This window comes from Tachysurus vachellii, chromosome 11 (genome assembly GCF_030014155.1).
Source record: "Tachysurus vachellii isolate PV-2020 chromosome 11, HZAU_Pvac_v1, whole genome shotgun sequence".
Lineage (NCBI taxonomy): Eukaryota > Metazoa > Chordata > Actinopteri > Siluriformes > Bagridae > Tachysurus > Tachysurus vachellii.
In genome coordinates, this window is record NC_083470.1 from 8,686,156 (window position 1) to 8,830,334 (window position 144,179).

Below are 144,179 nucleotides of genomic sequence, written 5' to 3' on the forward strand. Positions count from 1 at the left end.
AACTAAAAAAAGGGTCAAACATCTAGCTCACTTTTAAAAACCCTCTTTCCACACCACAATGAGGGATTTGTGATATGTCTCATTCAGTTGTGCTGCCTGCACCCCCTATGGTTAATTTCAGACAGACTGATGCAATTTGAGAAAGATCTCCCGTAATTCAAGTCCACATCAGAAAAGGAAGAAGAAGTATTTTTCTTGGACTGCTCAGCCTTTTCTGGCATCTTTGTATTTGCCACACCTAAGGAAGTATATCAACTGAGTCATGCTCATCTGAGAATTAAGGCATAGGTCAACCTCTGTCAGATCATAAAGATAAATGGGTAAAGGACAAATCAGAATACAGAAAGACAAAATACAATTTACAATTCCACTTTCAAAGTTAAAGAGCCTATTACCAGTCCAGTATAGCAGTAACGTTAAAAGGTTGTGCGAATAACCGAGCTTCAGTACAGTATGTGACTCATTGCATGTTTGTAGCCATGACACTTAGAGCCATAGACACACACATATTACGTGACTTCATGCACACACAAACACACAGTGGGTATACTATGGTAGAACCAACAGGAAGTTGTGTGTATGTGTGGGAGTGACGCTTTGAAAGGACTTGTTACACACCCACACCTTCCGACATTCTTCACCTGCCCATGTGCACTGTACCTCTTTTCATAGCTTACCTGAGATTTACTGCGGTTTCTCCCACATACGGTTTCTAAGAAGGTGCAAGTTAAATAGCCACCATAGTAATGTAGTTTTGCACATTTAATTAATTCCATCCATGGACAAAACCCCAAGATCCAAAACATGTAAGCTTAACAATAACAGTTGTGAGTTTTGCATGCTGAAATGTTAGCTCAACTTCTCTGGGATTACATAGATGGATAAATACATAAATACATACCTACGTACATACATACAGACATACATACATACATACATACATAAGTATGAGCCTGCTTAAGCCATAAAATCTATAGAACAAGACAATTATTATTATTATTATTATTATTATTATTATTATTATACTGTTATTAACAATATTATTATAGTTCCACCTGACTCTAAGTCTCTGCTCTACCTTAGAAATAGACCTATAACTTTCAGCAAATATGATAAGTGCTATTCAGGCATAGGTGTCCAAATGTCTGAATCTCTATTTATGAGGTGTTTAGGAAGCTGGGCTCATACTAAAGAATCCTAGTGTATTTAAAATGTCAGGAAATGCACATATACCTGTAAGAGTTTTTATTTTTCCTCTTTCTCAAATGTGATCATTTCATAAAACCCACCCTGCTGGGACATCTAATGTGTCTGTGCATAGCAGATAGTATTAGTAATTATAGTATTCAAATGTAAGCAGTTCATGTGAAATGTAGATGGACTTGATGTGTCAGCAACAGACAGGAAGAGCCAAGCAAATACATTTGTGTTTGTATAACTTTGCCTCTGCAATCATTAAAGCTACACAGGATTTTGAGGTTACTAAAGGTAATTAGATTTGTCTGTGATAGTCATTTTTATGAAACTTTGTAATGATTGCTCCAAAATAGCATATTTTTGTACTGCAAATGACAGCACTTTTTTTTAAAGCATTAAGAACTTTTAGAAAGACATTTTTTGGACATTTTTGACACACACGCACACACAAACATACTGTATGTACACATGAATGCACATAACTGTTACCCTATTAGACCATATTATCATATTTCTCTGACTGTGACTCTTAAGTGTGTTTGAGTGTCTGTATAAAACTGAAAATGTTTTGTAGCCTCATTAATGTCCACTCCTCTGCATTTTTAAGCAATGGTAAAATGCATGCTAACTCTGAAATATTTAAGCAAACATAACTACAAACATAAGGACAAGGGTACAAACTGTCAATATGAAACAGGATCGACTATCTAATGAACACTCAAACTGGTTAGATCTGGTTGAGGTCATTATAATGATTGTGGTGGTCTCTTGTGTCAGCAAACCTCCGTAGCATTTTTTTGTTTACAATCCTAAGCCAGTACAAACACAGTCACACATATGCATGTGCTTGTACAAAATACGTCAGTGGTAAAAGGAAGGAAGTGTTATGTCGGCTGAAGGGGAAGCACCTTTCTCAGCAAGTAACCAATTGCATTTCAGTGACGAAAGCCAAATAGGCTAGTTGTGAGAGTGTGACGGAGGACATAACCTGTCGCTATGGAAGCACGTCTCAAATATATTGAGATGTGGTTAGAGGGCACCCTCAAAACAACATGAACTTACCTCATGCTTGTTCCATCTGTTTATGTCCTTAAAAAATGTGTCAAATTGTGGTTGGACCATAATGGGTCATTAGAAGTGTACATGCAGTGTGATTGTTGTCCAATTGTTGAACAGTTCTGTTGTTTGTTTTTTACATTGTTTCTTGAGTAATATCGGTTAAAATCTGGTGCTTTTAGGTTTCACTCTCTATATTTGGCCTTTAACTTGATTTGAGATGACAGAAGTGTAGGCAATAATCCAAACAGGGCACCTAACATCTTCAGCCTCCATGGTTTGATCTTGAGCTTAAGATACTGTTTTTGTTGAGTTTTGCATGTTCTCCTTGTGTCCATGAGGGGTTTCTTCTGGTTTTATGGTTTTCTTATAACTCCAAGAAACATGCCAGTGGGTGAATTGTCCCTAGGTGTGAATGTGTTGTGGTATAATAATGGACCACCAATAATGGACTAAAGACCTCCTAGGATGAATACCCAGCTTGCAGTTACAGTTGCAATGTACTTGTTGTTGAGATACCCTCTGGATCAAGTGATTCAGTTCATCAAATGCTCCAAATATCCAACCTATAGAAAGACACAATGTATATAATAGTAGCCTATATGCCCCATCACAATATTCAAGTTAGGAGACACTGACTTATAAAAGTTTAATGAACACTTCCAAAGTCCTCTGGGAGTTTCCATTGTGCTGTACTGTAAAAATATGTCCTGTTGCTGAACAAGTAGAGCCGTGTGACTGCAAATGCCTCTTGTCTCAGAGGAAAACAGTGTGTATGTGTTTGTGTATGTATACAAGCTGAGACAGCAATGCTTTCAATATTGCAACTGGTTTCGTTTTCCAGGAGTTTCCACAATCATTCATTCCCGGGAAGTCTTCCAGATGAAATGAGGGTGAGAGGGAGGAAGGGGGCAGGAGGGTGAAGTGTGGAAAAGAAGAGCAATAATGAAAGCAGAATGGGTAACAAGACCCCGCCGAGAGATGGGGGGTGTGGCTTTGGAAAGAGAGAGAGAGCGAAAGAGAGAAAGAGAGAGAGATTGTAAAAAAAAACACATTCAGACTATGGTGTCCTCTTAAAAGTTTGGAAATTCCAGATTAATGAATAACTTAAGGCACTGGTGGAGAGGACTGACTTGGAAATACGTAATATGATCTGCGACTGTGTGACAAACCAAAGTGACACACACTCACACACAAGTACACACACATATCTATTAGCCCTATCTGACCAAAGTAAAAGCTAACACACTTTGCCCTGCAACAGCGTTTATCAATTTTACCTTTAGGTTTTCATGGACAAGTTTTTTTTGTCTTAATTCTGCCACCTTTAGCAAATGAAAATTGCATATTTTGCTCAAGACAATTTTATCTTAGGCAGCAACAAAATAAACGAACAAACAAATAAATAAATAAAGAGTAGTATAGAAATCCTCAGGTTTCCGTATCAGTAGTTTTCAGTTAGTAGTTTGACCCAGAGGTATAAGAGAAAACAGTTTTGCTCAATCAACAGTAATATTAAACTATTTGAGAGGATGATTAGTGATTTTATCTTGATAACTTATGCTAATATATTCTGAACTATATTTGACTGAAAGAAATTTGTGAAACACATAAATAATTGCTTTATATTTCACCAGTACACAGAGTATTATCTATTGATCTGAAATCAATCATAATATGAAAAATTCTCAAAGAATGTTCTTATAGGTACTTATATATAGGTATATATATATATATATATATATATATATATATATATATATATATATATATATATATATAGGTGCTTTGTGACCTGTTATCCTCACTGGATAAATCAAAGCACATGAGTAAACTTTTGTCAACAAAGCAAATTGACATTATTGATGTTGTTGGACTGTTCATTTGTGTGACTTAGAAGAGAGAGAGGGGGTGTGTATATAGCACAAGACAGAGCATGGCAGATGACATTAAAAGTGATGAGTAATAGTACAGGAAATACAAATTGCCATCTGTCATACTAACTACTTGTTTTCATCTCACAGTTTTTTATGTATTTTTTAAGTTTATATAAGTGCAAAGCAAAGCGTTAATGTTAATGTCAAATGATGTCCAGTGGACAAAATCACTTTTTCCTGAAGGATAGAGAGAGGAAACTAAGACACATTGAAATTGTATTGAATAGTACCAGAATACACCAGAAATTAAAACTTGTGGATTTTTCCATTAGGTTGTGCACATGCCCCATTCACACAACTCTAAAATGAAGCTCCAATCAGATAAATGCATACACTCCTTATTTAAGAGTTCCGGTGCCGGGTCCCAACCCTTCAGTATTTTTCTTCATCTGTTCAGACCTGTACTGCTCACGTCATTACCGCGTGGTACAGGGAGTGCCCTGACTCACACACACACACACACACACTCACACACACACACACACACAAAAACTGACATTCCTAAACAGCATGTGTGTCTTACTGAGCTTATTACTCATACACACGGTTAATACTCTGTCCTGTATCTTGATCTAAAATACATACAAACATATACTGTATATGTTCACACACATACACATTAGTATTGCAAAGGATCTTTAATTGACACAATTATTAATGTACCTAATTAATGTTCTGTATACTCCTAAACACATAACATCAGTTTAGTTCTTTTGAAATAAAAGTTTTACAAAAGACGGATTAACTCATTGACACCAGCCAAATGTTTTGCCAAATAAAAAAAGTTTTTTGTTTTTTTTTTAACTTGGTTGAGACCGAATGTCCTTCAAAGACAGGATTAGCTGCCAGGTTTGAACTTGTGGGGATATTCTGACCCTTACTTACTACTGTTTCTTACGTACTACTAACTTACTACTGTGTCTCACTACTGCCCTAAGCATGCATTCCAGTGTACAGCTCAAATCTATGCTGTCCAATCTAAGGCAGTATAGATTTGAGCTGTACACTGATAGTGAAGTTCTTTTTGACTATTTAAACCACCACATTCCGCTTCCTGTTGAGTCAACCTATTTTTAAAATTACCTTAATCTGGGATAATAATTAATCTGAATGCCTGATGCAACTTCTTACATTTGATTCCATAAAAAAAAATACAACAACTTAATATGATGAAGTATGAGTACATAATATACTAATAGTATATAGTTCATAATGTGCTATTAGTACTATAGCACCATGCTTGTAATTTTCTCTCATCTTACAAAGAATATAGCAGCAGATTCACAAAAAGGGAATAACTGTAACTGAGAAACTTAAAAGACTTCATTAGACTGGCTGCAATCCCAGCTACAATGAGTTGGAGCTTTACAAACTAGACAGGACAAACCAGTTATGACTGAGACAGGGGCAACAAGGCAGACAGAATGAACACACTGCTGAGAACAGAGTGTCTTCCTTTTGTCCTGAATGACAAGTTAAATCATTCAGAAGCTTTGGTCAGCCCTTATTATGGACCATTTCAGACAAAACCACATAACAACGATTTTGAACCCGCCTTATGCTCTTTTTGTTTGGTCATTTTTTATCAGAAAAATGAGAACATTTCCAGAAAAAAGGGCTGAGTAATGCTACAGTAAATGGAGTGGAGGAGTGCCAGAGGTGCACAGACTGCTCTCCAAGCTCGAATTCCTCCCCTCAAAACTGCCCCAAATAAAACAAACAAAATATTTCATGTGGATCAGTATCACTTATTAGCTCAACTACAAATAAGTATACAAAAATACACAAGTATTAAAATGACACCATTTAGAAATATAGTGATTTTCTGCTTGTTCCTTGGGGATACTTTCCGTATCAGTGAAGGTTTCAGGTAAAAATCCTTGAGGAACCTAAATATGTACTACATAACAAATCTAATCTCAGGGTTAATAGCAGATATAAAAACAGGTTAGTGAAAGTTCTGGGGTTCTCTATAAATTTATATGAAATAAGTGAATAAAGACATTAGGTAAATATAAAAATATAAAAAGCATTAAGCATTAAGATTTCCCTGCAATGGAACTAAGGGGCCTAAATCTTTTTCTTCTTTAAAGTACTTCTTTGGACAATGTTAGGTCAGTAAAATTATGGTTTGCCAAGGTTGATGTGGAAGAATTTGAGTGGCCTGAATCTTGCTCAGCTCCTCTGAACACCTTTAGTATGAGTTGTTATGCTGACTATACACTATGTCTTCTCACTTGACCTCAGTATTGCTCTTGTGGCTGAATGATCATGAATCTCCACACAGCTACGGCTTGTGGAAAGCCTTCCCAAAAGAGTGGCAGGGGGACTAGTTCGATGTTAATTGAGCACTTTTGGAATTGGCGTGTGGTGTGATAGTCATTCGTCTATATAGTTTTGGCTATAGAGTTTAGGTTTCTTGTGAAGATTTAGACAAGCCAATAAAACCACTGAAATCCACAGTCTCAGCATTTTTGATTAATTAATATTTTCACAACACTGCTAAATGCTCAACTCTAATTGGTCAAAATGTTTTTTGGTCAAAAAACTTGTTCCCCTAAATGTTTTATGCAGATTCAATGAAGCAATCCTTTATTAGGAATAGGCCTAACGTGATTAGGCATCACCAAATGCCTAATACTGAGCAACTCAGCTCACCAGATTAAACTTTTTTGGCTTGAACTTTATATACGTGTTGTAAAAACATGTCTTTAGAAAGAAACAATAAACTAATTTTAGCCCAATGTTAAATATTGTCATATAATATAATTAATGATCACGTGAACTTTTTCCATTTTTTTTTTTTTTTTGAAAATTAAACAGATTTCATTCCTTTCTTCTGATGTAAATGTGTTATCTAGAGTTATTTTCAGTAATGTTCAGAACTAGAAACAAACATCAATTTCTATAGTGAAAACTTTCTTATACTGAAGTTCCCCCTTGTGGCAGCAATATAATCAGCACTGATGCAGATTATAATAAAAGCGTAGGTATTTAATAAACCACAGGTTTACTTAGCATATATGAATTAGTGTGTGAACTAGACTGAATACTTGAACTGTACAGAAGTCTACTGTACAGTAGATACAGATAAACAAACCCGGGATAATAACACACTTCCACTTCCCCTTCAAATGATTATAAAATGAAAGTTCTTATAGTATGGACAATCCAGCCTTGTGAAATATACCACTGGTCTTTAGAGTCACGGCAACATATTATACATACGTTACTTTGAATATGTCCAAATTTGAAGCAGAACAAACCAGATGTGCAGATGTGCATGAACACTTATGAAGGGTGTTTTACACTTTCAGTACTAGGTTTTCTTCTGTGACATTGGAATAACCAGTTTGCTAAAAACAAAACCAAAAGGACACAGCTGTAAGACATGATTTTATTACCACAGTGTTTGTCTATCAGTCTGAAAATTAAAAAAAGATCTCCAATGTAAATCAGATCCATCCACAACAATGCAGTAGTCCTTTTTCATTACAAAAAGATGGATTATGATATAAAATAGATGTCAAAAAGGAGGTGAGAAGGAAATGGAAACAAACAAAAACAGTGAGGCCTTCCATATTACGGGTAAGATTTTTTTAAAAAAAAGATTCTGCCAATTTGCCAGTCGAAAAATACATCACACATTGGCATACACACAAAAACACACAATTGATATATCTGGCACAAAGCAACTTATGTTAACAGGTAGTGAAATTAGGATGTCCATAAAGAGGTTATTACATTTTAGACATTCTAGACAGAACAAAAAAACTGAGAATTGTGTAACCTGACTAGAATTAACTGGACCTTAAGACTCAAACCACAAAAGCCAAAGTAGAGTTGCATTGAATGAGCACTGATGTTTTTCCCCCAGCAGAAAGGTGAAATACAATCAAAAGTCTAATTATATTGATTATAAAGAGGCAGTAGAATTACAAAAGGCTAAGAAAATAGAAAAAAATATTTAAGTCTAAACCAATTAGACTCCTGTTTTAACCCATGCAAACTTCCATTCAGTCATTTAAGGTCTATTCCAAGGTTTCAACATAGAAAACATATGAAGAGGTATATGCGTAAATTTGAATTTTGGTGTCTGTTCCGTCGTTATGCTCCACTGTGAAGGAAAATACATTTAACTCAATCTTAATTAGAAAAATCTAAGATAGCAACAAAGCCATTAATCCCTACACCTGATCACATGTTCCTTTACCAGATTGAAAAAACCTAAAGCATCCTGATAAACCTAAAATCCATTATTATCTAACCACTAGTTTATTAAGAACCTACATGAGAAATTAAGGTTGTTATTATAGTCCTGGATGAAGATGCCAACAAGAAAAAACCCCACCCTTAACTCTCTGAAACCACCTTTTTTTAAACTATCTATGAGCAGAAATGATCCATCTTAGTCAAACAGCTGAGCACCAAGTCGTCAGGAATGACCAAAGCATGTTACTCGCAGAACAAGAATGTTTTGTCATATTTATTTTATTCATTCGTTCGTTCATTTTAAGTTTTTTGGAGTTTACAAATGACACAAATTCCTAAATGGCTTTCATAAAATCCAAAAGTTGTCACAAAGAACAAAACACGGAATTAGAAATCGGGATCTTAAGCAGGAGAAAAAATAAAAATCAATTATCCACGTTGGCGTTTGGTGAAGGAACCAGACGTCACAGCTGCCATTACAAACTACAAGCTGCATCCCAAAACAGCCATTTCTAAAGACACAAACATTCAAGATGGATTTACATATTGCTAGGGAAGGAGCAAGAAAATAAGGAAATGATGACCAAACCCTTAAAAAGATGCTTTTTCTGGTGAGCCTAATGCAGTGCTGCCTCCTGGTGGCTAGATGATTTTTAAGCTACCTCCAGCATGCTATGAATGCAACCACTAAACTGGAAATGGGTTCAAGCCAGGACGCATCCTCACAGGAGGACCTGGTGGTGTTGTGCGTAAACGCGGCCTGCAAAGGTTAGAGAGTCATAACCTTGAAACAACATTTAAGTAACGTTCAGAACATCCTTTCTGTCTCCCTTCCCAATACATTACATGGGTCTAAGCCAGAAAAGCTTTCAGGGAGTCAGACTACAGCATACAAACAAGGTCAAAGTCCCTGAATATGTTGATCAAATGCTTACAAGACAGATGGAAAATAAACAAGTTGTAAAAATGGAAGCAAAACCAACGGCACCAAAACACATTCCACAAGTTTCCGTAAGCGCTAAAGCAAATCCATGCACATGAGTAGAATGGACACGCTGGTGTCTTATCTTTGATCAAGATAATTCAATCATGACATTTCTTTTTCTTTTTTAAAAACAGGCTAAGTGCAAATGTGAGCCCTTGCAGTTGGGCAGGAAGAACATAATCCTTTATTTCATAAAATGGCAAGATTGCTTTCAGAGTGGACTCGGTACCACTCCCTCCACTCCCCACTTGTATACACACACAAACACACAACTTTTGTAGCTCTGCAAAGGGCATCATTAAAGCTTAGCAAGGCGAGGAAGGGGGAAGGGGGAAAAAACCAACACTGGATATTTGGGAAGGCTAAACAGATTGCCAAAGCTACTGGAGTCCACATGTGACAGTTAAGGTACACTCAAACTGCACTGATTTCTCAAAACGCTGACTTTAACTGTGACACAAACATGTATTCGCACAACCTATTACTCTGACACAAAAACAAACATTCTCACACACACACACACAGTAGACACACAGACATTCCCTTGCTTATTGCAGCAATAATAAAAGGGTTTATTTGGATAAGTAAAACCTGGATGTCATATTTGGGGGACACCTGAAATGTGAGGCCCTGAGCTATTAAACAGACAGATTGCTTGTGTGGTGTTGTGTGTTTGTGTCATGTAATAAGGTTAAAAACAACAGCAGTTTGCCTAAGAAAGTCTTTTTTCTACAGCCTTCCACAAACTGTGTAAGGAAAAGAAGTGGGGATATTTTTTTGAAACAAACAGTGACAGGGCTTGATGGCAGGTGTCTGGCCCTCTCCATCTCTCTCTCTTTCTCTCTCCTGTTTTTTATTCTCTATTTTTTTTTAAAGGATGTAGAGAGCTGGCTGGCCAGTAGAAGCTATTTGCCCACTCTCACACTAACCACAGAAAGAAGGAGAGAGAGAGAGAGAGAGAGAGAGAGAGAGAGAGAGAGAGAGAGAGAGAGAGAGAGAGAGGCAGGAAGACAGACAGAGAGAGAGAGAGAGAGACAGAGAAAGAAAGAGAGAATCAGTGAAAGTAGGAGCGGTAACAGATGTATGTTCCCAGAGCGAGCATGGTGAACACACACATGCTCGTGAGCAGGGAGCTTCTCTGTCCCTCAGGCCTCTTCTCTGGTGGTGACCGTGATGGTTTAGGTGGAGGTTCTGTCGTCATGGTGACTGGTTCGCTTGGCTTTGGAGCGTTGGCATCATCAGGCTCATTGGCAGGCAATGTCGGCGTCTCAAGCTCCGTTGGTGCCGAAGCTGCCACCGGCACCACCGTCCGTCTTCGAATCTCCGACTCTGAAGCACTGGGAAATAAGCAAGGAGATGAAGAATTAATCAAATAATTACAATTTTTCAAACAATTGTAGAAACTACAATTCCATAAACTGTCGAAAAGAAAACTTTAGTCTAAACAGGATATTCTTTTTAAATAATATTGTTCTCACTCCCCAGGAATTCCATTATCTATAAAATCTATAAAATAATGTCGTGGTTTTACAGACCCCACATTGCCATGCACTAAACCAACAAGAAAAAAATTATAATGGAAGACTGCATAAGCTAACGCATCAGTGTAGAATATATTACTGCAGGAGGCCATAACTACTGAATGCTTTTACAGCAGTAAAACCACTTAGTTAACAACAGTTATTATGTTTTGTGCTTTATTGTGATCCCCTAGCACTTTGTTTCTGAATGTCTAAAGAATGTTTTCTATGGATTGCATTCCCTCTGGAAGATTATTGAACAATGCAGAGGTGATAGTAGCGTACTAACCGGTAAATGCTACCGCACTAGCTATAACATAAGGTCTTGTTGAAGGAGAAAGGCTGCAATGATCGGTCATTGCTGTGGAGTGAATTTACAAGCTGCCTGTGGGGGCTCCTTGTGTCATTTGTTTTATTCCGGAAAACTTATGCTGAGGCTTTGGCTGTAGCAGGGTCAGGTGGGACGTATCCGACTGGGGTGAAAACACACTCACATAATGTCACAGTCAGGATACTTTATTCTACATCAACACAAAAAGGGCTGAGAGAGCACAAAATCAGTGTTTTGCAATGACCATGGCCAGTGATCTCAGACCTGAACCATAATGAACAGTTACGTCCACATGTGTGAATCTAATAATATAGTGTGAAATGTTGCTAAATGGAGGATTGTTTCAGATCAGAAGATCAGAATATTTTCTGATGAAATAGGATTGTATACAAAGGTATTCTATACAAGGTTAGCACCCACACTATTTTATAGGCATTTAATGTAGTTTTCAGGGACTCCACCACTCGGACTAGAGTCCTGTTGTTTCTCATAATATACCTGAATGGTGCAGAAATAGCATTAAATCTGAAAATTGATAGTATGTTGGGCAAAAGTATATGAAAAAACTTTGGGCACATATACAGAGTGTTGAGACCCAATTTTACCTGTTTGTGTAGATGACATTGTTGGCCTGTACAACTTCGTGCTCAGGAAAAAACTGGGGTGTGGACTGGGGACCATTGTAGGGGGGCTTTGGTGGACGTGGCCTAGGAGGGGGAGTGAACTCTGGAGGAGGATCTTCCTCATTTGACAACTCCTTCCATGACTCCTGAAAGCACAAACACAATGACTGATCACTGCATTTGTTAGCGGATTATTTCTAACATGCCAGAAATGAAACCATGTCGAAAAGGTGCAAAAGAATTCCGTGGTCCTCTAAAGCCACATATGTGCGTATATGATACTTTGGTAAACAGTGCAGGTGTGTACTCTCACCTGGATAGAGGCGTCTCCCATGATGCATTTAGCACCCTCTATAACGGCGAGGTAGGAGAATCGGAGCTGGTCTGCTGTTTGGATCAGACCCATTCTGTACCGCCTCATCTCCAGGAGAACATCCTTGATCTGGACTGAGGACGGGTCTTTTCGCAAAGACATCTACACATACAGAGCAGAAATCTGTTTTAGTTTCTTAGAGGTCATCAGAACAGAGTTTGAATCAACAACAGGATCCTTTTTGTTTGATTAGTCAGGCCTTAATTTGTAATATTTGAATGTTTCTAGATTTAGCCTAATTGTATTTTTTTCATAGGTACGTTTAAAAGGAAGTGTATTTTCCAGCCTTACAATGTGCTCAGATTTTAGCTGGAATTGGGTTTGTTTGGAAGAAGGAGGAGGCTTGCCACTGTATGCATTGTAATTGCATCATTTTATTTTATATCATAGGCATAATTCATATTGCTCCTTTGAATCCTGTTGAAGTCCACAACACAAGTCTCTCTTGAATTTTATTCCTCCAGAATGAGACAATATATGACCTAACAGTGTATATTAAAATCTACTTTACTGATAATAAGTACATTCCCTCAAATTTATTTAGGGAGTGAAATGTAGCACAGAAGACATCCAAAACCTTATACCATTATTAAATGAAATAAAATAAATGCTTCTCTCACCAACCGGAGGCAGGTATCTACAAGGCAGAAGGTTCCAGAGCGACCGATGCCGGCACTGCAGTGGACCACTACAGGCCCTTGATCTGGGTTTAGACAGCCAGACTCTCGCACCTTGAACAGGAAGTTGAGGAAAGAGGCAGGAGACTCGGGCACACCAAAGTCAGGCCAGGTGGTATAGTGAAAATGAAGAATCTCCCTGGTTTCCTGAGTCTTTAAACAAGAAAACACACAGTTTAGAGATTTATTTGCATGTTTTAGCATAAAGAGTAATTGACCTGGATAATAAACCCCCATCAATGCTCTGGTTTTAATAAACATTTCATTAAAAAAATACAGTAAAGTTTCTTACTGAAAGATTCTCCAGCTCTAGCTGCCGGACTGTGTAGTATGATTTCACGTCCTCTGAAACAAGAGTCAGCTTGAAGTTTGTGTCCTCGAAAATTGCTTCCCGCTCCTCCCTCTGTGGCCAGTACTGTGCACATTTCACCTGATCCAGCAAAATGCACAGTAAGGTGGTCAGTCCTATTATTCCCCATCTCCCCCAAACCCCCTTTCTATCCCTTAACTGCCAGTTTCCACCACTAGCCAGGTCTCCCGTATAACATGATAGCTATGAGCCTGCAAGGGTTATGAAGTCAGACACCACATCTTTTCAAACTGCTGCTCATGTAGCATCACAGGACAGTGTACCACTCTCTGAGGAAAGTGGCAGCTTCCCGCTTCCACATACACAAGCTCACACACGCCTACAGTAATGTCGACACCCAGAAAGCACGGCCAATGCTGTTCTCTTCATTCCCGGTCATGGATGGCTGTGGCATATGACGACAAAGTAATCACTTTTTATCGTTGCACCACTTAGAAGTCCACATGCTTTTTTTAACATCTTAATATAAATCTGTTAATATTTTTATTTGCTGCAAATGCCACCGTTACAATTCATCAAGTCATCGAGACTTGATTAAAATTACTTTAATGACCAATACTTTCAGCTGCAAAGCAAATCACTTGTTTTAATGTCTTATCGTTTCTAAGCAGACGACTTACACTGGGGCTGTGAAAGAGTTTAAAAACAAGAACATAATTGTTGATCTGGTGAAACTACAATTTTGTGGAAAATGTTTTATTCTAGACTCTTGGTACATCTGCAACTTCTTACTGATAGAAGTTAGGATACGAGATGTACAACACTGACTTTCAAAACTAAATGTTTCCTGTAACACATGGGAAAGTCTTCAGGACTTTCTTTGTGCCGTTTGGTTTCTCAGAAATGTTATAAGCTGCATTTTTTTCGTCTCAGTAGCTACAAGAGAGAGAAAAAAAAAGATAGCGCCTGGTCAGGGAATGACTGTTTACAGCTGTTAAAATTATGAGTGAGTAACAACAGGACCCAACTTGTCTCATGGACATTCCACAACATTTCATGTAGCTATAAACTGATAAAAAGGTATAATGGGGCACACTTACATTATTTAAAAATCTGTATTTGTTTGCAAATAGATTTACAGTAGTATAAGAGAAATGAAACTTGAGGTGTACTATTCTAGGAAAAAACTCAGAATTTTGGTAGTGCGCCGCTTCCCTGTGACAACATGCTCAATCATGTTTTGTTCTTATTTATGTTTATACAGTGTCACAGATGCTTCTAACCAAGCATTTATTACAGAGTATGAACATAATTACAAAAAGTAAGCATCTGCAGCACATGAGGAATATTTAATACTTTATAAAGATCATCTATTGCTAATAAACATGTGGTTAAAAAGGGCAACTCTCACCGATCCCTTCTCTATGACACGGTTCAGCATGACAACTCCACGACTCCTCTGCTCCCACACCATCTCCCAGAAATGCCCACATGTGTTAGGCAAAGGACCCTTTAAAAAAAAAAAAAAGAAAGAGAGAGAGAGAGAGATTAAGTATTGCATATGTTTCTGTGATATTTAAGGAACCTATGAATCTCTTGTAATCATCATGCAAAATGTCATTCAAATTTGCTGATGTGTCTTACAAAAAACTATCTTGGTATACTGTGTACAGATATAGAAAAAGAAACAAATATAGATTTTACAAAATGTTTTTTCATGTTATTTATAAAGGATGATTTGGACTTATATTTAGGTACATTTTAAGACATATCAGTTTTTATCCCAAAAAAGTGGAACAATAGGAAGAAGTATCTAATTCTAAGGACATGACTGGCCTTGCATGACTATTTTTAGTGTCATAAATATAGGAAGCCGCTCTGCCTTATTTTACGTAAGATCATATTTTCACTGCAAATGAAGTGGCATATTTTAAAGAAGTAACATATAGAAATTATAACTGAATGATTCATGAGTAATTTCAGTGTGAGAAAGTTGTATTGTTTTGTCATAAGTAAGCATTTTTTCTTTCTCTTCCATCCATCGTGTTTGTCTTTCTCTCACTCATATATCACACACACACACAGACTGTGAGATGGGTGGGAACTGGGAGGGTGGGGATTTGATTACATTTTGTTTGTGTATATTTACACATCTGTTATTATTTCCACAACCCAATGCAACCCGACTGTTCTGAAGAAAAAAAAAGAAAAAAGTTTGGAAATGTTTGCTCTAAAGTGGTTATTTAACATAAAGCTTTGTTCGATGGCATTCCTCACATCACAAGCCCACTTTTTATCCCTCTGGAGTATGGATTATCACAAATGGTGTGTTTTAGATTCTTTCTTTTTTTTCCCCAAAACCAGGGGATGTGCTTAGGCTTTCTACAGCCAGTTAGACTCACTGTACCAAGACAAATTATCAGAAAAGAAAAAAAATCTGACCATCATCCTTTCTAGTTCTAATCCATTAAGACATTCAGTCACACACTTAAACTCTACTCCAGAACCAGCTGAGTCTAAGCAGATCCATCTCGACCTGACTGGTTAATCACATGGTGAATCGGCTGACGGATATGCTTCACACTACAAAGTAGGAATTTAAGGGTTACATCTTTGTACTGAACAGAAGGGAATAGCACGTTCAGGCGCGTCACCTCTTAATTCTGACGCAGTCTCTGGTATTTCACAACATATTCCAAATGGGCCAGGAAACGTTAACAGCATGAAATACACAGCTGACATTTCCTGCGTTTTCCGTGAATCAGTCGCTACCTCGAACAGAATGTTATCTTAACATTATCAGTCCCTTAAGAACTAAATATAAGAAAAGCACTGGGATTTTTTCATAAAGAGAACTATATGATGTGGGTATCAAACTAAAAAGATTTTTAAGATTCCGTTATCATGTCCTGCTGTCATTTTCATTGTATGGAAACATTACAAACTTGTTTCTAAAATGTTACATGAAAGTCTATTTTCAGTCCCTCAGAACATCCACTGTTTCCTACTCAGTGTGTGGACTTCATGTCTTTATCTTGATTTAAACGTTTGCCACATTAAAAAAAACTTAAAACTATGCTCCAGTAGATGGAGCGCATTAATAATGAGAATAAGCTGAAGGTAAACGAGAGACGAATCTGAGCACGTTCATGCTTGCGTAACACTGAGTGGTGTTGCCTCCTGCATTTTTGCTATACAGATGTGCATGGTACAACCTTACATGGGTAAAATGCTTGTAGTCAGAATTACTTTCATTTATACTGCTTAGGTAGTCAACAGAAGATCTGTACGAATTAAACATAAATAAATGCAAAGAAATGACCAGAATATGTTATCAGTAGAGTGATGTTTACATGTCAAGCGTCTATACGGTTAGAAAATGGTTATCAGATTAAGTGACATATACAACCTGTAATACTGCCACTAAATCTAAAAAGAATTTGAAAACTTTTTTCATTACTTTATGCTGATTTATGAGACACCGCTTTATTCCAGAGAAGGTCTATGCACATGTATCATGGCACAGTGTGTTCAAGTCAGACAATGAATTACAAGATTACAACGGATTCTCGATTCAGATTGGTCAGAATGTGGATTTGTTTTTTTTTTGGTGAGGAGAGGCTTAGTTAGCATCTCCCGCATAAGAACTTCAGAACAGTTAAGAGTACAGCTACAACTTTAACGTTTCCTTAAGACATGGGAAAGTCTTCTGGACTTTCTTTGTGCTTTGGGGTTTTTCAGGTAATGTCTTAAGGGAATGTCTGTTCGCAGCTGTTATATAGTAAGAGGTAAAAGGAATAAGCTGTCTTTGTGGACATTCTGCAGCAATAAACGTAACTATACACATGGTATGACAAGCTGTTCTTAATTAACTTAAATCGGAATTAATTTAAATATGTAACTGTTGGCAAATTATGTTCAGGGGGTATTGGTGCACCACTCCACACTGTTGAAATGTGCACTGCATTTTTTTTTATTCTTAAGCAATACAATTAAACCAAATTGATATCACACGTTTGTGCTAATTTGTACAGCACAATAGAGGTTGGGCTATTGTTTTTATTTTTTTGGTCATATTACACTCTGTATCTTATGCGACATCCCTCTTGATTGTACAATGACACAACACTGACTTTCAAAAACCAAATGAGCACAAACATTTTAGCTCATGGATGAATCAGAGTGGCTTTATATTGTCACCTATTCACAGCCAAGGCAGCCACCAAAACTGGGCTTTCTCTCTAAGCAAATATTTCAGTGACAGCTACTAAAATGTGAGGAAAACACTCCATGAAAACCTTCAAAAATTACTGGCTGCAACTTCAAGTTACTTAAATACAAATCGAATTTTAGAAGTTTGGAAGCAGTTATTTTACACTATGTAGCCTATTCATAGAGGAAATCAATTAATCTGTACATTTATAACCTCTTTATATACTGAGAGCACAGCTGAGCGTCAAACTGGCTATACACGGTTTACAGTGCTTTATAGAGCTACTGAGGTGCAAAGTCACACAACGGGCTCGTTCCAATTCACAGAACATTGCAAAACCAAACCCCGGAACTGGAATAAAATGAAGCAGCCATGTGTGACGTTATGTTCCCATGGGTTTCAGTTCTCCACAGCTTCTTGGGAACATACAGAAGTCTTTATTATGCTGTTTTTAACTAACAATCAAAAAAGACAATGTGAAGTTCAGAATACATCGAGTTATTTCCATGTCATGACTGACTTCCTTTGAAACCTTCCTACACAGAGAAAAAACAGTCAAATGCAATAAGGAGACGTCTAGGGGAACTGCTGGAGGCCGCTGGCTCTCCCTTGTCTTCTAACCTGAGTGAGAATGTAGCTTCTCTGTGCCTCCTCCATGGAGATCAGGCTGGCATTGATGTAGTCACTGCTGCCGAGCTGTAGATGAATTCGACTGTGGTCGACTGGTGAAGGGAGAAACACAAACACATACAGTAAGCATTTTGTATCCTTACTACAAATCACATGACTGAGTGCCATACATTGATGTGTTCACACAGGTGCAGCTAGAGAGGAAATCCCAAAGGCCTTTGTGGTGGCACAAACACCACAGACCTCTTTCGGGTCCTATTCTCAGTTCCACCAAATTAAAGCAAGCATCCTCCAGATATTAGTTTAGAAAAACAAAAACAAAAAAAAAGTTGAATAATACATGGGTTATCTATAGCCAAAATGGCCGAAGCCTACACGTGGTGATTTTTGCATGAAAAACTTGAAGCTGTTTTTAGGCCCGACTGAAAAAACACAAGAGAAAACAAGAGGAAACCACAGCAGCACTACTCTCTAAAGACACTTAGACAGAAGAGAAGAAAAAAAAAAAAGGGGTGGAGGTAATATGGCATCAGTACTGCTACATTTTTTCACAGATGATTGTAATCAATGCTTCTGCCAATTCTGGCCGATGAAACAATTCTATTTGATTTGTCTTGTTATATAATAAAACTTCTCCTGTACTGTACTACCGCTGTCCTAAAAGAGAAATGTATTATTGCTGATCTTTTATCAGGTCTTTCTCCAGAAGTTATTTATATATTCATTATGTGGTCACATTTCAAGCAGTTTTATTCTGAGAACCATGGGCTCTGTGTTGAACTTTAGCCTTTACCTCCACAAGGCACAAACCGTCTGTACCATAGTGCTGCTAAACTCTCGAACCTGATTAGTCAGAAGGTGTTAATTTTATTAATGCAGTTGCTCTAATACATATCTGTTGCAGTCAGTTATTCACGGGGCCTCACAGGAGGATAGATCTATTGTTGATATAGTAAAGATTTCTGCCAGGACATTTATTTAACATTTTTTGTAAATAATTATGTAAGCCTTAAGTGTTGAAGCTTTAGTAACGGTCAGTAAGTGTTTTCCTACACAGGACAGACTTCGGATATAAAGTTCAAGACCGAAAGAAAATCAGCGGCTGTGAAAGAAATGACTTGTTCATAGTTTCAATAACGCAAGTGATAACAGGAACTTGTCCAGTGTGCATTCCACAACATTAAAGATAATTTTAAAAATGAAAGCTGTCTTCATTAACAAAAAAAAACAACTACAGTTTAAGCAGGAATAACACACTCTGGGATGTGGTCTTAAGCACAATAAACCACTTCAGGGTGTCAACGGTCACTCCGCTTGGAGTCATACTGCATCACACCACACAGTCTTGTCACAGAGTATTTTACTTTTACTAATTTCTTACTTACCATCTAGTGCAATCAGACAAAACCTATATCAATCTCTAAAAATGTTCACCATACATGGGCTGACATCTCTGTAGCGATTGCGGCTTCTGTTCTCTGGAAGTTTGGCAATCTTGCAGGGCAGTTCACTTGACTGTTGTCTGATTTCCTGGAGAAAGGAGAAACAAATTTCTGTTACATCTCTTCCATAATAAAGGAAAATGCCTAATACCTTTCATAAGCTTTACAAAAGCCTACTTATATTTATTTTGTATATGGTCTCTTCCTATTGTGGTAGAGAATAACGGTGTTCACCTGCATTCATACAGAAACATTGTTTTTTCACTTCTTCACCATCACGCAATAAGAGGCCTTATTAGTAGGTCAGTTAAGAAAGGAAATGACGCCATAAGCATTTTCAGTGACACACTACGTGAATCTACATGAAATGGGTCAGATGAGATGTCATGTTCTGGGCTTCACTAGAATTTAACTGGATTGGGTGCTCACAAAAAACTGCCCGCTCTGTTTACACGCTTTTAATGATAAAGAAATGGGAGATTATAAAAAAATTTAAAAAAACAATAGATACACAGTTTGATGAGAGGAAAACTTTACAAATAGAGACTGAATTTGTTCTAAAATTTGTATCAGCAACAACAACAAAGTAATAATAAGATCTCTTTAAACAGCCAGACACCACTAGTGATGATTGTAGTCAGTGGCCTGTTTTACATGGAAACAAGACAAATCCTATCATGGATAATCTACCATTCAATGACAAACAACTGATATCCTTCAACTTTCTGGCCTCTTCAGCCAGAGCATGTGAGTGAGATGGTAGTGCTGGACAAAACTATAAGAGTTCAGTACTTTTCTCAGTGCAAATAAAATACATTAATAATAATTATTATAACAATCTTTTCAAAAAAAGTCAATTTTCACATCTTTATTAAGCATCATGTTGCTAATAATCAAGTCTAATTGTGATGCTAAATAGTTTACTGGGCTCTTGGTTATCTTTAGCTGAAATAGAAATTTCTCTCATTTTATTTTTTACCGGTATTTAGTCTGTTTCTCGGATAAAGTGTTACAAGTTGTCGGTGTCAAATGATATTATCGTGAGAATCCTAGTCAGGGTCAGTCACTCAGCACACTAGCTAAGCACTAAATAACAGGAAATAACAGCAATAGTAACAGTTTTTAAATCCAAGAACCGAACAACAGCTATTGTTTGGTGGTTGCTGGAAACCGTGGTTTAGCACGAATAGCCATCACAAAGCTGAGTTTGCTAGCAGAGCATCTACTTGTTAGCAGCGTCTAGCAGTTCACACTATCAGTGTGTTACGGTACGTTACGTTAGCGCACGAGCTAGCTAAGTGTCATCACCCGTAAAACACGAAGTTTACACACCATGGCACGGTTTCACACAACAGGCAGCGTTTGTGAGCTTGTTTCCTCACCGAACACACAGTATTTAATAGTTATGAACTATGCTATTACCTGGTAAATGGCGTTCCAGTTCCCGAATTCATCAATTTCCCGAAACTCGGCTTCCATCGCCGTGTTTTTTTTTAACCGCCCGCTCCCCTACTGCCGATCTTTCGCTCCCTGTGAAATACACAGGATCTGTTAGGAAATCAGCGACCAATCACACAAACCGTAAATCCTTTAAAGTCGTTTCCGAAATTATTTTAACGTTACTGTTTTCTCTTGGCCTTTTCTTACCGGAAACACGCCGCACGCTCCTCCCGCACCGCTGCACTACAGCGCTGACTCTGCGCATCGCCCCCGTGTGCACAACGCTAACCAATCAGAGAGTGCGCGCGCCCGAAATCCCCATCCAGAAGCCAATCAGCTCAGACGCACGCGTACTACCCTACTGAAATGGTGGCGTGCTGCTTTCACGTACTATCTAGTACGGTAGTATGCGGTTTGGGACGCAGCCACATTGCTGGGCGGGGGAGATCACCGGGCCCCAACAAGGGCGAGCGCGAGCGCAAACGCTAATACACACACACACGCGGGCGCGCGCGCTCTCGTTAATGTCAAAATGCTTGAGATGGCCAATCAAATCAAAGAAGATGGGCTTTAACGTTAACAGTCGTTTTAACGTGAGAGACTGCAGGGTGATGATGAATGAATGATAGGTGAAGTTTCATAACCATATTGCTAACAAGACGAGATAAGAAACACAGGCATATAATTATGAACTTAGTTACCAGGCTTTCCTTGTAACCTCTCATTGAAATCATTAGCCTAGAGTTATTATTCTCAGAATTAAACTGTGACCATTGAATTTGATTCAAAGAATAAACCAGAATATTGTATTTTCTCTGGTCTCTTCTTCTCGCCTGTTTAATATTAGCTGCTTCATTGCACATGACTGGTTTACAGACTGGAGATTTCTCTCCTGTTGCCAAGTCCGTGGTTTTCTTGTAAAGCTGAATTTGGGTGGTATTTTTTTGTTTGTTTGAAATTCTATATTTCTAAGATTGTCTACATCCGTCGTGTTCTGAAATATATTTGGTTGGAATCTGCTTATCTTTCAGTAAGGCAGAACAAGGAAATCACACGTTTAGATTAAAGTTGTTCATTATTGATTCTATAATAACAACTCCTTCACAGTGGCTATTACATAGGGGACACTGCAAAAAAAATCTAAACGTAATATCAATATTAAAAAAAAAATCAAACTTCATTATAGGAATGAATGCATAGTGTAAAGTATGTAATTTAACATGCATAAGTATAGGTATAAAAAGGTGTGTCAATTTATTACATTTTTTTAACCAACTGAGGTTTTACAGGATAGAGGACTTTGCTTATGGAAAGTGTGCATTTAAGACTGCGTACACATTAGGTGGAGTTCTTCGAGCGGACCTGGCAACCCTGTAGACTGCCTATTCCCGGAAGAACGTCTCTCGGTAGGCCAGGCTAGGCCAGTTAATCATTACTGCCTTATTGTCAGACTTTATATAACCTGCAGTAGACCTGGTTAAGCATCACATGCAGATTAAAGAAGATATTAATGTTGTAGTTATATAGAATTGAATCTCGTCGTACAGTTTAATCGGAGCACACATTATCTGCTTTGGTAAATGTTTGCTAGTGTAGCTTTTCGTGTAGCTAGCAGTGTAGCTAGCTAACTGGCCATCTTGTCTTTTTTTGCTGACACTAATCGGGTTAGAGCTTCAATAAGTTCTGTCGCAGTTGTCAGGAACCCAGAACAGGTATGGAAAGTGTCCATGAACAACAACACCTTCTCCTGTGTTATGTGTTTGATTATTTTGTACAACCTGAAAACGGATCGCTTTGCAGTATTAGTCATAAACCGGCTACGTACACATATGTTCGGTTGATTACTCGGTTATGAAGCAAAAAAAAAAATAGATCCATTTTACACGTTTTCGTTGTTCATTTTGACATCGACAGCATGTAAATGAATACAACCTGCTTGTTTGTGGCTGGATAATTTTGCACGTCACTTATTTAAACAACTGGAAGGACAAGTTTTGCCACGTAAACATGTCATTGATGAAAAACGACACAGCAAAATAGTCTGTGTTTTTGTTTAGTGATTCTTAATTGTCCTGTTGTGGAATAGAATTGATGGCTACATAATAATACATTTGCATTACTGGAAAACATATGTTTATAATCTCAGGGTTTATTGTCTTAATGCTACACATCACTGATCATCACTGCATTGTAAACACCAGAAAACAGGGTAATGTCACATCTTTATTGTGACATTACAATAAGATCTAAGATCTAAGGCATTGGGTCTTCATTATAATTGCCGAATCTATTAACAAGCATTTATTATAGATTACGGATTAGCAGTTATGAATCAATTAAAATATACAATCATTTGGGACGATAACAAGCATAAAACTAGAATGTACATTTCCTGAAGAAAATGTGAATGGTGCTTGCACGTGGCAAGTTCTCCTCATCGTGCTGATTGTTTTGATATGTCACATGTCCATGTTGTGCTAATTTTTTATTTTCACGTGACGTCACGTGACATCAGAATACCCGTGAGCAAGTTCCCCTCATTGTTCTGGGTTGTGATATGTGATGTGATATGTCCATGTTGTGCAAATTTTCACGGAATTTCGCATTCATTTCTATGGGATTTTTTTTGCCTGCATTTTCGTCTGCTGTACGAACATCGTTTGTTGGATCGCTTATAAAAGTCATAGCATACCTCTCCTCAATGAGCCAGTCGATTTGACACCTCATTCATGGGTCTAGGACAAAAGCTTCGGGACAAGTTACGCGCCGAAGTTTTGTCCGGCACAATAACAAGGATGTTGCTTTGCAAGCATAATCAATAATCACTGATAAAGTTGTGTGAACATATGAATTGAAATTCTGTAATCTAATTAAGTAGAGTAAATGTTCATTTGACATTGTGTGACATCACCAAAAACCTGTGTGAGATGTAGAGAAAACCTTCAGTTTGGCAGAACATAATTACACGCTGATGACCTGGAGATTCTACTCCCAAGCTTTCAGTAATATCACGCTCGATGAAGTCAGAGTTCCGTGATGTCACACACCATCAGGTCAAAAAAAAAAACATTGAGAATCTGTATGACATCACTTAAGTATTTATGTGACATTAATGAAAACTTGGAGTACAATTCTAATGTATTGTATATATTCTAATATAATGTAATTGTTATGTAAACACACTGATAGTAGCTATGATTTTCTAAGAACAGTGCACCTTATACACACAATATATTTGTCATACTTGTGTGCAGCCCTGTTCTACATTATAAGTAGGTCAGCATCTTTGTCTGACTCATTTTTATGTATATTTTAAAAAATAAAATTGTACTACGTTTATTTTTGTCTTGTTCAGAACGATTGCTTCACTGATACAGATTTTCTCTATTAACAGCCCTGTGTGTAGGATCACAGGACATTGAACATAGGCTGTGGGGTAACGTGGGGTCTCTGGGGAGCTTCAGGTTTGTCTTCCCATGACAACGCGACACCATGGCAGCAACGGCTCCAGCAGCGATGCCGAGTGCCGGGTCTCGGAGGACGAGAGGAACACGGAGGATGTGGAACTCACTGAGCTTGGACCGCTGCTAATGAGTCCAAAAGCCTCTATCAAATCCAGGGTGTGTGCTTTACCTGCTAAACAAAAGTTATGGACTGAAAGACTGACAATGATCACAGTTATGTTAATGCCCCATCAACATTACAGATGGCTTTCTAAATTTAACTTCCATTTACATTTACAGGGTGCAGCAGCTTACCCGAGTGAGGAGGAGGAGGAGGAGGAGGATGACAATGATCAGGTGGTCACATTGCCTTTGCAGGCTCACCATGCCATGGAGAAAATGGAAGAGTTTGTACACAAGGTAAACAAATACAAGTCTATAATCATTACCCATAAGCCTGAATGCCATTTCTGACTTGCTTCCATTCAGGAGATGTTGCTTCATCTGAAACTTATAAAATGAAATGATTTACCTAATTCTGCTCTTTGCCTGTGGAGAGAAGGCCGTCTCACTCACTCAGGCCATCCTTAAAAATATTCTTATTTGACTTAACCCGACCGACCCTGTCAATTTAGGACCGACTCAAATTTTTATTTTTATTTTCCTTTAAGTCCGACTGACTTGTAAATTTGTGTTAAGACCGACCAATTTTTTTTTTTTACTCTTCAAAAAAAATTCTATTTAATACAAATTCTATTGTTCGAAAATCTATTGCACGAATCGATTGGACCAAACAACACAAGTTTTGAAAACGAAAATAGGAAATTGATTTTAACGGCCTTCTCTCGGAGCGCGTCCAGTTTTTTTTTTTTTTTTTTTTTTTTTTTTTTTTGGGGAACGCATCATACAGCAACTGCAGCTTCGGACACACACGCATAACATCAAATAATACTTCTGCACAATGTTTCTCTTTTTACAACAGAAATGTGAATGGTGTGTTCGACCGAAGGCACGGGTTGAAGACCCAGTCAGTGACATCACGATATGCTAATTTGTTTAAATCCATACCTATGTAATCACCATCACCAAAATTGTACTTTTTTTTTTTACATTGAAACTTGAAAAAAAACATATAGACCTACCTACCGACCTTTTTTTTTTTTTACTGTTACGGCAAACCAAAATATTTTTAAGGATGGCCTCAGAGTTTTAATAATGTAATAGTTTGTGTTAGTAGACTTTTTTGGACTATGCTACATCTTATTTTTTAGGTTAGGCAACTTTGCATAGTCCACTAATGTTATATTAGGTTTGATGTATGAAGCTGGGCATTGCTTGACCTCCATGTTGTATCTGATTATGTGTATGGGTGAAGTTTATCAGTTCCAAATATGTGTGTCTGATCCATATGAACAGCATTTAGTGCTTGTCCTATAATTGATGTTACTAGGTATGGGAAGGACGCTGGCGAGTGATTCCTTTCCACTTGCTTCCTGATTGGCTAAAGGACAACGATTACCTACTTCATGGTCACCGGCCACCCATGCCATCTTTCCGAGCCTGCTTTGGAAGCATCTTCAGGATCCACACAGAAACTGGGAACATCTGGACACATTTACTGGGTCTGTTCCTATGACTGTGTGTTTTTATATCAGTTATCATTGCACAGCCACTATAAAATATGCCTTTTATCTCCTTGAGACTCTGTTTGAACCTGTGACTTTACCATTATTATTAGTTAATCCAATGAAAGTTGGAGAACTGACAGCATGTCTTAGGACGTTAATGACACTAATGATTCATGTTGTAAAAATGTAATAACATCTGATGTCCCTCCCCCAGGTCTGATCCTGTTCATCTGTCTGGGCACACTGACAATGCTGAGGCCAAATGTGTCATTCATGGCTCCACTACAGGAGAAAGTTGTGTTCGGGATGTTTTTCCTAGGCGCTGTGCTGTGCCTCTGCTTCTCGTGGCTTTTCCACACAGTCTACTGTCACTCAGAGAAAGTGTCCAGAACATTCTCTAAGTGAGTCTCAGTCTCTATATTAGATGAAAAATATCATACATTTATTTAATAGCTGGTGTCTGTGTGATCTCAAGCTGTTAAAACTCATGAATGTATCTACTATTCCATGTATCTACTATCTATTATAATAATATAATAGCTATAAAACTGTAATAACTATAAAACAATGTTTTTCAATAAAGAGATCAAAAAGATTAAGTAATTCAGGATGGAAAACATTCTTCTATGTCACTAACGAAAACCTATACATATGTGTATATATATATGTGTGTGTGTGTGTGTGTGTATATATATATATATATATATATATATATATATATATATATATATATATATATATATATATATATATATATATATATACACATACACACACCAATACATATATAACACCAATTTGTATAATTAGAATCAGGCATCAAAGAAAAGCTTATCATGTGTTATGTTATTTTTCTTTGTGTCTGCCTTAAATATTTTGCTTCCATTCCTCAAAATATAAAGAAATTTATTTTGTTTGGTCTTGTGGGGAACCAGCCCCCATGCACGCCTCACACTTTTGAGTGAACGGGTACTGTACTCTACACTTTAAATACCAGACTGAATTTACAAGTAACTTTGATTTTTGTGTGTATGTGTGTAGGTTGGATTACTCGGGTATAGCTTTGCTGATAATGGGCTCATTCGTGCCGTGGCTCTACTACTCGTTTTACTGCTCTCCACAGCCACGCCTCATATACCTCTCTGTGGTGTGTGTTCTGGGCATCTCCGCCATCATCGTGGCACAGTGGGATCGCTTCGCCACTCCACGCCACAGACCTACACGTGCAGGTAATGCACTGACTCAGTACACATTAAATACATACATAGCAGTCTGCACACACAATGGAAACACAAAAGAAATTGCAAGAAAGGTTGAAATGTTCTTTTAGTACAGATCTCTGAGTTATATTGTACATAATCAGAGTTTTTGTTTTAAATATAAAAATTCAGTTATAAATATTGGTGACAATTTTATGAAAATGTATTGACACAGAATCATAATTAACGTCTGCAGCTCAGTGCAGAGAGTCCAGGACAGTTTTGTGGTTTTTCTGTTCAAACACATACAATTTAGATGCAGATAATTACGCTGTTTATTAGGTGTGTGTTGGAACAAGAGATGGTCAAACTGTGCTAGATCATGCAGTTCTTAATTGTTCTTTCTGGCCTGAAGATCTGAAGACTGATGGTCGTTTTCAGGCAATATGTAAATTATAACAAAACTGTACACACCCTATTGCACTAGTACGATTTTATCCAACCCCTTTAATGAGTTTGCCTTTAATGATGGTTTGGGAAGCATGTGTACTTTGTCGACTTAGTACAGACTGGCCTGGAGATTAATACTGACCACTTTTCGTACATCAGTCAAATTCATATGGATAAAACCAAAGTCCTAATCACTGAAATATCATGTTGCGCAAGGAAATTGTGTTCAGGTTTCACATTGTCTTTAAGAATTAGAGCAGTGCCTTAAAATGCTGGTAGATTTTGGGTCAGGGAAAATTGTAACTGTCTTGTGTACTTGAACCTTCTATATCATGGATGTATGTCGCACATGAATGTAATAATTATTTTTTTAATATTGAGATGATGTTATGATAATCTACATAACGTGAGACGTGTAAGCTATTAGACTGTGAAATGTGGTAGCCTAGTGGTTAAGGTGTTGGGCTACCAATCAGAAGGTTTTGAGCTCGATCCCACGTCCACCAAGCTGCCACTGTTGGGCCCCTGAGCAAGGCCCTTAACCTTCAGTTGCTCAGCTGTATGAAAATGAGATAATAAAAGTCTCTCTGGATAAAGGTGTCTGCCAAATGATGGAAATGTAATGTAAATGAAATTCTTGTCATCCCCTGCTTTACATACAATAAATCTGACAGTACATTGCTTTGCAAAAGTATTCATACTCACTGAACTTTTTCACATTTTCACACGTTACAACCACAAATAAAAATGGATTTTATTAGGATTTTATGTGATAGACCAACACAAAGTGGCACATAATTGGGAAGGAAAATGATAAATGGTGTCCAAAAATCCTTTACAAATAAATATCTGTGGTGTGGTAAATAAGTGTGGTGTGCATTTGTATTCAGCCCCACTGAGTCAATACTTTGTAGAACCACCTTTGGCTGCAATTACAGCTGCAAGTCTTTTGGGGTATGTCTCTACCAGCTTTGCACATCTAGAGAGTAAAACTTTTGCCCATTCTTCTTTGCAAAATAGCTCAAGCTCAGTCAGATTGGATGGCGAGCATCTGTGAACAGCGATTTTCTCGCCACAGATTCTCAATTGGATTTAGGTCTGGACTTTGACGACCATTCTAACACATGAATATGCTTTGATCTAAACCACTCCATTGTAGCTCTGGCTGTATGTTTAGGGTCATTGTCTTGCTGGAAGGTGAACCTCTGCCCCAGTCTCAAGTCTTTTGCAGACTCTGACTTTTTTTTTTTATCTAAGATTGCCTTGTATTTGGCTCCATCCATCTTCCCATCAACTCTGTCCCTGCTGCAGAAAAGAATCCCCACAACATGATGCTGCCACCACTATGTTTCACTGTGGGGATGGTGTGTTCAGGGTGATGTGCATTGTTAGGTTTCTGCCACACATAACATTTTGAATTTTGGCCAAAAATGTCAATTTTGGTCTCATCTGACCAGAGCACCTTCTTCCACATGATGAAACTGCAAACAGGATTTCTTATGGCTTTCTTTCCACAATGGCTTTCTTCTTGCCACTCTTCCATAAAGACCAGATTTGTGGAGTGCACGACTAACAGCTGTCCTGTGGACAGATTCTCCCACCCAAGCTGTGGATCTCTGCAGCTCCTCCAGAGTTACCATGAGCCTCTTGGCTGCTTCTCTGATTAATGCTCTCCTTGCACGGCCTGTCAGTTTAGGTGGATGGACATATCTTGGTAGGCTTGCAGTTGTGCCATACTCTTTCCATTTCTGGATGTTGGCTTGTACAGTGCTCCCTGAGATGTTCTGAAGGCAGTTGGTTTCAATGGATTTTAGTTAGGGGTATCAGAGTAAAGGGGGCTGAATACAAATGCACACCACACTCTCACTCACTCACTCACTCACTCACTCACTCACTCATTTTCTGTTGTTTATCCGAACTACCTCGGGTCAGGGGGAGCCTGTGCCTATCTCAGGCGTCATCGGGCATCAAGGCAGGATACACCCTGGACGGAGTGCACACCATAATTTTCAGATATTTATTTGTAAAAAAAAAAATTTGGACACCATTTTATAACTTTTATTCCACTTCACACTTATGTGTCACTTTCTTTCGGTCTATTTCATAAAATCCCAATAAAATAAGTTTTTCATTGTGGTTGTAACATGTCAAAATGTGGAAAGGTTCAGTGGGTATGAGTACTTTTGGAAGGCACTGTATGTGTAACCAGTAACTGTAATCGTAGGTGTAATACCCACCTCTCTGTGTGTTCATGCTGTGAGTTCTACTTTTCTTGTGAATGTGCTCAGGTGTGTTCCTTGGCCTGGGATTAAGTGGCATTATTCCAACAATGCACTTCACCATCGCTGAGGGCTTTGTAAAGGCAACAACAGTGGGGCAGATGGGCTGGTTTATCCTAATGGGCGCCATGTATATCACTGGAGCCGGTTTGTATGCAGCACGCATCCCTGAACGCTACTTTCCTGGGAAATGTGATATCTGGGTAAGGCATTCTTCTGAAGGAATATTGTTTTTTTGGGGGGGATTTTATTCATTTATTTATTTTTAAGATTTAGTAAACTGGTGTTAAACCATCATTGTATGTTTAGCAATGTACCCCTTATTTCTGAATTAGTTTTGCATTCACTTAGCATCAAGCCACGGCACCATTTTTTCTTAATTTATAAGCAAATCTAAGGGCGTGATTGAAGATCTCTTAGCTGTGGCTTGATTTGAGATATTTGAGCCTTAAATGCTTATGATTTCTCTCTCTCTCTCTTGTTCTCTCTCAGTTTCAGTCTCATCAAATATTCCATGTGTTGGTGGTGGCTGCAGCCTTTATTCACTTTTACGGCATTTCCAACCTGCAGGAGTTCCGTTACGGCCTGGGAGGAGGCTGTACGGATGACTCCCTCCTCTAAAAAGCTCCATCCGTCTCTCCGCTTGCTTTCTACTCATGACTTCAGCACCGAAGTGATGAGCATTTTGAACATTTTCGGATCAGTTCGGATAGAGCTATTGTACTCCCCTGCCTACCCTGCGCTCACTGATCAAAAACTGTTATTGTTATTGACTTTAAGGGATTATCTATATTTTAAAAGGTTTATACAATCATCAATGTGTTTTATTGTTGTAATACTTGAAGGCATATTAAGCAAATCTTACAACTCCTCTAGAAACAATACTCCAGCAGTTTTCAACCTGATCTCTATTGACTAGTTTCTGTAGTGTGTGTGATTACCACAGGCAAGGTCTGCGAACAAGTTTCCCTGTAGTGAAGAAAAACGTGTTAATACAAACTTGTCATAACTTTACAGTGACCTTGAGAGTTAGAAAGGCATTATATAAACGGAAAGCATTTAGAGCAGTCGTAAAGTACAACAATAATAAATGTTCACATTTCACAACATATATATATATATAAGAAATTCAAAAGCTGATGCATTCTTTATAATAAAGGTCTTAGGATAAGACCAACATTGGAGAAAGACTCATCAACTTGCTTATACTTTTACAGTTTCTTTTTCATAGTTTTGTGGTATCTGCCAACAGGGAACTGAAGGTACTTAGGTGTTTCTCTCTGTGTTGGTAAAATGGTACCACAAATGTCACCCTTTCCCCTGCAGAAACACTTTTTTTTTTGTTTTGTTTTTTTACATAAAGTTTATTAACTGTTTAACGGCTGCTTGAGACAATTATATGTGAGCTTAAAGCAAAAAAAAAAAAACTTTTTTATTATTATTCTTTTCTCAATACAAGGAACTGTAAATTCTTGTTCATGGTTATTACACAAACACTACATACACAGTAGATGAAGATTTAAAAAAAACGGACTATTTGTTTAGGCTTTTGTTCACGGTTTAGTCTTCAAGGCACTGTCACACTGCTGGGGTGGGGTGGGGGGTGTATATCTTGAGAGGCATTTAGTCACAGACCACTGAGAGTTGTGTGAGCAGTGCTACCTCTTCCTGTCTTGTTCAGTCTGTACACTGTTGGATAAACCTGCTTCGTGTCTGAGAGAAGTAGCTACAGCTTTTGGGTGGTGCAGGTGTCTAGAACTATAAAAGCAGGTATAAAATATTAAAGTCTTTCATCTGCTGTAAATGATTTCATGTAATAATCTGTAGTTTGTGAGAAAACAGAATTTTCCTAGATAAATTTTTAAATGTTCCCTTGGTCGGTGTCTGGTTTTGATATTCTTTACAAAAAAAGTACATGCACACACATTATCCAATTTAGTGAATTGGAGCAATCATAAAAGAGGGTGGTGTCAGATCATTTCCAACTTGTTACCTTCACCTGCTCCTGCCTTTTCAGACTCGATTAACGTTACCTGTTTTGTTAACCTAGCTACTTCTGGCTACTTTTAGTTTCCAAGACATTTCCTCTACCTAATAAGATATGAATAAAAGACAGATCAATCTTTTTTGGTCTATTTTAGTTTTCCAGGACAGTTTTCATTATGAAATTGTATCATTTGTGTATTGTTGTGTAGTATGATTTGGAAAATATTCACCTGACATTCTGGTAACCTTTAAATAATTTTAAACTCTTAAGAACCTTGCATTAAATTGCAAAGATTGGGGGAATGTTCCCTTAATGTAGAAGAACATAACTAATTAACCATTTATTTCAATAAAATTTGATATTTATTTGCATAGTGATTTTATTATATCAGAATCAGATTTATTGGCCAAGTGTGTTGACACACACAAGGAATTTGGTTCCAGCAGTTTGTGACTCTCAAAGGTACAGACATAAATAACACTATACTATACAAGAAAACAATGCAGACGATGAGATACAATATAGACAGAATGAGTATAAAATATGAATATAGATCAGTTATGTACATAAAGTGTGGGAGTGCAAATGACAATATTGTGCAATATTATGCTTTTTGTACAATATACAGCAGCAGTAGTGTGTAATATACAGATGATTTGATGACAGTCCTGATAATGCAGTACTTATGATAAGAAGCAGTGAATATAATTATAGTGAGTTGTTAATAATGGTGATTGCCTGGGGAAATAAACTGTTCCTGTGTCTGGCAGTTTTAGTAAGCAGAGTTCTGTAGCGCCTGCCAGAAGGGAGGAGCTGAAAGAGGCTGTGTCCAGGGTGCGAAGGGTCAGTAGTGATTTTCCCTGCCCGGTTTCTGGTTCTTGTGTCTTACAAGTCCTGGAGAGTGGGCAGGGGGGCACCAATTATTTTTTCTGCTGTTCTAACCGTGCGTTATAAATATTCATATAAATATATATATTCTAGATAATATTTTTTATTAATATTTAAAATAAACATCAGGGAAATACCAATCAGTAACCTGTGACCACTTGTCCAATTAGTTAATGGTGCTTTATTTGCATGTAACAAATAAAAAAGCAAAGTCATACAAAAGTGTAAAGTAAAGAGCTCAAAATTATAAAGGGAACGTTATAACTGAAATATTCGATTAACTTTTTTTTCATGTGCAAGATGTGCTCCATATTCCATACACATAAAACGTGAGAAGCCAATTATAAGTCAATTAAACGTTGTATCAAACTGCCCTGAAGATGGCGCTTTTACAACGAAAAGGCTGTATAGCGGTAAAAAAAAAAGAAAAAAGCGGCATGTTTCCCTCACAAAGATGACGGTGGAAACTTGCCCTCACAAAGATGGCGGTGAAACCTTGACCTCTCAAAGATGGCGGTAAAAAAAAAAAGTTGACCTGTCTAATATGGCGGCGCCGTTTTCACGTCGTTCTCGTTCTATTCCTTCATCTCGTTACGTAGTGACGTGCAGTGTTTTGGCTGAGAAGTTGCAGCTCGGTTCACTACCACCTGCACCAACTTTTACCCCTTTTACTTGGAATTTTCAGTTCCAAAATTGTAAAGAATTGAATGAATAATACACACTTCATTACTTTGCTTAAAGGTGTTGTTTTATCTAGCTGGTTCTTTGGACAGAGGATGAGTCGTGCTGGAATATGAAGCTCTTTGGGCGGATGGTATAGCGCTAACGCTTAGCTACATTTACACTTGATACAGAGTGTGTGTCTCTCTGCTCTTACTGGTATGTATAACTGATTTGTGTGTGCTGTTTATTCATGTGACGTGAACACAGTAGCTGTTAAAGATATACTATTTATTCGTGTTGTAGCCATGGTTACATTAGGCACTTCCGTGGTGGCTAGCAACAGGCTAGCGTGCAGCGGCATGTAGGTTATCGGTAGATAGCTTTAGCTAAGGCTAAGCTGATGTCCAGCAGATACAGGACCTGCTGTGTCCTTAACCGGACTACATCCAGTCTGCACTGGTTAACTGCTAACTCGTAACTAGTAAACGTCTGATAATTGTGTCATTTGCGCCAAGGCCTTTATATAATAACACTGATATTTATGTCATGAGGTTGATATAAAACAGTAAACCGGTAAATAAAGTATTCTGAGTAGCCAGCTAGCTATTTAAGTTAAGACACGACTTAGTGAACATTCAGTCTATAAAGACAGCTATTATTCTTTTGTGTTTGTTTGTTTTTTGTTTGCTTGCTTATTTATGTTTTAACTATTTTGTCAGTAAAAAACAAATATATAGTTTATATAGTTTTGAAAACTACATTTAGGCATTTATTTGTTCATGAGACCTTTCAGACACTGTGTATGTGATTATGCTTCTTGGTTTATACTTCTAGAGGTTCTGTATGGCAGCTGATTTCCAGGACTTCTTGGGGTTAATGTGTGTCAGAAGTTTGTGTAGGCCTCTGTATCGATTTCCTCCCATCTCGCGAAACAGAGCAGTAGGTGAATTGGCTATGATAAACTGTCCCTGGGTGTGAATGTGTGTGTGAATGTGTGTATGGTGCCCTGTGATAAACTGGTGACCTATCCAAGGTGTATCCCTGCCTCTTACCCAGCATTATCGGATTGAATTGAACACCTTTCCATTCCAATGACTTATTTAATGACACCACAATTAAACAACTTACATCTTGTATGAAAATGGGAAACTTCTTGTCTTAAAACCTGTTCACAGCTCTAATCTTAGGTCTCTGATATTGGTATTATATTGAAAGTAGACAAAGTGAAATTAGGGCATGTTACATTGAGCTGTACTCAGAATGCATGTGAGAAAGAATTGACATTTTTCACTGAACTCTTATTTTATGGACACAGATTCAAAACATACTTCACCATCCTGCACTGCCTGTGGAAGTGTCGCTCCACTCCATCGCCTGTTGTCATGGCGCCCAAGGACATCATGACCAATTCACACGCCAAGTCCATCCTGAATGCCATGAACGCCTTGAGGAAGAGCAACACTCTGTGTGACATCACCCTGAGAGTGGAGAACACAGACTTTCCTGCCCACCGCATTGTACTGGCAGCCTGTAGTGATTATTTCTGTGCCATGTTCACTAGTGAGGTAAGCACAAAGGATAGAAAAATCTGACCATACTTTGTAGTGAAGAACTGGTCTGAAATGACTAGTGTTTTCTATTTAAGGCAATACAAATCTTCCAGATTCATACCTGTTTCACCTCTTCTAACCACTAGGGGTGGTGAGAATCACCTGAATGCTATTTGTACTCATGGGCTTGCATGCTGAAACCTTGGAGCTGAATCATGGTGATAGATAGTATTTGCACACATCTATATTTACCTTTTTTTTCTTTTTACCTCTTTATGTACACACTAATGAGCTGTCTGCTTGGCAGCTTTTGAATATAGCCAGATAATGTCATCCATAGAAAATCATAGACCACACTCATCTCCTATTTATAGTATTTACTGGTGTTCCCTGTGGAAAACTACAGTAAGCTGGGGCACCCTTGAGAACCCACAGACAGGTTTTAACTGTACTTGCACAGACATTGGTCATCTTAGCTGCATTGTCTTGTTGCATGCACCACAGTGTTTGGTTTGATTTAGATCTTAATTCAGGGAAAAAATTGACCTAAATGGTACAGATGATTATCACAGGTGATTTATCCACATCTCAGGATCTTGCAATATCCCTGGATAACAATTTGATCTTCCCACCGGTCACAGCTGGCAATCTTGGGGTCACCATGGATAAGCAACTGTCCTTTTCCTCGCATGTTGCTAATGTGTTTCTTCTCTACAACATCAGAAGGATTTGGCCATTTTTGTCCACACAGGCTGCCCAGGTACTTGTTCGGTCTCTTATCATTTCAAGACTGGACAACTGCAGGTCACTGCTAGCAGGTCCACCTGTGAACGCAATTTGTCCTATGCAAAATGATGCAAAATTCAGCTGCACGACTTGTTTTCAACCTGCCTGAATTCTCACACACCTCCCCACTGCTGCGCTCCCTCCACCGGCTTCCGGTAGCTACACGCATCAGATTCAAAACACTGATGCTTTCCTAAAAAGCCAAAAATGGACCAGCTCTCTTACCTCAAAGCTCTTATCGCTCCTCACACTGCACCTCGCACCATCAGAGCTACCAGAACTGCTTGACTGGTCCCACCATCTCTCAGGGTAAGAGGTAAGTATACAGCAAGACTCTTTTCTGTTCTGGCACCAAGGTGGTGGAATAAACTTCCCCTAGATGTCCAAACAGCTGTGTCACTGGCTATCTTCAAAGTACGGGTGAAGACCTACCTCTTCCTGAAAACTAGCACTTTTTCCCTTGTTTGTAATGTGTATGTTTAAAAAAACCTGAACCTGAGTTTTAGGTTGGTGGTATCCTAAATCTGTAACCTATTGAACCAGATTTAATGTGTTCATCTATAGAGACTTAAAAGCACTTTTTTCAGTCACTCTGGAAATGGGCTTCTGTCAAATGCCATAAATGTAAATACAGAAGATACAGCTTGCTAGCTGTAAATGCACATGCCAAGAAACATCTGATCGTCAGAAATACACCAAGATAGAACCACAGTTGCATAATTAAGTACTGTGCTTATCAAAGAATAGGAAACCAGTTTGATCGAACATTTTTCTATAAATTTTGTTCCTTTTTTTAATGTCTTCTAACTTGAACATTTTCAGATTTATTTATTTTCTCACAGTAAGTCTCTTTGTTGCTGAAGTAATTTGAGTAATGTTGTGAACAACTTGTTGACAAAGATTACGGTAGGACGACATTTTCATAAACATTAAATACAGTCACAAGAAATACAGTAAAATTGGCAATACAGAATATAAATGATATATAACCCTATAAATTGTATAATTCTGTTTATTATGCTATGATATGTTACATGAAACATGCTGCTAATATGGCAAAAACGCAACTACAAACATGTGCTTTTAGTGTTTGTTCAACAAATGACATACAAAGTACATGGGGGGAAATGTGTGGACCTTTCTCAGCACAAAAGACATCAAAGATCTAGAGAAAGATGTTTGTGGTTCTGGGCAATATAAATGAACGTAGCCTGTAAAAAGATGTTAAAGCTTGGTCATGGTGCATAACGTCATACTTTGTTTAGTTGACCCACTTTTCTGTAACTTGCTGTTTATTTAAAAACAATACAGACATGGTTTATGAGTTGTACATGAGGTTTATTTGTATTAGTAGTAGTAGTACAGTAGGGCAGGGCTTTAAAATCCGCTTATATTTTCCTTAAAAGTGGACCTTCTCAAAGAAACCCTTTCATCTAAAATTTATTTCCCAAAAAAACTATCCACTATAACCTGTTTTTCAGTGTAATAGGTGACACAAATGTTTAAAAATAAAATTAAAGGTTTTATTTTCATAACATGAGCAGTGATGTACTCGGCTTTGAAATTATGTTTGGAATAGCATGACACGCTGTGTGAATGTAATGCGTGTGTGTGTGTGTGCATGTGTCTGTGCCTGAGTGTAACAGCTTGGTCTGGAGTTTGTCGTTCCACTTATTCCCCTGAGATTTGCTAATGATTATAATGTTTAATGTATTAATAAATGACATTTTTACAGTTTATTGTTAGATTTTATGTTGTGAAACGAGCCAAGATACAACTTCGCTCCTGTTCTCACTCCATATATATCCTGTTGTCACGTTATATCCATGATAAATAGTCATCTCCTCATTAGACTCTCTTTCTCTGTCTCACTTTCTTTCCCTTGTAAAACGCAGCCTATCATTTAAATATTTACGGCATTGACAGACGTCTTTATCCAGAGTGATATGACCAATTTATATACTGTAATTTATAAAAGTAACTAGGTGAGGGTTAAGGGCCTTGCTCAATTCCCCAGTAGTGTCAGCTTGGTGGTCCTGGGATTTGAACACACAACCTTCAGAGCAGCAGTCCCACATCATAACCATTGTTATATGCCATTGTACAAAAATGGTTCACATTTTCCAACATAACAGATTGGAGAGTTCATCTCGGGTATATATAAAGTACCTCGGCTATATCTAAAGTACTGAATTTGAACAATCGTCCTCTATTCTTTTTTCCGTCTAGCTGGCAGAGAAGGGGAAGTCCTTTGTGGATATTCAGGGTCTCACAGCCTCCACCATGGAGATCCTGTTGGACTTTGTTTACACAGAGACAGTGTTGGTTACTGTAGAGAATGTACAGGAGCTGCTTCCCGCTGCCTGCCTGCTCCAACTCAAAGGTAAACATTCACAAAATGGCTTCCTGAGGTCATGTGACAGAACATCACCAACCACACATAGTTTTGGTTATGCTGCTGGTGCTTATACCTGTCAGTACAAGATGTCTCAGAACTCTTAAAACCACATTAGGCAGAACCTATCATTGCTTATCCTGCCTAAAAGTGTGTAGAAATATATACAAATTTTATGTGACGGAAATGTCAACATTTGGCATGAGATATAGACGGGTTAATTTCCCCCCACATGACTCTGCAGCATCATGTAATTTGTATAATGTCACCCTGCCTGTATTTTTTATTTTTTTCTAGTATCTGGGCAGAGGTTAAAAGTTAAAAGTTGAAGTGACAGTCGTTATATACATTCAAATCTACACTGGGCTACTACCTTGTGTACCTTGCTACTACCTTCTCTGTGTTTTATTCAAGTGTGTTTCTTTTTCCCATTCTCACCATAAATCTCAAAGTATATCTCACAGCCATTCTGTATGAACTAAACGCATACTTTAATAAGACTCTTATTCACTGATGTAATTCTTTACTCAGTCATAATGTGGCATCAGCTCAGTGCATACACTCAGACAGATGCATAGCAGAAGATTTTAGCAAGACTTCTTGCACGAAAAAAGCATTCTTCCAAGAAAAGCATCTTGCATGCACAACATGCCAAACCTTGAGGCAGATGAGCTACAAAAGCATCAGTCCACATCGAAGTTTCCGTCAGGAACGACCAGAGGCTACAGTGTTCACAGGCTCATTGAAACTGGACAGTTGAAGATTGGAAAAAACAGCTCAGTGAGCTTATATATTTGATGTTTAATACTGTATATGCAGTGTCTAAATTGTGTATTAATCTAAACTAGAGAGATCTTAAGGGGAAAATGGCAGCCACATGGTGCTCAGCTGCTAGCTAGAGGTGATCTGTTTGCACAGAGCTCTTTGTTCAGAAGCACAGGGGGCTCTGCATGATGGAGATGAGCACAAGTCTGTAATTTTGAGCAAACAACAGGAAATGATCCACTGCAAGCTATCGTTACTGTTTAACCGCTCTCCATTTGCAAGTAGAAATTGTGAAATATAATTATGTTAGTTCAGTGCAGGTTAGGTGGTACATAGTCTCACTTGGAAGATCACAGGAAATGCATATGGCATTTTATTTAGTGATTATAATAAATATATTTATAATTCTTATAGTAAAATCTAATGGTTGCTACAAGCACAAAGAAGCAGCGAGTAGTTATTTGCATTTGGTAAGTTTAAGTGCATTTGGCAGCTTACTTGGGTAAATTGTGCACACAGTGAATAATGCATTTGTTTGAATTGTTATACTTTCAGCCTGGGTACATAATGTTGTGGGCTCTCATTTTCCTTGGGTTTCCTTGCCTAGAATATTTCTAATATGTCTAATATGTCTAGAATAGTGGTTTTGGGCCTATTAGTTAACCCTTGTATAATGAAAGTCTATCCAAGAATAAGGCATATTTTTCTTTCTTGTTTTATTTTTTTCTTTTGCTCCTTTTGTTTTTTCCTTTGTCTTAAAAACCTTATTATTTTTTCTTTCTCCTTCTTCAGGTGTGAAGAGGGCTTGCTGTGATTTTCTCAACAGTCAGCTAGACCCATCCAACTGTCTGGGCATCCGAGATTTTGCAGACACACATAACTGCGTTGATCTGATGCAGGCAGCAGATCTTTTTTCCCAGAAGCACTTTTCTGAGGTGGTGCAACATGAAGAGTTCATGCTCCTCAGTCAGAGTGAAGTGGAAAAGCTCGTCAAATGTGATGAAATTCAGGTAGACCATACACAGTGTGAGCATGGATATTTCACAAAGCTTTGCAGCCCATATGTACAAATGCTGTAGTAATGTTAATCATATCTGAGAAGACTTTACCATAAGATTACCAATGACAAGTTATTGCTGAGCCTTTACAAACTCATGAATACAACAGCTGCGCTGTTTAAAAACGGCATATCGTTTGTTAAACCTTTGTTGTTGCCTATGTTGTTGGGGTAAATAAAAACTCTTCCTGCTTACTGGCCCTTTGTTAAATTTCTATAAATGCATATCCAAGTACAGACTTCAGTAAAGCAGATCCAAGAACAGGCTTCGGCTTTCAGTCATGGAATCATGGTGAATACCTGTGGTTGGGGATAGTGGAATCGTTTGTACATCAGAAGTCTAGACATGACTGATGATGGCAAATTATAGAAATAGTTTGATATATGAAGTGTTTGATGCATGAAATTTATATTGTAGTCAGTGGTGTTCATCATCTATTTGACAACAGTTAAGAAATCTTATGAGCTGGCTTCTTTACTATAAAGAATATATATTACTATATAGTATAAAATACTATATATTCTTGCTTCTTTACAAACCACACTCAGATACACATGTAGCCAGTATAACAGTGTGAGGTGGTCCACAAGTTTGAATCTGTCTGTAAAAAAAAAAAGAAAAAAAGATTCTGGCATGAAATTCAAGTGTGGACCTGTTGTAAATATACTTCATACATCCTTGTGTTTCTCAACCTGTTTTTCTTCTTTGTCTAGTATTCACATTTGACTGATACTTTCTTCCTTCAAATACTGTTCTCCTCCTCTCTGATAAAAGGATATTAGATAAGATTTATAGGCTTTAACCTTACTCAAAAATGTTTGTGTGTGTGTATGTATGTGTCTTAGGTGGACTCTGAGGAGCCAGTGTTTGAAGCAGTGTTAAATTGGGTAAAGCACAACAGGAAAGAACGAGAGCCATACCTGGCGGACATGCTAGAATACGTGCGTTTGCCTCTGCTCACGCCACGCTACATCACTGACGTTATTGACTCTGAGGTCAGCTTCACTGCCATGTTTTAATCATCTTGACTAGTTCTTGCTATCTTTTATTATTTCTCACACATAGTGACTCTTTTAGCCAGAGGTACCTGGAGAGAGACCTTAAATAATATACATTCTTAAGTGAATATCAATAGTAAAAATTCTTAGAGGCACCTAGTACACAGTGGTTAGTGGTTGGAAAAGTTTGATCTCACCTCCCAGTGACCTGATGACTGTAAGTTCTGAAAAATGTCTAATTTTTAAAATAAATAATTTAATCAAGTTTAAATAGAAAATTACATTTTGTGAATAAGGCTTTAATAAGACCAATGTTGAGCTGGTATGTACAGAAATGCTAAAGAATAGCACATGCTGTCACCAATTAAAATGTTTTTTTGAGCAACACATTCACAAGAATGTTTTATTAATAACTGCATATTAGTTAGCAAAATTACTGTTATATTCCAATAGCTTTGAATTAGCAATACAGTATACCTTGAGGATTCTAGCATATCCTGCAATGAGAATGTGTGTGTGTCTCTCTCTCTCTCTCTCTCTCTCTCTCTCTAGCCTCTTATTCGTTGTAGCCTATCCTGTCGAGACCTTGTGGATGAAGCCAAGAAATTTCACCTGAGGCCTGAGTTACGCAGTGAAATGCAGGGGCCTCGAACGCAACCCAGACTAGGTCTGTATCTACACACAGTTCTGCATTAATCAGGGAGTTTCTAGTTAAAGCAGAGGCAAACTGTTTGGCCAAATACGTATGTGGACCTTCACCAAACTGCTGCAACAAAGTTAGAAGCACAAAATTATATAGAAGGTTTAGGTATGCTGAAACATTTACCTTCACTGGAGCTGTTGGCCTTGGCTCAAGCATGCTTCTGTATTCCAGTGTCCCGTGCACAAAACAAAGACGTGGTTTTCAAACTTTGGTGTAGAACATCTTCGATGAACTGCACAGAGCCGTGAGCCCATACAGTGATGGCACACGTGGGTGTGATGGTTAGGTGTCTACCTACTTTTGGCCATACAGTGTATTTTTTTCCTTTGTGCAAGATAATTTGTGCAAGATAATTCATAGAAAACCACAAATCTTTTCCTGAAACTAAGTGAAATTAATTGGTTTCAGGTGCCAAAGAAGTGCTGTTGGTGATTGGTGGGTTTGGCAGTCAGCAGTCACCCATTGATGTTGTGGAGAAATATGATCCCAAAACCCAGGAGTGGAGTTTTCTTCCTGTGAGTGATTAGTTAGAACTGTTTGTATCCGTTGCAGGACACAGTGTTTCATTAATTAATATTCATTTGTTATTTATATGTTTGTTTGTTTATTTATGTTAATAATTGTAGCCTGTCACAACCAGAGCCCATTTTGTTCCAAGGTTTTTGATGCAGTGGAGATTCAAATCATGCCAAGATATTTAAATGTGTAGCTAAAGCATTACAGGTGTCATAAAACCATAGTTTCTATACTTCCATCATTCCATACTTTGTGTCTCACATGGGAATTGCATGCCAGAGGGTGGAGCTGTCATCATTCGATCCTCTATCTTTTCATTGCTCTGTGTGCTGTATTTCCTGTGTTTCTGGAAGTTAAAGGGCTCGGGAAGGAGGAGGTTAAAAAAAAGAGAAAAAAAATTCAAAGAACCCCTTCTACATTATTTTTCAACATTGTGGAAAGTTTAGATCAAAATAAACATTAAATAATATGAAATGGGCTGCACTCAAGATTGGAAACATATTTTATAGCTTTTGTATTATTGGAAAAGTGACAGTCCAATGAATAAAGAGTACCTCTTTGACTACAGTTAATTTTTATCTTTCTAAACATTAGAACACAAACTTTCTGAAGGTTTCTATGTAGCAAATGAAAATGTGTTTTTATGTTGGATGTTTGTTTCTCTAATAACAAAATGTTCAGGAGTTATTAAGAAATCATTTTTAAGCCATGCTTATTTCTCTTGTGCTTCCAAAATATCAATCAGTATATTCTCGCATGATTGTTTGTGAATCAAAATATCTTCCCTAAATATTCCAGAACATTGCACGAAAACGGCGTTATGTTGCGACTGTTGCCCTCAATGACCGTGTGTATGTGATTGGAGGCTATGATGGTCGATCACGTCTCAGTTCAGTTGAGTGTTTGGACTACACAGCAGATGAAGATGGAGTTTGGTACACCGTTGCCACAATGAACGTTCGACGAGGCCTGGCAGGAGCAACTACATTAGGAGGTGCAGTAGCCTTTTATCTGTTTAAAAAATAAGCTAATAAGTTGCATAAGTGCAGTCATACTACGATGTAAAATAGAAACAAATTCAGTTGTACATCTTGCTGTTAGTTTTGTCTATCACACATGAGTTTGGGGGTTGCCCAGTGCATTTGTAGATGGTATATCCACAAAACCTATTATAAACTATTGTTATTTGCAGTAATATATGGATGTCTAGAGATGCCCCAGTAGGATTTTAATTAAGCAAACACACTTATAATTAGTTGGGCACCATGCACTATTCCAAAAAACAGTGTGTTTGCTTTTGTCTCGAGAATTTTAAACCTATAGCATGTAACCTCAGTGCTCTTCATTATTAGAGGGTATAAACTGACTCTTCAGAGTTTCCTTTACAGATATGATTTATGTGGCTGGGGGGTTTGATGGCAGTCGGCGACACACCAGCATGGAGAGATACGACCCGAACATTGATCAGTGGAGTATGCTGGGGGATATGCAGACAGCCAGAGAAGGAGCAGGGCTTGTAGTGGCCAGTGGACTCATCTACTGCTTGGGTATGTTGCATGTTCACAGTGGAGAAGTTTAATCTAATAAGGATATTTTTGATTATTGGGCATAGACACACAATACAAAAGTGGTATGTGTTTATTGTTACGACCGTCTAGGGGTCAGTCGCAACTAGGGTTGGGAACCGAGAACCGGTTCTTATTCAGAACCGCTTCTGTTTTTTAACAGGAACCGGAACCGCACAGAATTTTTTGAATTCGGTTCCAAACGCGGTTCCGATGCGATGACAGGCAAAGTGCTGAGAGCGGTCACTTTAAATAGCCATGTCTTACCTCATGAATATTAATTGTTTTACAGTCACGCAACCAAATTAACACAGCTTACCACAGAAATCAGTCACTCGCGCTGCTGTGCTGAGGTACGCTTTGTGTTAAACATGTCTAAAAAAAAGTCTAAAGTGTGGATTCATTTCCAAAGCTACAACAATGAAGCAAATCTACCCCATCATAAAAAAAATAAAAACACATTTTCCAAAAATAAATGTTGTAGTACATCTATCAGTACATCAGTGATGTGTGTTCTGAGTTTGGTGACAGTACAGTGTATTACAGTGAAGCTATTGATTTTTTTATAATATGAAAAATCATAAAAAATAAACAAAAACACATTTATCCCAAATAGGTGTTGTAGTACAACACTCAGGACATCAGTGATGTGTGATCTGAGTTTGGTGACAGTACAGTCTATTACAGTAAAGTTATTGACTGTTTTTTTTTTTTTTCGCTTTTCGGGTTTTGCACTTTGCTGACGGTCCCTTGGAATCTGTCTCTTAGGTGTTCGCACATAGACACTTATGTATTTTGTCCAACGCAGAGGAAAGCTGACATTACTACAATAAAAAAGAGGCGTTATTTGTGTAATAAGAGTGTTTAGGTCAGGAGTTATTGACTCGGGAAACTCGAATCTGTGAATATGGAGCCAACTTTACTTAAGTCCCTCTGAGAGGGTTTTCTCCACAGCTGGAGATACAATAAGCCAGGAAAGGTCTCGTCTTCTCCCAGAGAAAGCAGACATGTTAATTTTTCTTCAGAAAAATTGCTAACTGTTTTGCTAAGTTGTAATTCTGGATGTTAAATTTGATGTTGGATTTATTTAAATTTAAATTGATATGAATTGAAATGCTCTGTTTAAAATATTTAAAGAGTGATTAATAAACACAAATGGAATTGTTTAAGTATTCTGCATTATTTTACACATTTCTTTTATTATGGAATCGGAATCAGAACCGGGAATCGTAAGGCAGAACTGGAACCGGAACCGGAAAATTCCTTTTGATACCCAACCCTAGTCGCAACAGAAGGGGCAAATGAGGCTTCAGGGGAGGACAAGGCCAAAATAATAAACAGAACAATCTTCCTCAAAATACCTCTCTCTTACTAAACCAAAATGAAAGAAAATAAAATACAATTTTTCTTACCTAACTCCCTCTCAATAAAACAATATAATAAAAGGTATTCAAAATAACTGGCATCAATACCCCTACATACCATGTCACAATAAGTTGGTACCTTTTGAATAAAAGTGTATTATGAAATTGTCTCACTAACAAGTCAAAAACAGAGTCAATATCAGTCAATATCGTAGTCGATATCAGGCATGGGTCAAGCACAAACAAATCTATCAATTGAAAGAATAAACAAAACAAAACTCCCAGGCTCAACACACTCTGAACAAAAACTTAAAATCTTTCTCTCTCTGATGTGACAATCAACAATAAATGAAACGGATTAACATTTAGAGGATATAGCATACGAACGAGCAACGTTAAAGCACAACGCAAACAAAGTAATCATGATGGCTCGAAAAGGCAAAAGACCTCAATCAGGGATCCAGGCAGTCATTTTATCCGGAACAGGTGGCGATGATAACCAATCGGAACCTTCATCATATTAACTCCGGGAACGCCTTCCTGAAAACGAATGTCAAGTACAAGAGAAGACACCAGAGGGCAGCACAGAAATAAAACAAATGACTGAAGGTCATAACACCCCCCAAATAAATTTTTTTTATATGACAACAGGTGGTTATGATGGATTGAACATCCTTAATTCTGTGGAACGCTATGACCCACACACTGGCCACTGGACTAGTGTGACTCCCATGGCCAACAAACGTTCAGGTTAGCTTTTAGTTCTGACATTTTATTTACTTCATTATAGAAAATGTTTTTCATTTCTGTATTACTTGTATTTTGTGTTGCAGGGGCAGGGGTGGCTCTGCTAAATGACCACATTTACGTAGTTGGAGGGTTTGATGGCACAGCTCATCTGTCTTCTGTAGAAGTTTATAATATCCGGACAGACTATTGGACTACTGTGGCCCCCATGACTACTCCACGCTGCTATGTTGGAGCCACTGTCCTTAGGGGACGACTGTATGCCATTGCAGGGTTTGTGATTAGTTTGTTTTTATGCCCACCAGGCTCAATTTCTGAATGTGTAGGGTTTAATACATAGTAGCGTTCTTGTAGACAGACACTGCAAATAATACAGCATGTAATACATCTCCAACAATAAGGCTGACTACAGTTTAAATTGCAGGTTTTTATTAATACACTCTTTGTAGTGTTATCATCTGTATAAGTAATAGCTAACTGGCATAGACTTATCCATACTAATCCATGCAAGCACATGCTCTATATAATCTCTTTATATACAGTCAAGCCCAAAATTATTCATACCCCTGGCAAATTCTGACAAAGTTACTTTTATTCAACCAGCAAGTTTTTTCTTGATTAGAAATGACACTGGCGTCTCCCAGAAGATAATAAGACAAGGGGCATCATTGTGGAAAAAATTATTGCTCATCTTTTATTTACATTTTAACAAAAAGTGGCATGTCCAAAATTATTCATACCCTTCTCAATAGTCAATAGAAAAGCCTTTATTGCTATTACAGCAATCAAACGCTTGCTATAATTGCTGACCAGCTTTTTGTATGTCTCCACTGGTATTTTTGCCCATTTATCTTGAACGATGAGCTCCAACTCTTTCAGGTTGGAGGGTCTCCTTGCCATCACCCTGATCTTTAGCTCCATCCACAGATTCTCAGTCAGATTTAAGTCAGGACTCTGACTGGGCCACTGAAAAACTTTAATGTTTTTGTCTGCTAACCATTTCTTCACCACTTTTGCTGTGTGCTTGGGGTCGTTGTCGTGCTGAAATGTCCACTGGTGCCCAAGGCCAAGTTTCTCTGCAGACTGCCTGATGTTGTCCTTGAGAATTTTGATGTATTGCTCCTTTTTCATGGTGCCGTTTACTGTGATTAGGTTCCCTGGTCCACCAGCTGAAAAACACACCCCAAAACATTAGGTTTCCACCACTATGTTTGACAGTGGGGATGGTGTTCTTAGGGTTGAAGGCTTCTCCTTTTTTACGCCAAATGAAAGCTACATCATTGTGGCCAAACAATTCAATCTTTGTTTCATCTGACCATAAAACAGAAGACCAAAAGTCGACTTATTTGTCCAGATGAGCATTTGCAAAGGCCAAGCAGGCTTTATCTGGAGAAGTGGTGTCCTCCTTGGTCTGCGTCCGTTTAACCCAGCGGTGTGCAGTGTCCGTTGGACTGTCTGCCTTGAGATGTTGCCACCAGCAGAGCCCAGATTCATCAGGATGCCCTTGGTGGTGATCCTTGGTGATTCTTTTTTACCTCTCTCACTATCTTCCTGGCCAGCGCAGGTGTCATTTTGGCTTCCGACCACGTCCTCTGAGATTTTTCACAGTGTGGAACGTCTTGAATTTTTTAATAATACTTTGCACTGTAGGCACTGGAACTTTTAGATAAGGTCTTCTAGCCCTTTCCTGACTTGTGAGCAGCCACAATGCACAGCCGTGAGCTCCTTTGTCTTAGCCATGACTGTCCACAAACCAACAACAGAGAGCTTCTGTTTTTCACCTGTTGAGTTGATTAAAACAGCTGTTCCCAATGAATCAGGGTAATTAGGATGCTTTAGAACAGCTTGGATTATTTGGAATGGTATAGATTTTCCCATAGACTGTGACAGTTTGCAAAGGGTATGAATAATTTTGGACATGCCACTTTTTGTTAAAATGTAAATAAAAGATGAGTAATAATTTTTTCCACAATGATGCCTCTTGTACATCGTCTTATTATCTTCTGGGAGACGCCTGTGTCATTTCTAATCAAGAAAAAACTTGCTGGTTAAATAAAAGTAACTTTAAGTCAGAATTTGCCAGGGGTATGAATAATTTTGGGGTTTGACTGGATATTCTTTCATTTCATGCTTTTCTTATAGTACAAGTGTATAACTAAACGTCTTGCTTTCTCTTTTTTTGTAACCCATTGACAGATATGATGGCAACTCCCTGCTCAGCAGTATCGAGTGTTATGATCCTGTACTAGACAGTTGGGAGGTAGTGACCTCCATGGCTACGCAACGCTGTGATGCAGGGGTTTGTGTGCTCAGAGAGAAATAAGCATATGGCTGCCAGAAACAAAATAGACAAAGACTCAATGGGATTGGTTTTTTGGAGTATCGAATTTGGCAGCTGATGCCTATAACTGGTCTAATAAGTTGCCATGACATGTGCCACGTGTAATCAGCATGGAAGAAGATGCAACCTGGAAACTCGGATAATGTTAACACCTGTTTCATTATTTCTGCATAATTTTAACTTCAGACCTTGGTTGAGTTGCCATGTTTGTGATGGGCACACACTGTTGTCTGCCAAAATGTCTGTACTCTCCATCCATTACCCTGTGATTTTGTGGTGTCTGAGGTTATGTGAGGTTCATATGGATGAAGTTCAAAAAAGTGCAATATTTTAAACTACTGATATGTTTAAGACTAAAAATGCAGAAGAACACAATGTGTGCTTCAGTGGCTGCTGCTTTTATACCTTATTGCCCTTATTTGTGGGCAAATATTTCAACACATCACACCACAAGTCTTCTGGCTCTTCTACCTAAGAATACGATGTATGATTGAAAAAATGGACATATAAAGGAAGACCACTGCTTCTGTCTGGAAATGAACAATGTACAAGGTTACTGTGTTGGCACCAATATGTCTTCACTGTCCTTTCCTTCTTTATTTGTTCTCCCAGCCTATTTAAAGAGAAGTAATAACCCCACTCCTTGCCTCCCATTTAAAGGTACAGTAAGTAGAAAGAAAGAAATGTGAAAGAAATATTAACACTACTAGGTGTGTGATTTATTTTTTTTAAACAAGGAAGTTTCCAGCCTTAGCTACAGTTATGTTACCAGGTTTGTTGCTAGCTAAGATGCTAGCAATGAATGATAAGAAAATGTTTGGGAGGTGTTACTTGGTGTACCTCACTGGGATTGAGATACCATGAACATCACGTTCATGTATGTACTGTGTATTAAACTTTTTTCAGTTTAAATGCTTTCAAACGTGAATCTGAATGAATGTATGAAGTTACATAAATGTTTGTTAAACGGATCTTGAATATTTGTTAATTATTTGTATTATAAACATATATGCTCATTTTTTTGAGTGGCCAACGACATTTGCTGTTGTGTAATGTTTTGCAATATGTATGGTGCCAGGACTGACCTAATTGTAAGTTGAATAGTTTGCCACCAAGTGTAATAAAATATGTACATCACTGGTCTCATTAAAGTCCCAATGGATTTGAACAAGAGCCATGATCAGATTTTGTATGTTGATGTATCTCATGTTGATTGTGTGTTAAAGTCCTTGAGTAAGCAAACTAGCTAAAAGTGAGGAAAGCTAAAAGTTTAAAGAGTTTTTTATCTACTGTGAATTGTTGACAACCAAATTAATTTACATTTCTTCTACGTAGTGTATTAACTGTTTAACGGCTGCTTTCCACTCATGACTTCAGCACTGAAGTGATGAGCATTTTCAACATTTTTGGATCAGTTCGGATAGAGCTATTGTACTCCACTGCCTACCCTGCGCTCACTGATCAAAAACTTACATGGCTGCCAACTTTTAAGTTCATCTTAGAGTGAGATTTTGGGGGCGGGCCTTGTGGAGGGGCGTGGCTTGGTGTGGAAAAAAAAATACAAACATGAAATCCTTGCATTAGCAGAAGTGTATTAAGTATATACTGATTGTCAAAGTATTTGGTACAGAATTTCTTGGGAGATTTACATTACATTTAATTTTCACAGACATTTTACAGAAATAGGATTAACATGTGATTAACAGATTAACATGTGCGCTATTGTAAGTGCTGGTGGCTGATTTTGCAGACTTAATCATTGGGATGTCGTTGACTTGACATTCTGTTCTTAGAAAACAATAATTAACATTAACTACTAGGCATGTACAGATATTTGTCATCTGGAAATGCTTTTGTACTGTTTTTTACGATAAAGTTATGTAAAATAACTGCTCGGTGCTGCAAAACAAACAACTCTGCTAATGCTAACTTAATTCTATATAAACTATATAACAGCATAGGCCTATTAGTTACTAGCCTAAACTGGACTTAAGTAAAGTTGGCCTCATATTCACAGATTGGAGTTTCCCGAGTCAATAACTCCTGAGCTAAACGCTCTTATTACACAAATAACACCTCTTTGCTGGTGACAGTACAGTGTATTGCAGTGACGTTATTGACTGTTTTTTAGTTTTCGCTTTTTGGGTTTTGCACTTTTCAGACGGTCCCTTGGAATCTGTCTCTTAGGTGTTCGCACATAGAGACTTGTGTATTTTGTCCAACGCGGAGGAAAGCTGATATTGAGGGTTTAAAATTGGGTTGTAGCTGCCTCTCTACATTACTACGGTGAAAAAGAGGTGTTATTTGTGTAATAAAAGCGTTTAGCTCAGGAGTTATTGACTCGGGAAACTCCAATCTGTGAATATGCGGCCAACTTTAGTCTGAACTGGACGGAGACACGGAGCGCCCTGTAACTCACTGACCTGCCTGCGTTCACAATTCACACTGTGCAGATGGGAGGGAGAACGGCTGACTATACAGTTTATGGGAATAAATTGTGTATTTCCCTCACAATTGTCACAAAAAACTCACTAAACTGTCTGGTCTCTCTGTGTGTTGCTTTGCGAGATCATGCGGCACGATTTGTTTTCCTCACTGCACCTCAGCGGTTCAGTAATCTAGAGGAAGTTTATTCCACCACCTTGGTGCCAGAACAGAAAAGAGTCTTGCTGTATACTTACCTCTTACCCTGAGAGATAGTGGAACAAGTCAAGCAGTGCTGGTAGCTCTAAGAGCGATAAGTGCGATAAGATAACTGCACCTCTCATGACCCCTCTGTCAAGCTCCTGAAGTTTGCAGACGACACCACACTGATCGGCCTCATCCAGGACGGTGACGAGTCTGCTTACAGACTGGAGGTTGAACAGCTGGCTGTCTGGTGCAGCCTTAACAACCTGGAGCTGAACACGCTCAAGACAGTGGAGATGATCGTGGACTTCAGGAGAAACCCCCCTGCTCTTCCCCCCCTCACCATCATGGACAGCACTGTCACAGCAGTGGAGTCATTCAGATTCCTGGGAACCACAATCTCCCAGGACCTGAAGTGGGACATTCACATTGACTCCATTGTGAAAAAGGCTCAGCAGAGGTTGTACTTCCTTCGCCAGCTGAGGAAGTTCAACCTGCCACAGGATCTGCTGAAACAGTTCTACAATGCTATCATCGAATCCATGCTCTGCACTACAGTGAATGTTTGGTTCAGCTCAGCCACCCAATCCGACCTCAGGAGACTACAGAGGGTAGTCCGGACTGCTGAGCGAATAATTGGCACAACTCTCCCCACTCTCCAAGACTTGTACTTCTCGAGAGTGAGCAAAAGGGCAAAGAAAATCACTCTGGACCCCTCACATCCAGCACACTCACTCTTTGAACTGCTGCCATCTGGCCGATGCTACAGAGCCCTGAGCACCAAAACGACCAGATATAGGAACAGTTTCTTCCCTCAGTCAATCCATCTGATGAACACTTAACATACATCTGATGAACACCTAACATACACAGAACAAACCCTATTCTTACATTGTCTACAAGTACGCATTTATATTTTATTTTGCACATCTATATTTAAATTTGCACATCTTTACTTCAATTTGCACACTTATATTTCAATTTGCACATACAACTGTCTATTATTTATGTGTTCATTTCTTACCATTGCTATATGTTTACACTGTGGAGCTCCTGTGCTTGAAAAAATTCCTCGTATGTGAAAACATACTTGGCAATAAAGACCTTTCTGATTCTGATTCTGATTCTGAAGAGCTTTGAGGTAAGAGAGCTGGTCCATTTTTGGCTTTCTAGAAAAGCATCAGTGTTGGTGATAAGCCACCAGCACTTACAATAACGCACATGTTAATCTGTGAACATGTTAATCACATGTTAATCCTATTTCTGTAAAATGTTTGTGAAAATTAAATGTAATGTAAATCTCCCAAGAAATTCTGTACAGATACCAAATACTTTGACAATCAGTATATACTTAATACACTTCTGCTAATGCAAGGATTTTGTGTTTGTATTTTTTCCACACCAAGCCCTGCCCCTCCATAAGCCCCTCCCCATAACCAAAGCCCCGCCCCCAAAATCTCACTCTAAGCTGAACTCAAAAGTTGGCAGCCATGGTTAATGTGTTCATCTATAGAGACTTAAAAGCACTTTTTTCAGTCACTCTGGAAAATGGCTTCTGTCAAATGCTGTAAATGTAAATACAGAAGATACAGCTTGCTAGCTGTAAATGCACATGCCAAGAAACATCTGATCGTCAGAAATACACCAAGATAGAACCACAGTTGCATAATTAAGTACTGTGCTTATCAAAGAATAGGAAACCAGTTTGATCGGGTTTAACATAAACATATAAAACATATGCACTGTATGCGACTATTAACGATAGGAAAAACAAATAACCCACTAATGCACAAATTATGACTGGACTAAAACATTTTTCTATCATTTTTGTTCCTTTTTTAAATGTCTTGAACTTGAACATTTTCAGATTTATTTATTTTCTCACAGTAAGTCTCTTTGTTGCTGAAGTAATTTGAGTAATGTTGTGAATAAGAACTTGTTGACAGGTTACGGTAGGACGACATTTTCATAAACATTAAATACGGTCACAAGAAATAGAGTAAAATTGGGAATATAGAATATAAATGATATATAACCCTATAAATTGTATAATTCTGTTAATTATGCTATGATATGTTACATGAAACATGCTGCTAATATGGCAAAAACGCAACTACAAACATGTGCTTTTAGTGTCATTGTGTTTGTTTAACAAATGACATTCAAACTAAATGGGGGAAAATGTGTGGACCTTTCTCAGCATGAAAGACATCAAAGATCTAGAGAAAGATGTTTGTGGTTCTGGGCAATATAAATGAATGTAGCCTGTAGAAAAGATGTTAAAGCTCAGTCATGCTGCATAATCTGTAATTTGCTGTTTATTTGAAAACAATACAGACATGGTTTATGAGTTGTACATGAGGTTTATTTGTATTAGTAGTAGTAGTACAGTAGGGCAGGGCTTTAAAATCCGCTTATGTTTTCCTTAAAAGTGGACCTTCTCAAAGAAACCCTTTCATCTAAAAATTATTTCCCAAAAAAACTATCCACTATAACCTGTTTTTCAGTGTAATAGGTGACACAAATGTTTAAAAAAATTAAAGGTTTTATTTTCATAACATGAGCAGTGATGTACCTGGCTTTGAAATTAATGTTTGGAATAGCATGACACGCTGTGTGAATGTAATACAGATGTTTGTGTGTGTGTGTGTGTGTGTGTGTGTGTGTGTGTCTGTGCGTGAGTGTAACAGCTTGGTCTGGAGTTTGTAGTTCCACTTATTCCCCTGAGATTTGCTAATGATTATAATGTTTAATGTATTAATAAATGGCATTTTTACAGTTTATTGTTAGATTTTATGTTGTGAAACGAGCCAAGATACAACTTCGCTCCTGTTCTCACTCCATATATATCCTGTTGTCATGTTATATCCATGATAAAGTCATCTCCTCATTAGACTCTCTTTCTCTGTCTTACTTTCTTTCCCTTGTAAAACGCAGCCTATCATTTAAATATTTACGGCATTGACAGACGTCTTTATCCAGAGTGATATAACCAATTTATCTACTGTAATTTATAAAAGTAACTAGGTGAGGGTTAAGGGCCTTGCTCAAGTCCCCAGTAGTGTCAGCCTGGTGGTCCTGGGATTTGAATACACAACTTTCAGAGCAGCAGTCGCACATCTTAACCATTGTTATATGCTATTGTACAAAAATGGTTCACATTTTCCAACATAACAGATTGGAGAGTTCATCTCGAAAATATAAGCATCTAAAGTACTGAATTTGAACAATCGTCCTCTATTGTTTTTTACATCTAGCTGGCAGAGAAGGGGAAGTCCTTTGTGGATATTCAGGGTTTCACAGCCTCCAACATGGAGATCCTGTTGGACTTTGTTTACACAGAGACAGTGTTGGTTACTGTAGAGAATGTCCAGAAGCATCTGTACAAGCATCTGAGTGCGTATACGCTCAGACAGATGCATAGCAAAAGATTTTAGCAAGACTTCTTGCACAAAAAAGCATTCTTCCAAGAAAAGCACCTTGCATGCACAACATGCCAAACCTTGAGGCAGATGAGCTACAAAAGCATAAGTCCACATCGAGGTTTCCGTCAGGAACGACCCGAGGCTACAGTGTTCACAGGCTCATTGAAACTGGACAGTTGAAGATTGGAAAAAACATCTCAGTGAGCTTATATATTTGTTGTTTAATACTGTATATGCAGTGTCTAAATTGTGTATTAATCTAAACTAGAGAGATCTTAAGGGGAAAATGGCAGCCACATGGTGCTCAGCTGCTAGCTAGAGGTGATCTGTTTGCACAGCGCTCTTTGTTCAGAAGCACAGGGGGCTCTGCATGATGGAGATGAGCACAAGTCTGTAATTTTGAGCAAACAACAGGAAATGATCCACTGCAAGCTATCGTTACTGTTTAACCGCTCTCCATTTGTAAGTAGAAATTGTGAAATGTTTGCCTTGCGCATGGAATTATGTTAGTTCAGTGCAGGTTAGGTGGTACACAGTCTCACTTTGCACATCACAGGAAATGCATATGGCATTTTATTTAGGGATTATATTATATATAATAAATATATTTATTTTTATTTATATATGTTATATTCTTATAGTAAAATCTAATGGTTGCTACAAGCACAAAGAAGCAGCGAGTAGTTATTTTCATTTGATAAGTTTAAGTGCATTTGGCAGCTTACTTGGGTAAATTGTGCACACAATGAATAATGCATTTGTTTAAATTGTTATACTGTCAGCCTGGGTACATAATGTTGTGGGCTCTCATTTTCCTTGGGTTGTCTAGAATAGGGCTTTTGGGCATACTCATTATTGATGGCGAAGTGAAGCTTTCTTGAAGCACTGAAGCTTTCAACCCAATTGTATTGGAAAAAGGTTCATTACTTGAAGCTTTTCAAATCAAAGCTCGATGAGGACATCTGCTGGTGAAAGCGCTATCACAATGTTCCACAACCAAACAATGTATTAATTTTAGAAGCAAAAATTAATGAATTGACAAATTAATTATAGATTAATAAATAAATGAATCAATATATTAAATACATGACCAAAGCATGTTCCATTGCATACGCATGGTAACTCCAAACAAAAATCTAGTAAGGATAACTTTTTGTATGGTGAATGTAGACATTTTGACTGTTCAAACTCATGAACGTTGAAGGTTCATAAGTGCAGACACACTTTTACACGATTATTAATCTGCCTTACAGACTACTGTACTGTAGGCTAGATGGATGCTTTGTGCTTAATTATGTTTTTTTAACAATCAGCAGTCAGCAATCAGGTGTCCACCTGTTCAGCATGACTATATTATTTGTAAGCGTGAGCTCGTGAAATGGACATTGTAAGTGTTCTTGAATGAGTGACATGGATGATGTATTATTATTATAGGCCAGCTGCTGGGAGCAAATCAAACACTGGACTTAAAAACAGATTAATGATAGACTTTGTCTCAAAAGTATAAAGTGTGAACCATTTAAAAAAGATCATGGAATTAAGCGGTGCTCAAAAGGCTTTTCTTGCATTCCTATATTTGTCAACTTATTACTACTATCCAATAAATATATATATGACAAAATATACGACATGAAATGTTACATTGAATCGTATAATTGCCCAATGATGAGTGAGATTTAAGTTATAAATATAGGCTTCACAACAAAACCATATATATCCACCTTAATGGGTGAAATCAAATGAAAGTGTTCCCACATTTCAGAACTCAATCTTTTTGTAACAGGCTCCATTGACAACTCGCAACAATAAGTTGCCCTAAACTAGCTATACAGTAATAGATTCCGTGTAACGTAATACTCCAATACAACCCACAAGGGAGCACCGCCACGTGTCGCGCACAATTGTAAACCTTTGAATCATGATACAGAAGCAGTCATGTGGGGGTGTGTGAATGAAGCTTCAGATGTCATTGGTCACGTGATTTTGCCAGAACGAATCAAGCTTCGATACAAAGTTTCAATGAAAATTGGTTCTTTTTTTGCCACACGCCTCGGAGCTTCGGGGTTACTGGTAATATCACTACTACTCATAGATTATTTGTAAGTATTTATGCCTAGCAGAAATTGAATACTATGGATGAATTGGTAAACCCTTGTATAATGAAAGTCTACCCAAGAATAAAGCATATCTCTCTTTCTTGTTTACCTTTCCTTGCTTTTCTTGTTCTTTTTTTTTTTTTTTGCTTCTTTCTTTTCTTCTATGTTCTTTTTTAAAAAACCTTATTATTTTTTCTTTCTCCTTCTTCAGGTGTGAAGAGGGTTTGCTGTGATTTTCTCAACAGTCAGCTAGACCCATCCAACTGTCTGGGCATCCGAGATTTTGCAGACACACATAACTGCGTTGATCTGATTCAGGCAGCAGATCTTTTTTCCCAGAAGAACTTTTCTGAGGTGGTGTAACATGAAGAGTTCATGCTCCTCAGTCAGAGTGAAGTGGAAAAGCTCGTCAAATGCGATGAAATTCAGGTAGACCATACACAGTGTGAGCATGGATATTTCACAAAGCTTTGCAGCCCATACGTATAAATGCTGTAGTAATGTTAATCATATCTGAGAAGACTTTACCATAGGATTACCAATGACAAGTTATTGCTGAGCCTTTACAAACTCATGAATACAACAGCTGCACTGTTTAAAAACAGCACATCGTTTGTTAAAACTTTATTGTTGCTTGTGTTGTTGGGGGAAATAAAAACTCTTCCTGCTTACTGGCCCTTTGTTAAATTTCTATACATGCATATCCAAGTACAGACTTCAGTACAGCAGATCCAAGAACAGGCTTCGGCTTTCAGTCATGGAATCATGGTGAATACCTGTGGTTGGGGATAGTGGAATCGTTTGTACATCAGAAGTCTGGACATGACTGATGATGGCAAATTATAGAAATAGTTTGATGTATGAAGTGTTTGATGCATGAAATTTACATTGTAGTCAGTGGTGTTCATCATCTATTTGACAAGTTACTTAAGATGGTTGAGACATCATATGAGCTGATATATTCTTGCTTCTTTACAAACCACACTCAGATACACTTGCTTACCTTTCCTTGTTTTTCTTGTTCTTTTTTCTTCTTCTGTGTTCTTTTTTAAAAAACCTTTTATTTTTTCTGTCTCCATCTTCAGGTGTGAAGAGGGCTTGCTGTGATTTTCTCAACAGTCAGCTAGACCCATCCAACTGTCTGGGCATCCGAGATTTTGCAGACACACAACTGCATTGATCTGATGCAGGCATTTTTTTTTGAGATTTCGAACTCCACCCCCAACCCCTCAGACTTACCTCTTGCTTCTTGAAGACTGCCAGCATATATGAAGAGAATCCTTTACGAGCTGCAACATAGACTTCAACTAGTTTAGCTGCCTCTTCTGCTGTAATGGGATCTCTCTCTTTCACCCAAGTTCTCACCTCTGGGTACAGCACCCAAATATACTGCTCCAACACTATGGTCTCCATCAGGTCCGTCTTGCTGCTTTCATTAAACTTCACCCATTTAGAGAACAGATCTTTTAGGCAGACATACAATTCCATCGGTGACTCATCAGCAGGTGTGTTCAGTGTTCGAAATCTCAGTCTGTAGGTCTCTGCGTTGATTTCATATTTCTTGAGGATGTCTTCTTTGACTTTCTCATAGTCAGAGGTATAGGCAGGTGACATGGCAACAAACACACTTCTTGCTTTGCTAGTGAGCAGGGGAACCAGATGAATAGCCTAGTCTTCATTCGGCCATTTGTACACTTCTGTCAGTCTCTCAAAATTAGTAAGAAAATGTTCTATATCATCAGTATTTTGCAACTTAGGCAGTTGAGGTAGGTGATCAAAACATCGAGCCACTGACCATTCAGAAGAGAGAGCTTCTTGTCGGGCATGCTCCAGATCCATCTGCATCTGAGTGACTTGATGAGAGAGGTCCTTGTACTGCTGTTCCCATCGGGCTGATTCTCTCTCTCTTGCCTCTCCTCCCTGTCCTTCTGATATTGTAGGAATGATTGGAACATTCCTGCCAGAGCTGCAATGGCTGATTCACTTGTGGTGTTAAGGGTGTCCACAGGCTGCACTGGATCTCCACATGTGGCACCTTGCTCTTACTCCACATCAGCATCAGCTGCTAGATGATCTCTCCTCTTCGGCGGCATAATTGGTATTCTTATGTCACTCTAGATCCCACTTCTGACACCAACTGTTAGGATTTGACCGGGGGATAGGAGGCAAATGTGACACAGAAGCCGCTTGGACTCAGGTGAAGGGTGATTTATTAGTGCACACACGTGGTAACAAACCCCAACACACAGTGTAAGTGTGTTGAGAGGTAGTGAGTTACCTTAGGGCTGGGCGATAAAAGATAACGATATGTATCGTGATACACAGCTTTTGTTTGATGGCACAGCTCATCTCTCTTCTATAGAGGCTTATAATTTCCAGACAGACTATTGGACTACTTTTTATGAAAAGCAAAGCGTCTATGTTATGTTCTTTGATGAAAGCCTGAATCACTATTTACAGTCTAAACGGTTAGACATGCATGTCAGGCTATGGAACGGGTCCATGGTAAAGACGAAATACATCGGCTCAGAGTTCATGGGCCATTCATCAGCTCAAGACATCGCTGAAAAAAAGAATAACTTGCTCTCAGAGATCGGAATCAAGAATTGTCCAGATCTCAATGGACGGACCGAACGTCAACTGGAAAATATTCTAAATACTCCAGAAGCAAGTCCAGAAAGATGCGGGAAAGTCCCTAATTAACATTGTTTCGTTCGGGTTGCACATACTGCACAATGTGTTCAGAGATGATGTAAATCCACCAGATGGGAAGTTGATCTAATCAATTTCTAAGCGGTTCTCAGGGTTTAATGTATCATGTTATGAAACTTTGTTACTGTGTAAGCGTTATTTAAATAAATGGTTATTTATTAAATGGTTCCCTGCTCAGCAGTATCGAGTGTTATGATCCTGTACTAGACAGTTGGGAGGTAGTGACCTCCATGGCTACGCAACGCTGTGATGCAGGGGTTTGTGTGCTCAGAGAGAAATAAGCATATGGCTGCCAGAAACAAAATGGGCAAAGACTCAATGGGATTGGTTTTTTGGAGCAGCTGATGCCTATAACTGGTCTACTAAGTTGCCATGACATGTGCCACGTGTAATTAGCATGGAAGAAGATGCAACCTGGAAACTCGGATAACGTTAACACCTGTTTCATTATTACTGCATAATTTTAACTTCAGACCTTGGTTGAGTTGCCATGTTTGTGATGGGCACACACTGTTGTCTGCCAAAATGTCTGTACTCTCCATCCATTACCCTGTGATTTTGTGGTGTCTGAGGTTATGTGAGGTTCATATGGATGAAGTTCAAAAAAGTGCAATATTTTGCACTTCTACTACTGATATGTTTAAGACTAAAAATGCAGAAGAACACAATGTGTGCTTCAGTGGCTGCTGCTTTTATACCTTATTGCCCTTATTTGTGGGCAAATATTTCAACACATCACACTACAAGTCTTCTACATAAGAATACGATGTATGATTGAAAAAAATCATAGGGGGCAGTGGTGGCTCAACTGGTTAAGGCTCTAGGTTGTTGATTGGAGGATCAGGGTTTAAGGCCCAGCACAGCCAAGCTGCCACTGCTGGGCCCTTGAGCAAGGCCCTCAACCCTCCCTGCTCCAGAGGCGCTGTATCATACTTGGTGTACATCATTGGGATTAAGATACTGTGAACATCATGATCATGTATGTACTGTGTATTAAGCTTTTTTCAGTTTAAATGCTTTCAAACGTGAATCTGAATGAATGTATGAAGTTACATAAATGTTTGTTAAACAGATCTTGAATATTTGTTAATTATTTGTATTATAAACATATATGCTCATTTTTTTTTTGTGGCCAACGACATTTGCTGTTGTGTAATGTTTTGCAATATGTATGGTGCCAGGACTGACCTAATTGTAAGTTGAATAGTTTACCACCAAGTGTAATAAAATATGTACATCACTGGTCTTATTAAAGTCCCAGTGGATTTGAACAAGAGCCATGATCAGATTTTGTATGTTGATGTATTTCCTATGTTGATGTGTGTTAAAGTCCTTGACTAAGCAAACTAGCTAAAAGTGAGGAAAGCTAAACGTTTAAAAAGAGTTTTTTTTCCTGCTGTGAAAGAATTGTTGACTTTTTAAAACTGTTTGCATTTATGCAAAGGTTGATTAGCCACGGAGTCGATGGTGACGGAGAGCTGCATGGTCATAACTCGGGCATCCAACAAGTCTGAATGATTGATATTGTAAGAAATAAAAAATGCGTAGTGTAAAAATAAGACGATGATGGTGAAGATCTTAATGAAGAACAAGAAGTTTATTCCAGCATAGCAGTGACAAAATACCTGACGTACTTTGGGTTCATCGGAGTCAACAAGAACCCAGAGCAAATCCTGCTCAAGCATTATATACAGTTTTCCCTTTTGGTAATTTAAATGAAGTTCCGCTTTGAATGTGTGTTGAGTGTAAGAATTGAATGTCTCCCAAATGGCTGGGCTACACCTTGTTGTCTAGCTGATTGTCTTTAAATGTTAATCATGGTCACGTACACCTTGTCTTGGTATTGTTACAGTTGTTATCAACCAAGTGGTCACTTTAAATGGTAATCGCAGTCACGTAGACCCTTTGTTCATGGTGATGCTTAATGTCCTGCTGCCGTTCCCATATTTATAATTGAATCAAGTTTATACGTTTAGAGCCCTAAACGTATTACCTTATGATACTTAAACCTTTTTAGGAATGAGCTCTTTTAGATGTGTATCTTGGAGTGGAATTTGGGTGCAATTTCTGTAATTTCTTACAGTCCCCCCTTTGATGCTTTTGGCCCTGAAGCATCACATCACTTCCTTAATACAGATCACACCTCCCATTTTGGGCAGGTGCCCAGTGTCGGTGAAGCCCTGCCTTAGGTTGTTCCCCTTCGGCCCTCAGAGAATCTTACCCGTCATAGAAACTTCACCTCACGCACACTGGTTTTAGCTCCATTCCATAAGGCAAACTTATCACAGATTTTTCTTAAAATTTGGTTCTATGTAAAATATTACTTGGGTTTGGAGCAGAGACATTCAGAAACCATCACAGCCAACAGGAACGTCCCACATTGATCATTGGATTATCAAATAAATTATCAGATGCATACACAAACTGCAGTTTTGAAAGTTACATCTCAAATCAGATCATAATATGCAATAACCAAATCACCATCATGCATTTGTTTAGTCAAAACATTATCTTTTCCTACAAGACCTTGTTGAGCTTTGACAATATGGTCATCCTTTCTTTGCATTATGACATAATGACTAACATATTCTATAATAACATTATTATATATTTTGGTAACTCAAAATCAAATTCTGGTACATCTTCCTCAAAGACTAATTGTCTGCTGGTTTCAATGACGTTGTCTGTAGAGTGAAATTAACATGTGGAAAGTAATATTTTCCTATGAACCAAGCTGTCTCTGGAATTATACAAAGTAAAGTAACCTTAATTTCGAACCAAGTGTTATCATGTGGTTATCATTAACAAAGATAGAAAAGTGATCATGAGTTGTGGTGACATGTTTTCCTGTGTGAAACTATTACTCTTGTAAAATTATTGTGGACATGCGTTAGATTGATTTCACAAGCCTCATAATTAGTTGGGTGCCCCAGATAATGCTTGTTTTTCCAAGGCATCAAACTCGCAAATAAAACCAATGTAGTTGTCACAGCGTTCTATGTCCAATCCTCGCCATTCTCCTGATGGTAACTGTGTGATAAACCTAAAAGTCCTTGAAGTCCATTCTTTAATACATTCTTCTGTAATATTCCCAAATCGTCCATGCTTAGAATCCTTTCAAACAATTTTTCCAATCCTTACAAATCCTTGGGATTATTTACTTGAAGATATTCTCTGAGGTGGTGATGAACTGGTTGCAACAGCACTGTGATACCTTAGGAACGCTGTTGTCAAGAAGACCTTATACATCCCTGTTACCCTGTTCATCTGGGTTTGGAGATCATGCTGTAAGGTTCACCAAGACCAGAACATGGATCCATTGTAGATAAGCACTTTGGGACAGCGTTGGGCACTCATATCTTTAATGCTGTCACGAGAGCTGCCATCCAAGTCCATCTGCCACCCCCACATCTTTATTTCTTTTTGACCTGAAAAACACTTGAAAACATAATGAATTTATACCCCCCCCCCCCTTTTTTTTTAACACAGCACACAAAAACATTACAAACACATACAACATAAAGGACTATTTACATGGACCTTATGACTGCCATCAGATTTTTATGATATTAATGGATCTATGTGGAATGATCTCTTACCAGGTTGTTGGTTTTTAGTTTTGTGGCAGAGCTTATGATGTAAATCACTGCCTAGTCTCTCACAGTGAGTAGACCATGGGCCCTCATTTTGGTAATTCTTTACCACAACGTCATCACTACTTTCAAATTTGTGATGGTGCACATTCTGACCAGAATGCATTTTGTTTTTCTGACTTTGCCAAATTTGTTGAGTGGCTTGGTGAAAAACAGCAGGCAACGAGTTACACACATTTTTGAGCTCCTTTCTCAGTCTGTTTACTGTAGCCTGTAACTGGTTTAAATCTGTTTTTCGGCCTGTTCTCTTAAGGGAAAATTTGCATTCCCTTGAAATATGTCCCTCTTTGCCACATGAATAACACACCAGGGGGTTATCAGGGTTACGAGAGAGTAGTCTTTCCTTTCTATCTTCAGTAGTGTAGTTCTCATTTTTCCAGGAAACCTTGCTGGCTCTATTCTTATTGAGATTTTTAACACCTACTGCTGACACAGGATGGGATCTCTTTGCGTTAGCATTGTTGTTGAAAAACTGTGTCATTTTAGCAATGATGTCGTTATAATCAGAGAGATGGGTTACAAACATTGACACAGCAGAACGGGTGAGTGAATCACATTTGTTAATCAAAGCAGATTTAAAACTGACATCATTCGGTGTGATGTCAGGATTGCCACTGAAAGTTTTAAATGTCTCCAATAATCGCTCTGAAAATGCCATGGGATGCTCCCCTTTCCTCATGTGCACATCCGATATTTTATCCCAGTCAACTGACATTACACCTAGGACTTCGAGCAGTGCCTGTTTCCTCTCTGACTTATTGGCAGTTCTAGTTTTGACTTTCTGATTTAACGCTCCAGACAAAGTGTCAGGCAAACACACAGTTAACAACACACACGCATCACCATCTGTAAATCTGTAAATGTCAACATATAGCTCGAAAACTTTTAGAAAGTCTAATGGATCTTGTTTGGCAGGATCAAATTTACCAATACTTTTAATCACAGCTTCGAGCTCATTGGGTTTAAACCCTCTGACCATAGTAGAGGTCACTGGTCCCTCCGCTCCTTCATTAGCACGCATAGTTGTAGTCAAGTGAACTGGAGCCATGGGGAACCTAACTGTACAGTCAGAGTATTGACTCCTGACTGAATGAGAATCTCTTTGTGAGTTCTCATCACTGTCTAACATTTCAGGAACCTGATTACTCCACATGCCACATACAGTTTTACTGGTGCTATTTTCAGTTGTGCCATTTTTTATCAGGAATTGACAAGCAGACTTTGCTTCCTCTAAATCTTTGAACAATGTTTCCACAGATGAACTAAGCATGCTGTTGTTAGTTTTAAGGCGTGCAATCTCACTCTGCATCCTAATCTTTTCTTCTTTCCAGAGTATTCCATTAATCTGGTAATCTCTTTTAGAGATAATCCCATCATCTAGTCTAGATTGCAGTTGCTCATTTTCAGCCTTTAATGCATTTAAAGTCTTTCTAGTGACTTTGTACGATGCAAGAACTGCTTGCAGTGCATTGGCAATCTGTCCTTTTTTGCTCTTGGGCATTTTGGGATCATTTTCAAACTTAGAAATAGCCCACTCATACGGTTTATCAACAATGTTCTCTATTCCATCAAACATTCCCTGAGAACCGTGTTTAGCGATGTACTTAACAATCAGCTGTTCCATTTTTACAAACTCACAGCTTTCTTTAAATCTCAGTCTTTAAACTTTACACAGTTTCTGTGACTACAAGCTGTTTAGTTTACCGTTAGTCTATTTATTCACAGCTCCAGTACTTCGGACGCAAATGAACAAAACAGCCACAATACTTCGGGCTTTTGAACTCAAAAAGTCTCACTGCTTCGGACACAGACACACTCCGTCTGGCCTTCTGGAGTTCAACTATAGTAACACTTAACACTCACAACTCACAAACAGTACCACTCACAAACACTCACTCTAACACTCCAACAATAACCCTCACAAACACTTTCACTCGCAAACAGTAACACTCACAAACTCACAAACAGTTTAAAATGTAACAGTCACAGTACGTTGGACAAAACCACAGTACGTCGGGTTTTATTTGTTATATTTTAAAACAGTCTTCTTAGTCACAGCACTTTTGGACTTAAAACGTTAGTTTAACACTGTCACAGTACGTCGGACAAAACCATGGTACGTCGGGTTTCTTTGCGTTAAAACCTACCCGTTTACTTAACCACAGTACATGGACTTAAAACGTAAGTTTAAAACACTGTTACAGTCTGTCAGACAACACCACACTACCTCGGGTTATTGCTTTAAACTCTACAGAGCCGCAGTGCGTCGGGCTCTTTACACTATCACTGTTTCACTTACTTTAGAAACACTTTTAGCTATAATTCAACTGCCACACTGCGTCGGGCTGATTCAGTTACTTTAGAATCTTAACAGAATTATAACAACCACACAACAAGTTTCAGTTCCTTTAGAAACCTATCAGCTTAAGCACTTTGCTTCAGTTACTTTATAAACAACGATTCACACACAACTCTGTCACCACACTGCGTTAGGGTTAATTCAGTTCCTTTAGAATCTTAAACAGAAATGTACAGAATAGGCTTAACAATAATAATAATAATAATAATAATAATAATAATAATAATAATAATAATAATAATAATAATAATAACTCCTCCTGCTTATGATCAGTAAACTCTACTCTATGTTCTATTCTACACTAAAACATTTCTTTTCTAGGTTTTTTTAAACGAGGGGGTTCCCTGAATCAAAAACAGCGTAAAAGAAGAAAATTCCGCTTTTCTTACCTTTCCCCAGTTTTTTTTTTTTTTTTTTTTTTTTTTTTTTTTTTTTTTTGGAATCCTCGCTGGGTGGCTCGCCAATGTAAGAAATAAAAAATGCGTAGTGTAAAAATAAGACGATGATGGTGAAGATCTTAATGAAGAACAAGAAGTTTATTCCAGCATAGCAGTGACAAAATACCTGACGTACTTTGGGTTCATCGGAGTCAACAAGAACCCAGAGCAAATCCTGCTCAAGCATTATATACAGTTTTCCCTTTTGGTAATTTAAATGAAGTTCCGCTTTGAATGTGTGTTGAGTGTAAGAATTGAATGTCTCCCAAATGGCTGGGCTACACCTTGTTGTCTAGCTGATTGTCTTTAAATGTTAATCATGGTCACGTACACCTTGTCTTGGTATTGTTACAGTTGTTATCAACCAAGTGGTCACTTTAAATGGTAATCGCAGTCACGTAGACCCTTTGTTCATGGTGATGCTTAATGTCCTGCTGCCGTTCCCATATTTATAATTGAATCAAGTTTATACGTTTAGAGCCCTAAACGTATTACCTTATGATACTTAAACCTTTTTAGGAATGAGCTCTTTTAGATGTGTATCTTGGAGTGGAATTTGGGTGCAATTTCTGTAATTTCTTACAATATATAGAATGTTATTTACTAGTACTGATGAAGCCAGCCTGTTGTAAAGATGGTATTGTCTGGTACCAAGTCATCCTAGCCCCATTTTGTTTAAAAGTTTGTTTTGTCAGACTGCACGAGTTCCAACCACATTTAAATGAATGAACAATCATTTTTCTCTTAACCATGGGATTGAATGGCTGAATAATAAAACAGTATTTGTGGAGATGCCCAGCCAAAAACACAAAAAGGCTTTTTACACCTGGTCACTTCATGCATTTTCTGTGATCGGTTAGCTATCCGGTCGTAAAAAGACCAGGTTTAAATGCCCTCCGAAACGTTTTCGAAATGGATATAAATCCGATCGTTCAAACCACTTCAGGAGGTGGTCTGGGACGCGTTTCAGATGAAACTGGACAGGTGTAAATGAATGTGGTTGTTCAAGCCACATACGTCAGCGCTAAACTCCTCCCAAACGGAAGTACATCACTCGCAAGTGATCTTTCACCCAGGTGTCTCGTTGGGTCTTAAAATGCACTGCTGCCGCCAGCAAAAATGCAGCATACAGTAAACTTTTTTGTAACATAACCGTCGTAACAAGATTGTTCGTCTTTTTTTTGATTGCATTCTGAAAACCGCATACACCAAAGCGTGTTCCATTTCAATTACCCCGGAAATGAGGTAAAATATATTTGCATTTTGGGCGGGAGTAGAAAGATCCGATTCGCCAAGACGCATTTATGTGGCCTAATGTAAATGGAACAGTTTTAACAAATCAGATAGCTATCGGATCAGAGAACCGGATCGGATCTCACATGAAGTGACCAGGTGTAAAAAGGCCCTAATATAGAGACTGAGACTCACTTAGAGAATGTTCTGGACACTTTCTCTGAGTGACAGTAGACTGTGTGGAAAAGCCACGAGAAGCAGAGGCACAGCACAGCGCCTAGGAAAAACATCCCGAACACAACTTTCTCCTGTAGAGGAGCCATGAACGACACATTTGACCTCAGCATTGTCAGCGTGCCCAGACAGATGACCAGGATCAGACCTGGGGGAGGGACATCAGATGTTATTACATTTTTACAACATGAATCATTAGTGTCATTAACGTCCTAAGACATGCTGTCAGTTCTCCAACTTTCATTGGATTAACTAATAATAATGGTAAAGTCACAGGTTCTAACAGAGTCCCAAGGAGATAAAAGGCATATTTTATAGTGGCTGTGCAATGATAACTGATATAAAAACACACAGTCATAGGAACAGACCCAGTAAATGTGTCCAGATGTTCCCAGTTTCTGTGTGGATCCTGAAGATGCTTCCAAAGCAGGCTCAGAAAGATGGCATGGGTGGCCGGTGACTATGAAGTAGGTAGTCATTGTCCTTTAGCCAATCACGAAGCAAGTGGCAAGGAATAACTTCAGCGTCCTTCCCATACCTAGTAACATCAATTATAGGACAAGCACTAAATGCTGTTCATATGGATCAGACACACATATTTGGAACTGATAAACTTCACCCATACACATAATCAGATATAACATGGAGGTCAAACGATGCCCAGCTTCATACATCAAACCTAATATAACATTAGTGGACTATGCAAAGTTGCCTAACCTAAAAAATAAGATGTAGCATAGTCCAAATAAGTCTACTAACACTAACTATTACATTATTAAAACTCTGAGTGAGTGAGATGGCTGTCTTCTCTCCACAGGCAAAGAGCAGAATTAGGTATATCGATTTAATTTCAGAAAAAAGTTTCAGATGAAGCAACATCTTATTGGAAGGAAGGCAGAAATGGCATCCAGGCTTATGGGTAATGATTACGGACTTGTATTTGTTTACCTTGTGTACAAATTCTTCCATTTTATCCATGGCATGGTGAGCCTGCAAAGGCAATGTGACCACCTGATCATTGTCATCCTCCTCCTCTTCCTCCTCCCTCGGGTAAGCTGCTGCACCCTGTAAATGTAAATGAAGTTAAATTTAGAAATCCATCTGTAAAGTTGATGGGGCATTAACATAACTATAACTGAGACCATTGTCAGTCTTTCAGTCCATAACTTTTGTTTAGCAGGTAAATCACACCCTAAATCACTGAGACCTGGCACTCGGCATCGCTGCTGGAGCCGTTGCTGCCATGGTGTCGCGTTGTCATGGGAAGACAAACCTGAAGCTCCCCAGAGACCCCACGTTACCCCACAGCCTATGTTCAATGTCCTGTGATCCTACACACAGGGCTGTTAGTAGAGAAAAGCCGTATCGGTGAAGCAATCGTTCTGAACAAGACAAAAATAAACGTAGTACAATTTTATTTTTTAAAATATACATAAAAATGAGTCAGACAAAGATGCTGACCTACTTATAATGTAGAACAGGGCTGCACACAAGTATGACAAATATATTGTGTGTATAAGGTGCATAAAATCATAGCTACTATCAGTGTGTTTACATAAAGACTACATTATATTATAATATATACAATACATTACATCACACAAATCATTACAATGAGTGAAACCCAAGTAGTAACAAAATCCTAAAATGCAATTTCTTTAAACTTACCAGTTTACGGACACGCTCTAGAACCATATCAATGATTTCCTTGCCAACAGTGTAGTGGCCACGGGCATAGTTATTAGCTGCATCTTCCTTCCCAGAGATGAGCTGCTCTGGGTGGAAAAGCTGCCTGTAGGTACCAGTCCTCACCTCATCTGAAACAGACAGATCACAAGTTTAGTCACAACTAATCACTCTTGGATTCATTTACTATTTAAGAAATTGTTCATTTTTTGGACAATACAGAAAGATTTGACATTTAATCACTTACAATCATTATTTTTAAAGAAAGAAGTTTTCAATTTCCTGTGCCACTGCTCATACCAACTTACCAATGACAGCAGGCTCCAGATCCACAAACACAGCTAGTGGCACATGCTTTCCAGAACCAGTCTCGCTGAAGAAAGTGTTAAAGGAGTCATCCCTGCCACCTATCAGGCTGGATAGCTTGCTCTAAGCCAGAGGTATTCAGCTAAAATTTAAAGAGGTCCAGTAAGAGAAAATTTCTTGAAGGAAATTTCCGGAAGATCATAATGTCTAACTAGTTAGTGTGATATATATTTAAGTTGCCTAGTAGTTGTATCAACATCTGCAAGCAATGAATACCTGACTGTCAAATCAAATAAATTCAGTACAATTCAAAAACTTTTTGACAATATTTATTAACATAACTCCATCTTAACTTAACATAGAACTGAGCATATGTATGATTGTAGATATGTATAACGTTCTCTCATTAAATAAATGAAAGTAGGGCTATTTCAGTATAAGAGAAAATAAATAAAATGTGAAAATTGTGTATGTTTAAATAAAGTGCTTAACTTTCCCTTTTATATCTCAGTGAGAGAACTGAGCTCTAGCTTGGCTTGGGTTAGGGTTAAACCTGGGCTTGAATGGAGTCAGGGCCGCTCTCATACACATGTGGAGGTGCTCATTAGTGAGCCTGGAACCATATTTAGTTTGGATTATGTTCATTGTAGAGAAAGCTGCCTCGCAGTTGTATGTAGAGCCAAACATGGTCAGGATGTATAGGGCTACTTTCCTCAGACCTGGGAAAGCTGTCTCAGGGATGCTGTCTTCAGATTTGAGTGGATATGTTTGTTTAAAACCTGTAAGTTTTGTCTCATAATGGTGTTTCACATTGCCACTTTTAATAAGTGCCACGGTTTCTGAACATATGAGACACACTGGTTTAGTGCTCCAGTGGGAAGTGTGAACAGAGTTCAGTCTCCGTCTCACTCGTCTGTTTCTCTCCCTTTGTTTTCTACATGTATCGCTATCTTTCTTTCATGTGTAACTTTACTCTAATTCTCTCTCATCTGTCTTGCACTGTTGAGTCACAGGGTTTACTTTAATGCACAGACTTGATTGGCTGAGTGGTATCACGTGGGATGGTTTAACTCGCATGCAGTTGGTCTGTGCATTTCCACTACCACTACCGTAAAGATTGCAAAAGCTAAGCCGGATAAAATAGAAGCGCTAAGTTTTAAATCATAACCTCTTGTTTTGGCTCTAGGTCCGGGTCCGGATTGGGCAGCTTCTGGGTCCGGACCCAGACCACGGTCCACCTGTTAGTGACCTATGCGCTAAGCAGTACAATTCCCAGCATGCATTGCCAATCTGCACACCAGCCTGGCCCACATGGATGGAGATGCACTCACGCTGCACACACAATGCAAGAGAAGATACAGTTAAAATGGCTGCTTACCCACTACAGTGGGCTCCAAGTCCACAAATATGGCTCTGGGTACATGGTGGCCTGAGCTGCCTGCAGCACACCATCAGGTCCTGCAGCACACCATCAGGTCCCAGACCATGCTCCAGGCAGAAGAGCTCCCAGCACGCATTACCTATCTGAATGCCAGCTTGGCCCACATGGATTGAGATACACTCTCGCTGTAGGCCAATAACAGCAGCAATCACAAACTATGCTGATATTCAAGCCTCCTCATTTTATGTCTAATTACTTTCTTTAAGAACATTCACCCCACCCCATTTTTTTATTAAACAGATCCAGTTACACAACATAATGAAAATGTACATAATACAGAGACATGGCAAGGTTGGATTTTTTAGCCTGACTCGAAGGTATACTAGAAACAAGATCATGAGTCATAAAACCATACATCGGTCTCATGCATCAGCACTTATTGTGAGATGCTTTTCTGAGGATATTTGAGTACTTTTACAGCTCTGATCACTAAAGAAAACAAATACCTCAGTTATACCCAAATTTAAACAAATACCTCAGTGTCTACTCTGGCCTGAAATACAGGCTTGCTATTCAATCAAGTTTCTTAGTATTGGATTACTAAATCCACTAGAATTTTCCCACAGATGTACATGATTTTCACTTGTTGGTTGAATGAACAGTTTTTACAAATTAACAAAAAAGACAAACTGCCTTATCTTCGGTGTAAATTAAATAGGGTCAACGTCTGCATCGTTTGTGTATACTTGAGATTTACAGGTTCAAATAAAAATTTTAATCACTGATGAGACAATACAGAGACTGGAAGTCAATTTGGTGAACGGGACAGGAATGTGCAGTACCCCTTGTAAAGAAAGCATGCGTGTGAAGAGAGGCAGACAAAATGAAGGACACAACTCCTATAAATATGTAGAAGTTACTTAAATAAACAACGTATGTCAAAACCCGTAAGTTTTAACACATACTGAAACGTCACATCTTTCGGACTTTTAGGCCTCGAGTAAAAAAAACATCCGACAGTTTTGGCGCCTTTTTTTACCTCAGGAACACGACTACGAATTTCAACAAGAAATGATCATCAGAGAAATATCAAACTTACCATTTTGGGTCACTCGTAAATAAGCGCTTTCGAATATGCAAAAAAGAGCAAGTTTTCAATGCGAAAGGCGCGTAAAAAGACTTTGTGGCTCCATCGACACAACAATAGCCTATAAAGAGTAGCACGAGCGCGGTCAGCTTTAATGCTGTGCGCGTGGATCGGCGCCTCCTGTGCAGCTTCGTCATTGGAGAATTACAACAGCGCCAGTGTGTCCGACCTCCTATTGGCGCATTCAAATAATCATTTTTAAAAAGAAAGTTTTAGCAAATTTCCAAAAAACATATTAAGAAATACATTAATATACCTGTTGTATGGTGAGATCTATTTATGTCTGTCCAGCATTTGGCTGTAACGTAATGTCTTGGCACTGTTAAAAGCCTGTGAAAAAGAGCTATCGGGCTCACCATTGTTAGACACTTAACGTGTGTATGTTTGGCTGCTGTGATGTGTCCTAAATAAAGCGACCATCAATAATGACTTCTCTGAGTGTTTTCTGGTTGGTGTCTCAAGATATAACAATACCGTATTAACCACGTCTCATAGAGATCTACATCTAGATGTCGCCTTGGGTACGGCAGTTCATTGGAATGAATGCGTCAATAGAGCCGCCATCTTAGTACAGGGGACCCCCTCCTCTTTAATGCATCAGCGTCAATGTAGGCAAAGGTCTAACGAAAATGAAATAACGATAAAGCGTCATGAATGCGATTTTCTAGTTTTTTTTGGTTCGTTCCATCGGTCAGACATGTATTTATCATTGAGTCCAGAGAAAATTTAATGTTTTGATATTAAGATAATCTACTTTTTCAAAATATAATGCATAGTGCTAGTAGGTCTAAGTTTATTAGTTACATTCTTCCACTTGTGTAAACTTCAAATGAACAATCGCTACTTACCTTAGCCTACTGCACATATGTCAAACTCAGGCCCGCGGGCCAAATTTGTAATTATATTTGGCCCGCGAGATCATATCAAATGTGCATTACAGCTGGCTAGCCGCATGCTCCGCTAATACTACAAATCCCAGAATGCCTTGCCACTGTATTGACGCGTAGTCACGAACAGCAAGCGCCCCTCATTCTCTGTTGACAGTCGTTAACAACCGTGCTACAGTCACATCGGGCAAGTTAACGCCACCCTCCACAAAAATGGCCAAACGAAAGATGGACAATAGGAGCTTTCAAGACAGGTAGGAGGCAGATTATCTGTTCACGAATATAAAGGACAGACCTTTCTTTCTTTATGCACTTTTTCTACTCCAAGGCATGAACTGTTAATAGACGAAAAGTTGGATTTTCATTGAATGAAATTATTATTTTTGGTTGTTTTGTTGTTGGTTTTGAAAAAGATCCATTTCAAAAAGGAACTTAAATGATACAGTGAGAGGCATCATTTATTTTATTTATTTAAATAAGAAATGAACACCACTGATGTGTCTTTTATTTCAAATTTAATTTCTTATGGGTTTGTAATATCAAGCTCTGGTTGTTCCAAATCCTGTGTTCAAGCAAAACTAAAGTTTGTTTCCATATGAAAAAGGTTGAACATTACATATCATTTGCAGTTAATTTTTCAATAAATATTCAGTTTGGCCTGTAACTTTATCTCAGTTTTATATTTTGGCCCACTGTGAATTTGAGTTTGACACTCCTGGCCTACTGCATGCAAAACTGCTACAATGGTGTGACAGATTCAGATTATTTTATTTAATGCCATGTCAGCAATCAAAGCTATTTTCATGGGAAAAATTCAATTACAAAAACACAAATATCATATAAATTCAATAAAAACAAAACATATAAACAGCAAGTCATATTATACATTTTTTTTAATTAACATACGACAAAAAAATCCAAAACCTTTTCAGGCATAATTTCATTAAATATGTCCTTAAGTGAAGTAACTTCATAAAAGAGCATTCTGCTTGTGTTAAGTCCAAGACAATCTAACGAAATATGTTTGACAGATAAGGGAATCTTACAAAACATACATAAAGTCTGGTCTTTTCACCTTTAAGCAGAAAAAGCATGGGTCAATTTTTAATGTCCTTATTAAGAGCTTCGGAATCTACAAACATTGTCGGTTTTCCTAACTGCCAGGAACCAATGGGTAACTAGCATGGATTAGCTGCGATCGTTAACCAAGGACTGAAACAAACCAACGTAACCAGAAATATAATTTCGTAACATTCAATATCATAAAACACATTCTCACTTGTGAAATGTAATCCCTTGCTGTCTGGTTTTAAGATTTCGTTCATTTGAACATCCAAACACAAACGTCCGTCCATGAGTTATGAAGTACAAGACCCCTGTTCCAAGATGGCGGCGGTTTTGGCGCATTTTTAGAACCCCAAGGCATCTAGGTGTATATATCTATGACCACATCTAAGCAACTTTTTTAATGTTTATATTAGTGTCAGGACTCAGCCCTGACTTTGGCCACATGCTCTTGTTTATGTTCCTATAAAAATTCAGTTACAAATATCGGTGACAATTTTATGAAAATTTATTGACACAGAATCGTAACGTCTGCAGCTCAGTGCAGAGAGTCCAGGACAGTTTTGTGGTTTTCCTGTTCAAACACATACAATTTAGATGCAGATAATTACGCTGTTTATTAGGTGTGTGTTGGAACAAGAGATGATCAAACTGTGCTAGATTATGCAGTTCTTATTTGTTCTTTCTGGCCTGAAGATCTGAAGACTGATGGTCATTTTCAGGCAATATGTAAATTATAACAAGACCTTACACACCCTATTGCACTAGTAGGATTTTATCCACCACCTTTAATGAGTTTGCCTTTAATGATGGTTTGGGAAGCATGTGTACTTTGTCGACTTACTACAGACTGGCCTGCAGATTAATACTGACCACTTTTCATACATCAGTCAAATTCATATGGATAAAACCAAAGTCCTAATCACTGAAATATCATGTTGTGCAAGGAAATTATGTGGTTTCACATTGTCTTTAAGCATAAAAAACTTTAAAGGTGCTCTGGATAAAGGTGTCTGCCAAATGCTGGAAATGTAATGTAAATGAAATTCTTGTCATCCCCTGCTTTACATACAATAAATCTGACAGTACAGTGACTTGCAAAAGTATTCATAACCACTGAACTTTTTCACATTTTGACACGTTACAACCACAAACAAAAATTTAGTTTATTAGGATTTTATGTGATAGACCAACACAAAGTGGCACATAATTGTGAAGTGGAAGGAAAATGATAAATGGTGTCGAAATTACTTTTACAAATAAATATCTGAAAAGTGTGGTGTCCATTTGTATTCAGCCCCACTGAGTCAATACTTTGTAGAACCACCTTTCGCTGCAATTACAGCTGCAAGTCTTTTGGGGTATGTGTCTACCAGCTTTGCACATCTAGAGAATAAAATATTTGCCCATTATTCTTTGCAAAATAGCTCAAGCTCAGTCAGATTGGATGGCGAGCATCTGTGAACAGCGATTTTCAGGTCTCGCCACAGATTCTCAATTGGATTTAGGTCTGGACTTTGACGACCATTCTAACACATGAATATGCTTTGATTTAAACCACTCCATTGTAGCTCTGGCTGTATGTTTAGGGTCATTATCTTGCTGGAAGGTGAACCTCCGCCCCAGTCTCAAGTCTTTTGCAGACTCTAACATTTTTTCATCTTAAGATTGCCCTGTATTTGTCTCCATCATCTTCCCATCAACTCTGACCAGCTTCCCTGTCCCTACTGAAGAAAAGCATCCCCACAACATGATGCTGCTACCACCATATTTCACGATGAGGATGGTGTGTTCAGGATGATGTGCAGTGTTAGGTTTCCGCCACACATAACGTTTTGAATTTTGGCCAAAAAGTTAAATTTTGATCTCATCTGACCAGATCACCTTCTTCTACATGCTTGTCGCAAACTGCATTTCAAACGGGATTTCTTATGGCTTTCTTTCCACAATGGCTTTCTTCTTGCCACTCTTCTATAAAGACCAGATTTGTGGAGTGCACGACTAATAGTTGTCTTGTGGACAGATTCTCCCACCTGAGCTGTGGGCCTCTTGGCTGCTTATCTGATTAATGCTCTCCTTGCACGGCCTGTCAGTTTAGGTGGACGGCCATGTCTTGGTAGGCTTGCAGTTGTGCCATCCTCTTTCCATTTCCGGATTATGGATTGTACAGTGCTCCCTGAGATGTTCAAGACTTGGGATATTTATTTATAACCTAACCCTGCTTTAAACTTCTCCACAACGTTATCCCTGACCTGTCTGGTGTGTTCTTTGGTCTTCATGATGCTGTTTGTTCACTAATGTGCTCTAACACACTTCTGAGGGCTTCACAGAACAGCTGTATTTATACTGAGATTAAATTACACACAGGTGCACTTCTTAGGTAACTTCTGAAGGCAGTTGGTTTCACTGGATTTTAGTTAGGGGTATCAGAGTAAAGGGGGCTGAATACAAATGCACACCACACTTTTCAGATATTTATTTGTAAAAAAAAAATTGGACACCATTTATAATTTATTATTCTACTTCACAATTATGTCACTTTCTTTTGGTCTATTTCATAAAATCCCAATAAAATTAAATTTTCATTGTGGTTGTAACATGTCAAAATGTGGAAAAGTTCAGTGGGTATGAATATTTTTGGAAGGCACTGTATGTTTAACCAGTAACTTTAATCGTAGGTGTAATACCCACCTCTCTGTGTGTTCATGTTGTGAGTTCTACTTTTCTTGTGAATGTGCTCAGGTGTGTTCCTTGGCCTGGGATTAAGTGGCATTATTCCAACAATGCACTTCACCATCGCTGAGGGCTTTGTAAAGGCAACAACAGTGGGGCAGATGGGCTGGTTTATCCTAATGGGCGCCATGTATATCACTGGAGCCGGTTTGTATGCAGCACGCATCCCTGAACGCTACTTTCCTGGGAAATGTGATATCTGGGTAAGGCATTCTTCTGAAGGATAGACTACACTAATTGTTTTTATTTATTTATTTATTTTTAAGATTTTTATGATGTTTAGCAATGTAACCCTTATTTCTGAATTAGGTTTGCATTCACTTTGCATCAAGCCACGGCGCCATTTTTTCTTTTTTTATAAGCAAATCTAAGGGCGTGATTGAAGATCTCTTAGCTGTGGCTTGATTTGAGATATTTGAGTCTTAAATGCTTATGATTTCTCTCTCTTGTTCTCTCTCAGTTTCAGTCTCATCAAATATTCCATGTGATGGTGGTGGCTGTTATGATATGTGATTTTATAATGTATTGTGATCACCGGAAGTGTTTGTAAGTGAGGTATGTCATGATGATGGTGATAATTTTTTCCGGTTGCACTTTTTGATAAGCACGAGCGACTCTTTGGCGTCTTATTTTGGTCACACGTAACAGTGGCTGCAGCCTTTATTCACTTTTACGGCATCTCCAACCTGCAGGAGTTCCGTTACAGCCTGGGAGGAGGCTGTACAGATGACTCCCTCCTCTAAACAGCTCCATCGTTCTCTCCGCTTGCTTTCCAGTCATGACTTGTGATGAGCATTTTTCGATCAGTTTGGATAGAATTATTGTTTACACTGCCTACCCTGTGCTTACTGATCTAAAACTGTTATTGTTATTGACTTTAAGGGATTATCTATATTTTAAAAGGTTTATACAATCATCACTGTGTTTTATTGTTGTAATACTTGAAGGCATATTAAGCAAATCTTACAACTCTGCTAGAAACAATACTCCAGCAGTTTTCAACCTGATCTCTATTGACTAGTTTCTGTGGTGTGTGTGATTACCACAGGCAAGGTCTGCGAACAAGTTTCCCTGTAGTGAAGAAAAACGTGTTAATACAAACTTGTCATAACCTTACAGTGACCTTGAGAGTTAGAAAGGCATTATATAAACGGAAAGCATTTAGAGCAGTCGTAAAGTACAACAATAATAAATGTTCACATTTCACAACATTATATATATTATATATATATATATATATATATATATATATATATATATATATAAGAAATTCAAAAGCTGATGCATTCTTTATAATAAAGGTCTTAGGATAAGACCAACATTGGAGAAAGACTCATCAACTTGCTTATACTTTTACAGTTTCTTTTTCATGGTTTTGTGGTATCTGCCAACAGGGAACTGAGGGTACTTAGGTGTTTCTCTCTGTGTTGGTAAAATGGTACCACAAATGTCACCCTTTCTCCTGCAGAAACACATTTTTACATAAAGTTTATTAACTGTTAAACGGCTGCTTGAGACAATTATGTGAGCTTAAATCAAAAAAGTATATATATGTTTTTTTTATTATTATTCTTTCCTCAATACAAGGAACTGTAAATTCTTGTTCATGGTTATTACACAAACACTACATACACAGTAGATGAAGATTAAAAAAAAACGGACTATTTGTTTAGGCTTTTGTTCACGGTTTAGTCTTCAAGGCACTGTCACACTGCTGGGGTGGGGTGGGGGGTGTATATCTTGAGAGGCATTTAGTCACAGACCACTGAGAGTTGTGTGAGCAGTGCTACCTCTTCCTGTCTTGTTCAGTCTGTACACTGTTGGATAAACCTGCTTCGTGTCTGAGAGAAGTAGCTACAGCTTTTGGGTGGTGCAGGTGTCTAGAACTATAAAAGCAGGTATAAAATATTAAAGTCTTTCATCTGCTGTAAATGATTTCATGTAATAATCTGTAGTTTGTGAGAAAACAATTTTCGTAGGTAATTTTTAAAATGTTCCCTTGGTCGGTGTCTGGTTTTGATATTCTTTACAAAAAAAAAGTACATGCACACACATTATCCAATTTAGTGAATTGGAGCAATCATAAAAGAGCGATTATTTCCAACTTGTTACCGTCACCTGCTCCTGTTTCATTTACTAAGTCATAACCTACCTTTTCAGACTCCATTAACGTTACCTGTTTTGTTAACCTAGCTACTTCTGGCTACTTTTAGTTTCCAAGACATTTCCTCTACCTAACAAGATATGAATAAAAGACTTTTAAATTTTAAACTTTTGAATTTTATTCAAAATTTTTGGTCCATTTTAGTTTTCCAGGACAGTTTTCATTATGAAATTGTATCATTTCAAATCAAATCAAATTTTATTTGTCACATACATACAGGGTACGACATGCAGTGAAATGCTTTTTGCGTCTGTCCGGTATATAAGCATAAGAATAGAAAAAGGAATGCAATTTAGGACAAAACAATAAACCAAAACCAAAAGTAGATAAATAAAAAAGTATAAACTATATAAAAAAAACTATATAAAATATGAAATATAAGTGGAAAAATAATGTATATACATAAATATACATATACATAAATGTGTATGGTTTTTAAAGATTGTCCTTAAAGTGTCCAGGTGCAGTATGGTGTGTAAATAGTGTATAAAGTGGCACTGTGCAAGTCCAGAGTTAAAGTGTCCTTAGAATGTCCAGGTGAAGTATGGTGTGTAAATAGTGTATAGAGTGTATAAAGTGGCACTGTGCTGTGCAAGTCCAGCGTTACAGTAACAGTCCAGAGTTAAAGTGTCAGTGCAAAAAAGGTGTGCATAAAAACAGTGAAGATGGAGAGAGGGGTCCAGTACTAGATCCTAGATCCTGGGTGTTTCCTGATTTAGACTCCGAATGGCCTGCAGGAAGAAGCTTCTCCTCATTCTCTCTGTTTTTGCTTTCAAGGAGCGGAAGCGTTTCCCTGAACGCAACAAAGAAGAGAGTCCATTGTTGGGATGGTTGAGATCCTTTACAATCTTCCTGGCTTTGGTCCGGCACCGCGTGCTGTAGATGTCCTGCAGGTCAGGGAGCTCGGTGTGGATTGTACGTTCAGCTGACTGCACCACCCTCTGGAGGGCTCGCCTGTCCTGCATGGTGCTGTTCCAAAACCAGGAAGTGATGCTACCCGTCAAGACGCTCTCAATGGTGCAGGTGTAGAAAGTCTTTAGCACCTGAGAGGGTAGCTTGAAGTCCCTTAAGCATCTCAGGTGGTACAGACGCTGCCGGGCCTTCTTCACCAGGGTGTTGATGTGACAGGACCAAGACAGGTCCTGTGTGATGTGAACACCCAGGTACCGCAAACTGTCCACTCTCTCTACTGGGGTCCCGTTGATGTTTAGTGGTTGGTATGACCGCTCCTGCTTTGTGCTGAAGTCCACTATCAACTCCTTAGTCTTGCTGATGTTCAGGAGAAGATTGTTCTCCTGGCACCATCTCTCCAGGTTTTTTGTCTCCTGTAGGTAGGCCGTCTCGTCGTTGTTGGAGATCAGGCCCCTTTTTTTGATTGGCTGATAAGTGTCATTCCTGCCCGGTTCCATAGAGACAGCGGTGCGGACTGATACATTTTGGGCGCTGCGGCATATATGATACATAGTCAAAAAGTTTTTCTGCGTGAAAAATGCGATGTGTGGCGGGAGAGCGTGACAAAAGACCGAAATGAGTGGCTGTCACTCTCAATGCGTGACACTTGACAGCCCTGCGTCATGCTCCGAGATGGTGAACATGTTTACCTCTCCAGCTCTCTCAGCGCGCATGCTGTTTGTGCCGCTAGCGTGGTTAGCTGCAGCCTCGAGGCGAGCGTAATGTTTAGCCAGAGAAGCGTCTGCATTCCCCATTCTAGAAGCAGGTGTTCTATAGTCCGTAATGTTCCTTAATCCCTGCCACAGGCTCCTAGAGCCACCATGTGGGAACTGTGCCTCTATTTTCATCCCGTAGCGCCGCTTTGCTTCCTTCACCGCTCTGCACACGTTGTAAGACGCAGCCGTGTACTCGTCCATGTCCCCGGTGGCGAGTCCCATGTTGTAGGCAGCGGAGCGGGATCTCAGAGCATCGCGGATGGTTTTATCCACCCACGGCTTCTGGTTGGGAAACATTCTGATGGTGGTTTTTTGCACCGTATTATCCGTTAGTTTCCCGATGAATCCCACAACCGCTTCCGTAAACATGTTGACGTCATCAGAGCTGCGCCTGAACATGTCCCAGTCTGCGTCATCAAGAGCGTCCTGCAGAGCGGCCACCGATTGGTCAGTCCAGCGTGCGACATCCCTCTGAACTGGAGCTTCCTCTTTCAGCCTTTGTTTGTAAACAGGCATGAGGAAGATGGCGGCATGGTCCGATTTCCCAAACGGTGGACGTGATTGTGCCTTGTAGCTGTTCTTAAATGGTGTGTTAAATGGTTCTTAAACGCCCCTGGTGAGGCAGGTGATGTGCTGCTGAAAGTTCGGTAGTGCGCGTTTGAGGTTGGCACTGTTAAAGTCTCTCACCACAATGAGCGCAGCGTCCCGATGCTGTGTTTGGTGTCGCGTTAGTGTCTCTTGTAAGTCCCATACTGCAGTGAACGTGTCCGCTTGAGGTGGAATATAAACGGCACTGATTATGACCGAGCTGAATTCCCGAGGTAGATAGAAGGGACGAAATTTGTGTATTGTTGTGTAGTATGATTTGGAAAATATTCACCTGACATTCTGGTAACAAAGATTGGGGAAATGTTCCCTTAACGTATAAAAGATTTGGGGAATGTTCCCTTAACGTAGAAGAACATAAATAATTAACCATTTCTTTCAATAAAATTCGATATGTGTTTGCATATTGATTTTATTATATAAATATTCACAATTTATAAATTCTAGATATATTTTTTTATTAATACCAATCAATAGCCTTTGACCACTTGTCCAATTAGTTAATGCTGCTTTATTTGCATGTAACAAATAAAAAAGCAAAGTCATACAAAAGTGTAAAGTAAAGAGCTCAAAATTATAAAGGGAACGTTATAACTGAAATATTCGATGAACTTTTTTTCATGTGCAAGATGTGCTCCATATTCCATACACATAAAACGTGAGAAGCCAATTATAAGCCAATTATACGTTGTATCAAACTGCCCTGAAGACGGCGCTATTACAACGAAAACGCTGTATAGCGCAAAAAGAAGAAGAGGCATGTTGCCCTCACAAAGATGGCGGTGAAACGTTGACCTCTCAAAGATGGCGGTAAAAAAAAAAAAAAAAAGTTGACCTGTCGAATATAGCGTCCTCACGTCGTTGTCGTTTTCTTCCTTTATCTCGTTACGTAGTGACGTGCAGCGTTTTGGCTGAGAAGTTGCAGCTCGGTTCACTACCACTTGCACCAACTTTTACCCCTTTTAAACATACACGGCAATAACCAGATTGTTGCCCAGAGCACCAGAACGACCAGACATAGGAACAGTTTCTTCCCTCAGGCTATCCATCTGATGAACACTTGACATACACGGAACACACAACACTATTCTTACATTATTACTTAAAACACATGCTTATTTATATTTCAATTTGCACATTTCAATTTGCACATGGGGGCACGGTGGCTTGGTGGCTTAGTGGTTAGCACGTTTGCCTCACACCTCCAGGGTTGGGGGTTCGATTCCCATCTCCGCCCCATGACCCGAGTAGATTGGATAAGCAGTAGAAAATGAATGAATGAATTTGCACATACAAACTCTATGTCAATGTCATTCTGTTACACTGTGGAGCTTCTGTACTAAGACAAAATCCTCGTATGTGAAAACACCTGGCAACAAAAATCTTTCTGATTCTGATTCAGATAAAGATCTTTCTGATTCTGATAAAGATCTTTCTGATTCTGAAGCTGAATATGAAGCTCTTACTGGTATGTATAACTGATTTGTGTGTGCTGTTTATTCATGTGACGTGACCACAGTAGCTGTTAAAGATATACTATTTATTCGTGTTATAGCCATGGTTACATTAGGCACTTCCGTGGTGGCAGCAGTAGGTGAATTGGCTATGATAAACTGTCCCTGGGTGTGAATGTGTGTATGGTGCCCTGTGATCAACTGGTGACCCATCCAAGGTGTAATCCTGCCTCTTACCCAGCATTTCCATGATGGGTTACTTGATCAATATCAGATTGGATCGGATTGAATTGGACACATTTCCATTCCAATGACTGATTTAGTGACGTCAAAATAAACAAAACAACGTACATCTTGTATGAAAATGGGAAACTAGTCTTAAAACCTGTTTCATCACAGCTCTGATCTCAGGTCTGTGATATAGCTATTATATTGAAAGTAGACAAAGTGAAATTATAGCATCTTACATTGAGCTGTACTCAGAATGCAAGTGAGAAAGAATTAACATTTTTCACTGAACTGTTTTATTTTATTGACACAGATTCAAAACATACTTCACCATCCTGCACTGCCTGCGGCAGTGTCGCTCCTCTCCATTGCCTGTTGTCATGGCGCCCAAGGACATCATGACCAGTTCACACGCCAAGTCCATCCTGAATGCCATGAACGCCTTGAGGAAGGGCAACACTCTGTGTGACATCACCCTGAGAGTGGAAAACACAGACTTTCCTGCCCACCGCATTGTACTGGCAGCCTGTAGTGATTATTTCTGTATCATGTTCACTAGTGAGGTAAGCACAAAGGATAGAAAAATCTGACCCTACTTTGTAGTGAAGAACTGGTCTGAAATGACTAGTGTTTTTCTATTTAAGGCAATACAAACCTTCCAGATTCATACCCGTTTCACCTCTTCAAACCACTAGGGGTGGTGAGAATCACCTGAATGCTATTTGTACTCATGGGCTTGCAAGCTGAAACCTTGGAGCTGAATCATGGTGATAGATAGTATTTGCACACATCTATATTTACCTTTTTTTCTTTTTACCTCTTTATGTACACACTAATGAGCTGTCTGCTTGGCAGCTTTTGAATATAGTCAGATAATATGTCATCCACAGAATATCATAGACCACACTCATCTCCTATTTATAGTATTTACTGGTGTTCCCTGTGGAAAACTACAGTAAGCTGGGGCACCCTTGAGAACCCACGGACAGGCTTTAACTGTACTTGCACAGACATTGGTCATCTTAGCTGCATTGTCTTGTTGCATGCACCACAGTGTTTGGTTTAATTTAGATCTTAATTCAGGGAAAAAATTGACCCAAAGGGTACAGATGATCATCACAGGTGATTCATCCACATCTCAGGATCTTGCAATATCCCCGCATAACAATCTGATCTTCCCTCCGTTCACAGCTGGCAATCTTGGGGTCACCATGGATAAGCAACTGTCCTTTTCCTCGCATGTTGCTAATGTGTTTCTTCTCTACAACATCAGAAGGATTTGGCCATTTTTGTCCACACAGGCTGCCCAGGTACTTGTTCGGTCTCTTATCATTTCAAGACTGGACAACTGCAGCTCACTGCTGGCAGGTCTACCTGTGAACGCAATTTGTCCTCTGCAAAATGATGCAAAATTCAGCTGCATGACTTGTTTTCAACCTGCCTGAATTCTCACACACCACCCCACTGCTGCGCTCCCTCCACCAGCTTCCGGTAGCTAAACGCATCAGATTCAAAACACTGATGCTTTTCTAGAAAGCCAAAAATGACCCAGCTCTCTTACCTCAAAGCTCTTATTGCTCCTCGCACTGCACCTCGCACCCTCATAGCTACCAGCACTGCTTGACTTGTTCCACCATCTCTCAGGGTAAGAGGTAAGTAAGTATACAGCAAGACTCTTTTCTGTTCTGGCAAGGAGGTGGTGGAATGAACTTCGCCTAGATTTCTGAACCGCTGAGCTCACTGGCTATCTTCAAACTACGGTTGAACTACAACTACAAATGTGCTTTTAGTGTTTGTTTAACAAATGACATGCAAAGTACATGGGGGGAAATGTGTGGACCTTTCTCAGCATGAAAGACATCAAAGATCTAGAGAAAGATGTTTGTGGTTCTGGGCAATATAAATGAACGTAGCCTGTAGAAAAGATGTTAAAGCTCAGTCATGGTGCATAACTTCATACTCTGTTTAGTTGACCCACTTTTCTGTAACTTGCTGTTTATTTGAAAACAATACAGGCATGGTTTATGATTTGTACATGAGGTTTATGTGTATTATTAGTAGTAGTACAGTAGGGCAGGGCTTTCCTTAAAGGTGGACCTTCTCAGAGAAATTTATTTCCAAAAAACTATCCACTATAACCTGTTTTTCAGTGTAATAGGTGACACAAATGTTTAAAAAAAATTAAAGGTTTTATTTTCATAACATGAGCAGTGATGTACTCGGCTTTGAAATTAATGTTTGGATAGCATGACACGCTGTGTGAATGTAATGCAGATGTTTGTGTGTGTGTGTGCATGTGTCTGTGCGTGACTGTAACAGCTTGGTCTGGAGTTTGTCGTTCCACTTATTCCCCTGAGATTTGCTAATGATTATAATGTTTAATGTATTAATGAATGACATTTTAACAATTTATTGTTAGATTTCATGTTGTGAAACGAGCCAAGATACAACTTCGCACCTGTTCTCACTCCATATATATCCTGTTTGTCATGTTATATCCATGATAAACAGTCATCTCCTCATTAGATTCTCTTTCTCTGTCTTACTTTCTTTTCCTTGTAAAACGCATCCTTTAAAACATAAAACAAACGCATCATTTAAACATTTACGGCATTGACAGACGTCTTTATCCAGAGCGATATAACTAATTTTTCTCATTTATAAAAGTAACTAGTTGAGGGTTAAGGGCCTTGCTCAAGTCCCCAGAAGTGTCAGCTTGGTGGTCCTGGGATTTGAACACACAACCTTCAGAGCAGCAGTCCCACATCTTAACCATTGTTATATGCTATTGTACAAAAATGGTTCACATTTTCCAACATAACAGATTGGAGAGTTCACCTCTTCTATATAAGTATCTAAAGTACTGAATTTAAACAATTGTCCTCTATTCTTCTTTTCCGTCTAGCTGGCAGAGAAGGGTCAGATATTCAGGGTCTCACAGCCTCCACCATGGACATCCTGTTGGACTTTGTTTACACAGTGTTGGTTACTGTAGAGAATGTACAGGAGCTGCTTCCCGCTGCCTGCCTGCTCCAACTCAAAGGTAAACATTCACAAAATGGCTTCCTGAGGTCATGTGACAGAACATCACCAAACCACACATAGTTTTGGGTATGCTGCTGGTGCTTATACCTGTCAGTACAAGATGTCTCAGAACACTTAAAACCACATTAGCAGAACCTATCATTGCTTATCCGGCCTAAAAGTATGTAGAAATATATACAAATTTTATAGCTATCTAAAGAAGCGTGAGGGAAATGTCAACATTAGGCATGAGATATATGTAACGGGATAAATATTATAGAGGCTTCTTTAAGTAAATCCTGCTGTAATGTGATCGCGCTTCCTATTGGCCTCGCCGGTGGCGCTATAGCGCGCTGAGTTCGAACTATCTGCAGCACAGCTAGAAAGAACTGCAGTGGGTGAGTTGTTTCTATTGCAGCTCCGTGTTAAAAGTTAAAAATATGGGTTGATTTTTTAGAGTGTTTTCTGTTCATAATTCTGGGAATGTTGATAGTTTTATTTCTGTTTGCATAAATGCAATAATCTTTTAATGTGCGCCATTTCCCATGTGCTCTCTAATCACGTGAAATGTTTTCTCGAATAGATGGAGCTGTATTCTAACTCAATGACTCGCTATTCTCTCCTTTCCACTGCTCTGTGTGCAGAAAATAAATTCTAATATTATCCACATTCTGAGTGTGTGTTAGACAAAAGGTCACATACAGATGGGTTAATTCCCCCCACATGACTCTGCAGCATCATGTAATTTGCACTGTCACCCTGCCTGTTATTTTTTTTTAGTATCTGGGCATTGGTTAAAAGTAGAAGTGACAGTCGTTATATACATTCAAATCTACACTGGGCTACTACCTTGTGTAAAGGTTGTTTGAACCCTGAAACCTTTTCTCTGTGTTTTATTCAAGTGTGTTTCTTTTTCCCATTCTCACCATAAATCTCAAAGTATATCTCACAGCCATTCTTTATGCACTAAACTCATACTTTAATAAGACTCTTATTCATTGATGTAATTCTTTACTCAGTCATCATGTGGCATCAGCTCAGTGCATACACTCAGACAGATGCATAGCAGAAGATTTTAGCAAGACTTCTTGCACAAAAAAAGCATTCTTCCAAGAAAAGCATCTTGCATGCACAACATGCCAAACCTTGAGGCAGATGAGTTACAAAAGCATCAGTCCACATCGAGGTTTCCGTCAGGAACGACCCGAGGCTACAGTGTTCACAGGCTCATTGAAACTGGACAGTTGAAGATTGGAAAAAAACAGCTCAGTGATCTTATATATTTGATGTTTAATACTGTATATGCAGTGTCTAAATTGTGTATTAATCTAAACTAGAGAGGTCTTAAGGGGAAAATGGCAACCACATGGTGCTCAGCTGCTAGCTAGAGGTGATCTGTTTGCACAGAGCTCTTTGTTCAGAAGTACAGGGGGCTCTGCATGATGGAGATGAGCACAAGTCTGTAATTTTGAGCAAACAACAGGAAATGATCCACTGCAAGATTTTGTTACTGTTTAACCGCTCTCCATTTGCAAGTAGAAATTGTGAAATGTTTGCCTTGCGCATGGAATTATGTTAGTTCAGTGCAGGTTAGGTGGTACACAGTCTCACTTTGAACATCATAGGAAATGCATATGGCATTTTATTTAGGGATTATATTATATATAATAAATATATTTATTTTATTTATATATGTTATATTCTTATAGTAAAATCTAATGGTTGCTACAAGCACAAAGAAGCAGCGAGTAGTTATTTGCATTTGGTAAGTTTAAGTGCATTTGGCAGCTTACTTGGGTAAATTGTGCACACAGTGAATAATGCATTTGTTTAAATTGTTATACTTTCAGCCTGGGTACATAATGTTGCGGGCTCTGATTTTCCTTGGGTTTCCTTGCCATGTCTAGAATAGTGCTTTTGGGCCTATTAGTAAACCCTTGTATAATAAAAGTCTATCCAAGAATAAGGCATATTTTTCTTTTTTGTTTACTTTTTCTTGTTTTTTTTCTTGTTTTTTTTTCTTTTGTTTTTTTCCTTTGTCTTAAAAACCTTATTATTTTTTCTCTCTCCTTCAGGTGTGAAGAGGGTTTGCTGTGATTTTCTCAACAGTCAGCTAGACCCATCCAACTGTCTGGGCATCCGAGATTTTGCAGACACACATAACTGCGTTGATCTGATTCAGGCAGCAGATCTTTTTTCCCAGAAGCACTTTTCTGAGGTGGTGCAACATGAAGAGTTCATGCTCCTCAGTCAGAGTGAAGTGGAAAAGCTAGTCAAATGTGATGAAATTCAGGTAGACCATACACAGTGTGAGCATGGATATTTCACAAAGCTTTGCAGCCCATACGTACAAATGCTGTAGTAATGTTAATCATATCCAAGAAGACCATAGGATTACCAATGATGTTATTGCTGAGCCTTTACAATCATGAAAACAACCACTGCGCTGTTTGAAAACAGCACATCGTTTGTTAAAACTTTATTGTTGCTTGTGTTGTTGGGGGAAATAAAAACTCTTCCTGCTTACTGGCCCTTTGTTATATTTCTATAAATGCATATCCAAGTACAGACTTCAGTACAGCAGATCCAAGAACAGGCTTCGGCTTTCAGTCATGGAATCATGGTGAATACCTGTGGTTGGGGATAGTGGAATCGTTTGTACATCAGAAGTCTGGACATGACTGATGATGGCAAATTATAGAAATAGTTTGATGTATGAAGTGTTTGATGCATGAAATTTACATTGTAGTCAGTGGTGTTCATCTATTTGACAACAGTTACTTAAGATGGTTGAGACATCATATGAGCTGGTATATTCTTGCTTCATTACAAACCACACTCACATACACATGTAGCCAGTATAACAGTGTGAGGTGGTCCACAAGTTTGAATCTGTCTGTAAAAAAAAAAAAAAAATTCTGGCGTGAAATTCAAGTGTGGACCTGTTGTAAATAATACTTTGTACATCCCTGTGTTCCTCAACCTGTTTTTCTTCTTTGTCTAGTATTCACATTTGACTGATACTTTCTTTCTTCAAATACTGTTCTTCTCCTCTCTGATAAAAGGATAATTAGATAAGATTTATAGTCTTTAACCTTACTCAAAAATGTTATTTCATATCAACACTAACATGATGTATATTGGGTAGCCTGAAAACATCAGACTTGTGTGTGTGTCTTAGGTGGACTCTGAGGAGCCACTGGACCAGTGTGACTCCCATGGCCAACAAATGTTCAGTTTAGCTTTTAGTTCTGACATTTTATTTGCTTCATTATAGAAAATGTTTTTCATTTTTGTATTACTTGTATTTTGTGTTGAATAGTTTTGTTTTACACTGTTACCCCCACCCCCCCACCACCACCTCACACTTCGTTATTGTGCTAATGGACTGTTACCATTGTATATATCCACCTGATTTCTGTTTATAATAGCAATATATTATGTTCATTGTACATATCCTTCTGTATATTTCTGTTTATAGTAATAGCCATCTGTATATTATGTTTATAGTACATATATATTCATCTGTACTTTATGTTCATAGTACATACACGTCTGTAAATGACTCCTATATTACCATTTTCTTTCATTTATTTAACTCATGTAGACACTGTATATCCTGCACTTGCTTCTATTGCACTCTGGTTAGACCTAAACTGCATACTTGCATACCTTGTACTTGTACATGTGTAATGACAATAAAGTTGAATCTGACTCTAAACTAATCTTTATGCCCACCAGGCTCAATTTCTGAATGTGTAGGATTTAATACATAGTAGCATTCTTGTAGACAAACACTGCAAATAATACAGCATGTAATGCATCTTCAACATTAAGGCTGACTACAGTTTAAATTGCAGGTTTTTATTAATGCACTCTTTGTAGTGTTATCATCTGTATAAGTAATAGCTAATTGACATACACATGTGGACAAAATTGTTGGTACCCTTTAGTCAATGAAAGAAAAACTCACAATGGTCACAGAAAAACCTTAATCTGACAAAAGTAATAATAAATAAAACTTCTATGAATGTTAACCAATGAGAGTCAGACATTGCTTTTCAACCATGCTTCAACGGAATTATTTAAAAAAAAATAAACTCATGGAACAGGCCTGGACAAAAATGACGGTACCCCTAGAAAAGACTGAAAATAATGTGACCAAATGGACATAATTCAAGGTGTGTCCACTAATTAGCATCACAGGTATCTACAATCTTGTAATCAGTCAGTGGGCCTATATATAGGGCTCCAGGTAGTCACTGTGTTGTCTGGTAACATGGTGTGTACCACACTCAACCTCAACCTCCAAGCAGCTAGAGGTTCCTGTGATTACAGTTGCACATATTATTCAGAAATTTAAGATCCATGGGACCGTAGCCAACCTCCCTGGACGTGGCTGCAGGAGGAAAATTGATGGCAAATCAAAGAGACGGATAATCTGAATGGTAACAAAAGAGCCCAGAAAGACTTCTAAAGAGATCCAAGGTGAACTTCATGCTCAAGGAAAATCAGTGTCAGATCGCACCATCTGTCGTTGTTTGAGCCAAAGTGGACTACATGAAAGACGACCAAGGAGGACACATCATAAAAAAGCTAGACTGGAATATGCCAAACTACATGTTGACAAGCCACAAAGCTTCTGGGAGAATGTCCTATGGACAGATGAGACAAAAATGGAACTTTTTGCCAAGGCACATCAGCTCTATGTTTACAGACGGAAAAAATTAAGCACATCAAGAAAAGAACACTCCCTACTGTGAAACATGGAGGAGGCTCTGTTATGTTCTGGGGCTGCTTTGCTGCATCTGGCACATAAGCTGTATGTAATGTGCAAAGAATCTGTGCAGCAAGAAATATTGTCAGCCAAGTACTTTGCAACAACCTTTGACCTGTGGTCAAGCCGTACTTCTGAGCCATACATTAGCTTGACCATTCACTTCATCGACAATGAATGGGGTTTGAAATCCAGATGCCTTGAGACTGCATATTTCTCCCGAAGATCACACAGGAGAAGTGATAGCAGAAGGCTTGAAGGAGGCACTATTGTCCTGGAGTCTGATTGAAGACAAAATGGTGTGCATCACCACAGACAGCGGGGCAAATGTAGTGAAGGCGACTTCACTGAACAACTGGACACGGCTGCAGTGTTTTGGCCATCGTTTGCACTCTGCCATTGGTAAGTAGCTTTGTGATTTTAATGCTTGTCATCAATGTTGGTTCCTATGGTGATTTTATCAGCCAGTAATTGAGATTATATATTATAATTATATTATAATATATGGAAGCAACTTTATACACTGACATGACTCTGTGTATGTGTGTGTGTGTTTCTGTGCGTGTGTGTGTGTCTGTGTGTGTGTGTGTGCGTGTTTCAGTGTGTGATCTATTGTCAGTTATTAAAGCTGGCATTGTTTTTCTGCAAGTACTGCAGGTAAAGATAAGAGTGGAGAGGTCTGTAGGTGTGTGCAAGAAAGTGGTATCTACCTTTTGTTACTCATGGAAGACAAGTGCGCTCTCTAAAGCACAGGAATGTCTCCATCTTCCCACACCAGCTGGTCACAGAGTCACTAACCAGGTGGGGCTCAAGACAAAAGATGGTGGCAAGGATCCTAGAGCAACAAAAGGCCATCACTGAAGTTCTGTCATCTGACAAAAACAACAGGCACCTGATCCCAAAGTGGCAGGATATTGACGTCCTTGGGCCAATGGGCCTTTTTACACCTGGTCACTTCATGTGTTTTCTCTGATCCGATAGCTATCTGATTTGTTAAAACTGTTCCATTTACATTAGGCCACATAAATGCATCTTGGCGAATCAGATCTTTCTACTCCCACCCAAAATGCAAATATATTTTACCTCATTTCCGGGGTAACTATAATGGAACACACTTTGGTATGCTGTTTTCAGGATGCAATCAAAAAGAAGACGAAAAAACTTATGACCGTTATGCTACAAAAAACAGCATTTACTGTTTGCTGCATTTTCACTGGTGGCAGCAGTGCATTTTAAAACCCAACAAGACACCTGGGTGAAAGATCACTTGCGAGTGACATACTTCCGTTTGGGAGGAGTATAGCGCTGATGTATGTGGCTTGAACAACCACATTCATTTACACCTGTCCAGTTTCATCTGAAATGCATGCCAGACCACCTCCTGAAGTGGTTTGAATGATCGGGTTTATAACGTTTTGGAGGGCATTTAGACCTGCTCTTTTTACGATCGGATAGCTATCCGATCACATAAAACGCATGAAGTGACCAGGTGTAAAAAGCCCCAATGCATGCAGCCTTAACTCCTCTCCTGGAGTTCACAGACTCCCTTTCTGGGGAGTCATATATGAAGGTCTCGTACGTGAAGCCTGTGCTCCACCTTTTCCGCTCCAGTTTGCTGAAAGTTAATGAGGGGGACACTCAGCTCCCTAGGTTTAAAGGCCAATAAATCAGACCAGAGAAGGTAGGGGCCATTCAAATAAGAGCTGTGTCTGAGATCATGGATGAAAACCAGGGCCAGTCACAGGCAGGGCCTACTGAGGGAGCAGCAGACCAAGGTGCAGAAGGAGGAGCTGTCAGTGGACCACCTATGCCACTGGGTGTGAAGAAGCAACGTAAGTCATTGGGGAGCTTTTTCAAAAAACAGTGCCAAGAAGATGATGCTTTGCCTCTCACTGAAAAACAAAAAGTGGAGAGTGAGCTGGAAAGGTACCTGATGTGCCCTGATGCAGACAGTGAGTCTAACCCTCTGGACTGGTGGAGGCTACATGAACACAACTTCCCCAGATTGTCTCAGCTGGCGAAAAAGTACTTGTGCATCCCAGCCACCAAAAAGAATTTTTAGTACTGGGGTAATATTGTTACATGCACCAGGGCAGCTTTAGACACAGAGAAGGTCAGCCAGCTGGTGTTCCTAGCACAAAACCTGGACTGAAAATATACTTGAATAGTTCAACTTCAAGTATGATTAGAGTGAGAATAACTTGAAGAGTTACTTTTTCATATTTCTGCAGGTTTTATATTTCAAACAATGTTACTGTACTGTATCAGGTTTGTTTTTTATATTACAGATGTATCTCAGTCTACCTCAGTTTTATTTATGTTTACAAAACACAGCACACATTTTAAAACACTTTATTCACCAGAACGTGAACACTAGTGCTTCCTAGCACTAAACTTGCACTAAATTCTCAGGTTTCTCTATGTTTATATTTAACACTTTGCACAATTTTATTACACTTTATTAAGCATTTCTTACATTTTCTTTCATTTTGCACCTTAAATGTTAAGAGATAATTGTTGTGTTCATTGTGACTTTAGACTTATGTTTACATTTTAATTATTTTTTTCCATGGTTGTTGACATTTCTGTCTTAATAACTGAGAGGATTATGATCAGAGGAAGGTTAAGTTTAAAATAAAAATGTTTAAATGTAATATATTTTTCTCCTGGTCCTTATTTTAAATGGGTCATAAAAAATATCAATAATTATCAATATCGACCAATATGAAAGACTGATATTGTGATACAGTTTTCAGCCATATTGCCCATCCCTAAGTGACCTCCATGGCTATGCAACGCTGTGATGCAGGGGTTTGTGTGCTCAGAGAGAAATAAGCATATGGCTGCCAGAAACAAAACGGGCAAAGACTCAATGGGATTGGTTTTTGGCGTATCGATTGGCAGCTGATGCCTATAACTGGTCTAATAAGTTGCCATGACTATGTGCCACGTGTAATCAGCATGGAAGAAGATGCAACCTGGAAACTCGGATAACGTTAACACCTGTTTCATTATTACTGCATAATTTTAACTTCAGACCTTGGTTGAGTTGCCATGTTTGTGATGGGCACACACTGTTGTCTGCCAAAATGTCTGTACTCTCCATCCATTGCCCTGTGATTTTGTGGTGTCTGAGGTTATGTGAGGTTCATATGGATGAAGTTTTAGAAAGTGTAATATTTTAAACTACTGATGTGTTAAAGACTAAAAATGCAGAAGAACACAATAACCTGCTTCAGTGGCTGCTGCTTTTATACCTTATTGCCCTTATTTGTGGGCAAATACTTCAACACATCACACTACAAGTCTTTTGGCTCTTCTACCTAAGAATACGATGTATGATTGAAAAAATGGACATATAAAGGAAGACCACTGCTTCTGGCTGGAAATGAACAATGTACAAGGTTTCTGTGTTGGCACCAATATGTCTTCACTGTCCTTTCCTTCTTTATTTGTTCTCCCAGCCTATTTAAAGAGAAGTAATAACCCCACTCCTTGCCTCACATTTAAAGGTACAATAAGTAGAAAGAAAGAAATGTGAAGGAAATATTAACACTACTAGGTGTGTGATTTTTTTTAAATAAGAAAGTTTCCAGGTTACTTGGTGTACATCACTGGGATTGAGATACTGTGAACATCACGATCATGTATGTACTGTGTATTAAGCTTTTTTCAGTTTAAGTACTTTCAAGAGTGAATCTGAAAGAATGTATGAATTTACTTAAATGTTTGTTAAACGAATCTTGAATATTTGTTAATTATTTGTATTATAAACATATATGCTAATTTTTTTTGAGTGGCCAATGACTTTCTGTTTTGTAATGTTTTGCAATATGTATGGTGCCAGGACTGACCTAATTGTAAGTTGAATAGTTCATGATCAGATTTTGTATGTTGATGTATTTCCTATATTGATTGTGTGTTAAAGTCCTTGACTAAGCAAACTAACTAAAAAAAGAAAAGTTTAGTAAACTAGCTTTCTTAGTTTTAGAAAGCTAAAAGTTTAAAGAGTTTTTTTTCTACTGTGAAAGAATTGTTGACTTTACCAAATGAATTTAAAGTTTGTTTTAAATCTGAATGCATTTATGCAAAGGTTGATTAGCCTCGGTATCCTGAATGGTATCCTGAATGATTGATATATAAAATGATATTTACTAGTACTGATGAAGCCAGCCTGTTGTATAAAGATGGTATTTTCTGGTACCAATTCATCCTGGCACTGAATAGCCCCATTTTGTTAAAAGTTTGTTTTGTCGGACTGCACGAGTTCCAACCACATTTAAATGAATGAACAATCATTTTTCTCTTAACCATGGGATAGAATGGTTGAATAATGAAACAGTATGTGTGAAGATGCCCAGCCAAAAACACAAAGATTAAATGTGTTTGCTACTATGCTAAGATCTGCCCATCTGGGCAGGACCAACACATTATCTAGAACCTGCACAAACACAAGTACAGGAAGAATAATTAAAACAAGAATATCTCCAAAACTACCATTCCAGATGTAGTCCCTTCTATCCTTGTATATAACCTCTAATTTTCTGGGAAGACTTTCCACTACATTTTGGGGCATGTCTGTGGGGATTTGTGCTCATTCATGCAACAAGAGCATCAATGAAATAAGGCACTGATGTCAAGGTTACAGTTCATCCTAAAGGTGCTCCACGGGGTTGAGGTCAGGGGTCTGTAAGGGCAACTCTACCCCTGCACCGTTGGAACGTCTGATAGGCTCGTTTGAAAACTCTCAGGTAAAACCAACACCTATCTGGAAATTTGACATTCAATATGATCCACCCCTTTTCCACACAACGTGCCTAAAGATTTAAATAAAGCACTAATATAAACATTAAAAAAAAGTTGCTTAGACGTGGTTAACACGGTATATTAATGTATTTCATAATATGTTTATTGGAAATTTGCAAAAACTTTCTTTTTAAAAATGATTATTTGAATGCGCCAATAGGAGGTCGGACACACTGGCGCTGTTGTAATTCTCCAATGACGAAGCTGCACAGGAAGCGCCGCTCCACGCGCACAGCATAAAAGCTGACAGCGCTCGTGCTGCTCTTTATACTGCTGTGTTGGCGGGGACACGTAACGCGTCTGTAGTCGACGGAGCCACAAAGTCTTTTTACGCGCCTTTCGCGTTCAAAACTTGCTCTTTTTTGCATATTCGAAAGCGCTTATTTACGACTGATCAAAAATGGTAAGTTTAATATTTCTCTGATGATCACTTCTTGTTGAAATTCGTAGTCGTTTTCCTGAGGTAAAAAAAAGGCGCCAAAACTGTCAGATGTTTCTTTTTTTTACTCGAGGCCTAAAAGTCCGAAAGACGTGACGTTTCAATACGTGTTAAAACTTGGGGGTTTTGTGCGACTTTCATTTGACGTACGTTGTTTAAGTAACTTCTGTATATTTATAGGAGTTGTTTTAAACCTGGTCGCAATCCACACACAGGTGGGTAAAATGCTGGGGTATCTACAAGATGGTGGTGTTTTTATTTATTTATTTGCTAGTTGTTTCACTGAGCTGTAAAGTTAACTAGAGGAATTGGCGGAATGTCTGAGGCCCTTCAGAAAAGAGATGTGGGGGATGGGAAGAGGAAGGAAAAAGATGAAGGCAGATTTGTTGGGAGTTAAACTTTTACATGCGTTACAGAGGTTTGGGCTGGTGCCTTTTTTTTTTTTTTTTTTTTTTTTTTTTTTGCCAGCTGTCTCTTCCCTTTGCTCCATTTTAAGCGAACTTCAGAGCCTTTTCCTTATTCAGGAAGTTACTTGTGAGAGGAAACAGACTTTGCCCCAGGCCAATCCATCGTCGAGGAAGAGCTTTTTAACTACATGCATGAATTGGAGAGATTTATAGGTTGTAATGGTTTGTCAACGCCTATTTTTCACCAACAGGAAGTGAGGCTCTGAGGCACGAGGTGTGCGCCACGCGCTCCGCACCTCCGTCCTTCATTTTGTCTGCCTCTCTTCACACGCATGCTTTCTTTACAAGGGGCACTGCACATTCCTGTCCCGTTCACCAAATTGACTTCCAGTCTCTGTATTGTCTCATCAGTGATTTAAAATTTTTATTTGAACCTGTAAATCTCAAGTATACACAAACGATGCAGACGTCGACCCTATTTAATTTACACCGAAGATAAGGCAGTTTGTCTTATTTGTTAATTTGTAAAAACTGTTCATTCAACCAACAAGTGAAAATCATGTACATCTGTGGGAAAATTCTAGTGAATTTAGTAATCCAATACTAAGAAACTTGATTGAATAGCAAGCCTGTATTTCAGGCCAGAGTAGACACTGAGGTATTTGTTTAAATACTTTAGTGATCAGAGCTGTAAAAGTACTCAAATATCCTCAGAAAAGCATCTCACAATAAGTGCTGATGTATGAGACCGATGTATGGTTTTATGACTCATGATCTTTTTGTTTCTAGTATACCTTTGAGTCAGGACTTTGGAATTTAAAAAATCCAGCCTTGCCATTATGTTGTGTAACTGGAGCTGTTTAATAAAAAAAATGGGGTGGGGTGAATGTTCTTAAAGAAAGTAATTGGACATAAAATGAGGAGGCTTGAATATCAGCATAGTTTGTGATTGCTGCTGTTATTGGCCTACAGCGAGAGTGCATCTCAATCCATGTGGGCCAAGCTGGCATTCAGATAGGTAATGCGTGCTGGGAGCTCTTCTGCCTGGAGCATGGTCTGGGACCTGATGGTGTGCTGCAGGAAGCCACATCAATGTTCCATTCCCGTCAGGACCCCTTCAACACCTTCTTCAATACAGGCAGCTCAGGCCACCATGTACCCAGGGCCATATTTGTGGACCTGGAGCCCACTGTAGTGGGTAAGCAGCCATTTTAACTGTATCTTCTCTTGCATTGTGTGTGTGCGCAGCGTGAGTGCATCTCCATCCATGTGGGCCAGGCTGGTGTGCAGATTGGCAATGCATGCTGGGAATTGTACTGCTTAGAGCATGGTATCCAGCCTGATGGCAATATGCCAAGCGATAAGACCGTTGGTGGCGGGGATGACTCCTTTAACACTTTCTTCAGCGAGACTGGCTCTGGGAAGCATGTGCCACGAGCTGTGTTCGTGGATCTGGAGCCTGCTGTCATTGGTAAGTTGGTATGAGCAGTGGCACAGGAAATTGAATGTTTCTTTTTTTTTTTTTTTTTAAAGAGACTGTAGGTGATTAAATGTCAAATCTTTCTGTATTGTCCTAAAAATTAACAATTTCTTATAGTAAATGAATCCAAGAGTGATTAGTTGTGACTAAACTTGCGATCTGTCTGTTTCAGATGAGGTGAGGACTGGTACCTACAGGCAGCTTTTCCACCCAGAGCAGCTCATCTCCGGGAAGGAAGATGCAGCTAATAACTATGCCCGTGGCCACTACACTGTTGGCAAGGAAATCATTGACATGGTTCTAGAGCGTGTCCGTAAACTGGTAAGTTTAAAGAAATTGCATTTTAGCATTTTGTTACTACTTGGGTTTCACTTATTGTAATTTGTGATGTAAAGACTTTTCTCTATCCATTTCTATTCAGACTGACCAGTGTACTGGTCTTCAAGGATTCCTCATCTTCCACAGTTTTGGTGGCGGCACTGGTTCCGGTTTCACCTCCTTGCTGATGGAGCGCCTCTCCGTTGACTACGGCAAAAAGTCCAAGCTGGAGTTTGCCATATATCCAGCACCTCAGGTCTCCACTGCTGTTGTAGAGCCATACAACTCCATTCTAACTACACACACCACACTGGAGCACTCAGACTGTGCCTTCATGGTGGACAATGAGGCAATCTATGACATCTGTCGTCGCAATTTGGACATCGAGAGGCCAACATACACCAACCTGAACCGGCTCATCGGCCAGATTGTGTCCTCCATTACAGCATCCCTGCGCTTTGATGGAGCTCTCAATGTTGACCTGACCGAGTTCCAGACCAACTTGGTGCCATATCCTAGAATCCACTTTCCCCTGGTCACCTATTCCCCAATCATCTCAGCTGAGAAGGCCTACCATGAGCAGCTCTCTGTTGCTGAGATCACAAGTGCCTGTTTTGAGCCTTCCAATCAAATGGTGAAATGTGACCCACGCCATGGAAAATACATGGCCTGCTGTATGCTGTACCGTGGCGATGTGGTGCCTAAAGATGTAAATGCTGCCATTGCCAACATCAAGACCAAACGTTCTATCCAGTTTGTGGATTGGTGCCCGACTGGATTCAAGGTGAGGGAATGGTGAAATGGTAGATTAAGGGTCTATTTATTTTTATTGGGTAAAGTTATTTGTTTTTATATGGAAGTTAATTTTGTTAGTTCAACCATTACTGTAAGCCCAATAAATGGTTAATAGGAGGATTTTGAAATGTGACTTTCAAATTATTTCCCCAACCAGGTTGGCATTAATTACCAGCCACCTACAGTGGTTCCTGGAGGAGATCTGGCTAAGGTGCAGAGAGCCGTCTGCATGTTGAGCAACACAACAGCCATTGCTGAAGCCTGGGCACGCCTGGACCATAAGTTTGACCTTATGTATGCCAAGCGTGCGTTTGTGCACTGGTATGTGGGTGAGGGTATGGAGGAAGGTGAGTTCTCAGAGGCCAGGGAGGATCTTGCTGCCCTCGAGAAAGATTATGAAGAGGTTGGCACAGAGTCTGTTGAAGATGAAGAGGAAGGAGAAGAGTACTGATCTTCAGGAAGCTTGTGGCAGAAGCACAGACTGCCACAGTTTGTCCAAAAAGCAAAGGGAACTAATGTCTGTCTGTTCCTTTTTTTTTTTTTTGTTGTTGTTTTTCCTGTTTTATTCTGTCCTGTCAGTGCAACGTTCTTTCCTGGTGTTCAAGTAATTGGTAATTCAAAGATGTTTTGGTTTAATTTGGCATGAACCTAAACTCTGCTACCGATCTACATTGTTTCTAAAAAAAAATAAAATAAAAAAACTTTCATGTTTATGAATAAATTCCCTTTGAATGATGTTTTTCCTTTCTCCTCTTCTGTCCAAGAATCTGGAAACTTCAGGACCTGATTGGGCAAATCTAGCTTTACTATACTGGCTTTGGCCATAGTATGTCACGATGTCAAGTGACATGGCAACCATTTTATGTAGCATTGGATGATACAAAATGTGTTAAATGTAAATCATAACTGAGGGCAATACAGAATGTATGTAGCTACAAAAAGTGCAAACAAATCATACCCTTTCATTTAAAGTAAGTTGTTAATGTTGAAATTAAGAATGGATGTACCCTTGTGAAATTTTAAAAGGTTAGATTAGCTCAGTTAAGCTAGTGGGTGAAAGATTTGACTGTACATCACAACGTCTAAGGTATTCTAACATCTTGAAGGCAATGGGTAGCTAGATTGAAATTCAGCTTGATTCTTAATACTCATTTCAACAAGTCAGTGTAAAAATGCATTTTCTATTCCAGCTCAAGTGTAAACATTCCAATACAGAACATGTGCACGTCATCTAAAATTTAAGCTATTCGCTTTGCATACACAAGGTAAGATGTGATTGCACAGCAAATGTGAACCCCTAATGCAGTTCAACTTTTAGCACTAGTGATGTACTAAAAGCCAAATGAATCTTTAAAAATGGATAATGGGGCTGCAGGTATCAACTAATGGGTGATTCTGGTGATAAAGAAGAATGAGGAGTTGTGCAAGCAAATAAGCCAAAAGTAAATGATTTGCCATGTGCTTTATAACGTACCAGGAGTCACCAGATTCAAGTAAAGTCATTTTATTCAGTGTATTCTGTTTAGGGTGAGGGAGACAAACACTGAGTTGTGTACCATATCACAAAATGCTTCCATTAATATTCCTTTAAGTATCCAAAAACTCTGGAGGTAATTTATTATTAGAAAAAACAAACCGGAAAATAGTACACACTTATTTCACTTTAACCAATATTTGGTTTACAAATTTTTAGCAGGCACGTCGCCACGTACATATTAATGGTCATAATATGTTTATATCCTGTGCAGTCTACATTGTTTTCACGCTTCGTACAAAAATCATTACTTGCTTCTTGAAAAGGTCTGAGTTTCACGACATCTACTTCCGGCTTTGCGGTGTGTGTATCACATTAACGGTCCTTCACATCCTGCAACACCATCAAACTATTTGTGTTTATTACAATTTCTGAAATGAACGGTAACGGTGATGTCTTAACTCACCCGGCATTGGGCTACATAAAATGAAAACGATTAACTAAATTGTTTTTGTTTCCAGTGGACGTTAGTAAGGTCACTTTAAAACTCCTATCTGCCATTTTTTCACTGTTTAACTACAGGACCCTCCCAGTCCACTACATCAGACTCATAGTAAGAACGGCGTCCAATCGGCTTCCTCGAAGGGTATATTTAAAGAACTAGTCCCGGTCACCGTGAACTGTCACCTGGACGTATTCATCCGCGCGAGTAAACACTATTATAGTGTGTGGAGATAATTAGCTCGGATTACTGAATACAACTCCATGGATTGCATCACTTCTAAAAGAATTATTTCATTTTGTCACAATAATGAGATAAATGCACAATTTAAGTGTGTATGACGACACCCCCTCACACACACACATGTACATTTTCACTTATTTCTATATTTCTTACCGTAATGTGGACCAATCTAACATTTATTTTGAATTTGGCTGCTTTAAAAAACCAATAACAAGTACAAGTCGATTTTTTTTTTTTTATTTGACTTCACTTATTTACATCGCAAGTTAAACTGATTTGAAATATGTTAGCTAACACAATTATGGATGATGTCAGATAACATCTAATGTGTGAATCAAATCCTTAATATTTCTTGAAAATGGAAATCAAATTACGTATATGTAAAATGTCTGATTAAAAAACAGTATTTTGGTTAAGGTTTGTGGGATGATTTGTGTAACTTGTTTGGTTGCTCGGTATCTATTTTTTTAGGCGGATGTGGTAACTGCCTAAGTGCAATCTTCTCAGTGTGTGTTTGACTGAGCCAGCCATCCTGTGTTGATACTGATTGTTCGTGTAAGTAGGAATCAGGCAGAGGAGTATCAGAGCAACACCGATCGCAGTGTCCGATCCTAACCCCTGTCTGTCCCGACCGAGTGACCCCCGTCTCTCTGGATCTGGACCATGAGCCAGCCTCGGCCGGACGAGTTTAAGCCGCCACCGGAGTGCCCGGTCTTCGAGCCCAGCTGGGAGGAATTCGCCGACCCATTCGCGTTTATCAATAAAATTCGGCCGATCGCGGAGAAAACGGGAATCTGTAAAATCCGACCGCCGCCGGTGAGTGTCGAGAGCTTGATGAACCGAGCCACGGCTGCTCCATAACCGCGGTTTCGATATTTAATCAACGGCTCCGGTAGTAGTTAGTAAGATTGGGTGCTCAATTTAAAGGGAAGATTTTCAACATGGCGGCGCCGTGACAGTACTAGCTAAACCAGCTGTATTGCTTTGTGTGCTTGATCTATAAGGATCTGGTTGTCTCGGCTAGTTACGAATATGCATTCAACACAAACACATCCATAACTAAACTGATATCAAAGGAACTTATCAATGTAATAAAGTAGTAAATTTAAAAGGTATCTAAGTTACAAGTGAGAATAGCTGGGATGAATGTAAGATGCTGTGACTGGCTAGCTAGATTGTTTGCTTGCTACTTATGGGTTTAGTGAAAATAACTACTCTGGCTATGCTAGCAGTCTTCATAAAGCTGACGTTAGATAATGTAATGAAACTTTCAGGCACAGCAGTTTCTCTGTAGAATCAGTTTCGTCGTTTGTTTACCAATAATCCCTTGTGAAACGGCAGGTGATGGCAATATCTGTTGCTTTATATTGTTCGCCTGTCGACTGAGACCAAGATATCAGGATTGAAACAGACACCGAAATGAATGCTGCAGAAAACGGGGGAAAGAACTTAGACGACTGATTCGCTACGAAGTTGTCCAAATGTCTCAGTGTTTCAGGATTTTGATTATTTTACATTTTGATAGCTAAAAGTAAGTATGACTAGTCTTCAGTTTGAGGATTACCAGGATAGCCGAAGATGCAAAGGGGTCCAGTAACCTAACCTACTGTAAATCCAGCTAGTTATCTTATTTATGTTTATTCCGTCAAGGAAACATGTTGTTTCTTATGAAGTATTCAGCTGAACATTATGATGACACTTTTGATTCGTTTTCCTCCCGTTGCTAATTTATTGTGTAGTCTGTTTACATGTAAATGTGCGCACACACACGCACACTCTCTCTCCTGTATTGAAAAGGGCCACATGGCGAGCTGCATTACCGCATCACTGTGACATTGAATTTGGCCTCAAGGATGATACTTTTGTCAGTCATTTATAAACAGTGCATACACTTAAACTTAAAGATGAATAAAAAACATTCTGATTATGCTGTTTTTGGAGTTTCGCTCCAAGTAGATCATTTAAATACTCAACATTAGAACTGGATACGGTATAAAATGGCAGTGCATGAACCACATCAACCGAGTATCGGTGTGCTTGTGTTCATACCGTGTTATCTAAAAGTTCTTTAAAATAAATGGGGATGATTTGGTTTAGAGAGCTGCATGAGAGATCACAAACACTCATTTCTCCGCCATTTCAGGTATTTAGTAGGATTCTACAATAAAGGAAGCATTCAAATTATAGTTACGCGCGCGTGTGTGTGTGTGTATAAAATAATACTCGTAGATAGGATTACACAATATGGGAGCTACGTGACGTGTCTCACGCCTCAAGAAAGTGAGAGGACAAAATGTGATCATTTGCATTAATCAGGTTTGATCTCCTGATGGCGAATCCGATCCCCAAATCGAATGTTACATTACTACGTGAAAGCACACGGCGCATTTTGAGCAACTGAACAAAAAATTGGAATTATACAACAATACGTATACGTGTTTGTATTCCTCTCATTCAGCCTTCCACTGAGGGGGAAAGTCTACCGATTTTTCCATCGCTCGTTACTATACGGTTTATATATATATTATATACGTGTGTGTTTGTGTCTGTGTGTGTATATATATATATATATATATATATGGGACTATATAAACTTAAATGGGAAAACACGTAAACAGATAACACAGAATGGCGTTACAGTCGACTCTGGCATCTAATATACACGTTTGATTTAAATGTGATAATCATTGTGCAGTGAAATAGTCCCACGACATGAAGCCATAGTGTGCTGTTTGTTTTAGGTGAATTTATGGTTACCGTGCAGGCCATGTTCACTTCAGCCGTCCTCCATGTTGCCTTTGTGGAGTGTGTGTGTGTGTGTGTGTACTACCATCTGGCCATTTTGTGGGTCTGTACCACAACTGTTGTGAACCAAATACGGGTAAAAATAAGGCTATTTTAGTGTTTTTTCACCATACTTGTTATTCACCACCTTTGTCTGGATAAAAGTGTATGGGGCGAGTATTCAACTTTACTGCTGGTTTTAATAGGAAGTCTTATTCATTGAGCACATTTGTTTCTTCATTTACTTCATGTGTATATAGTAGACAGATACATTGTTCTCACGTTATAATAGCTTATGAAAGTAACAGAACAATAAGAACTATGCTGTATTAGTATCTCCAAACATGTTCATATTTTTTTATTGTAATTATCTACCCACAATGAAATAATAGCTAATGTTTACCAGCCATATGTATGTGACAACACCCATATGAATCACTGTCCAGAACCATACTGTCATAGACTTTATAACATTACATAGACACTTATTCTGTAAAATAAAAAGGACCTTTAATCTACATAATAATTTAATATGGTTTTAATTTAAAATGATTTACAATCGGACAAATTGTCAATTTGCTCATTATTAAACAGTGAAAGATTAAATTCTGTTATACTTGTTTTTAAGTCATGCACAAGTGCCATTGTAATGAGCTTACAATGGTATGTCATCTTAAAACATGCTGAAAATAGGCTTTATTATTGTACATTTTATATTGTGTGTGTCTATAGGCGGTGTTAAGCTGGGAATGGTTGCTGTTTGGCTTGGTTTTTTGGAAAATAACTAGGGCCAAATGGGGATGTGGGTTGACCTGAGGGTGCTGATGGGGAAAAGACAGGGAAAAGATGTCTTCTGTAATTTTACAGAAGAATCCATGCGATGAAATGACGTTTTGAGGTGGAGATAAGGCTACAGTGGACTTATTTAGTTCAGTAACTGTAGGCGTATAAGGCTCATTCTTAGCATTGTAAGATTTCCCCACGACCTTTCTGCACTGTTTAACAGCAGATGATCTAGTTTATGCTCTAGCAGAGGAAGTGGTTTTGCAAATTGTTCACCTACGTGGTTACAAAAGCGGAAATGTAGAATTGTATGTTGTGTCTCAGAGTACACGGTTTTAGCGGGTAAGAAATGGAGTCTTTAGAACAACACGTACAAAAAAGGTGTTACTTGCTATGACCGAGCTCCCTCTGATTCACTTAAGTTTGTGACTGAACCATTCATCTGCATTAATGTTGCATGTTGTTTATTTATAGCAAATCATGTGTATGTAGGTGTGGTTAGTGATAAACAGAAATATTTCATAGGAAGCGAATGCTGTCACTTAAGTGGTTGAAAACGAAACAAGTTCATGCTGTTCTTTTCCAGTTATTCCAGTTTATATTTTTGGAACATCATCTAATAACAAGAATAAAGATCAGTTGGTGCTTTCACATAGCTGCATTCTTAGTATGCTTCCACAATGTGAAAGGTCATGATCACATACATTAATGCATATCACATTAGTTGGATACATTTAACATCATTTCCTTATTAGATCAGTCTCCTGCTGTCGTTTATTGCAGTTTGCAACCCAAAAGGGCCATTTGTTTTTTTGTGCTCACTACTGAACCCTCCCCGTATGCTGCATATCAATATGGCTTTTCACATGCAGACTAATGCAGGAATGTTAGGCCTCATTGCCACGTTCAAACCAAAAGAGAAAGAGAACCTGAACTGATGCTTTGCAGAATGGACTCCACCTCCAAATCTTTATGAAACGTATTAATTTTATTGTAGATGAACAAAGGTGCAATGAAAGACAATACATTAGCCGGCAGTACTGACATCAGTTAATCCAATTTTAACACTGAGGTCTGTTTGAAAGCCTAAATTAATAGCAACCTTCATTTAATTGGGACTTGTGTGTATGCTGTCGACTTTGTAATCTGCTGAATATTCCCTGTTGTAATGTTCACTTCAAGAAGAGAATTGGTTATTTGTTAAAATGTGAAATAATTATATAAAAATATAAAGCTCATGTTACTATCACACAGAAGAGATAAGCTCTGAGTATCAAAATTAGTATGCTTCTGTAACTGAATTGTGTATAGAGTTGGTGATTCCATATTAAATGTGTGTGTATTGTAATGATTCTGCAGTGGAAGAAAATTCAGTATGGCTATTTTGGAGTGTCTGGTATTGAGAATTGTGAAAATTGCAGCAACTTGAATGTTTCACACATAATTACGTTTGTCGAGATGTCAAAATGCTTTTGGTAAGGACAAAAGTTGTTACATTTGACTTGTGTTTGTTTAGTTAAATTCACTTATGTTTCTGTTTGTCTGTGCTCAGGACTGGCAGCCTCCATTTGCATGTGACGTCGACAGACTTCATTTCACTCCTCGGATCCAGCGTCTCAATGAGTTAGAGGTTAGTTCACACCCAGCATTTGGGTGTGTTATGTTGCTGGGGTATGGAAGTGTGGGTAGTGGGGGTGGAGGGTTGGGGGTGGGTGTTTTGGATGGTTTTATCTTTTCATTAAAGTTGTTTCAAGGAATCACAGGGAGACGCTAGGCATTATACTATCAATTAGAGAGCCTCAGTCAGCAGAACTGGGTTCTTTTCAAACTTCACCTGCTTTTCCATTTCAAAGGAAGCACAGTTCAGCAAAAAGAAATCCGTTAATCATTATCATTTTACATTTATTTTCTAGATATTTTTTTCTGTCTTTGTTTGCACCCCCCTCCTTTTTTGTTTTTAAATCATGCCCTCACACTTTTCTGTTGCTCCCCCACTCTTTTCTCTCTCCCAGGCACAGACGAGGGTCAAACTAAATTTTCTGGATCAGATTGCTAAGTTCTGGGAGCTTCAGGGATGTACTCTTAAAATTCCACATGTAGAGCGAAAGATACTAGATCTATACCACCTAAACAAGGTAAGGCCATTAAACCCACAGCTAAGAGATGAATGTTCTTAAACCAAGTACTGCATCAGGTCATGTGCTTTTGAAACACTGTCTATTACTCTGTCATAGTCAGTAATATGATTAAAATAAAAGTTTGCATTCAACAATCTTACACTCTTGATATCTGTGGGTTTTTTTTTCTGTCACTGCTTAGCTGGTTTCAGATGAGGGAGGTTTTGATGCCGTATGTAAGGATCGCAAATGGACAAAGATAGCCATGACAATGGGCTTTGTGCCTGGCAAAGCAGTTGGCTCACATCTCCGTGCTCACTACGAAAGAGTCCTCTACCCCTACAACCTCTTCCAGTCTGGGGCCAACCTGCTGGTGTGTACAATCCTTATTATCCTGGACTTCTAACCATTTAACATGATGAGGAACTGAATTCTTTACAGATCCAGTGATATGTAGGATAATATATCGTAGGGTAATTCGGGAGGCCGGACAGCTATCTTTCTCACTTATTATACAAGCTATATCATACATGGCATACAACATACTTTGGTCTATTTTCCATTAGCCTTCAGCTTTATGAGAAAAAAAGTAAACATTTTTTCAACGTTTTAACCAAACATGGCCACAACAAATCAGAACAGTTCTCACAAACTTTGCGTTAAAAAGGCTGCTGCTTTTGTGTGAAGTTTGCCAGAGGTGGATTATACAGGATTTCTGAAAGATGGAAATTAGTTGCTTGGGTGAATGAATAGCAGATGTTTCTAATTAGATTGCATCATATATTTATATGTATCCATATGACGTGCAGCTTAGGTAGAAATCAATTTAAACATAGAGCTGAACTGTTAAATGACACAGGACAGAATCCTGGGATTCTGGGATTTGACTTTACATGCAAGTATTTGACCATCATATCAAGCCTTAATATTGTAAGGATATGCTGTAGTGCAGTTTCAGGTTTTATGTATAATGAGATCATTGCATCGGTATGGATTTGGGTCAGCCAGGAACTCCAAAATTGAAAAATGCAGTTTATTTATTTTACACATAATTTCAGTTTATTATTTATGCATCGACTGGCTGTGGGTTTGACTATGGTAACTATTCAACTACAAATGAAACATGCCAGGAACCTTGTGCTGCAAATCCAGACCAGAGTTTTAGGGGAAAAACTTGGGGAAATGCTACTTATGACTAGCTTTATATTTTAGGTATTCAGAATGAATCGTAGCTTTAGCAAGGTGGAAGGTCTGTTCCTTAAAATGTGAGTTTTGAATACGTTAGCCCTAACGTTGCTTTGACAGAAAGGTTATCTCTAGTATAAACATTGCCTCTTGTGCTGTGCTGCATCTTACTGTTTTATCTTATTAAGAATTTTTTGTGTCAAACTCATCCTGGAGATCTTTATCTGCTCTAATTGTGCGTTGTGCTATGTTCCAGTGCAGACAAAAATATACAATTGGAGTATCTGGTGCAACATATTGTTCTGGAATTATAATTATGATGTAAAAGATTCTGTTCCAAAACGCCCCCAAAATATTTGTTGTCTCCAAAATGAGAGACATCTAATTGGATGTTTGTGACCTCTGGGAGACTGAGGTCACCTAAATTCTTGTATAACTCTTGGCACATTCTCTCGCCCAGGCTCCAGAGGTAGCAGCCAAACTGATGAGTTTCGGGGCTGCTCCTGAGCAGGAGAAGGTATGTCTAATTTTTTGATTCGAGCCCAAGACATTCTAATACCGGTTCATTAAATGGGATGTACTAAAAATATGTTTGTTTTTTACTGCTGTGAAATATCTAATTGAGGGAGTTGAAACAAAAAAAAAATAAAGTTAAGATTTTTTAAATCTCGCATTATAAGCTGGAACGTAAAAAACAGTTGCATCAGTTCGTAATATTCATAAACAACTAGTAAACACTTAATCGTATCCTTAACAGATCTTAATGTCTGTTTCTCTTTAGTTTTTTTTGCATGTTTTGGTCTTTGGTGTTTTTTTTTTTCTTTCTGGTAGTCCTTCTTCCTTCCTTTACCCTCCCGAATACCAACATTGCTTTGGTTTATTATGGAGGTGGACTGGTATTTATGTAACTGGTCTGTCTTGACCACTCAAAGTCGATGCCCCACTTTTCTCTATCTCCCACCACAAACCCCCCACACTGTGATGCCAAATGCCACACTTCAGTAGAAAGTGATGGATGGAGAAGTAGAACATTGAGCATTGTTAGTTTAAGCCTTTCACTCTTAGTTTTTCCTTATGTTTGAGTCTGAAACAATAGATTTTTTTTGTGACAATGTATTTTTTTTCTTCTTCTTTTGGTCTGGTTGGTTTCACATTCCACTGCTTCACAAATGCAATAAAGTATTAGCATGTGAGTGTTCTTTGATTGCAATTTGGCAGGGTGTGAATCTGTCACAGCTTCTTATTTTTCAGGGTTGGTTTTCCTTTGCAGTTCAAACAATTGCATTGCTATTTAGAAAAAAGTTAGAATAATATAGTTGTTGACTTCAAATTTATAATACGCTTTAGTAGGTCTATATCATCGATAAAATTTTAAAACCGATAATTCGCGTACAATTTGACATTCGTGCATTAATTTGGCCGTTTCCAGTAAGATTATTCAAAATGGATTTTAAACATGTAAAAGAAAACCTAATGTGTGTTGATCTGTGTGCTCTAGGAAATAACTATTTAATTTTAATTCTGTTTTTCTGTATTCAGTAACAATAGCTTTCAGTATTGTTTTCAGAATCTTTCACAGTCTGGTTCATTTTTAATACGTACATTAAGCATGACACTTCATAGTCGATTATTTTGGTGAAGACCTTCATAAAACTGTGTTGTCACTGTGTCCACTTAGACAAAAACTGAGTTTGCTGATTTTTATGCAGTTGTTTGGTGCGTATAGATAGAATGTTTATATTAACCAAACCAGGGAAAATGAAGAAAAATGTATGATAGGGCATGAAAGTCCTATTCAACTTCACCACCTCATCATTTACCACACCCTTCTCCTTCCTAGCTTGTTTTCATTTCCCTTCGAGCTTTGTAGCTTACAGTAGGGAATATGCTTTTAAAGGTAACAGCTGTTACCCCTTTCTCTTACCCCCCTTTCTTTGTGAAAAAGATCCCTCTGGGTTAAGCACTGCAGAAGCACCCCACCCACCCCCGGTTTCCTCTCTTCTGTGTATTCCAACTGATAATCTGATAATAGCTGGAGAAACTCCTACCGAGCTCATTTGGATTTACACTAATTTGCATGGGTTAGATAAACAGGAGAGATGGATACAAAGCTAAAAGCTTTAAAAGAAAACTTAGTCCTGTGCTGCCATATTTGAGTTGTCATCACCATCTTAATTCATTAAAGTCCTATCTTATTAATTTATGTGTGTGTGATATATTTAATATGTAGTTACACAAGAGAGCAAGTTAAGATTGGACCAGTTGATAGTTTCTGCTCATTTGAAAGGTTAAAGAAGCTTTGAATCTGTATGTTAGTATGTGACCACTTGCCATTAATACAATTTAGAGACCATGATTTTTTTTATCTAGACTTATAGTCACTCTGGGCTTGGTGGATGATTGGTATGAATCTTTATTTAGGGGAAGCCATTCCTTTTTTTTTATATGGAATTTTCCAATAAAATGGGGAAAAGTAAAATAAAAAGGGAAATGCAAATTGGGTAGCGTTGCCATCTTGTATCTCCAGGCTTCCTGGTTTGTGCCTATGTAGAGTTTCTAATGTTCTCTTCTGTCCATGTGGCTTTCTTCTGGGTTCTCCGGGTTTCCTCCTACCATCTGAAACATGCCAGGGTGCAGATTGACGACTCAAAATTTCTGTAGATGCGAATGACTGTGTGGGTGTGTGCATGCATGTTTGAGTGTGAGGTGCCCTTTCATGAAGTAGTGCATATTTCCACTTGCAGGTGTCCCTGAGATAGACTCCGGATCTGCTGCAACCATGATACTTGGTTAATGAAGATGAATAAACATATGCTTCTAAATTTTCTAACAAAATTTTAAAACAATAATAAGCTCTATTCTCTTTGTCATCTCTTGATGCATGTTCTTGTTCTTGTCTTATCTCTGTCGATACTATTGAAATATGAAATATTGAAATATGTGCTAATCCTCTTTTTGACTGTGAGATGAGTCATGATGCAGATACCCAGGAGTGTTTTTAGATCAGCTGTTTTTACCAGTTAATATCCTCTATGGGAGTGGGACTAATTACGAATCTATTTCACTGGTTCTTCTGTGCCTGTACTTTAGACATCAGTGTATTGAATTTCCAAATTGTAATATCTTGTAATATTGTGCATGATGTTTAATTTCTGAAATTGTTCTGTACAATGAGATGTACTTCAAATGTACTACAGTGCAGCCAAGACATATTTGTTCAAGTGAAATTTATAGGACTGTCTACAAACCTTTGCAGGTGCTGGAAGTGGAAAAGGAAATAACTTTTATTATTTCATCCGCAGTTTTTTCAGAAGCCCTCCCTTCCGGAAAATGGTGATGATAAAGAATATAAACCTCACGATCTGGTACAGAGGCAAAAAGTGCAGGTGCAACCCGGTGATACATGCGCACCTGCCAGGAGAGCCAAGCGGATGAAAGCTGAGGTAGATCAAGTGATTAATACACATGCATGTACAAAGCTTACCTCAGGACACATTAACCACGTTCTCAACACTGTTGTTGAGCTATAATTACTTGCTATTACAAATTAAAACAGCAAATCACCTTTTGTGTCTTGCTCCCTTTCTAGTCCGACTGTGGAAAGTCAGAGGGGTGTGCAGGAGGAGATGCGAGTGAGAACAGGCCCAATCTCAGGAGACGCATGGGCTCTTTTGTGGTAAAACCTGAACCAGGTGAGCTGCTGTTTCTGCCTGTTATACAAGCTTATTGTCATTATTATAAGCTTCCTCCTTGTCAATATAATTATCATTTATATAGCACAGTCAAGTAGGGGACATATGAAAAGCATGATAGACCGATAATGATAAATATATTAAAATGGTCCTTTTTTTTCTTTCTTTTTTTAAACATTTTCTTCTGAAAATTACATATTCACTTAGTATGAAGACTTCCTTTGCATATGTCTCAAACAGAATTAAAGTTATACCATTTTAAAATTTGATTCCCCCAGATTTCATAGGGATAAGGAGAAAAATAACATTAACATTAAAAGCAAATTTACATTAAAGTTTAAAATACAGCAGGTTAAATTGGTTTTTACTTTGACTATCTATCTTATTTATTGTGAGTGTCGAGAAGTGCTAAAAAGTGAACAAAATTAGTGACATCATGCAAGAGCTGATTTTAAAGACAAGCTTATGTGAATAAGCTCTTTTGTGTTGTGTCAACAGTGAAGGAAATACCCATTCAGATTAAACAGGAGCCTGTGGAGAGAGAACTGCAAGCTGAGCCGGAGAAAACTAAATCGCGCTATAAGAAAATCGCTCCACAACCACCTGTCAGTGTAGTGAGTCTTCTCTAACTGGCTCTGTTTGATTTGAATTATTTTACTTTTATCATTTACCCTATATTTCATCACCTCCTTCTTTTTTTTGTAGGTGGACCAGTATGTGTGTTTGGTATGTGGGAGTGGAAGTGATGAGGATAGGCTGTTGCTATGCGATGGCTGTGATGACAGCTACCACACATTCTGTTTGATCCCGCCCCTTCATGATGTCCCTAAGGGTGACTGGAGGTGCCCCAAGTGTCTGGCGCAGGTGTGGGAAGCAGGGGCTAATATTTCACTCACTAAACAAGACATATCCTTGTCTAACATTAACATCATGATCACTGTAACAATAAAGAGCCCAGTTGAAAGTGTTTAAGTACATATGGCCTGCAATATATTTATAGCTTTATTATATAGCATTGCTTTATTATGATACATTGTTACTATATAGATAAATAATTACCGTATAGATCAATAGCGAATAATTTCTCTTAATCAATACACAAAAGTGGCAAGTTCAGATAGATAAAGAAGAAAAATTGCTAACAATTGTTTTGTGGTAAAATTGCTACTGGGGTTATTTGTAGCTTTTTAATTCTTATTTTAAATAATGATTGTGTTATTTATATTTTTTATATATTTATATACATACAGAACACACACAATTTTAATGTCCATTTTAATAGGGACACCTTTACATCTGCTCATTTATGAACTTATCCTGTGTTTGATTTTTGTGTTTTTTTTTTTGCATTTTGCTGCTACCACGTGATTGGCTAATGACTGCATACATTATATATTGTATAATGGTGTTCCTATTGAAGTGGACTGTGTGTGTGTTAAAAGCAAGCTCAAACAGAAATACAGAACCACATACACTGCACACAAATCTTTATACTGTGCATAAGTATTTGAATAACTAAGTAATATTTTGACTTACTGATTGCAGTACGTTTCTGTACAGGAGTGCTGTAAACCACAGCAGGCATTTGGGTTCGAACAGGCACGCAGAGAATACTCCCTCAAAACGTTTGGAGAAATGGCTGACTCCTTCAAATCTGACTACTTCAACATGCCTGTTCATGTAAGCTCAGAAATGCCCAGCATGTGTGGTGTGTTATTGATGCATATTCAGTGACCTTGGAATTAGTAACTTATCTGTAAATGTTTTGTTGCATTTATTGTTACCCAATGTTCATGTGTTTCTGTGGCTGTGTATTCATTTCTGTATGAATTTATAGATGGTACCCACTGAGCTGGTAGAGAAAGAGTTCTGGCGATTGGTGGGCACGATCACAGAGGATGTGACTGTAGAGTATGGAGCTGATATCGCTTCCAAGGAGTTCGGCAGCGGCTTTCCAATAAGGGGCGGCAAGTTCAAGGTTGCACCACAAGACGAGGTAAAATAAAACATTGATACAAATATGCTAGCAAAGTAATAGATAGAATTTCGGAGAAATGTATTTTATAAGAACTATAAGACGTCTAGAGCACTAAATCTCATCTCATCGCTGGACAAATGAGAAAGCAATTAGAAATATTGGGTAGATGGGCTCAACACACATTAATTTAAACATCCATGTATATCATTCATATTTAGTATAAAGAGTTTATAATTCTTAATAATAAATATTCTTCTCGTAACACTTTGCTTAAAGTAAAAATGAAAAAGATTTAGGAAACACCCGTTTACATTTTTGGGTGTTATTATATGTGTAATTATCTGGATATAAGCAAAAATATGAACTGATTTTAAACTTTTGTCAAAGCAGCTTTTCTGTGTTTGTGTTGCAGAAGTACTTAAGCTGTGGGTGGAATCTGAATAACATGGCAATGATGGCTCCATCTGTGTTGACGCATGTGACAGCTGATATATGTGGCATGACCCTGCCCTGGCTGTATGTGGGAATGTGCTTCTCCTCTTTCTGCTGGCATATTGAGGACCATTGGAGCTACTCCATTAACTACCTGCATTGGTAAATACCACTTCATCATGCGACTTTCTTTATATATCTTGTAAAATAGTGTAGTAAACATGTAGAGAGTGAGTTCTGTTGGCTTGTGGTCAAGACCATTGTAAGATTTTGGCCTAAAGAACAGGGGAAATCTTTTTTTTTAATATACACTTAGTAGTGTAGGGCAAGAGAGTGAGTTATCTCTAGATATGCTGAGTTTGCTGTGGATTATGTTTTATAATACCGCACGGTGATTACTTAATATATTCAGAACGTATTTTGTGTTCTTACTTCTTCGTCAGTTGGGTGACATTGCTAAACCTTAGACTTCTACTGTTGATGATATGAATTCTACTGTTAAACCAACCAATTTCAGTACAACATTGAAGCTGAATGATATGCTAAGAATTGATTCACGATTTTCAGTGACAAAAGAACTGTGTGAATGTTACCTTGATTCATTTTGTTCACAGCTTTTACACCCCTTTTAACTACTCTCCTGACCTGCCTTCAGATTTGAATGAATGTTTAGGTGTGGCCTGAAAAATGCAGATATAACAAGGCATTTTGCCATTTTAAACTGCAGAAAATCAGTGACTGCAATAGGATTTGATGAAGCCGTAGGTTTGTGAGAAGGATTATATGACATTTCTTCACATGCTCTGGTTATATTGGTTCTATCTGTCTTTGAGGGAAAGTGACAATAAGAATGTGATTTTAAGTAGTTGCTGGTTTTGTCTGTAGGGGAGAGCCTAAGACATGGTATGGTGCTCCAGGATTTGCTGCTGAGCAGCTGGAGGAAGTGATGAAGAAGCTGGCACCTGAGCTATTTGAATCTCAGCCAGATCTCTTACACCAGCTTGTTACCATCATGAACCCTAACACACTTATGTCTCATGGAGTACCAGTGAGTGTCACTCTCTCACACACAAACACACACATACATATACAAAGGTGACAGCTCACTTTCTCTCTTGGTCATGCACTCATGCACATACACACAGTCCTGTCTTTCTAACATTGAATCACTATTTTAATCATTGAAGTGCTCATAATTCCACTTCACACTGATTGAATTTTCAGAGAATTGAAAGTAATTCTCTACTTTCTTTCTCAGATTTACAGGACCAATCAGTGTGCAGGAGAGTTTGTCATCACATTCCCGAGAGCCTATCACAGTGGTTTTAATCAGGGCTTCAACTTTGCAGAGGCTGTGAACTTCTGCACTGTGGACTGGGTAAGAAAGATTCTACCTGCCTCACACATTTCTATATGATACTGGAGTATAGTATTAATATTGGTTGGATAATTGTTGCCCTTCTTTTTTCTATAGATACCTTTGGGCCGTCAGTGTGTTCAGCACTACCGCTTGTTACATCGTTACTGCGTGTTCTCGCATGACGAGATGATATGTAACATGGCTTCCAAAGCTGAGAAACTGGATGTGGTTCTGGCATCAGCCGTGCACAAAGACATAGTGCTAATGATCAATGAAGAGAAGGAACTCCGAGAGCAAATTCGCAAATTGGTGAGAAAAGCATCAAACCTGACTATATGAAGATCTATCTATGAAGCGTTGGGTTGCTAACAGGCCAATCTCTAACAGCCTGCTTACTCAGTACCAGACTTTTAAACATCCCATAAAGAGTTAGTGTGTGTTCTAAAGTGCAGAATTTTAAAACCTAAAAGGTAAAAGATTACCTTTAGTCTCACTTAATGTGTGGTGTCTTTTTAATATCTCCTCTCCTTTTTTTCCTTCTCTCTCTAGGGAGTGGTGCAGTGTGAGTTGTTTGAATATGATTTGCTACAGGATGATGAGAGGCAGTGTTGTAAGTGTCGCACCACCTGCTACTTATCTGCTCTCACCTGTACATGTCGGCCAGGTGAGCAGGTGTGTCTACACCATGCTGACCAGCTCTGCTCCTGCCCTGCCTCCAAATACACATTCAGGTGAATACTTCAGTCAATAATGTTATTCAACAACACATAAAGTGGAACTTTAAAAAAAAATCTTTCTCTTAAATTTGTTGTTGTCTATTAGTATAAATTAGCCTCTTAATGCCTTTTTGTTATTCCTCAGGTACCGCTTCACACTGGATGACCTCCTCCCCATGATGAACGCTGTGAAGCAAAGGGCTCAGTCGTATGACGAGTGGGCGTCACATGTAACTGAGGTCCTTGAGGCCAAACTGGACAAAAAGCGCAGTGAGTTTTGCTTTAGAAAATGGATTCAGCTTGTACACTAGCATGGTGTTGATTCTTTTTTGTACATACTGCCATTGTTGAAGAGCCAAACAACACATGATGAGTTTGCTAATGTACGTTGAATAACATTTATGTAAGGTCATTTAAAGGGAAACAGTCATATTCCTTCCATCTGTCCGTCCGTCAACAACACTGGAAGTATTCCAGATTAGACACTAGCATCTTGTCAGTGAAAAAAGGGCTTACTGCGTATGTCAATTGTTGACATATGTTGTTATAAGTTGATGTAAAAAGATTAAATGTCTGTCTCACACAACACTCTCTGTACTCTGTTTCAGACCTGTCTGTGTTCCATTCCCTGCTTGAGGAGTCAGATAAGAACAATTTTCCGGATAATGATCTGTTCCGTCACCTGAGAGCAGTCACTCAGGATGCAGACAGATGCTCGGCTGTGGCACAGCAGCTTCTCAATGGCAAAAGACAGACAAGGTATATATATATATATATACGTACACACACACAGGCTGGTAAATTAGACAAGCACTATCCCATTCTGCATTGTGTGAAGAGGTGACATTGGTGTGGTCAGCAGTGCATTTGTGTTTCATTAGGTATCGTGCTGGGGGAGGAAAAACTCAGAACCAGTTGACTGTAGAGGAAATGAGGTCATTTGTGCGTCAGCTCTACAGCCTTCCCTGCAGCCTAATGCAAGCACCATTATTGAAGGTAACACACACTTGCCATATCTATTTGCTTTATCCAGCAAGAGTCAATCAATCAAACCTCCTCTGTGTAGCAATTTCTAGTATGATATACAGAGTCTTTGATTACTAATAAGTAAAACTAGCAACTTCACATTGAGCTCAGTGAATGATGAAAGATATTAATTGCTAGATTTACATATAAAGGCAAATGTTTTGGTCAGACTGAATAATTTTATTTCTTGTTTACAGATTATACATTATTTTAAACTCAACACTTGAAAATTTCAGTTCACATGCATATAATCCAAAACAAATGTATGCCACTACATGCAGCTTCTCATAAGCACAATTGTAGTTAACAATAGATAACAGTAATAGCATCATGATCCAAACGTACACGTTTAAAAGATACCCAAAGTTATTACTATTCTTTTATATGAATTCTGAAACTTAATCTTTCTCTTTCTTTAATGAGACAGAAAGGTGAGTCATTCAGATGGGTATTTCTTTATTTTATATAATCTATATTATTTAGGTGTTTATATAAAGGGTTTTATTTTTTCTTATATTTTAATGTTGTTTCCTTGCTCTCTGTCATATTCCTCTCACTCTCTTAGGAGCTGATGAACCGTATTGAGGATTTCCAGGCACACTGTGAGAAAGTTCTGTCTGATACTGTGAGTGCAGATTCTGTGATGGAGATTCAGGCCCTTCTAGATGAGAGCTCAGAGTTTGACGTATTTTTGTCTGAGGTTCCTCGGCTACGGGAGCATCTAGAGATTGCTCGTTGGTTAGAAGCAGTGCATTTGGCTGAGGAGTCAGGCAACAGTTCCCGTGGTCTCACTCTGGATGCTATGCGGCAGCTGATTGACCGCGCTGTGGGGTTAACCTCTGATCCTGCGATAGAGCGTGCTATGGCTCGTCTGCAGGAGCTGCTCACAGTGTCTGAACAGTGGGAGGAGAAAGCACAGACACTGCTCAAAGCCAGGTGAGGGCAGCATTGAGTCACGTAAACCAGATTACACACTGGATTTCTTAGTGATAAATGCTGGATTTGCAACTCTATTTGCATTTGATTAAAAACTCACTAAATGTCCCAGTCATTTCTGTCAGAGATGTTTATGTCTACACATCTATAGACAAGCTATACATCAAATCTTCATCTCCCTTAGACCTCCAGAGAGTGTGGAATCTCTGTCTGCGGTTCTGAAAGAGATTGAGGCTGTACCTACATACATGCCCAACTGTCTGTTGCTGCGAGACTCTGTTAACAGAGCTACAGAGTGGCTGAAGGAGGCTGAGGCTCTGCAGGTAAAGCACATTGAGGATCTTTCAAGCTTCATTAATGCCAGATTTTCTTTTACTTATGGTGTACCTTAAATAATGTTTCTAATAAGTGGGTTTGTGAATTTTGTGAATGTTTATATGAACAAAAGTATTAAAAATAGGAAATTATTTTAAATATTTGCCGTTTTCTTGCTTATATACTGAGGTGTGTGTGTGTGTGTGTGTGTGTGTGTGTTTAGTTGGGAGGGCGTGTCCCTGTGTTAGACACATTGTCAGACTTGGTGCTGAAGGCCCGGGCGATTTCTGTACAGCTGGAGCCGCTGGAGCGACTGGAGGGGCTTGTCTCTGAGGTGCAGGCATGGAAGGAGTCTGCAGCCAAAACCTTTCTCCTCAAAAACTCCTCTTTCACCCTGTTGGAGGTATACAAATCTCATTGCTTCTCGCAGTTTTGTTGATGTTTTTGAAGCTGATTGTTGGTGTGGTAGGTTTTTTGTTTTGTTTAGTTTTTTTTAAATGAATAACAATATTAACATGGTTTTTCCTATGTTCTAGCACAACTGTTGTTTTCAGACTCTCTCTATCCCAATGTCTACAGGTGTTGTGTCCGCGGTGTGAGACAGGAAGCTCACTCAAAAGAAAGATGAAGAAAAAGGGAGATGCATTGTCGTGTGGGAAAAAGAGAACAGGAAGACTGGACAATCTCTGTGATGTAGAGAAAGCTCTTTTAGAGAGTAAAGACTCCGCTTCTGCAGTAAGTTAACAATATGTGACAGCCACTTTAAATTGAGCAGAGAATTGATTTTAAATAATTAAATTTTAAATTGTTTTCTTGACCCTGAACATGAGTAGAATTCAGCAAAATAAAAAGCAGGTCAAATCACGTATCTGTGATCGGTGACAAAACTAAAACAGAATGCACTACAAAGATTCTCCTTTTTTATGCAGTAAATACCATAGAACACACACATCTTATTGAGACATTTTAAGACCTTTGTCATTTTCTAAGAATTTGCATATTGGACATCAGTTTAAAATTCCATGTTACTATGCCTGTTTTGCATATCCGTTTGTCTTTCAGATGGCGACTCTTGCTGAAGTCCGTTTGAAGGAGCTGGAGTCCTTGGTGTCTCTTCGTGCAGCTAACGAGTCTAAACTCCTCCCAGCAGCTGACTGCAGCACATTCAAAGTGTGTGTGTGTCAGAAGCCTCCCATGGGTGCCATGCGTCAATGCGAGCTGTGTCGTGATGCCTTCCACAGTGTGTGTGTACGTGGACATGGGGACCCTTGTGAGTCTGAACCATGGTTGTGTCCTTTGTGTCGGCGTTCGGTGAAACCGGCTTTAGACAGGATTGTCCCACTGATGGCATCTCTGCAGAGGATCCGTGTGCGTTTACCAGAGGGAGATGCTCTGCGTTACGTGATTGAACGCACAGTGGACTGGCAGAGGCGAGCACGGGAGGTCATTTCCTCATATAATTTTCCAACAACCGCTCAGGAGAACCAGGGAAAGCAATGTGCAGGGGACAGCAGTGCGAAGGTGGGTATGGTGCAGGGTGTGATGGGTTGTCTCTCATTACCTCACAGAATAAATTAATTAATTAAATACATTTATTAAAAGAAGTTGTTATACAAGTAGTAAAGCACGAGGAAGAAAATTCCTTATATATGAACAAAAAAAAAAGTGCAGTCTGTTTTGTGTTTCTCATCAATAAAGCTGTTGTGTATGTGTTTCTGTTCATCAGGGTCAGGACTGGAACAAGTACAATCAGGAGCAGTCTGTCTTTTACATAGAGCAGCGTTGCATCCCTCTGCAGTGTGAGTTAACATATTGAGCATCTCTGTTTCCTATTCGGCCTATATTAAGGCTACAATATTATGGTGGGAGGTATACTGATATGAGTGACAAACCTTTCAACCAGTGGGCCAGTCTGTCTGTCATAGTTTCACAACTTCTCAGACTTTACTTGTTGTAAAACTCCTGCACTTACAGATGTTGTGCTGCAGAGGGCATTGTCCCCACTTCATTAATTCTGGCCTCTGGTTATGACATTAAGTGTCCTGTAAATGACAACAGAAGTGGCATGTAGTCCATGTAAGCAACATTTTGTTGTAGTATTGTTTTATTGCAGTTTACACTCATGTTCAAATAATACATATAAAATGTTTTTTTTAATATATTTTCCCACCTGTATTAACCCTGTACTGTGCTGTCATTCGTGCCATTTGTGGATTTAATACTGAGCACAAACTCGCATTCTGCCAGGACTGAAGCACAAAGTTTAGCGTGAAATAAAAGTGTATGTCTCTCTTTTTTTTGGTGTGTGTGTGTGTATGTTAGGTCTGAGTACAGACCTGGAGGAGCTGATGGTGGAAGGATTACTGCTGCAGGTATCACTGCCTGAGACTCAACAGCTGTATATGCTACTACTAAAAGGCCCTCCGGCCCAGTGCAGTCCAGGGCATACACACCCGGCAACCGACAGCCCACAACACACATCCTACTCAACTCAGGAACACACTTCATCACACAAAGAGGTAAGAGCATGCATCAGGCCTCGCTGCATGTTTGTTAACAAGAAACACTGCAATTCCACAATACTACAATATCAGAGTTGACACTTTTTTGTGTGACTTTGTCTTCCCAAAAGAAGGACTTAGTGACCCCAGCAGAAAAGAAAGCAAAGCGGCGGATGGAGAGAGAAGAGATGGGGCTGAAGATTGACGTGAGGGAGCGAGGGATCCCGAAACGAAAAAAGCAGCGGATGAGAAGTGAGAAGAGGAAGGCAGCATCTGTGTCTGCGTCACCTAATTACCTGTCCGATCTATCCCAGTCGGATGACTCAGAGGAGGACATGATCCTCTGTCCTGCTGAGAGCTGCCTTCAGCCTGCAGGAGATGAGGTGTGTGTTTAACCTTCTTGTAGATATATCAAAAATTTATAATGGCTGAAACAATCTGCATATGGTGTGCTTGTGTATCGCAGGTGTTCTGGGTGCAGTGTGACTGCTGTAACCAGTGGTTTCACATGATCTGTGTAGGCGTTTCTGAAAAGGTAGCAGCCGAGGAGGACTACATGTGTGTCACCTGCAGTGCACGTTAACACAAGACAGCAACAGAAATTATACCAGTGTGCACAGTGTGCAGGAGAGGAGCTGAGGCCTAGGAGGAGAACTTTCAGTTCATCTCCCCTTTTATCCCTTTTGTACTATCCTTCTCCAAGTTGTGTATCTGATTGATCCCAACACCCTCTGACCTTTGTAATAACGGTGCTATTTCCTCTTTTTTTGGAATTTGGTTTTGTTGTTCTGAATGATGCTATTTGGTCATTTTTTTGTATTTTTACAACTTTTCTCCTATTTGAACTATGTGTGGTTGTCTAAAAATACAAATATGCTAACCGAAAAAGCGTTACATAGTAGAGTGTGGGGCACACAGCATGGGTTTCTAATCGGTTGCGTTGTCGATAATGAGAACGAGGTCATTTTGTTAAAAGCATGTGAAAAACAATACAGAAGGGTTTCTTGTTTCTCGGGGACTTCTGCATGCTGAACACAAGAACGCAGAACATACAAAAAAAAATTTTGTACCAAATATCTACAATAAACAAATAAGAAATGAAAACTTGTTTTTGGTAAACCCACTGTTATGTACACATGCATCTGGGATAATATAATTTCTTTGTTATTTCCGTTTTCATTTTGTAGATTAGTTTTATTTATCTGAGCAATAATGTCAGTAAGCATCTGGGGATTTGGAGTGTGTATGAACTGTGTGAATTGTGTGCTGCTGCTTTAGAGGTGATGGTTCAATGTACATGAAGTGTAAAGCATAGATGGTACAGTTTGGGTTGGTGATTAGTGATGTAGCAGCCAGAGAGAAACGTGTATAAAAAAACTGCCACAAATCTCATTAAGGCCATTTTGTGGGATGGGAGGATGGGAGTCGGCAGCCGGGTTTAAGCTTGTTTAAAATGTCCCAGTTTATAGTGTGGAATAAAAGCCCTTTTGTCTATCTTAAAAAAAAGTCTCTAGTGTTTCTTCTCTTTTTAGTGCCTGTTCAAACCTCATGGTTTTGTCAGTATCTCATGCAGAATTGAGGGTAGGAGATGTTATACATGTCTACATTAAAGAATTTACACTATATAGCCAAAAGTATGAGGACACCTGCCCATTGCATTTGTATATGCTTTTTGAACACATTTTAACATTTACAGCATTTAGCAGACACCCTTATCCAGAGCGACTTACATTTTTATTTAATTTTTATGCGAACATCATTTTTATTTGAACACCACATTCAAGATTTAGTTAGGAAGCTTTTAATGGAGCTCACTTTGTCTATGGGGCATTGTCATGTTAAATCTAATGCATATCAAGACATCTTAAGGAATTTTGTGGCAACAGATGGCCAGGTATCCATATATTTTGCAATACATTGTATGTTCAACAGTTTGTGGAACCCTAAACACTGAGTCACACTGCCCAGTTATACGAGACTAAATGGCAAACCTTTTATTTACCTGAATCGTATTTTCCTTTGTAAAACCACTTTTACTACATTAGACTTAATTAAAAAGTTATTTAACCAGGGGCTTCAATTCTGGCTTTCTGATTGAACATTTTAAAAATAAATGTAATGCTATATAAATGTCCCACTGTTGACAGCATGATTCTTTTTTTTTTGTTTTTGTTTTTTTTGTTTTTTTTTGCCTTGATGATGATGTTGGTGTTATGATGATTTATGCCTGAAGGGCAATGGGTCATGCTCATTCTTCAGACTCCATGACACAGCCAAATAATTCTATTTAATTCATTCTAATTGAAATCTTCTATTTGTCAGCAATTCTGAAACTGGTCTGGTTGTTTAATGGAGAATAGAATAACATTTTAAAGCTTGGTCAACCAGCATTAGGACATTATGCCTTATTATGTTGGCTTGAAAGAGCCAACATACTGTTTTGCTTTTTTTTAATTCAGTATTTCTTTTATCCATCCATCCATCCATCCATTTTCTACCGCTTATCCGGGGCCGGGTCGCGGGGGCAGCAGTCTAAGCAGGGGGAATACCGAGGCGTTCCCAGGCCAGCCGAGAGACATAGTCCCTCCAGCGTGTCCTAGGTCTTCCCCGGGGCCTCCTCCCGGTTGGGCATGCCCGGAACACCTCCCCAGGGAGGCGTCCAGTAGGCAACAGATGCCCAAGCCACCTCAGCTGACTCCTCTCGATGTGGAGGAGCAGCGGCTCTACTCTGAGCTCCTCCCGGGTGACCGAGCTCCTCACCCTGTCTCTAAGGGAGCGCCCAGCCACCCTGCGGAGGAAACTCATTTCGGCCGCCTGTATCCGGGATCTTGTCCTTTCGGTCATGACCATAGGTGAGGGTAGGAACGTAGATCGACTGGTAAATAGAGAGCTTCGCCTTGCGGCTCAGCTCTTTCTTCACCACAGCAGACCGGTATATCGACCGCATCACTGCAGAAGATGCACCGATCCGCCTGTCGATCTCCCGCTCCATCCTTCCCTCACTCGTGAACAAGACCCCAAGATACTTAAACTCCTCCACTTGAGGCAGGAGCTCTCCACCAACCTGAAGGGGGCAAGCCACCCTTTTCCGGCTGAGAACCATGGCCTCGGACTTGGAGGTGCTGATTCTCATCCCCGCCGCTTCACACTCGGCTGCAAACCGTCCCAGTGCACGCTGAAGGTCCTGATTTGAGGAAGCCAACAGGACAACATCATCTGCAAAAAGCATAGACGAAATCCTGTGGTCCCCAAACTGGACTCCCTCCGGCCCCCGACTGCACCTAGAAATCCTGTCCATATAGATAATGAACAGGACCGGTGACAAAGGGCAGCCCTGCCGGAGTCCAACATGCACCGGGAACAAGTCTGACTTACTGCCGGCAATGCGAACTCCTGCTCCGGTTATTTCTTTTAAACATAGTTATATTTTTTCTGTAAATGACTGTGAATTTGGTGTTATCACAATCTTCTATTTTTCATAATGAAAAAAGACTTTCCTGTTCCTTAGGCCTCATACAAAAAAACTTGTGCATTATTAAAATACTTGTCCACACTAGCTACATGGCCAGCTATGCTTACGCTACCTGTTCCTGGATTTTATACCACTTTTCCTAAGTAATTTTTAGAATACCACGTTTGGACAGCTTGTATGCTTGGGCTGGTTCTCCCCGCCTCCTTGGCACAGATTAGTTTGTTTGGTTAATACCGCTGGACTGAATGTTATAGGCAATAGTAAGGGAGACATTGTTTTGCTCAGAACATAAGTTGTAGCGACAGTTACGAGAACGTAAAGACATTTTTAGCCCGAAGTGTGTTACTTTAAAAACTTAGCGCGTGCGTTAATATTATGTCAAAATATCTGTGCGCTTTGGAATTTTGGACGTTCCTGCGCGCGAGCTCGTGATGCTCTCTGCAGTTCTTTGCCCTTCAGGATACAAGATACATACATACATACAAGATAATGTTTAGCGGAGCTTTGGGTTCTCTGACTCGATTTTAAAATCATTTTGACAACTTTAGGTAAAGCATAATTTCCATAATGTCGAGGAGGAAAGTTCGTCTCGCGCGCTCTGAGCGCACAGTGAGTGAGGACTCGGACATAGACAGCTTGCTGGCGAGTCTTTCTCCTGATGAGGTGGAGGAGCTGGAAAAGGAGTTGATTATCATCGACCCGGATCCCAGTGTGCCGGTGGGGCTCAGGCAGAGAAACCAGACCGAGAAACAGCCAACACGTGGCTTCGATCGTGAAGCCATGCTGGTCTACTGCGAGCGAGAGACCAAGAAACTCATAGAGAGGGAGCTGTCATTCGAGGTGATGTGTATATGCAAAGTGCACAAAAAGAAAAGATATAAGTACATACCTTGTTATAATGTATACGAAGTGTAAAGCATGGTTTGGTGCTTGCACCTCAGGGGTTTGGGGGTTTGATTCACACCTCTGCCTTGTGTTTGTAGAGATTGCATGTTCTATTCATAATTCACAGGTTTCCTCCCTTTTCCAGACCCTTGTTTTAGGCTGATGTCTGTAGTCTGTGATTGTGCACAATTGTGCCCTCCATGGGTTGGCACCACATACAGGGGTGTCTCTGTCTTGTGCCTCAGGTGGGATATGCTTCTTGTGTAGAATAAGCAGCACAAAAAATGGATGGATGGATAACATTGGGAATGTGAGTGAAAATGAATGATGTGCCATAAATTCTACCAATCATTCATGGGGTTTTTATCAAACCCTCAGGACACTGAAAACCTTCTTAGACACTTAAACATATATTAAGTTTTACTTCTTTATCCTCTTAAAATCTTGACTTGTCAGTGTCTTTTTTTCATGTGGGAATGTTACTAAAAACCATATGAGCTGTTCTATTAATACCTGCCTGGCATTCAGCTCCTACATCTGTTCAGGTGTAAATGTAATATGTGGTGTGTGGCCTGCATGTATGACAAGTATGACAAGTAGAGCTTACTGAGTGTACAGAGTTTACAAGGCTGCTAAGGAGACACAGGTGATGAAGTCTAGCTTGCATGTAGATAGGTCAGTCAGATATGGCAGGCATGCGTCACTGATGATTCCTTTCAACACCATGCTTAAAGTGGACAGATGGTCAGCATCAGGACAGCTAGCACTACCAGCTAATTAATGATTATGCTGTAGCAGGGTCAACATTCTTAAATCAAACCAGCATTTAAAATTATTTTACTATTGTCATTTGTGTATTTTACCTTTATGTTCATGTTATCCTGGTGAGAACAAAAAAGCAATAAAAATTAAAATCTTGTTAAAGTAACCTCCAAATAATGGGTTTTTGTTAGTTGTTTTCATTATAATAAAATAAATAATAAATAAATTAATAAATAATAGCATGGAACAAGCATTTATGCCTGAATTGTTGTATTGGTGCTATTGAAATAATATAAATTCCAAAAACATCCTTATTTTTAGACAGTGCATAAACGATAGTGCATACAGTCCTCAGGGGGAATTCAATAAATGTGCCATCAGTTGCCTGTACATGACCCAGATGTCTCTCTGTAACTCTGTTGTGTGTACACTACTATAAACATAGGCCTGGTTCAAAGTCGTATCTTCACACTGACACTGTGGATGCCACAGGGTAGTTTATTATCCATGATGGATACAAACTAAATAAACAGACCTGATCAACATGTCATCTACAGTTTTTTAGCCACAAATATTCATATGGAATTGATGGGTTAGCTGGTCAAATAGTGTTCAATTTGAGTTTCTACTGGACTAAATTAAACTAAGCTCAATTTCCATTAAAATCAAAGTGAAATTGAGAATGAGATTGAGATCAAATATCTACCAATGAATGCTCCATAAAGCACAGCTTCAGCAGCACAACTCAAGTATTCGCTGATTCCTAGTCTGTATGAAGCCAGTGATGAGTGCTACAGGCCTTAACAGGTGCTACAGAAAGCTTAGTAAGGTGATACACAGTAAAAGGGCTGAGGGTTCTGTTTAAAATCTATTGAGACTTCTTGTTTGCTTTAAATACATCCAGCAAAGCAAAGGAAACCTAGCACAACACATACAAACATACTTTGTATGCTCACTTAGGGATCCCCTATTTTTGTAACATTGCTAATCAATTCTGTCTCTATTTAAGTTGTTGATAGGTGTCAAATAATAAATGAGTCACTATAAGCTTGCTTATAAAACTTACATCAAAGTGGTGTCCATACCATACATACAGAGGAAACTATCCATATCTTCCCAAAATTCCTAGTGCTGTTGTTTTTAAGTTTTCTTAACTGTGTTCATTATGGGAAATTTTCCAGGTTTTGCATATTTTAGTAAGTATGCAGAAGTTTTGTCATGCTTTGGGAATTAACTTGTGGTCGGAATACTCTTTCTTTTGCAGTGGAAATGATTAGAACTTGAGATGTCTGGACTCTGCTAGGTTGAATTCCAAGCGTGAGTGCTGTTCTTTGATTTTCAGCCTTATAAGGGCACGTCTGAGGGTTCCAAGACTTCTTCAAACAATGGCACACCAATCTAGCATGCAGGCTCACTTCTCTAATGGAGACTAAGAATAGCTCAGTGCATTAACCAGAACCAAGTTTTACTGTAATGTGCCTATCTACTTTTTAAATATTGTTGACTTGTAATAATTTAAAGGAACATTTTAAAGGAATTCCATAGAATATGCAATTACCTCGATGAACATCAAGAAAGATCAAATATCTAAACATTAAAGCCTGTGTCCATTTATGTCTTAAATTTATTTTTACTATTAAGTGTAGTTTCTTAAGTGTTAGTTTTCTTCCTGCTGTTTTCTTCTCAGCAGGTTTGAGCTGGAAAAGCAGCTGCAAGGTAAACATAAAAATCGTAAATGTGTATGTTAGCGATGTTGCTTTATTCCAGCAACAGAAATTGAAGGGAATTATTTTCTTTTTAGATGTCCTCTGGCTAGAAACAACATTTAGCTAGTATATTAGCACCATACCACATTGTTTCACATTGCCATCATGAGTACTTGGGAATGGGGGAATATGTAATCAAAGAAACATTGACTGTGGTGTGGTAAGGTAGTTTGTGCATTTCAGAAACTGCTGATTGGATTTACACGCACAACAGTCCTATTGTTGTAAATAGAAGTACTGTGAGTGAAAACACCTTGTTGATGAGAGAGGTTACAAATAATCACTTTACAACTGTGGTGAGCAGAAAACTATTTACTAATGCACAGTATGTTTAACCTTAAGGGAGATGGGCTACAACAGCAGAAGATCTCATGGGGTTCTACAATTGTTAGCCAAGAACAGGAATTTTTTTGAATATCAGGAAAACATGGTTCATGTTCATAGGCAGTATTTAACTGGTAAGAACACTGCAGACTCAAATACCTGTTTTCCCCTGACAGGAATGAAACTTGGTGTGGTCTCTTGCTGTTGTAGCCTGTCTTCCTCAAAGTTTAATGTATTTTGCATCTGAACTATCTCAACAACACCCTATTTCTGCCTGCTGAACTGCCACTCAATGGATATTTTTTGGCCTTTTGTTTCGCTGTGTATAAACTCTAGAGATTGTTGAGATCAATCTCAGGTTTCTGAAACACTAAAACCAGCGAATCCCAGAAAGTCCTCATTCTAATAGATTGAAGTTTTGATCTGTATCTGTATGATATTATACAGTGTGCTGATTGCATAAATGTATAGTTGTACCTAATAAAGTTATCACTGTATGAATATTTATTGAATCTACTCGTGGTGAATGCTTGTTTAGTAATGCTTTTAACATAAACATAAAAAAATAAAATAAAGTTTATTGCACCAAATTCTGTGACATTTTAGATGTTTCCATGACTAGTCTTTGCCTGCATGCCTACATGTCTTAACTGTTTATACTCATGTTCCTCAGGGGGAGGCCAAAGGTGAAGGCCGTAGACGGGACCGGCTAAGGAGAACGAGAAGCAAAGAACAGCGGAGCTTTTCCAGGTCACACAGCCGTGAAACATCTGACAAGGAGGAAGCCAAATATGAAAAAGCACATATCAAAGAGGAAAAATCTGAGAGCACAAATTGCAAGGATGGAGAAAAAATAATAAAGGATGATGTAAACGAGACATCTGACATTAAAATACAATGCAGAGAAACTAAGAAAGGTAAAGAAATTTTAGCAGAGCAGAATTTAGAAAGAGAGGTAGAAAATAAAAAAGATAAAGAAAGGGAAACATCTAAAAAGGAACGGGGTAGCAGCAAGACTTCAGAGCTCATCTCCAAACTACAGAAAAAAGAGGACAATAAAGAAAGGGAGAGAAAGGATAACAGTAAGAATGGAGAAAACTTGAGAACAAAAGAGTTGATCTCCAAGTTACAGGGCAACAAAGGGGTAGAAAAAAGGGAGAAAGAAGAAAAAGAGAAAGAGGTAGAAAAAAACAGAGAGAGTAGAACAAAAGGACTAGTCTCCAAACTGGAGGAACAGAAGAGTCAAAAAGAACATGGCAAACTCTCGGAAAGGAGAAGCAGAGAGAAAAACATGGAGGATCCTGGGATAGAGAAAAAAAGGGAAAAGGAAGAGGATAAACGCTGTGAGAAAAGTAGACCACACTCTGAAAGAGATGCACCTGGAACACAGAAAAGGAAAGACAGACTGAAACGATGGGAGAACGTGGATGAGATAGAGATGGAGCCAGTAAGACCGAAAGAGGAAGAGAGAAAGAATGAGAGAGGTAGAAGTGAGAAAGCTGTAGTGCAGAATGCTACAACTCAGAACAATGTTACTGAGACCAGCAGTAGTGGGGATGACCACTCTGTCAAAACAGAGGATGAGGAGGAGCATACTCATGAGGATGATTATATGGACAGTGATACTGGCTCCAGCATGTTTGATGACCTCTTGGAGCAAGTGCGCAGTGATGATCCTGAACTCACTGAGCTTAACATCAACAACTCTGATGTTATCAAGACAGATACATTGATCCAGTTTGCAGAAGGACTTCGCAGTAACACTCACATTAAAACATTTGCTATTGCTAACACAAGAGCTGATGATCATGTAGCTTTTGCCATTGCTGGGACTTTATGCAACAACACTACTTTAACGGGAATCAACCTGGATTCCAACCTTCTCACTGGCAAAGGCATCCTGGCTATCATTGAGTCTTTGCAGCACAATGCCACCCTTAAAGAGCTTCGCTTCCACAACCAGAGACACATATGTGGAGGGAAGACAGAGATGGAATTGGCTAAGGTACTACGGGATAACACTTCATTGCTCAAACTGGGTTATCACTTTGAACTTGCTGGGCCAAGAATGGCCATGACCAACATCCTTAGTCGTAATATGGACCTTCAGCGGCAGAAACGACTGGAAGCACAACGTCTTGCCAAGCAGGAAACTGAGGCAAGCTCAGCGCCCCCTAGTGATAAGAAGAAGAATTTTATACCTGAGAAGCCCAAAGTTAAACCAATTCCTCAGTCCAACCCTGTTGAGAAAAAGGAATCCATACTAGCAAAAGTTTCCAAATTTAACAGTCCCACTTCACCCCCCAAAGCCATTCAACCTCCCAAGTCCATGGCTGAAATATCATCCTCTACAGCAACTGGTAAAAAAGCTGGGCCCACAGCACAGTCAAGCACAGGACCGCCAGCTCCCCCTCCTCCTGCCCCAGTGCTGGATATTCAGGCACTTCGGAAGTCGTTGACCTCAGTCTCACAACGCAAGCAAGAAAGCAGCCATGTCTCAGGACATGGAACACAAAAGAGCTCCAGAGATCAGTTGCTAGACTCTATCAGGAACTGCAATATGAACACACTCAAAAAAGTAAGCAAGCAATCAGATTTATTTTAACATAAATAAATAAGATGCCTCACTGCCAAATGCCTCTATGCATAATGCACCATACCATGCATGATATATACATATTATACACAGCACTATATAACATATTGCTTTATATATTAAGATGTAAGCTAATGTATACATAATTTCTTATGCAGTGCAATAGACTCAGGGATGAATTAGTAAATCCTGGAAATCCAAGTATCTTTACAGGAACCCCACTCACCATGTCATGCATGAACCAGTGAACGAGCCCAGATCACCCACCCCACAAACAACAAATGCTGAAAATTACATACATTCCTACATTATACATTATAGATTAATAACTTGGTGCATGCTGTTTATGTAGACAAATCATGCACTACATTGTCTAGCTCTAACAAGCTCCAATTCATTTTTTTCTTATTTAAAAGAATGCTCACTGGCTGTTCTTTAAAAATAGTTAGAACCTAACTGACTGTTCCCTAATTACAAATACAAACCCAAACAAAAAACAACATTTCAAAATTGATTTCAAATTCACCAGGCTTACATTCAGCATCTAGGGTTCTATGTATCATGGCAGAGTAATGGCCTAATAATTTACCTTAAATCAATGTTTGTCACACATGCCTTAGTGGCCAGTCCCCTAGGTAGGTGCCAAACCATGCATGACCTTATAAGGGATTATAAGGGTGTAAGTGAAGGCCTCACTACAAATGAACAATAAACAATTAGTTTATATAAAATAAAGTCAATAAAATAAAATATTTCTATGTATTTTTTCTGATGAATCATTTACTTAGTATATGTAGATGCCATTTTTCAGCTTTATATTTCTGCCAATTATTTAACATTAATTAATTTAAATTCTTATTAAACATAGCAACACCTTTTTTAGAAATATCTGGCCATGTGTTTTCCTGGCACTTGAATCTTGAATACTTTGGAAAAACAACTGTGATTTCCATCCATTCCATAATCCTCTCCACTCCACACCACTTCCCCTAACTGTGTGCTATCTATCTCCCTAAGGTCGAGGTTCCTAAGTGGCTGAAGTAACAGATGGTAGAAGAACCAGTAGAGGAGCAAGCCATCTTTAGTGGATGTCCATGATGTAAATGATGGATCAGTAGTCCAAAAGCAAATACAGTACTATTAGAAAAGTATGGTACATTTGAGCGATGCTCACAAAGTATTGTATTCAAAATCATTTGGATCTTTAATGATATAATAGAATTGTATGAAATATATAGAAATATTATGTTTAATTAGGGTCATTTTACTAAACGTTCTAAAAGTTCAAATAATGAACACCCATTTTTTGACATATTTTGAATTGTTGATCTTGACTACAAAACAAAATTTGTAAAAAAAAAAAAAAAAAGAAAAAAAAAGTACTTTGCCTTGAATACAGAATTACACTAACCTGAGCATGTCTATGAGCTGATTTATTTTTTTCATCTTATTTAAACACAGCATTAACTCATTGGACAGACAATTTAATTTATAGCGAATTACAATCAAAGGCCTCAAGGAGGTTTGAAATAATTGGTTCTTTTTTCTGAAAGACTTGGAAAATTGAATTTGAAGAAAGGTCTATCATAAAAATCTTTAGTAGTTTATTGTAATAAAAGAAACTGAAATGTCAGACAAATGAAAAGAATGAGTGCATGTGTATGGACTCAAGTGCAGACTGAGGTCAAGAGTGTAGCCACACATGACTGGATATAGCAAACAAAATGATGTAAAATAATTGGCTACAAGCACAAGATAACATAAGGATGATATGTATTGTCCAATTGTTCCAGTATGTATGTGTGTGGGTGTGTGTAACACAGACTACTATGATAATCTTTGGGTAAAGCTGAGTCTTACAGAAGATCATCATGATGTCTCCAAGACAATTTTATGCTGAAGTACAAAAGATCAATGTGGGTCAAGACACATGCAGAACATGCTTATTATTAACTTTGAAAGACATTCCAGTTGACTGTTCTTTTTTTAAACTGGAACTGCTCCCACTTGCTAATAGAGTGGCAACATATTAGATAATATTACATAAAGAATGGTGTTAGAATGCTCAGATGAAGATATTCTAATTTCTTTTGTATTCTGTATTGTGTTCTCAGTTGTATGTTCCAATCAGTGAAGGATATACAGTACAATATATATGAAATAAAAACTTTAATCATTTATTTATTAGGATAGGATATATATATATATATATATATATATATATATATATATATATATATATATATATGTATATATATATATACACACACTATACTATACTATATATATACATATATAGTATTAATATCACATTGGTTAAAATTTCTTTTGTCTTTCTGTTTTGTTTATTTAAATATCAGATAATGACAAGCATAATAATATTTCCTAATGAATAATTTTATCTCAGTTCATGCATTCAGCCATGCAGCCCTCTAACTATAGTTCATTTCTGAAGTGTGTGATTGTGGTTTAAATGAACAAAAATGGATAATTGGGTAAGGAATCCAACTTCAAGACTAATGCATGCTTAGTTTAGGCATGTTCAGTATAGTCTATTAATCTGAGCTATTTACTCTTTTTTTACTCTAGCTAAAAAAAATTATTAATTTATTGTAAAATGAAACTTACAATATTTCCACGTAACATTTTCATAGAAATAGTTTCACTCTTAAATCACTGTTAAATTATTGGTTTAGTAACTTGCCAAAATAACATGCATATAGAATAAATGGTCTGTGAATGTAATTCTTGTGTCTTCTTTATACATAGTATAAACTGCATGTCATTTGTAAAAAATAAATAAATGGATATTTACTGATTAAAGTAGTATTTACTGAAGAATTACAGCACAGTTTTTGTATACATTGTATAATAAGACACACTCAGAAGAAATTTATTTCAGTGCAGATTTATTAGATCACAAAAAGGTGAACATTTTATTAGTCATTTGCATGTAGAGCCTGCTGCAGACACCATGCTGAAATGACTTGATTTATGTGATTGCAAAGCTATGCTTTTTTCCCTAGTTTCTACATTTTGTTTGGTTTAGTTATGAAAGTGTTACACCATGTTTTCATATCATTATACAAGCCAGTAAATGTCTGAGCAAAACTTTGCCTTGGCTTCCATTTCTTCTCATGTGCAGCTAGTGGTTCTCCTCTCTCCACCTTCTGCACAATCAAAGCACGTTTTTTGATCTCCTCCAGCTCAGCAATGCGCTTCATGTACCCTTCTTTAGCCGCCTGCTTCTCAGACTCAATCAGCAGTTCGATGTATTCTGGTGTGGACAAGGGGTCAGGACGGAGAGCAATTTCCTTCAGACGTGTCAAGCTTCTGGCAAGTTCATCATTCAACTTCAAGACTTGTTCTTGTACATCAATATATTCTTCTTGCAACTGCTGGATGATTTTCTCTATTGTCATATTTTTCCCTAAAGCCTCTTCATATTGCTTTTTTAGATTTGCGTATGTCCTTTTCTCTTTTACAGTTTCAGTTTCGAATCTGAATGACATGTTGTGATGCACATTCCACATGCATTGGCCAGGACACACTGTACAGTTGCCATTTTTCATTGCTGAACAACGTTCTTTATCTTTATCATTTGAATAAACACATGGATAATGGCAGGTGAAGTTGCAGCCATGACAATTTGTTACAAACTTTCCCCTTTCAATGTCAATTTTCTTAGACTTTGGTATTTCAACCTCATATTCAAAATTTTCATTCTCCTTTATGACATTCCGGTTCTGTTCCAGTACTGCTGCCGTCATTTTGATTTCCTCAAGTTTTTCTAAACCAATTTGGATGAGTGGCTGCACTCCAGCTACAACCGCCTCCAGGTTTTTGCGTTCAGACAAAACTTCTTTTGTGAGCTGAAGACTTTTGGTCTCCATTGTCCACAAGTGACCGAAGAATCGTTTCATGCTTCCTTTGCCCATTTTCCAGAACATTTCATCAAAGTTGTCTTCATCATCCAAGTCTCTATTCTGAGCAAAAAGTGCAGAATTGTTGAATTTGAAATGAAGGGGTGTTCCATCTTCCTTTTTTCCACAAGGGATATCAGCAGCATTAATGGCTTCTAGTACAGGAGGTTTCTGCCCGTCAGCAAATGTGATCATAATTGTGATATTGTTTGCAATGTCTTTTCCAAAGATTGAAAGAATAGCTTCAAAAATGTACTTCTGTGTATGGGTTAGTCGAGCTAAAGCTGACTGTACCACAAAGCAAACAGCATCAAGAGTAACAATGCCATCTTTTGCAGAGAAGAACTTTCTGATTTTCTCAGTGATCTCCTTGTCTTGTGCGATTCCCCTCGTGTCTCCAAACCCTGGTGTGTCTATGATTGTGAGTGAATAGTGAACCTGGAAGCCATTTTGATAGTGAATTTGATATGCTGTAACATCTGAAGTCTGGCTCTCGGCTTGTGTTTTATTGGTTTGCTCATCTATCAGTTTAAATCTACATGTATCACTCCATTCCACTCCCAGAATATAGTTGATCATGCCATTAATGAGAGTGCTCTTTCCAGAGCCAGTGGCACCCATGAGCATTATGGTTTTGTTTGATTGAGTAGAATGACAAGAATGTCCAAAGTCTTTTTTGCGAAGAGCACCTCTTCCTGTGTCCCTCAGATTTAGAAGATACACTGATGGATTTCCATCACTTAATTTAGTGTAGTTGTTATCATCTTTAATTTTGTTTTCCATATTGTTGCTCATTGGTTTACTCTGGTTGTTATCTGGGAAACATGAGAAAAAAAGAAATGTTAGAGTTCAGAAAAAAGATTGTAAACCTATTATGAAAGCATGCAGGAGAGTTTATTGAGGATCCTCTTTCATACATATGCCATTCACAATGTTCAAGAATTTCAGACAATTATTTTTACACCAGATCTGGAAGCAAAAACGTATATTGTTGCAAGTGCTACATGCCCACTTATAGCTAGGGAAATTGTTTTTGCACCCTTCCTGTCCATTATACATTTTATATTGGTCACTGTTTCTCTATTCACGCTCACTAAGTAAGGTTCCTCCATGGGTTGATCGGGCTGTCCGTTATCAATATTTTTAATGGATCAGGCACTCAAACAGGAAGAAACCTGCCAGGTTTTTGTTTCTGTGAAATAAATCAAATAAGGAGCAAATGCCAACCCATATATTTTTGTTGTGTTAAAGAAAGTAGTGTTAGGAATGGCATGATATGGTTTTCTTTGAATTCTGGTGTGAAATTTTTCTGCAGATAATTACCAACATATTCAGTTGTTATAGCATTTTAACTCTTACCAGCAGACACATAAAATTTCTCCAGATTTTGGGATGCCAGTATTCAGCACTGAATTTATTTAGGATGTCACACTACACAGTAGTGGTTAATGGCTAAAATAAAACAAGACACCTGGGGCTCTAAGAATTATGTTAAACCTAGTAGGCTGGGCAAAAAAATGCTTTACAGGTATAGTATTTTGTGGCGGTTGTTTAACTTGATAGTAGTTTAGTTTACTTTAGTTATAATCTCCATTTTATCTCTGCAACATATTGTGGAGATGTGCGAGTGGTTTGACCAGCAGGGGGCGCACACCTCTCGCATTTCCCCATCACTCAGCTCACCAGCAGATAAACACAGTTTCAGGATACTTTACACAAAGTAAACCAACAGTGTCCTGACTAATTTAAAGCATTTTTAAATTCATAGTAATGGCACCCTTCCCAACTTATCTGAATTATTTTAATTCAAATGCCCTTGAATGTAGAATAAAGGCATTTGAAGGTAAAATACATTAAATATATACACAATCAATATAATTAATCATATACAAATATGTTAATACTCTTTAGATCATGTGACTTACGAATTGTATTTTAGATATAAAATGAGCTGGAAATACCAGCTTTAGAGTCTTCCTAGTTATGATCTATAGATTATTTTGAACAGATTATCCCTATACGTTTTATACTACATATATCACATCAGTCAGTCTACAATTACAATTTATTTATAGTATCTATAGTATCGCTTCCCCTTTTCTCAATTTAAGTTTGTATTCTTTTTCCAAAAACGTGGAGACGCTTCCATTATTAATTAAATCTCATTATAGAAACATTTTCAGTTATGATTTTCTTTTTGAAATAATTTGTTTATTAGCGGATATTTTTGTAACAGTTTATAATGTGGCTCATCTACCATGCAAGTCCATGTGAAATGGCTATTACTAAACTGGTGTGTAAAAGTCTGAGACCAATGTTGATCATGCTTTTATTTTGACATTCATTTTAACTCAAAGGCTTTAGAGTGTGTAGTAGAACCAGAACTATTCACTATTTGTTAATTTGTATGAAGAAAGAATTAAGAATAAATTACATTCCTTATAAATGTAATTTATGTAAAATGTTGCGACAATCAAACAATAACAGCACAACTATATGGTTATGGTTGAAGTAAAGGCTCTCTAGATCATTTGTTAACGGGCAGCACATAAGGGGGTTTTATTTTGAAAAATGACCACTTCCGTTTGTTTCAAGTTCCAGCAGATTTTTATGTGCTGATCAAATCACAAGCTAACTCTGGCAGTAACAAGTAAAAAACAAACGTTGCTGAAAAGCTTCTTTGAAAATGAGAAAAGACCTAATGATGAAACAAGACTCAAAGACCTCCAACAAAAAGAAAGCCGCATTTAAAAGAAACTACCCTGAGTCCTAAATGAACGTGCTAATTGCAACAGGTGATTGACATGTTCCAAGCCTCCTCTGTTTAATATGTAGCGACCAACTCCAACCAGGCCACAGTAGGAATAAAGTGCAGAATATAGAAATGTAATCATTTACATTCACATTAATTAATACAATGTCATTCAGTTCATTATATACAAAGCAAATGGTTAAAACTCTTTTAAATGTATTATCCAACAAGTCACAATTTATCAGTTCATATTTGCACAGCACTGAAACTGGAGACTTCTTCCATTTAAATAAAGATATCCTTTATACAATCAGAATTATACAGGGTTTTTTTTGTTAGCTTTAGATTATGTGAGATATCTGATATTTAAATCCCTGTAAATTAGCTGTTACCATGTGTGTTAATAGAAGTGTGATTTACCTTGCAGTGCACCACTGTCAGAACTTCTGTTCAGTAAATTACACCTCGTGTCCAAGTAGAATTGAGAATTCAGAAGAGCTGTGGCAAAAATATCATTATTATTATTATTTTTTATTTTATAAATGTTAGGGAAAATCAAATATGCTTTTTTGTTACCTAATAAGATGCTATGTAATAAAATTAAAGAGCACTTACCTTGTAGATTACCCACAATTCAGGGTAGTGGTCTCAGCCAGGACATGCTGTTTATATAGACCCTTTAGGACCCTCCCTTTTTGGAAAGAAAGTGGTCATGCACTCTAGACTATTTATCTTACATATAAGCTAAAAAAGAAAGTTTATGAACTTTTATTTTTTAAGGCCACGATTCAAAAGAAATTAATGCATAATCATTTGATGATATGTTTTGAAATACACAATCACAATATCATAAGTACATTTTAATAGTGAAAATGTAAAATAAGCTGTAGCTAAGCAGTGACTTAATAAATATTACACAATTACACCCTCATCGCAGAGACACTTAATGGAAGACAAAGTATTTAGAAAAAGAATATGAGTGCTTTTAACTGTACAAGAAACATTATTTTGGAAATACAAATTATTATTTATAAATAAACCTAACCTATAATAAATACAATACAATACTTTTTTCAAGGTGTGTGATGATATTCCCAAACTAAGCTATGATTTGTAGGCCAGTGTACATTAAAATTTAAAACTTTCACTTTGAAATCCTTCCCTGCATTCACAGATTTCCAAGAAATGGAAAGTGAAAGTGAATGGAAGCATGTTATGATTGTGTATTATTTATAAAAAGAGAGGAGTATCCTGGAAAGAATTTTAAAAACTCAAGTGGCCCACTGAATGTCACTGTGTATTATTATTGTTTCAGCATTATTAATCTGTTGTGGATGTTGTGAATATGTCATGTGACGTGTTTGAGTTTTATTTGCATTGTTTGGGACCAAATTCTATTTTCTTTAAATTAGCAACCTTAATCCTTTATCTGTAATGAGTAAAAAGTAATAGAAATGATAAAATACACAGTGTGAATGTGTAAATTTTAAAAAAGAAATTGTCAAAGTTACTGACTGTCAAACCCTCATACTCACTCTCTTCTTTTTTAAACGTCTCAAACTAACCTTGGTTAGGGGTAAATCATTATTTTCACTCAACTGTAGCTCAGGGAATTAACAGAGTTTGTTCAATTGTACAAACTGAGTTTGTAATTCTTTTTACATATTCTTTTTACCTGTATGTTAATTTGTAGTATATTCACTAAAACTGCTTTGTAAAATCTCTTTTTATATATTGATTTTGACTGCTGGATTATTTTAAATAAGAAAGCATATCTGATTTTGCTCACTTGCCAACAAGCAACAAAACCTTGAATTTGATATGGAGGTTATTTTTAACAGAGCAAACTTAATTTAACTTTCCATTTCTCAGGAAAAAGGTTTCTGCTTGATTTTTCACTGAGTGAAAGATTATATAAAATTATAATGTAGCATGGACTCAAATCCTAGCTTATTTTACAAAAAATAAAAAGGGCATTTGGTAAATAATTCCATTTATTTGCTTATTTTCCCTCTAGTCTTTTTTTTTTTTTAGAATCAGTAAAATCTTAGTTGTAGTGTAAATGGACACATTGCCCTACCCCTAAATGTAATAAATAGCAACTTAAATCTTTTCTCAGGTAATTACTTAATCTTAACAGTCTTTATGTATAATTTATGTTTGGAATGATTGTATAGTATTTATTATCGGTTTGCTACTTCGACCCCTTTGCCCGGGTCACCAGCGGGAAGGCTCTCGGATCACCCACTGTACAAACCTCCAGACCAAAAGGATAGAACAGACAGGGAGTTTATTGGAAAACAGAAAAAAAAACAACAACAAAGAAAACATGAAAAACATATCGAAATGAAAACGGCATCAGAATACTCTGGAGCCAAAAAAAATAATAAATCGCAACACAAACAGGTAAATATAGGAGAGCTAATCAGGGTTAAATGGGAAACAAGCAAAGGCAAAAAGGCAGGAAACAGTAGATTCCATGTCAGAAAGAAGGTTTTATGTACATTATTTAATAACTGAGGTTCATTTCCTTTATGTAATGAGCCCCCAGGTGGTCCAGAGGCAGGATACCGCGCTCTCATTGCCTTGGCCCAGGTTCGAGTGCCCGGTCAGGAGTCTGGATAAAATCGGAGGGTTGCATCAGGAAGGACATCCATCATAAAAAAACATGCCAAATCCAAAAATTTGGACCACATTATCCGCTGTGGTGACCCCAAACAGGGAGCAGCCGAAGGGGAAAAAAAATTCTTATATGTAATGCATTTTTTTTTTTTACCCACTGTAATCTTTCAGTTATAGTTTTCTATTGGTAAGCAAAAACAGAATTAATATATTTTATAATTTGAAGGCTAACCCTGCTCGAACAACATTTCACACCAGAACTCTGTTTTCTTCCCTTAGTGTTTAAATCATTGCTTCTTCCTTCTACTTCTTGTAAAGTATATTATACAGCCCAATATTCTTCTTCTACTTTCGGCTTTTCAGCGAATCATCTGTTTCCAACTCTATCCTCATCTTCTTGCACCAATTCCCTTCATGTCCTCTTTCAACACATCCATATATCTCCTCTTTGGCCTTCCTCTTGACCTCTTACTTGGCAGCTCCATCGCCAACATTCTTCTACCAATATAACTACTCTCCTCTGTACACGTCCAAACCATCTCAATCCAGCCAAACTGATGTGCTCATTCCTAATCCTGTCCATCCTCGTCACTCCTAAAGAGAACCATCCTCATCTCTGCTACCTCCATCTCTGCCTCCATCTTCATTCCTCTTTTTTCCACAGCAGATCTCCATCTTTCCAGGTGTTCCTCCACTGCTCAATCCTCTCACTACAGATCACAATGTCATTCGCAAACATTGTCCACTGAGATTCCTGGCTGACTTCATCTGTCAACCTCTCCATCACCATAGCAAACAAGAAGGGATTCAAAGCCAATCCTTGATGTAGCCCCACCTCCACCTTGAACTCCTCTGTCTGGTGTATGGCACATCTCTCTGTTGTCATACTCCTCTCATACATATCCTGAACTACTCTGACATACTTCTCTGCCACTCCAGACATCCTCATACAGTGCCATAGCTCCTCTCTTGGCACCCTGTCATCTGCTTTTTCTAAATCCACAAAGACACAGTGCAGCTCCTTCTGACCATCCCTGTACTTTTCCATTAACATTTTCAGAGCAAAAATTGCATAATTTCTTGGCATGAAGCCATACTGCTGCTCACAAATATCCACTTCCATTTTTATACCTCTGTAGTTGCTACAATGCTGCACATCACCCTTGTTCTTAAAGATAGGCACAAGAACACTTCTCCTCCATTCCTCATCATTCATTCATTCATTCATTCATTCATTCATCTTCTACCGCTTATCCGAATTACCTCGGGTCACGGGGAGCCTGTGCCTATCTCAGGCATCATCGGGCATCAAAGCAGGATACACCTTGGACGGAGTGCCAACCCATCGCAGGGCACACACACACACACACACACTCATTCACTCACGCAATCACACACTAGGGACAATTTTCCAGAGATGCCAATCAACCTACCATGCATGTCTTTGGACCGGGGGAGGAAACCGGAGTACCCGGAGGAAACCCCCGAGGCACGGGGAGAACATGCAAACTCCACACACACAAGGTGGAGGCGGGAATCGAACCCCAACCCTGGAGGTGTGAGGCGAACGTGCTGACCACTAAGCCACCGTGCCCCCCCATTCCTCATCATTTCACTCTCTAAAATCCTGTTGCACAATCTAGATAGAAACTCCAATGCTGTCTCTCCTAGACACTTCCACACCTCCACAGGTATGTCATCTGCACCAACAGCCTTTCCACTCTTGATTCACCTCAGAGCCTTCCTCATCTCATCCTTTCTAATCTTTGCTATTTCCTGCTCTACAATATCCACCTCTTCCTCCCATCTTTCCCTCTCATTTTCTTCATTCATCAGCTCCTCAAAATATTCCTTCCATCTTCTCTGCACACTCTTCTCACCTGTTAGCACCTTTCCATCTTTAATCACCCTAATCTGTTGTACATCCTTCCAATCTCTATCTCTCTGTCGCACTAATCTGTACAGGTTTTTCTTGCCTTCCTTTGTGTCTGGCATACAACTGATCATATGATTTCTGTTTGGCCTTTTCCACATCCCTCTTCACTCTGCGCTGCAATTCCTTGTAATCCTGTCTACTTTCTTCAGTTCTACTTCCCACTTCTTTTTAGCTAGCCTCTGAATGCTGCCCTGTGCTTCCTCATTCCACCAACCTGTTTCCTCGTCTTCTTTTCTCCTTCCAGATGACACACCTAGCACCCGCCTACCTGTCTCTCTGATCACTTCTGCTGTAATTTCCCAGTCACCCGGAAGCTCTTCCTGACCACCCAAAGCCTGTCTCAGCTCTCCTTCTCTTCTAACTCACAGCCTACTTGTGGCATAACCACTGATGACATTCAACATCACCACTTCAATTTCTAACTTCAAATTGATTACCCTGTCTGACACTATCTGGGCTTCAGACTGGCACAGAAGTCACTGGCTTGCAACCCCTGTGGCCCAAAATATACAGTTATACAGTATAGCAAACTGTACTGAGTTTGGAAAGAAGGCTGTTAATGTGCAGAAAATGCAGACACTTCTGAGAACTCTGTACTTTTTCCTAGGTATGTTGTTTATTTTTCTGTTATTTTTCTGTCATTGTTTATTGCTCTGTTGTGTTGGAGACTGGATACTGAAACTAATATTTTCTTCTTAAGAAATAGCGTTAATGGCACTTAAAATGCTAAAATTCATTTGCATTTCATTTTATAAGACTTACTTTACTTAATGTACCCGTGTTACTGTTTCTTAAGTTTTGATATGTGTGACAATGAAGAGCAAGGCAGTGTGGATATCTCCTGTCATTATCCAGATGGATATCAGTATTCACCCATGTACTTAAGTCATGAATCTTGTGCTTATTCTGATGTCTTAATTTAATCTGAGAATGCTGAAATTGTTTTTTATGGAAGATACACTGCAGCAAACACGTTCTCTGCACTGAGTTTCTATGTCACCATCAGAGATCTCACGTTAAAGGATACTGGATTTTATTACTGTGGAGTGGATAAATGGGGATATGACATACTGACTGAATTAACACTTTCTGTCAAAGGTATATCTGACCAAATCTATGAATACATTCAAATAATATGCTGAATATATTGTTGATTTTAGTTAAAAATGTTTTTGCCCGTGCACCATATTTAAGAATATAAGAAGACTATTTGTGATCAGAATCAAGAAGTAAGAGAATAAATAGTGATGTGTTTGTGTGTATTAAAGGCAGGGTCTCCGATTTTTGAGAAATGCTTCAGAAAACTGAGTCGGGCTGAATAATAAACAAAAATCAGAACAAAAATCAAAACAAACGTGTAGCCAATGATCAGAAAAAGGTGGTTTTTGTCACTTAAGTAAAGTTGGCTCTATATTTGTCAATATGCGGCAGAGAGAGTGTTCAGTGCGCATGTGTGACATTAGCAGAAAGCGGTTTTAGCATTGACAAGGAGGATAAAAACAAAGAAAGAAAGCGAAGAAAGGCTTACGATAAGGCAAGAAGTAGGACCCATGTTAATATAGGATCAGCTTTCCAGCACTGGAGAGAACTGAAGGAGCAGGAAGTTGGCCGCATATTCACAGATTGGAGTTTCCCGAGTCAATAACTCCTGAGCTAAACGCTGTTACTACACAAATAACACCTCTTTTCTATCGTAGTAATGTAGAGAGGCAGCTACAACCGCGTTTTGCTAGTAACAGCGTTTAGCTCAGGAGTTATTGACTCGGGAATCTCAACTTTACTTAAGACGCCGAGGCGATTTTTTCCTTCTCGATAGGTGTGTAACGTTGGTTTTGCGTTGTTTCACAGAACTAATATATGCCGTCATTTGCATGATTATGCTTGTGTGTCATTTTTGCTTGTTTGTTTATCTGCAATCGTTTTATTCTTTCCTTCAACTATGATGGACACATTTCTTTCCATTATTTGCCTGGGTTACGTATGTATGTGTGGGGCGGAGCTATCAATACAGGGGTGAGACCCATTAAAGATAGGGTCTCCAATGTTTGAAAGGCAATGTCGACATTTGAAATCCCCAAAACAAACACGCCCCTATGTATGTGTGGGGCAGAGTTATCAATACAGGGGTGAGACCCATTTGGGTTAGGGGCGTGTTTGTTTTGGGGATTTCAAATGTCGACATTGGCTTTCAAACATCGGAGACCCTATCTTTAATATATTTAACTTAAACTTGATTACTGAAAAATTAAGAGCAAATAAGAGAATAAGAAGAAATTGATTAAAATGTAGATTTTATTAATTCACAAAACATGCAAGTTATATTCAGAATGCAGTATCATCTTTTTTATTAGTCATTTGCATTTAGAGCCTGCAGCAGAGACCATGCTTTAATAACATGCAGTGAAGCAGAAAAAAAATATGTTGAACAAAAACAAAAGTAATCAGCATACTAAAAATATACAAAGAAAAGATTTCTGACTTTATTACCCTAATGTACAGCATACAGTCATTTATGTTAATGTTCTCTAGCACTCCAAGGCTATGCTTTTTTCTAGGTTCTAAAATTCCAGTTGTGGAGAAAACCATGTTTTCACATTATTAAACAAGCCAGTAAATGTCTGAGCAAAACTTTGCTTTGCCTTCCATTTCTTCTCATGTGCAGCTAGTGGTTCTCCTCTC

At 38.5% G+C, this 144,179-nt stretch overlaps 9 protein-coding genes and 1 pseudogene across 24 annotated transcripts in view; 6 read left to right on the forward strand and 4 right to left on the reverse strand.

The window, feature by feature from the left end:
• Positions 1–7,573: 7,573 nt before the first annotated feature.
• ptpn1 (protein tyrosine phosphatase non-receptor type 1) lies at positions 7,574–21,293 on the reverse strand. 3 transcript variants are annotated; one of them, XM_060882478.1, is made up of 10 exons: positions 21,154–21,293; positions 20,929–21,036; positions 19,504–19,594; positions 18,056–18,156; positions 14,633–14,731; positions 13,204–13,341; positions 12,855–13,064; positions 12,175–12,336; positions 11,844–12,007; positions 7,574–10,724 (listed from the first exon to the last, which is right to left on the reverse strand). In XM_060882478.1, exons 2-10 carry the CDS (start codon positions 20,983–20,985, stop codon positions 10,442–10,444), a joined length of 1,305 nt encoding a protein of 434 aa, XP_060738461.1. In that variant the 5' UTR covers positions 20,986–21,036; positions 21,154–21,293; the 3' UTR covers positions 7,574–10,441. The 3 variants fall into 3 exon arrangements, with proteins under 3 accessions (XP_060738461.1, XP_060738462.1, XP_060738463.1); XM_060882479.1 differs by having other exon boundaries at positions 20,929–21,054; positions 21,154–21,276; XM_060882480.1 differs by having other exon boundaries at positions 21,130–21,154.
• Positions 21,294–22,235: 942 nt separating this feature from the next.
• LOC132853430 (adiponectin receptor protein 1-like) lies at positions 22,236–31,821 on the forward strand. Of its 2 annotated transcripts, none has more exons than XM_060881188.1 (8): positions 22,236–22,352; positions 24,341–24,566; positions 24,690–24,809; positions 25,840–26,011; positions 26,232–26,418; positions 27,059–27,246; positions 29,955–30,148; positions 30,438–31,821. In XM_060881188.1, the coding sequence occupies exons 2-8, from the start codon at positions 24,423–24,425 to the stop codon at positions 30,564–30,566; spliced, it is 1,134 nt and encodes a 377-aa protein (XP_060737171.1). In that variant the 5' UTR covers positions 22,236–22,352; positions 24,341–24,422; the 3' UTR covers positions 30,567–31,821. The 2 variants fall into 2 exon arrangements, with proteins under 2 accessions (XP_060737171.1, XP_060737170.1); XM_060881187.1 differs by lacking the exon at positions 22,236–22,352 and adding an exon at positions 22,359–22,658.
• Positions 31,822–33,421: 1,600 nt separating this feature from the next.
• klhl12 (kelch-like family member 12) lies at positions 33,422–49,444 on the forward strand. 4 transcript variants are annotated; one of them, XM_060881381.1, is made up of 13 exons: positions 33,422–33,699; positions 34,318–34,422; positions 34,799–35,048; positions 38,049–38,202; positions 39,772–39,989; positions 40,883–41,032; positions 41,588–41,702; positions 42,147–42,253; positions 43,053–43,248; positions 43,643–43,801; positions 45,835–45,933; positions 46,017–46,203; positions 48,127–49,444. In XM_060881381.1, exons 3-13 carry the CDS (start codon positions 34,866–34,868, stop codon positions 48,251–48,253), a joined length of 1,695 nt encoding a protein of 564 aa, XP_060737364.1. In that variant the 5' UTR covers positions 33,422–33,699; positions 34,318–34,422; positions 34,799–34,865; the 3' UTR covers positions 48,254–49,444. The 4 variants fall into 4 exon arrangements, with proteins under 4 accessions (XP_060737364.1, XP_060737363.1, XP_060737362.1 ...); XM_060881380.1 differs by lacking the exon at positions 34,318–34,422 and having other exon boundaries at positions 48,127–48,271; positions 48,323–49,444; XM_060881379.1 differs by lacking the exon at positions 34,318–34,422.
• A 17,561-nt stretch (positions 49,445–67,005) lies between these two features.
• Positions 67,006–68,445, reverse strand: LOC132853959 (adiponectin receptor protein 1-like; annotated as a pseudogene).
• Positions 68,446–72,626: 4,181 nt separating this feature from the next.
• On the forward strand, positions 72,627–89,121 carry LOC132854196 (kelch-like protein 12). Of its 2 annotated transcripts, XM_060882463.1 has the most exons (6): positions 72,627–72,709; positions 76,263–76,456; positions 82,686–82,935; positions 85,278–85,415; positions 87,472–87,689; positions 88,578–89,121. In XM_060882463.1, exons 4-6 carry the CDS (start codon positions 85,322–85,324, stop codon positions 88,671–88,673), a joined length of 408 nt encoding a protein of 135 aa, XP_060738446.1. In that variant the 5' UTR covers positions 72,627–72,709; positions 76,263–76,456; positions 82,686–82,935; positions 85,278–85,321; the 3' UTR covers positions 88,674–89,121. The 2 variants fall into 2 exon arrangements, with proteins under 2 accessions (XP_060738446.1, XP_060738447.1); XM_060882464.1 differs by lacking the exons at positions 72,627–72,709; positions 76,263–76,456; positions 82,686–82,935 and having other exon boundaries at positions 84,840–85,415.
• A 6,101-nt stretch (positions 89,122–95,222) lies between these two features.
• Positions 95,223–99,139, forward strand: tuba5 (tubulin alpha 5). 2 transcript variants are annotated; one of them, XM_060880979.1, is made up of 5 exons: positions 95,223–95,382; positions 97,074–97,296; positions 97,478–97,626; positions 97,727–98,407; positions 98,576–99,139. In XM_060880979.1, exons 1-5 carry the CDS (start codon positions 95,380–95,382, stop codon positions 98,867–98,869), a joined length of 1,350 nt encoding a protein of 449 aa, XP_060736962.1. In that variant the 5' UTR covers positions 95,223–95,379; the 3' UTR covers positions 98,870–99,139. The 2 variants fall into 2 exon arrangements, with proteins under 2 accessions (XP_060736962.1, XP_060736963.1); XM_060880980.1 differs by lacking the exon at positions 97,074–97,296 and adding an exon at positions 96,798–97,023 and having other exon boundaries at positions 95,236–95,382.
• A 1,990-nt stretch (positions 99,140–101,129) lies between these two features.
• On the forward strand, positions 101,130–121,968 carry kdm5bb (lysine demethylase 5Bb). 8 transcript variants are annotated; one of them, XM_060880970.1, is made up of 28 exons: positions 101,131–101,453; positions 105,757–105,834; positions 106,217–106,339; positions 106,524–106,694; positions 107,967–108,023; positions 110,809–110,949; positions 111,096–111,198; positions 111,697–111,812; positions 111,904–112,062; positions 112,744–112,878; positions 113,036–113,194; positions 113,589–113,770; positions 114,494–114,656; positions 114,867–114,986; positions 115,083–115,277; positions 115,518–115,699; positions 115,830–115,954; positions 116,293–116,443; positions 116,566–116,680; positions 117,276–117,646; positions 117,831–117,969; positions 118,185–118,364; positions 118,541–118,696; positions 119,024–119,482; positions 119,688–119,760; positions 120,284–120,480; positions 120,594–120,845; positions 120,929–121,968. In XM_060880970.1, the coding sequence occupies exons 1-28, from the start codon at positions 101,301–101,303 to the stop codon at positions 121,043–121,045; spliced, it is 4,572 nt and encodes a 1,523-aa protein (XP_060736953.1). In that variant the 5' UTR covers positions 101,131–101,300; the 3' UTR covers positions 121,046–121,968. The 8 variants fall into 8 exon arrangements, with proteins under 8 accessions (XP_060736960.1, XP_060736953.1, XP_060736955.1 ...); XM_060880972.1 differs by having other exon boundaries at positions 112,759–112,878; XM_060880971.1 differs by having other exon boundaries at positions 111,697–111,803.
• Positions 121,969–124,161: 2,193 nt separating this feature from the next.
• lmod1a (leiomodin 1a (smooth muscle)) lies at positions 124,162–131,682 on the forward strand. Its single transcript, XM_060881675.1, has 3 exons — positions 124,162–124,774; positions 128,345–130,249; positions 131,285–131,682. Exons 1-3 carry the CDS (start codon positions 124,502–124,504, stop codon positions 131,309–131,311), a joined length of 2,205 nt encoding a protein of 734 aa, XP_060737658.1. The 5' UTR covers positions 124,162–124,501; the 3' UTR covers positions 131,312–131,682.
• Positions 131,683–133,159: 1,477 nt separating this feature from the next.
• Positions 133,160–137,436, reverse strand: LOC132854067 (uncharacterized). Its single transcript, XM_060882208.1, has 2 exons — positions 137,363–137,436; positions 133,160–135,005 (listed from the first exon to the last, which is right to left on the reverse strand). Exon 2 carries the CDS (start codon positions 134,983–134,985, stop codon positions 133,297–133,299), a length of 1,689 nt encoding a protein of 562 aa, XP_060738191.1. The 5' UTR covers positions 134,986–135,005; positions 137,363–137,436; the 3' UTR covers positions 133,160–133,296.
• Positions 137,437–143,774: 6,338 nt separating this feature from the next.
• LOC132853891 (uncharacterized) overlaps positions 143,775–144,179 on the reverse strand; it is a 4,697-nt gene continuing 4,292 nt past the window's right edge. The window contains exon 3 of the mRNA XM_060881920.1: positions 143,775–144,179. This exon is cut by the window's right edge and continues 1,576 nt beyond it. Within this exon, the coding sequence (XP_060737903.1) occupies positions 144,059–144,179 (121 nt within the window). The 3' untranslated portion in view covers positions 143,775–144,058.

Coding starts and splice junctions, on each gene's coding strand:
- tuba5 (XM_060880980.1), top strand. Junction 97,024..97,477: donor CCTGGAGCCCACTGTAGTGG/GTAAGCAGCCAT, acceptor TGTCTGTTTCAG/ATGAGGTGAGGACTGGTACC. Junction 98,408..98,575: donor GGTGCCCGACTGGATTCAAG/GTGAGGGAATGG, acceptor TTCCCCAACCAG/GTTGGCATTAATTACCAGCC.
- lmod1a (XM_060881675.1), top strand. CDS start 124,502: ATGTCGAGGAGGAAAGTTCGTCTCGCGCGCTCTGAGCGCACAGTGAGT. Junction 124,775..128,344: donor AGAGGGAGCTGTCATTCGAG/GTGATGTGTATA, acceptor CATGTTCCTCAG/GGGGAGGCCAAAGGTGAAGG. Junction 130,250..131,284: donor ATATGAACACACTCAAAAAA/GTAAGCAAGCAA, acceptor TATCTCCCTAAG/GTCGAGGTTCCTAAGTGGCT.
- klhl12 (XM_060881381.1), top strand. CDS start 34,866: ATGGCGCCCAAGGACATCATGACCAATTCACACGCCAAGTCCATCCTG. Junction 39,990..40,882: donor TCAAATGTGATGAAATTCAG/GTAGACCATACA, acceptor TATGTGTCTTAG/GTGGACTCTGAGGAGCCAGT. Junction 45,934..46,016: donor CATGGCCAACAAACGTTCAG/GTTAGCTTTTAG, acceptor TTTGTGTTGCAG/GGGCAGGGGTGGCTCTGCTA.
- kdm5bb (XM_060880970.1), top strand. CDS start 101,301: ATGAGCCAGCCTCGGCCGGACGAGTTTAAGCCGCCACCGGAGTGCCCG. Junction 115,955..116,292: donor CAAACTGGACAAAAAGCGCA/GTGAGTTTTGCT, acceptor ACTCTGTTTCAG/ACCTGTCTGTGTTCCATTCC. Junction 120,846..120,928: donor TTCAGCCTGCAGGAGATGAG/GTGTGTGTTTAA, acceptor TGTGTATCGCAG/GTGTTCTGGGTGCAGTGTGA.
- LOC132854067 (XM_060882208.1), bottom strand. CDS start 134,985: ATGAGCAACAATATGGAAAACAAAATTAAAGATGATAACAACTACACT.
- LOC132853430 (XM_060881188.1), top strand. CDS start 24,423: ATGACAACGCGACACCATGGCAGCAACGGCTCCAGCAGCGATGCCGAG. Junction 24,567..24,689: donor AAGCCTCTATCAAATCCAGG/GTGTGTGCTTTA, acceptor TTACATTTACAG/GGTGCAGCAGCTTACCCGAG. Junction 27,247..29,954: donor CCACAGACCTACACGTGCAG/GTAATGCACTGA, acceptor GAATGTGCTCAG/GTGTGTTCCTTGGCCTGGGA.
- LOC132854196 (XM_060882463.1), top strand. CDS start 85,322: ATGGACATCCTGTTGGACTTTGTTTACACAGTGTTGGTTACTGTAGAG. Junction 85,416..87,471: donor CTGCCTGCTCCAACTCAAAG/GTAAACATTCAC, acceptor TCTCTCCTTCAG/GTGTGAAGAGGGTTTGCTGT. Junction 87,690..88,577: donor TCAAATGTGATGAAATTCAG/GTAGACCATACA, acceptor TGTGTGTCTTAG/GTGGACTCTGAGGAGCCACT.
- ptpn1 (XM_060882478.1), bottom strand. CDS start 20,985: ATGGAAGCCGAGTTTCGGGAAATTGATGAATTCGGGAACTGGAACGCC. Junction 13,065..13,203: donor TAGAGCTGGAGAATCTTTCA/GTAAGAAACTTT, acceptor TCTTGTTTAAAG/ACTCAGGAAACCAGGGAGAT. Junction 12,008..12,174: donor TGGGAGACGCCTCTATCCAG/GTGAGAGTACAC, acceptor TTGTGCTTTCAG/GAGTCATGGAAGGAGTTGTC.